At 48.4% G+C, this 144179-nt stretch overlaps 1 protein-coding gene across 1 annotated transcript; it reads right to left on the reverse strand.

Annotated features, from left to right (window-relative positions):
- Nucleotides 1-14487: 14487 nt before the first annotated feature.
- Nucleotides 14488-88665, reverse strand: SEC62 (SEC62 preprotein translocation factor). Its single transcript, XM_075340640.1, has 8 exons — nucleotides 88560-88665; nucleotides 73650-73758; nucleotides 71267-71372; nucleotides 60384-60588; nucleotides 44596-44688; nucleotides 36432-36492; nucleotides 21846-21965; nucleotides 14488-19107 (listed from the first exon to the last, which is right to left on the reverse strand). The coding sequence occupies exons 1-8, from the start codon at nucleotides 88593-88595 to the stop codon at nucleotides 18635-18637; spliced, it is 1203 nt and encodes a 400-aa protein (XP_075196755.1). The 5' UTR covers nucleotides 88596-88665; the 3' UTR covers nucleotides 14488-18634.
- Between the last annotated feature and the right edge of the window lie 55514 nt (nucleotides 88666-144179).

Raw genomic sequence — 144179 nt, forward strand, 5'->3', positions numbered from 1 at the left:
GACAGGACAGGGATGTAGCAGAGCTGAATCCCTGTGGGACCTGGTATGGGTTACTTCAGACCTGCAGGGGTGTTTAGGGGTTAATAAAGTGGTGAAAGAGGGTGTTTTTTTTTTATTCCAAATAAAGGATTTTGGGGGTGTATGTGTTTATTTACTTTCACTTACAGATTAGTGATGGGGCGGGGTCTCAGACGACTGCCATAACTAATCTAGGACTTAGTGGCTGCTATTAACTCCTTATTAACCTGATTTTCACCACACCAGGGCAAGGGGAAGAACCCGGTCCAGCGCCAGAATTGGCGCAACTTATGGATGCGCCACTTTTAGGGCTGCCGTGGGCTGCTATTGTGAGCCTGGAAAGGGGCAAATAATGATGGACCTTCCCACCCTAATATTATTAGCCCCAGTTGTCTGCTGCACCTTGGCTGATTTTTCATAACCAGCCAAGGTACAGCAGACAGCTGATGGTTGCACGCTGCAGCTGCTGCTTTTCCTGTGCTGGATATGAAAAATGGGGGGGAACCCAAGTCAATTTGTTACCCCAAAAAATTTAAAAAACAGCTGTCCAAGCTAGCTATCTCTCTATCAAGCTATTCTGTTATCTCCTTATATCTATTCTATATGTTCTTTCTTATTATCTATTTTATTTGTTCTATCTATTCTTTCTATTTTGCTATCAATTATCCTATCCTATTTTATTTCTCTGTTACATTGAAAACACATCAACAACGCATCGAAAACGCATGCGTTTTTGTCATGTAAGACTCTTGAAGGGTCCTCACCCCCCTCTCTGCCATCAGCCACAGATCGTCATGACGATTATCTAATCGGCCTGAAAGTTTAGGTATTTATGACTTTGGGTGATGGTAGAGCTGCAGCCAAGGATGCATAGAAAGACATCCCTTTGTTCTATTGGAGGGAAAAACTTCTAAAACCGTTTTTAAGCGCTACGTTAATGCTAGAAAAATTTAAAGCATATTGCCAGAATCCCTCTGGCGCACAGTTTAGCTTCATGGGAAGATCGCTGGTAGCGCAACAAATGAGTATTGGCCAGTAAAATCATGCTAGATGCGTTGTGTTTGGTATCTATGTAAATGTAAAATCGAGATATAAAATATGACGCTACTATCTTTCACCTGTGTGGCCCAGGGGCAAAGATATGTGAAAAGCTAGAATTAAAGAACTTTGTGACAATCTCGGCACAGCCAACAAGAGACTGTAAAATGAGGTCACAGAGAGGGGGGTTACCTGAAGGCATAAAAGCAATTAGCTCCTTGTTGGGGGGAGTCAGTACTGGAGGGCATCAGTAAGTGGTGATGCTGGCCAATTCTACAATCTTCTTCTCTTGGAGCCCCTCCCTCCCTAAATTCAGATGTCACATCTATGGCACAAGTTTAGTAAGTTTCATGTTTATACCTTTTATTTTTATGTAACTGTCTATACTGTATTTGTATTGTTCCCTTTTGTAAATTCTTGTATATTTTTTAAAAAAATATATAAAATTTAATAGTTTCTTTCCTTATGCTTTTTATACGAATCCAAAAACCCGAAGGGCCTTATGCTATCTGTAACAGGTACCCGGACTGCCTGTGAAACGTCCGGTGGTGGCAGCGTAATTATTATTGCATAGAATTATTGGAGTGCTATTGGAGTGCCGAGGTATATATATATTCCATTAGCGGGAATCGGTGATATATACATTTACCCTTGCTGTGAGACCTCCATATTTGGCATTATCAGCTCAGCAGCCTCATATTATGCATTGTTCTGCAGTACCAAAAGTGGCCTGCCGACAAAGGGGACGCTAGAGAGTAGTCGTGTTTGTGACAAATCAGCGAACAGCTGCGGGATATCTGAGTGACTCCCCCGGCTGTTCATGACAGTTTTTAACGCATTTTTTTTGTGTCAAACGCCGTGTTTGCAGTTGTCATGTCTGCCAGAGGGTGCATTTTTTTTGTCAAATCAAGAACGCAGCGTGCGGACATACCCTAAAATAGAAGTTTGGGATCACCAGAACTCTTCCTAAACCTGGCCTTCCAGCCAAACTGAGCAATTGTGGGAGAAGAGCCTTGGTGAGAGAGGTAAAGAAGAACTCCAAGATCACTGTGGCTGGGCTCCAGAGATGGGAGAAAGTTCCACAAAGTCAACTATCACTGCAGCCCTCCACCAGTTGAGCCTTTATGGCAGAGTGGCCCGACGGAAGCCTCTCCTCAGTGAAAGACATATGAAAGCCCACATAGAGTTTCCAAAAAAACACATGAAGGACTCCCAGACTATGAGACATAAGATTCTCTGGTCTGATGAGATGAAGATAGAACTTTTTTGGTGATAATTCTAAGCGGTATGTGTGAAAATAACCAGGCACTTCTCATCTTCTGCCCAATACAATCCAAACAGTGAAACATGGTGGTGGCAGCAGCATGGTATGGGGGTGTTTTTCAGCTGCAGGGACAGGACGACTGGTTGCAATTGAAGGAAAGATGAATGCGGCCAAGTACAGAGATACCCTGGAAGAAAACCTCTTCCACAGTGCTCAACCTCAGACTTGGCCAAAGGTTCACCTTCCAACAAGACAATGACCCTAAGCACACAACTAAAAACATAAAGGAGTGGCTTCAGAACAACTCTGTGAGCATTCTTGACTGAATTGAGCATCTCTGGAGAGACATGAAAATGGCTGTCCACCAACATTCACCATCCAGCCTGATGGAACTGGAGAGGATCTGCAAGGAAGAATGGCAGAGGATCTCCAAATCCAGGTGTGAGCTCAAAAGCAAAACACAAAGCAATGTTGTCGGCTCACCTCCTCTGGTTGTCTGGTGTCCTAGTAGCAGCCTGGACATTGTTTGGACAAACGTATAGAAACAGGCAAGAAAATATATCCGGTGCTTGTGAGGAACCAGCTTGAAGTAATTCATATAAAATATCCAAGTTTATTTAGAAAAGTAAAAAAAATACAGAACAGTCATGACTACCCCCTTTTAGGACTAGATGGTCAGTGGGGTTAGTCCACCTTGGTGGCTTACACCACACCAGAAACTGTGCCTGTCCGCCCCGACCATGCCTCCAGCGTCAGCTACCCAGTGGTCACAGCCATACCATTAACTGCCTGTCCATCCCGGCCGTGCCATTTGCCCCAACCTGTCTGCTCCTGTGTTCGCCCTTACCCTAGGGGGCAGCTGCCACAGTCCCTGACCTAGGAGTAGCACCTGGTGGCCGCATCGCAGTGGCTACGTAGTCAAGCCCCTCCTGCTAAAAAGGGTAGGCCCGGGGGCCCCCCTGTGGTCGAGTGGGTCCACTTTAGCTCGCCATTTCACCATCTGCAGCAGAGTGTTATAATTTGATCAGGTCATGGACTCCGCTGACTCCAATCATCCGCCTCTGGCTGAAATATATCAAGAGATGTAGCAGATGCGGGAACAACAAAATCAGATTTTGGTCCATCTACAGTCTGTGAATGTGTGCCTGAATGCCCCAGCTCCCACTCCGCTGGCATCCTTACTTAGTCTTGCAGCCCTACTTCGCTTTGATGGTGACACCACGCAATGTCGGAGTTTCATCAACCAGTGCACCCTGCACTTTGAATTGCTGGCCCACCAGTTTCTTAAGACCGATCCAAGGTGGTGTTCCTGATTTCGCACCTTGATGGAGAAGCTCTTGTATGGGTCAATTCTCTATGGGAAAGAAACGGGTCAATTACCGTGGATATTCTGGAATTCATGCCGGCCTTCTGAAGAGTCTTTGATGAGCTGGGCTTGTGTTGTGTCTGCTGTGTTTTGTTTTCTACAGCTGTGCCAAGGAGTCCAGTCTGCGGTTCAATCCCGTACCCTCTCATTTGAACTTGGATGGAATAATCAAGTTCTGGTGTCCGCCTTTTGGAAAATTTATCTGTGAGGATCAAGGACGAACTGGCCGGTTGCGACATTCCCGTTTCTTTGGATGATCTTATCTCCTTAGCCACATGGGTTGATCGCAGGTTCCAGAAATTGTCCAAGGAAGTCACCCATGAAAGGAGGATTATGTGTTTGGCTATGACCTTCCAGAAACCGTTAGCCTCTCGAGTTTTAGATTCCGCCCCGGTTCCCGAGCCCATACAAGTAGATGACATCAAGATGGGGGAACAGCGACGATACCAACGCCAAGCCCTGGAATTGTACTTTTACTGTGGGGGAGCAGAGATCCAGGCCTGTACCCAACGACATGAACCCTTTTATCTTGGTCCAGTAGGAGGGGTCTCCTTCAGGGAATGCAGTTCCTCTTCCTCTTTGGCCTTGCCTGTGTCCATTTTGTATAAAAGAATAGAATTCTCTGAAATGGCTCATCTGGACTCTGGTTCTGTTGAAAATTTAATTCAACAAGCTTGTGGTGGAGTGTCTCCAGATTCCTATTCAGCGCCTTCGGAGACCATTTTCGGTGTCGTGTGTGGATGGAAGGCTACTGCCTGAACCCATATGTTTCATCTCTGAACCTGTGGAACTGAGTGTGGGAGATGCGCATTCAGAGATTTCCTTCCTTGTTCTTTTCGATTTGTCTTGTTATTTTTTTCTAGGTCTGCTGTGGCTCTGTGCCCATGAGCCTGTTTAGGATTGAAAATCCGATGAGGTGTTCCATTGGGGGCAAAGATATCATGAGACGTGTTTGGAGAAATCCCATCCTACCAAGCCTGCCAAGGTACCATCCTGCCAGTTGGTCCCATATCCTGCCTGTCTACCTGCTGCTAGTGACTTCATGGAAAGAAGTGAGAAAATTTTAAGCGTTTCAGACCCCTCTGTGATGTCTTCAAGTCACCCAGTGCCATGCCTTAGAGGAGGACTTCCAAGCGGAGCCAAGCCAACCCTTCCCTCAGTTGTATCTTCTTCTATCATTCCTAAGGAAATCTCGGAGAAAAAAAGCTCCCTTTGGCCTGGTGAAGTGGGGATGTAATGGGGGATACTGTAGCACTGGTGTCCCTGCGCTCCCTGCTCTCCTCCTCCTGCAGGGATGCGCATCACTTACCGCCACAGTCATCTCTCACAAGTGCCCCGGTGTTCCTGTGCTCCCTGTTCTCCTCCTCCCCTAGGGTCACATGTTACTGCCATGGTCAGCACGCACATGTGTCCTGGCATCATCCTCCTCAGTGTGTGTGTTCCCTGCTTCCTTCTCCTAGGGCCTGTGCATGCGGTACAGGTCGCAGGTCCACTGGGAGTGTTCCTAGAGCACGCTCCGCTGCTTCTTTCTTAAACAGCCAGCGCATCACTCCCAGTAAGTGCCTTTCAGACTATCGCTTAGAGGCACAGGCTACATAAGTCCAGCTCCCATTAGGGGAGTTGCCTGATCAATATGGTTAGTTAGTTAGAGCTCCTGTGTCAGGTCCCCTTTTCCGCTGTGCCTTACAGTGTACTACTTCCCTCAACTACCCCAGTGCCTTATGCCATACCAGAAACTGTGCATGTCCGCCCTGGCTGTGCTTCCAGCCTCAGCTACCCTGGTAGCTCATACTGTGCCAGAGACTGTGCCTATGCCACCAGGCCTGCCTTGAGCCTCAGCTACCCTGGTCGCTTATGCCACACCAGAGACTGTGCTTGTCCGCTCCGGCCATGCCTCCAGCCTCAGCTACCTCGGTGGCTTATGCTACGCCGGAGACTGTGCCTATCCCAACAGGTTGTGCCTCGAGCCTCAGCTACCCCGGTGGCTCACGCTACGCCAGAGACTGTGCTTATCCCAACAAGCCGTGCATCGAGCCTTAGCTACCCCAGTGGCTTATGCCACACCAGAGACTGTGCCTTTCCGCTGTGCCTCTAGCTTTAGCTACCCAGTGGAACTAGCCATACCAGTGACTGCCTGTCTATCGCAGCTGTGCCATCTGCCTCAGCCTGTCTAGTCCTGTGTTCGCCCTTGTCCTAGGGGTCAGCTGCCACAGGCCCAGTCCCTGACCTGGAAGTAGCACGTGTCATCCGCTTTGCGGTGCACGCTTAGTCAATGTCCTATGTTGATGCCAGCAGCTACAAGTTTCTGAGTTTGAATAGCAAAAACATCTTACTGGCTATAGTTATTAGACTGGTGTACATACAGGATACACGGCCTGATAATAATGGAGCTCATAGGGATGGAGTATTTCTATAGGATAAAAGTGCAATATTTTGTTTGGATCCCCTTTCTTTTTAGGTTCCATCTTAGAAGATGAGACACACATTAAATGGTTTTAAATATTGGTCTATAAATGCTAATAACTGATATACGACAGTCTCCTGCTGAGTTGCTGTTTATGAGTATACCAAAGCTGCAATGCCCTGCACATGAGGTAAGAAAAAAGGCTATACCAAGAGAAATATATTATTTCTAATTGTAGATATTTGATAGTATTATAATTACTACACCTACTACATATTGGGATAAGATCTTGGAGATGGGAATATGCTTTTAATAGGGTTTCTATTACTCGAGGGGATTTGTGTGTGTTTGAGAGGTTATATTTATTAAGAAAGGTTAGGTTATGTTTTAAGGTTTAAGCTGTAGGTTGCTTTTCTAGGAATGAGAAGCAAATAAGTTTATTTCTTGATTCAAAGAACAACTACTGTCCCTTTTCTAAAGCTAAGAGTAAGGCTATGTGCGCACGTTGCATCTTTGAGGTGACCACAAAGATGCATGTTTGAGGCCCCTCAAAAAAACGCACCCGCGGCAAAAAGCTACATCTGAAACTCACAATGAGTGCCATAGAACATGACTGCCGGGTGTGAGCTCCATGCATCAACTGAAGTGAGCCGCGTGATCAGCGGTGACGTCACTCAGCTGATTTGCGGTCACAGGTGGAGGACTACAGCTGTGGCCGCGGCTAATCTGAGTGACGACACCACTGATCGCGCTCATTCAGTTGCTGGGTGGAGCACACAGTGGGCAGTCATGTTCTATGGTGCTCGCTGTGAGAGTCAGATGTAGCAGTGGTGGAAGCGTTGTGGGACCTCGTGTGAATTACGTCGGACTCACAGGAGTGTATAACGGGTTAATAAAGTGGTGAAAGAGGGTGCTTTTTTGTCTTTTATTTCAAATAAAGGATTTTTTTCAGTGTTTACGTTTATTTACTTTCACTTACATATTAGTGATGGGGGTGTCTCATAGATGCCTGCCATCAATAATCTAGGACTTAGTGATTGCTGTTGGATGCAATTAACCACTGCCGCGGGAGCAGTGTGACAGCCGCCCTGGTGAATCGGTAAATATGAACAGCTTGCTCCTACCCCTTTGCGCCAGATTCTGGTCCCCATGTACTTTATACGGGGACCTGCATATGTCCAGATACCAAGGATCAATCCCCCTCCAAACCCAAATCAGCGGGAGATTGATCTGCTTGTCCTCCAAAACGCAGAGACAAAACACAAAAAAAAAATTGACATGCTGCAACGTGTGCATAGCAAAAATAAAATCTCAGACTTTGCTGGGGAAGGAAATACATGCAGTTTGGGACCAAAACTGCACCCGAAAACCGCGGAACCCCTCCCCCCCCGTGTGCACATAAGGTCTAAGTGGACTAAATGTTAGTCATGCATTTGGACCTCATGAATCTATTGTTAGAGGTACTTTCAGATTAATCAATTTTTCTCTCCTGAAAATGTATGTAGGGACAATCATTTTACTGTTAAAACACTTAAGAATTTGACAGATGCTTTAAGGATAGGAAAAATAAAACAGACTGATTTTTAAACCTTTCAAGAAAGGGGAAATCTTCCCACCCCATTCTCTTCTGAAAGACCGGTTTTAGAATTTTCAAAAAAATATATCTTTGCCCTCAAAATCAGGAAAATTGAAATATTTTATTTCACAAGTGTGCTTTGGCCAACATTTCAGTCTAATGTGAACTTATTCACCGTCGACAGAGCGGCAGACAGGAAGCGTGTGTGAAACGCGCAAGGTTTATACAGTAGACTTTGCGATAGTCAGGCTGTCCATCACCAATTTGTTTCTGCCTCAAAGAATCTACCCTTAAAGGGAACCTTTCAGATCCCTAATGCCCTCCAAGCCAGCAGCATTTACATATGCATGTCAAAATTCCCTTCCTAACCAAATATGACCGTTGGCAATGCCTGCAAAAACCTACTTTTGACACGTGTACAGTCAGCTCCGGAGGCACATTACGCATGACCGGAAGTGCAGATGATGTTGATCTGATCATGCACAGTGCGCCTCTTGAAGCCAGGATCTGAGGCACACTGACGCTACCGACATGAGCTGCGCGCATGTGCAAGATTTCCAGGACCTCGATGATGCTGGCTCCTGGAGATCATGTTATCACGCCCACAAAGGCGTGAAAACATGGAAAGAAAACAGACTAGTCTGGATAACTACCGCCCCTTCGAGTTGTCAAAGGCCCTAATTGGTATATGAAAAGTAAAGGTAATAAATTATTTTTTTAAAGTTTAATTTTAGAGAATTATGTTATACAGGGCTGGTTAGGAAGGGAATTTTGACATGATAATGTAAATGCTGCTGGTTCGGAGGGCATAAGGGACCTGCCAGGTTCCCTTTAAGAAAGTCACATTCACATCAGCTTTAGTATTACACTGACAAGCAAAAGGTTCACAATGTTTTGAACTTTTGACTTTCAGGCTCCATGTCTCATCATCCAGTAAAGCTTTAAATGTGAGAATACCTTCATTTTTATAGACAATCATCTTTGTTATCTCATACATAAATTTGACCTGCAAGTATTTAGCATATAATTATGCAGATTTTTGTCATGTCACTGCATTGTTATTGTTTTGCTCCTAGAAATCTAAATTTAAATTTTTATTATTTTGTAAGTATTTTGGAAGAAGGGAATTTTGTTTACTTACCGTAAATTCCTTTTCTTCTAGCTCCTATTGGGAGACCCAGACAATTGGGTGTATAGCTTCTGCCTCCGGAGGCCACACAAAGTATTACACTTTAAAAAGTGTAACCCCTCCCCTCTGCCTATACACCCTCCCGTGCATCACGGGCTCCTCAGTTTTGGTGCAAAAGCAGGAAGGAGGAAACTTATAAATTGGTCTAGGGTAAATGCAATCCGAAGGATGTTCGGAGAACTGAAAACCATGAACCAAAAGAACAATTCAACATGAACAACATGTGTACACAAAAGAACAACCAGCCCGAAGGGAACAGGGGCGGGTGCTGGGTCTCCCAATAGGAGCTAGAAGAAAAGGAATTTACGGTAAGTAAACAAAATTCCCTTCTTCTTTGTCGCTCCATTGGGAGACCCAGACAATTGGGACGTCCAAAAGCAGTCCCTGGGTGGTAAAAGAATACCTCAATAAAAAGAGCCGAAACGGCCCCCTCTTACAGGTGGGCAACCGCCGCCTGAAGGACTCGCCTACCTAGACTGGCGTCTGCCGAAGCATAGGTATGCACCTGATAGTGTTTCGTGAAAGTGTGCAGACTAGACCAGGTAGCTGCCTGACACACCTGCTGAGCCGTAGCCCGGTGCCGCAATGCCCAGGACGCACCCACGGCTCTGGTAGAATGGGCTTTCAGCCCCAAAGGAAGCGGAAGCCCGGAAGAACGGTAGGCTTCAAGAATCGGTTCCTTGATCCACCGAGCCAAGGTTGACTTGGAAGCCTGCGAACCCTTACGCTGGCCAGCGACAAGGACAAAGAGCGCATCTGAACGGCGCAGGGGCGCCGTGCGAGACACGTAGAACCGGAGTGCTCTCACCAGATCTAATGAGTGCAAATCCTTTTCACATTGGTGAACTGGATTAGGGCAAAATGAAGGTAAGGAGATATCCTGATTGAGATGAAAAGAGGATACTACCTTAGGGAGAAATTCCGGAACAGGACGCAGAACCACCTTATCCTGGTGAAAAACCAGGAAAGGGGCTATGCATGACAGCGCTGCCAGCTCCGACACAAAGAGACATCCCGCAGCGGCTCGAAAGGTGGTTTCTGAAGAGCCGTTAGCACCCTGTTAAGGTCCCAGGGTTCCAGCGGACGCTTGTAAGGTGGGACTATGTGGCAAACTCCCTGCAGGAACGTGCGGACCTGCGGAAGCCTGGCTAGACGCTTTTGAAAAAATACGGATAATGCCGATACTTGTCCCTTGAGAGAGCCGAGAGACAAACTCTTGTCCATTCCGGATTGAAGGAATGAAAGAAAAGTGGGTAAGGCAAAAGGCCAGGGAGTAAAACCATTATCAGAGGAGCCCGTGATGCACGGGAGGGTGTATAGGCAGAGGGGAGGGGTTACACTTTTTAAAGTGTAATACTTTGTGTGGCCTCCGGAGGCAGAAGCTATACACCCAATTGTCTGGGTCTCCCAATGGAGCGACAAAGAAATCCACCTTTTGGCTTTCAAACTGCCTGAAGCCTTCTGGGCAAGCTCCCGATCTCATTCAAGCAGGTCTCCTCTACACGTTATGAATGTTGGTGAATACCGGTTGACTAACTTGGGTATGTATACTGGTTCTTCTTCAACTCTACTCAAGTGATTGATTGGGTTGAGGTCTGGAACAGTGGGAGCCAAACCAGCACCTCCACTTCATTGACATTGAACTATTTCTTCACCAATCTTGACTTATGCATTGGGTTATTGTGCTGCTGGAACACTGTTGTTCTTTTGATACCCATACTACTAGTCTTGTAAGATTTTCACATATAGCTCAGCTTTGAGACCACCATTGATCCTGGTCATGTATCCAACTCCTTTGGCTGTGAAACAACCCAATATCATGAAACTTCCTCCACCGGAACTTGACAGTTCTTTCAATTTCTCGATCCGTTAGCCCCTTTTAACCTTTAGTACAGACCAAAAGTTTGGACACAGCTTCTCATCTCTAGAACAACTATTAAGAGGAGACTTTGTGCAGCAGGCCTTCATGGTAAAATAGCTACTAGAAAACCACTGCTAAGGACAGGAAAACAAGTAGAAGAGACTTGTTTGGGCTAAAGTAAACAAGGAATGGACATTAGACCAGTGGAAATCTGTGCTTTGGTCTGATGAGTCAAAATTTGAGATCTTTGGATCCAACCACCATGCCTTTGTAGAAAAGTTGAACGGGTGGACTGTACATGCCTGGTTCCCACCGTGAAGCATGGAGGAGGAGGTGTGGGGGTGCTTTGCTGGTGACACTGTTGGGGATTTATTCAAAATTGAAGGCATACTGAACCAGCATGGCTACCACAGCATCTTGCAGCGGCATGCTATTCCATCCAGTTTGTGTTTAGTTGGACCATCATTTATTTTTCAACAGGGCAATGACCCCAAACACACCTCCAGGCTCTGTAAGGGCTATTTGACTAAGAAGTAGAGTGATGGGGTGCTACAGATGACCTGGCCTCCACAGTCACCAGACCTGAACCCAATCGAGATGGTTTGGGGATGAGCTGGACAGCAGAGTGAAGGCAAAAGGGCCAACAAGTGCTAAGCATCTCTGGGAACTCCTTCAAGACTGTTGGAAAACCATTTCCGGTGACTACCTCTTGAAGCTCATCAAAATAATGCCAAGAGTGTGCAAAGCAGTAATCAAAGCAAAAGGTGGCTACTTTGAAGAACCTAGAATATAAGACATATGTTCAGTTGTTTCACACTTTAAGTATTTCATTCCACATGTTTTCATTCATAGTTTTGATGTCTTCAATGTGAATCTACAATTTTTAGAGTCATGAAAATAAAGAAAACTCTTTGAATGAGAAGGTGTGTCCAAACGTTTGGTCTGTAATATATTATAATATATATTATAATATATATATATATATATATATATATATATAAATACACTATGTAACTTAAAGATGACATCCTGGACAACACCCAAGATGATGAGCACAAGGAAGAATATCCAAAGTTTGGAACAACCAATCCAGTAGACTATGCAAATTGTTACACGCCCTGAGTCCAGTCTGCGATACTTGATTGTACTATATTTTGTCTACACCCTTTTCTTATCTAGAACTATAAAGGCTTTGTGAAAAATAAAACAAGCAGAATTCTTTTGGCGCTCGTCATGAAAGAAAGCTCAAAACCGATCCAGAGTCTGTTATTTATTTCTCGTGTGCACACATGACATTATAATCTGAACACGGCAGTCAGTCCTTAAGAGACCCTTTGTAGTCTCACTTCAACATATTGACTTTCATCTCATCGTTCCAGATCATCCGTTTCCAATCTTCTATTGTCCACTTTTTTGGAAACTGGGGCCGACACTTCTTATGATGATATTGAAATCGAGGCTTCACCTTTTCTCAGGCTACCATTCCAGACTTGTGTAACATTCCTCACACGGTGCTTGCATGGTCCTCTGTGACCTCATTATTACAAAACATATGCGCCACCTCTGCTACTGTGTTTATCACGCCAGAACTGATAGACTTTGTGATGAGCTGACTTACTGATCCAGATATTTTATCTGGACATCCATCTATTGACTTTTCAATGGACGGACTTAAATTTTTATATTCTTCAAACTGTCAGGGCACTCATGTAATGCAGTTTGCCAATTTTCTTGGGCAAGAGACCGGTTTCAGTGAGATGTATTATGCGGTTTCTCTTTTCTTGGGAAATCTTCATGGCTGCTTATCAATTTGAACCAGTGACCTTTCACTTGGGAATCATCTTAATAACACACTGAGTTATTATGGAATGTGTGAGCAGGTTGTAATTTGTAGTATACAGGAACAAAAAGATGTTTCCACCACCAAGAGCAAAACAGTAACAATGACAAGAATCTGCATAACTAATCATATGCTAAAAAGTTACATAGGTTGAAAAAAGTCCTAGGTCTAACTAGTTCAACCTTCCCCCACCAATTATACATTTCGGCACAAATGATTTAGAAACAACAATGTTATGTGTACTGAGAAAATCATCCTATGATATAGCCAAGATGATGGTCTATAAAATGAATGAAACCTCAGGTTAGAAGCTGTAGTGGATGGTGAAATAAGGAGCCTGAAAGTGAAACGTTCAAAACATTACTATCCTTTTGCTCATTAGTGTACACACAGCAATGATCTTGGTGGCTAGGGCTTTAATTGCAAGAAGAGGAGACGCCGGATCAAGATCAGTGACGCCCATTTGATCAAACCGCCATGCATGTGAGTATAATAAAAGGTCTGTTTTAAGTTTTTACAGATTGGCTTGGGGACTTATATACAGCATTCTAGAACGCTGTATTAGCAATCAGTGTTTGGTACCTAATGAGTTAATTGTTAAGTCCAACTAGGTGTTATTAGTGTTCACTTCTCCATGTGAGAGTTGCTGTCTGATAACACCTAGTTAAGTGCCAAATACTTTGGAATGCCAATGACACACCCCAGGGCTATGGGGTACTTTCTCCCGGGCAGTATATGTACTGGGACAGTTCATTGGGTGGCCGTTGCCCAGTTCCGACCCTGGGAGTCGCTTGAAGGGTGTTAAGTACAGGGAGATAAATAAAGTTTTCGTCATGACGCTACCTGTGGTGTGCGGCCAGGTAGGGGGCCGCCGCTGCAGGGTTCTTCTCACCGGGGGTCAATGTTGATTGCAGCCAAGATGGAGTCACTCCCCACAGGCGGAGTGGTTGCCTCGGGAGGGTGGCCGGCTGGCTGGTAGTGGGCCGTGGGCGCCGGAGCGTGAGACGGCCTCGCCGGTAAATAATGGAAATGAGACAAGGGCTGTGGTTCAGGTGTTTTACTCACTGGTTAGGAGATTGCCCGAGAGCGTACTGATTCACTGCTGGTAAGTCACTGGTTATCCGGTGCAAGTTCCAGGTGGTTACCGGTGTCAGTGTAAATGTCCTGTTTGTCCTCGCTATCCAGAGACTGGCAGAAGGAACCTGGGCTGAGCTCCAGCTCACAAGCCCCAGGTTCCACGACGGAAAGATAAACTGTGTGTCGTCCTACCAGCACTGGTGCCCTACTGCACCCAGTCTGGTCTCATGGAAGGTCCCTCCAGAAAGCTCTCTATGTGTCATGGCTACCTCCTCTTATACCCCATGCGGCACCCGCCCCCCAGTGGTTGTCCCGGTGACTAGGAAGTCCCATACTATTGGATGGCTAACTCTCCCTGCCCACGCCAGTCCACTCCTCGCTGTGGGGAACGCACCTAACTGCATTTGTAACGTGTCCATTGAGCATCGGCAAACTACCTGTCACTTATCCCAGATAGATACTGCTCCTTAACTCAGTTGCAGTACCCTGTGGCAACCAGAGCCTCAGGATCACCACACCAATATCTCCGTAATAAAAAACAACAAAAAAAAAAAACATTTTATCCTGCTCTGTACCCAATAGTACATCCTGTGTCCAGTTCAACATGAAAAATTTGGTGAAAGGTGCTTGTTGGCCAATCCTGCAGAAATTGTATGATGCAGTATGGGCACATTTATAGCCGCGATCTTTGTATGCTATATACCATACAGCTGATTTGAATATCACTTCTGCTCCCTATATCTCAATACCTGTGGTCTCTGCAATGGCACTCACTAATTCTGGGTGGTAACAGTCCCAAGCTTTTCATGAACATTCTGTTTCACACATAAGTATGAATAATACAGATACATGGATGATTTTGTCACCGTTACTTTTAATAAGCATAGTTGGACTTATACTTACATACATGGAATGTTGGCACAAACCTATGCTGTGAAACATCTATCTCGTCACAAACCTCTCGCAGGATCCAGGCAGAATGTTTTATTTCTCTTTCTTCCTGCAATCCTGATTGGGCCTGAAGCTTGTGATCTATCCGTATTCCTTAGAAATCTTAAAACCACTGAATACTGTTTGTACAAATGAGTTAGACAGTTTGGAAAGGTTTACATCTGTGTGTACAGAATACACCACATACAAAAAGTTAGCAGAGAGTGGACTAACATTAAAGTGGATCCATTAGGACCACACAACAGAACAGTCATTTGGACTTATCAATTGGACATTAAGGACAACTTCATGGGCTGTTTTAACACATTTGTATAGCCCCAAAAAATGGCCACATCCGCCAGCAAGGGATACTTTTGCTAGCATAGCCGTACATTATTATGGCAGAAAAAACAGTTTACTGTGGAAGTATCACCGACATATTGTGAGCCTGTAATTATAGAGTTTAAGGCAATAAAGGTATAATTAAAAAAACTATTTCTAGTAAAGCAGGTTCAGCCTGCATATATGATGGCCAATGACATGATGGAAACCAGGTATGCGTCTTCCTAAGTCAAACACTGGGTTGTACCGTATCTGGTAGGCAGATACAGTAATACAAGAACATTACCAATATAATTTCAAGGCCTAAAATATAACCAGTGTCAATGGAGTCTACTTTCTTTGATATCCAGTCCTTATAATAAAAAAATAAACTGACTGTCATAAAGCAGCACCAAGTCCGAGCTGAAGGAGGGGATACATGGAACAATTCAAGGTCTTAAACATAGCAGATAAGTAAGGAGGAGCCGCTAAATTCCTCAATATGTTAACAAACATTTGCAACAACCACCAATATTACAGTTTATTGAATTACAACCAACTTGAATGTTTGCACTGCAGTTATTTTTTGCTTTTACAGGACTATACATTTCAGAACGGTGCCTCGATAGGTGCGCAGACTTCTACATATACATCAGAACAATTCTCACTTCTTGTTATAGTCTACAGTTAACGTTTCAAAAGGAAGCCCTGCATCCCCCATGTGATCCTTCTCCCCCGCCTGTGCTGCTGGGTGACATTCGCCTACACAAATAAGAGCTACATACACTAAATTATAGGCATTTATATTAGGAGGGGATATAGCACAGTACAAACTGGACCAAGGGAAAGCATTATCTGCTTAAGTGATTGACATAAAAAAGCAAGAAAAGAAAACAAAAAGGTGCGGAAAAATATTCTTCTAAAAAAATTAAATTACCTTGTGTAAAACAGCAAGTGCACCCCAATCACATTAAAGGTGCAAGAAAACATTAACCAGCTGGCAGAAAAAGTACTGAATTACGTTTGGTCAAGTAAGGATGGCGTGAGAATTAACAGACAACCTGGGCATCTATAATATATACCAAAGCTGTCCAACTGTGAAGGCTCCAATATCGAAAATCATTTTGTGATTAGATCGATGAATTGGTATTATACTGTTTTCATTATATCATCTACTTTATCTGCCTTAAACAAAAAAAAAGTGATGCACATGTAATGTTAAGAAGTGGGCTGTTAGGTTTAAACGTGATTATACCTATAAATGGGGGTCAACTACAGTATATTTTATTAATGTGCAAATGTGACCCTTTTGGTGATAACCATTAAAAGCAAAAATCAGACAACACTCTAGAGTTGATGCGCATCGCTTCGCAGGGAACTGTCCATTGGCCACATCAGTAACAAGTAGCCACTGGATGAGATCTCCAAGAACCGCCTCTTATCTGACGGCACACACCATTTTCTCTTGATTAGTCGGCGTAACATCACTTGTTTATCAACTCACAACAATAATGGTTTAGGATGGCTAATCAAGAGGAGCCAGGAGGCAGTCCTCAGGGCTCCTATCCAGCAGTCAGATTCTTGATGTCAAAGGGTCCTGCGGAACAGTTTGAACCAACACAATACCAGTGCTGCTTTTCCTTAAAAGGGGATGTCCACTAATTGGACAACGCCTACTCATTCCCCTTGTTCACCCCGTTTAAATAAGTAAGCCTATATGCACCTCCGATGCGACAGGCGCTCCAGCGATGTCTGAAGTCGCGGTCCCGCGGCCCATGTGACATTGTTATGATACGCAGGCCCCGCAAACAATCAGTGCACGGCGTCGGTCTCCCGCCTTCGGACATTTGAGCAGGATGTCAGCGCTGCGCTGCCTTCCTGCTCAAATGTCCAAAGGCAGGGAGAAGGAAGTCGGCGCTGATTGGTCGTGGGGCCCGCTTGTCATAACAATGTCACATGGGCCCCGGGAATGCGACTTCAGACATTGCTGGAACAGTGACCGCACCGAAGGGGAGTATAGGTTTATTTATTTTTCTGAGGCGAACAAGGGGAATGTGCTGGGGTTGTCCAAGTAATGGATAACCCCTTTAACCTAAACTGTGTCACCTGCAGGTCTCTGGGCTTCCTCTTATAGCTCAGAAAATACGACTGCTGTAAGAGGAAGCAGGAGGACCAGCGTAGAACACAGTACGGTACAGAAAAGCGGTGTTGGTCCAGGAGCAAAGTATGTGTTGGCTTTTGTGCTATCACCAGCTTGGGCCCATTTGTATAATCCTTTTCTTTTAAAGTCAGCTGATAGCTTTTACATGTATTTAGCCATCTTAAAACCCTGTTCCCACTTCAAGATCAGCATAGCAAGCTGTGATACTGTATGCCCTTACCAAAAACAGATCCCTGACGAAAGTTTTAGAGGAACCCTAAATCCACTCTGCATGATCAGCAGACCAGACATGATATCAGTGAGAACCAATCTAAAAAAAACAAACAAATTCCTAACACAAATTGATACTTAACACAGCAGTAAGAATTAGGGGATGGTATGATTCACCATCGTCCCTTCTCTGCACTCTGTTCTGCTGCAATTTTGATTTTTTTACAAGTATTTTGAAATTTTACTAGTTTAAGAACTTGAGACAACTCCTTTAAAAGGAATGCATCATAAAAAAATATTTTCCTTATATTTGATTCTTAAGAATTCAATGCAATTTTTCTAGTAGTTGTAAAAAAAAAAAAAAAAAAATGATAACAAGTGCCTCAAACTTTAAAATAATTACTTTTCCAATTTTTTTTATGACTATTTCTTTATTTTTTAGACAAGTGTCCTTCATTACGGTCAGTCTTGAGACTTCAGAAGGGTGAACTGGACCTGAAATGTCTGGAGATTCTGATGTTTGCCAATGTGTAATACTATAGATGAACCCCAGACTTGACCACCTGCATCACTCATGTGAATGAATCAGCCATTCTGTTGGACAGTTCTGGTGTATAGTCACCCGCATTATGGATTTATATTACTACTATATGAAGTGGAACCAAAGAGGAAAGGGACAGTACTTTTTTTTGCGCTTTAAAACAAATGCAAAGATGGCGAGCTCAACTGTTACATAAGAGGGGTTGTCAACAATAGTTACAGGTTGTATTAAAAAAATCTAAACTTTAATGTACACGACGGGACAGACGGATTATGAATATATAAATAGGGATCATCAAATTCAAAGAAAGAAAAAAAAAAAAGCTCTCCAGTTGGCAATGGTTGAATAGCACTTTAATGCCAGGCATTGAGGAAACGATGACCTGATCGAGCATATATAAAAGAGTACCTCTTAAAAAATATATTAATCATTAAATACTTTGCTACAATAGAGCGCTGCTGAGGTTTTTTTTCCTAACACTTCCTGAAATGAATAGACCGTATTGCATTGCATGCACTAGACCGACCACTATACGTTATTAGAGCGGCATGCAGAGGCCAAAAAAAGCATCATCTAACCCAGTGGCTCATATATGAAAGTGCACTAAGAGCAGGCAGGAGCTGAAGACCCTCGCATTTTGGTCTTTTTACTGGTAAAGGAAATTCAAAAAGAACTTTTGCATTATACATGAAGCTGGAACTCTATAGGTGCAGTGAATTTGATGATCCCTATCCATCCTGCATATCTGACAGAAGAGATGTGTGAATGTTTTGGTGATCACTCCACAGAAAAATCCTTTTGTATGCACATAAATCAGTCCTGCAGCCCAGCCACTGCATTAGGATTTTTCACACGGGTGCTCTGTCTCTGGCGCTGCTTCCTGCTCTTCTTCCTCGCAGTCGCCTTCATCTGTTTGCTGCTCAAGTTCCTCTTTCGTGATCATTTCAAAATCATTGCCATTACCGCTACTGTGCTGGGAGCCTTCGTCCTCTCGCCTGTCACTGTCTGTGTCCGACTGCCTTTCTGGACCGGAGCCTTCTGTGCCCGATCCCTCTGCTGCCTCAGCGACCTTACTCTCCTCTGCCTCCTTCTTCTCGCTGTCAGATTTATCTTCGCTATCAGATTTTACCGGCTTTTTGGACTCTTGTTTGTCGTCTTTCTTCTGTTCAGCCTTTGGTCCCTTGTACTCGTGGGTGTATAGTGGTCGGAAAGAGTCGATGAAGCCAACGTCAGCAGTCAGGTTGGGCAGGAACCAGAAGTGGTGTCTTCCTCCAGTCAAGAGCCAAATGATGAGGAATAAAATGCATCGAGCTAAAAGTGAAACATTAACAGGTTGAATATATGTGCATATTATATCCAGATACAAAGCATGCAAGCGGAGTAATATCTTGTTTCAAAGTGCAACAACATAGCTTAATCCCTTCATGACCGGCCGATTTTGCACTTTCAGTTTTTTTTTTCCCGCCATTTTTCTTCCGACAGACGTAACCTTTTTTATTTTTTAGTCAATATGGTCATGTGAGGGCTCTATTTCTGCAGAACGAGCTGTACTTTTAAATGAAACCGTGAGTTTTACCACATAGTGTACTGGAAAACAGCAATAAAATTCCAAATGCGGAAAAATTGCAAAAAAAAAGTGCGATTCCACATTGTTTTTGAGATATTTTATTCACTGTGTTTTCTATGTGGTAAAACTGATGTGTCATCGTGATGCCTGTTGTCGGTATGAGTTCGTAGACACCAAACATGTATAGGTTTACTTTTATCGAAGGGGTAAAAAAAAAAAAAAAAATCAGAAGTTTGTCCCAAAAAAGTAGCAAACTCATTTTTCAGGCTCTTTGTCCAGTAGTGGCTTATTTTTTGCGTCTTGAGCTGACTTTTTAATGGTACCAGTTTTGCGCAGATGCTACGTTTTGATCAACTGTTATTGCATTTAGCGCAAAATTTGTGGCGACCAAAAACCATAATTTTGGCGTTTGGTCAACGGCGTAGCGGCAAAAAAAATCCAATCAGATTAATTGATTTTTATATTTTGATAGATTGGGCATTTCTGAACTTGGCTATACCAAATATGTGTATATTTTTTCATTTTTTTAACCCTTCAATTTTCAATGGGGCGAAATAGGGGGGTGATTTGAAGTTATGTTTTTTTAAAACTTTATTTAAACGTCATCACATGACCCTGTGCTACCATGACAACCACCAGATCCACATGATCACATCACAAGACTTCCAGTATCCGACGGTGAGTATGGATCTACCGCTATTAATATGGTGCTGTCATATCTTGACAGTGCCATTTAAGGGGTTAAAAGGCACAGGTGGATAGTGATTCCGCACATGCCCACAGTCATTAAGGGGTTAAAAGACATGACCACCTTCCGGTGCAAGTTTTATTTAATTTTTCTCTTCCTTAAATGTAAGTAATCTGTGCTAAATATTCTGCAGTTGTTATAAAATTTTCCGGCTGTTGGTTTTCCTGCTCTTTGGCTACTGCTGAATAAGTGAACTAAGAGTCCCTCAGTAAGCTCATTCTGACAGTTTGTAACTGTCATTTTCTGAGATTTTCTCAGGTGATTTATGAACACAAAGAAAGGATCACATTTTTTTTTTTAGACTTGTATAGGCGAGATACGGAAAAGAACAGTGCCTGCTTCAACTGTCATCTGAACAGGCTTATCGAATTACATCGGTCACTGTGCTGTCCAAATTTTACTCGGACAGCACATCCATATTACACTAGTCTGAACGAGCCCTTAACCTATAACTGCACTACAAGAATGGGAAAAGGGAAAATCCAGATCCCCCACCGACTCAACTGAAGCTAGGAATGTCCGTTGAACCAAACGTGGATATCCAGAAATAAATAAAAAATTCCAGCTTCTAAAACTCCAATAGTTTATTCAAAAAATGGATATTAACGCGTTTCAAACACTGCAATGTGTCCTTATTCAAGCTTTTTGAGCATTGCAGCGTTTGAAACGTGTTGCTTTAATCATAATTTTAATAGCCATATTTTGAATAATCTTTTGGAATTTTAGAAGCTGGAATTTATTCTTCATTTCTATTACTGCACTACACTTTGCACATGAGTTCATTAGCCACAGTGTGCTGATGTATAGTAGTATCTATAGATTTGTATATTGGCTACATACTGTATTTATGCACCTGTCCATTAATTTAATACTAAGTGTGCCGGCCTTATTTTGTAGTACAGAATGGGAGTGTGGACCCAGCAGCCTCATCCACCCATCTGTGTCATCAAGGTTTTAGTTAGGAGCTACGCCTGGTTTTCTTTCAGATGAGGCTTGGCCTGGCACATGGAGATGCAGAACAATAGTGAGGGACCATCCATATTTAAGTGCACCTTGTTGTGGTCGGAGGGTTTTTACATGGAGTTCATGTAGTCATTAATCGCAGTGTGCTGGCCTATAGTGTTTCTGTTTGTAGCCTATTGTGCATCTGTACATTAATACTAATGGAATGTGGGCCTTTTTTGGTTCTTTTATAATCAGATGTTTTGATTAGTGGGAGTCCAAGTGCCAAGAACCCCCAACAAGCAGTAAAATGAAGGAGCAGACGTGCTTAGATGCAGGCTGCTCTCCTAAACATGGACTCCACGGACTGTGTATTGAGCCCAGCACTAATTGTAGAGGGGAGCAGAGCTCAGCTTGACATTTCTACTTCTTCATTTTAGCAATCTGTGGAAGTCTTGTCACCCAGAACCCCACAAACATGTGACACGCTTCTAAGACACGTCATATGTATTCTTTGACACAGTAAAACATTTAATCTTAATGGTGCGGCTTTAGATATCAGATGAAGGAGATAACTATAGTTTTTTGTTTTTCTTTTACTTGTGATTGATTCCGAGTAGATGATTTACTGGATGTTATAAAATGTGTTTTTTGGGTGTATTCACATATGGTCATGGTGGCGAGAGAGGACTTGGCTCCAACTACTGTGACCAGAGAGTACACTGAGGGCATCCAGTGGTCGCCTGTGATATTGCAGTACTATGGTAATACAGATTATTCAGTTTGACTTACCAACAGCAAGAAGTAGAATACTGGCCACAAAGCAACCGGCTCCCACGCTGAGATAATAAACTCCAACACGCATTTCTGCTGGCCATAGAGGGAAGAGGGTGGCAGCGATCACAGCGATTACTGCAAAAAGGGGAGGTGCAGGTTACACACAAGTCTGCTTAAATCAAAACAGATGCAATAAGTAGCAGCCACTAGTACCAAGGGTACATCACCCCAAGCACAGCACCGGTCAGGACACCGAGCCAACCAGCAACTGCCTATAGAGATTAATGCAAATACAGCATAAAACAACTGAGTGTGTATAATCAGCTACTGTTCTCAGGTCATCAATGTCTGATTGGCAGGGTCTGACGCCCGGCACCCTTGCCGACCAGGTAATCTCTGTGTTGGTCACAACAGGCCGCCGGAAATGCTGAGTTCTGGAGCTGCCCCACCCACTGATAGTGGCTGCGGCTGTGTACTGCACATCCGCATCCAATTGATTTAGGCTGCAAACAGAAGGTGGGGCAGCATAGTAACTGAGCATTTCTGGCCAACACCTGCTGCCACTGGCCCCGAGAACAGCTGAATGCTGGGGGGTGCAGAACGATCAGACATTGGTAACCTATCATAAGGATAGGCAATCAATATTAAAGTAGTGGATAACCTCTTTAATCTTTAGTTTATAACTTTATAGTTGCCTGGGTCGTGATAATGAGGCCTATATTTTTCCTGCACCGAAACCACGGATGTTATGAAACAGGAGTGATGGCAGTCACATTAGAACAAAATGTCGAAAAAGCCAGTGTTTTACTATGGCCCTACCTAGCAGACATTGGTGAGCAATTCTCCAGCAGATACTGTGTATATCTGATTGATAATCCTCCAAAGCCATTGCTGAGATGTAAATGTACAATTTATATACAGTACTTGTTGCTTATATAAATATAAGCGACATCAGATTGTAGGTAGAGTTATCCTGCTGACTTTAGTGTAGCCGTTACTGTAGGCGGTGAATTGCAATTCCTAATTTAATTTAAAGGGATGGCCTGGCAGACCCTTATTTTTTAGACATTGATGGTTTTAACCCCTTAAGGACGAAGCCAGTTTTGTACTTAATGCCCAGGCCATTTTTTGCAATTCTGACCAGTGTCCCTTTATGAGGTTATAACTCTGGAACGCTTCAACGGATCCCGGTGATTCTGACATTGTTTTTTCGTGACATATTGTACTTCATGATAGTTATAAATTTAGAACGATGTTTTTTGCTTTTATTTGTGAAAAAAATCGGAAATTTGATGAAAATTGTAAATTTTGCAATTTTCAAACTTTTAATTTTTATGCCCTTAACCCAGAGAGTTATGTCACACAAAATAGTTAATAAATAACATTTCCCACTTGTCTACTTTACATTAGCGCAATTTCTGAAACAACATTTTTTGGGGTTAGGAAGTTAGAAGGGGTCAAAGTTCATCAGCAATTTCCCATTTTTTCAACAAAATTCACAAAACCATTTTTTTAGGAACCACATCACATTTGAAGTGACTTTGAGAGGCCCAGGTGACAGAAAATACCCAAAAGTGACACCATTCTAAAAACTGCACCCCTCACACTGCTCAAAACCACATCCAAGAAGTTTATTAACCCTTCAGGTGCTTCACAGGAACTAAAGCAAAGTGGAATGAAAAAAAGCAAAAAATAAAATTACCTAAAATGTTGCTCTACCCCACATTTATTCACTTTTAAAAGAAATAACACAACAAAATGAACCCCAAAACTTGTTACCCACTTTCTTATGAATGCGCCAATACCCCACATGTGGTCAGAAACCTTTGTTTGGAAAAATGGGAGGGCTCGGAACAGAAGGAGCAATATTTGAATTTTGGAAAGCAAATTTGGCTGAAATAGATTGCGGGCACCATGTTGCATTTACAGGTCCGCTAAGTTACCTAAACAGCAGAAACTCCTCACAAGTGACGCCATTTTGGAAACTAGACCTCTCAAGGCTTCTATCTAGGGGTATAGTGAGCATTTTGTACCCACAGGTACTTCACAGATTTTGATAACGTTACATTATCACATTGAAAATTTTCATTTTTTTCTCAAAAATGTTGCTTTAGCATCAATTTTTTTCACTTTTTCAAGAGATAATTCCAAAAATTTGACCCCAATGTTTGTTACCCACTTTTTTATGAGCGCGGTAATACATCACTTGTGGACTGAAACCTTTGCTTGGAGAAATGGGAGGGCTTGAAACAGAAGGAGCAATATTTCAATTTTGGAAAGGAAATTTGGCTGAAAAAGATTGCGGGCACCATGTCGCATTTGGAGGACCCCTAAGGTACGCAAACAGCAAAAAAACCCACAAGTGACCCCATATTGGAAACTAGGCCCCTCAAGGAATTTATCTAGATTTTTGGTGAGTACCCTGAAGCCCCAGGTGCTTCACAGAAGTTTATAACATTGAGCCATGAAAATAAAAAAATAAAATTACCACAAAATTGTTACTTCAACCAGGTAGCTTTTTTTTCACAAGGGTAACAGGAAAAAAATCACCATGAAATTTATTGCGCAATGTCTCCTGAGTTTGGTGATATCTTGTATGTGGTGGAAATCAACTGTTTGCAAAATTGGCTGGAATCCATAGCGGACGCCATGTTGCATTAGGAGAGCCCCTGAGGTGCCTAAACAGTGGAGGTCCCCCACAAGTGACCCCATTCTGGAAAATAGACCCAAGAGTACACGGAAAAAATCAGCATAAAATTTATTGTGCAATTTCTCCTGAGTATGCTGATACCTTATGTGTGGTGGAAATCAACAGTTTGGGTGCACAGTAGGTCTCGGAAGGGAAAAAGTGCCATTTGACTGAACAATTGGCTGGAATAAATAGCGGACGTTATGTTGCATTTGGAAAGCCCCTAAGGTGCCTAAACAGTGGAGGTCTCCCACAAGTGAACCCATTCTGGAAACAAGAAACCTCAAGGCTTTTATCTAGGTGTATATTGAGCATTTTAAATCCACGAATACTTCACAGAATTTGATAAGCTTAGGTTGCCATATTGAAATTTTCATTTTTTTCACAAAAATGTTGATTTAGCATCACATCTCACTTTTTCAAGAGGCAACAACAAAACGTGGACCCCACAGGTTGTTATCTAATTTCCTGTGACCAAAGGGATACTCCATATGTGGCCAAAAACCTCTGTTTGGATAAATGGGAGGGCTTGGAATGGAAGGAGCACCATTTGAATTTTGGAAAAGTTGAAATAAATTGTGCGCACCATGTCACATTAGCAGGGCCCCTTGGGTACCTATACATCAGAAACCCCCACAAGTGACCCCATTTTGGACACTGGACCCCTCAAGGATTTTATTCAGGAGTATAGTGAGCATTTTGAATCCACAGGTACTTCACAAAAATGTTGCTGTAGCAACAAATTTCTCACTGTTAGGCTATGTGACCATGATCCAGAGACACGGCGTCTAGTACATATTGTCAGCCTTCCTGCAGAGATGTGAGTGTTGTCCACGGGAGAACGCAGCTGCCCATGACCACGATTTGGGTTCAGGCTGCTGTGGAGCTCTATGCTACCTGCAGAGAACACTCTTGTCTCCGCAGCATAAATTGACATGCTGAGGCTCGGGAAGCTGCACCACAGGTCAGTTTATTCTGCGGAGAAGAGAAGCACAGTGGGCACGAAATTTCTAAAAATCCTTCCACTGTGCCTCTACTGCACAACGCAGCGTTATGGACGCAGGGAAAACACTCTGCGCCCAAAACGCTGCAAACCCTGATTGTGGGCACACAGCCTAAAATGCTACAATGGATGAATGGATAGATGTCAAACATATATAACGTCCCACCCCCCTGCATATTCTAAGCTGGTGCCCTTTAGTGCCTTTCATGTGGCACTAAAGGGTGCCTAGCCTTGTATTTAGCCCAAAAAAAAAAAATGAAAATAAATGACGTGGGGTCCCCCCTATTTTTGATAGCCAGCTAGGGTAAAGCAGACAGCTGTAGCCTGCAAACCACAGCTGACAGCTTCACCTTGGCTGGTGATCAATTTGGAGGGCTCCCCAAGCTGTTTTTTTTTTTAACTATTTATAAATAATTAAAAAAAAACAAAAAACGTGGGGTCCCCCCAAATTAGATCACCAGCCAAGGTGAAGCTGACAGCTGGGATCTGGTATTCTCAGGGTGGGAAGAGCCATGGTTATTGGACTCTTCCCAGCCTAAAAATAGCAGGCCGCAGCCGCCCCAGAAGTAGCGCATCCATTAGATGCGCCAATCCTGGCACTTTGCCCCAACTCATCCCGTTGCCCTGGTGCGGTGGCAAACGGGGTAATAAATGGGGTTGATACCAGATGTGTAATGTCACCGGGCATCAAGGCCAGCAATTAGTGATGTCACGGCGTCTATCAGATACCAGACATAACTAATTGACAGTAATAAAAAAAAAAAAAAATTGACAAAAAAAATTTGAAAAAAACACTCCCCAAAACTTTCCCTCATTCACCAATTTATAGAAAATAAAAAAAAAATCCGTCCGCTGTAATCCATTTGGATGTCCCGTGGCGATTCTAGACCTTCTAGAATATGGGGGGGCACGTTCAGGGAACGTATCCCCAATTTTCTAGGAGTGCAGACCCTCCATTTGAGGAGAGTGGGTGCAAAGAATCTGCACCCACTCTCCCCGGGTCAGAGCTGCAGAGTACGAGCAGCAGCCAGCTTCTCTGAAGGCAAACAGGAAGCTGAGCCGACAGCCGCGCTCTGCACATGTGACCGCACTGACCGGCGTCTGCTGTGAAGGAGGGGGGATCGCGGTGGATGAAGGCTGGAAAAGGTACGCGGGACACCGGGGAACACCGGGGGGGGGGGGGGGGGGTAGGGGGTGACCTGGCAGGGCCTGGGGAGCAGGTTTTTGTCGCATGTGTTATGGCACATACGACAGAAACCAAAGGAAAAGGGTGATTGCGGGCGGCACGCTGCTGTGCTCGCCGGTGCGCGCGGCCATCTTGGATTTTCGGGAGGGGGTCGGGGGGTGCATTTTGGCGACACCGGGGGACCGGAGAAGACCGGGAAAGAGATTTATCTCCCATCTGACATGTTTGATCATGCCAGATGGGAGATGAAGGGAATTTTGTTACTTACCGTAAATTCCTTTTCTTCTAGCTCCTATTGGGAGACCCAGACGATTGGGTGTATAGCACTGCCCTCCGGAGGCCACACAAAGCAATTACACTAAAAAGTGTAAGGCCCCTCCCCTTCTGGCTATACACCCCCAGTGGGATCACTGGCTCACCAGTTTTAGTGCAAAAGCAAGAAGGAGGAAAGCCAATAACTGGTTTAAACAAATTCACTCCGAAGATACGTCGGAGAACTGAAAACCATTCAACATGAACAACATGTGTACCCGAAAAACAACCAAAAATCCCGAAGGACAACAGGGCGGGTGCTGGGTCTCCCAATAGGAGCTAGAAGAAAAGGAATTTACGGTAAGTAACAAAATTCCCTTCTTCTTCGGCGCTCCATTGGGAGACCCAGACGATTGGGACGTCCAAAAGCTGTCCCTGGGTGGGTAAAGAAATACCTCATGTTAGAGCTGCAAAGACAGCCCTCCCCTACGGGGAGGCAACTGCCGCCTGCAGGACTCTTCTACCTAGGCTGGCGTCCGCCGAAGCATAGGTATGCACCTGATAATGTTTGGTGAAAGTGTGCAGACTCGACCAGGTGGCTGCCTGGCACACCTGTTGAGCCGTAGCCTGGTGTCGTAATGCCCAGGACGCACCCACGGCTCTGGTAGAATGGGCCTTCAGCCCTGATGGAACCGGAAGCCCAGCAGAACGGTAGGCTTCAAGAATTGGTTCTTTGATCCATCGAGCCAGGGTGGCTTTGGAAGCCTGCGACCCTTTGCGCTTACCAGCGACAAGGACAAAGAGTGCATCCGAGCGGCGCAGGGGCGCCGTGCGGGAAATGTAGATTCTGAGTGCTCTCACCAGATCCAACAAATGTAAATCCTTTTCATACCGATGAACTGCATGCGGATAAAAGGAAGGCAAGGAGATATCCTGATTAAGATGAAAAGAGGATACCACCTTAGGGAGAAACTCCTGAATGGGGCGCAGCACTACCTTGTCCTGGTGGAACACCAGGAAAGGAGCCTTGGATGACAGCGCTGCTAGTTCGGACACTCTCCGAAGAGACGTGACCGCTACCAGAAAGGCCACTTTCTGTGAGAGTCGAGAAAGTGACACATCCCTCAGAGGCTTGAAGGGCGGCTTCTGGAGAGCAACAAGGACCTTGTTTAGATCCCACGGATCTAACGGCCGCCTGTACGGAGGTACGATATGACAAACCCCCTGCAGGAACGTGCGCACCTGAGAAAGTCGTGCTAGACGCTTCTGAAAAAACACGGATAGTGCCGAGACTTGCCCTTTAAGGGAGCCGAGCGACAAGCCCTTTTCCAACCCAGATTGCAGGAAGGAAAGAAAGACAGGTAACGCGAATGGCCAGGGAGATACTCCTTGTGCAGAGCACCAGGATAAGAAAATCTTCCACGTTCTGTGGTAGATCTTAGCAGAAGTGGACTTCCTAGCCTGTCTCATGGTGGCCACGACCCCTTGGGATAATCCTGAAGACGCTAGGATCCAGGACTCAATGGCCACACAGTCAGGTTCAGGGCCGCAGAATTCCGATGGAAAAACGGCCCTTGGGACAGTAAGTCTGGACGGTCTGGTAGTGCCCACGGTTGGCCGACCGTGAGATGCCACAGATCCGGGTACCACGACCTCCTCGGCCAGTCTGGGGCGACGAGTATGACGCGGCCGCAATCGGATCTGATCTTGCGTAACACTCTGGGCAAGAGTGCCAGAGGTGGAAACACAAAAGGGAGCCGGAACTGCGACCAATCTTGCACTAAGGCGTCTGCCGCCAGAGCTCTTTGATCGCGAGACCGTGCTATGAAGGTCGGGACCTTGTTGTTGTGCCGAGACGCCATTAGGTCGACGTCCGGCACACCCCAGCGGCGGCAGATTTCCTGAAACACGTCCGGGTGAAGGGACCATTCCCCTGCGTCCATGCCCTGGCGACTGAGGAAGTCTGCTTCCCAGTTTTCTACGCCCGGGATGTGAACTGCTGATATGGTGGATGCTCTTTCCTCTACCCACATCAGAATCCGCCTGACTTCCTGGAAGGCTTGCCGACTGCGTGTCCCTCCTTGGTGGTTGATGTATGCCACCGCTGTGGAGTTGTCCGACTGAATTCGGATCTGTTTTCCTTCCAGCCACTGCTGGAAGGCTAATAGGGCAAGATACACTGCCCTGATCTCCAGAACATTGATCTGAAGGGTGGATTCCTGCTGAGTCCACGTCCCTTGAGCCCTGTGGTGGAGAAAAACTGCTCCCCACCCTGACAGACTCGCGTCTGTCGTGACCACTGCCCAGGATGGGGGCAGGAATGATCTTCCCTGCGATAATGAGGTGGGAAGAAGCCACCATAGCAGAGAATCCTTGGCCGTCTGAGAAAGGGAGACTTTCCTGTCTAGGGAAGTTGTCTTCCCGTCCCATTGGCGGAGAATGTCCCATTGAAGTGGACGCAGATGAAACTACGCGAACAGGACTGCCTCCATTGCTGCCACCATCTTCCCTAGGAAGTGCATGAGGCGCCTTAAGGGGTGCGACTGACCCTGAAGGAGAGACTGCACCCCTGTCTGTAGTGACCGCTGCTTGTCCAGCGGAAGCTTCACTATCGCTGAGAGAGTATGAAACTCCATGCCAAGATACGTTAGTGATTGAGTCGGTGCCAGGTTTGACTTTGAAAAGTTGATGATCCACCCGAAAGTCTGGAGAGTCTCCAGCGCAACATTCAGGCTGTGTTGGCATGCCTCTTGAGAGGGTGCTTTGACAAGTAGATCGTCCAAGTAAGGGATCACCGAGTGTCCCTGAGAATGCAAGACTGCTACCACTGCCGCCATGACCTTGGTGAAAACCCGTGGGGCTGTCGCCAGACCAAATGGCAGAGCTACGAACTGGAGATGGTCGTCTCCTATCACGAAACGTAGGAAACGTTGGTGCTCTGTAGCAATCGGCACGTGGAGATAAGCATCTTTGATGTCTATTGATGCAAGGAAATCTCCTTGAGACATTGAGGCAATGACAGAGCGGAGGGATTCCATCCGGAACCGCCTGGCGTTCACATGCTTGTTGAGCAGCTTTAGGTCCAGAACAGGACGGAACGAGCCGTCCTTTTTTGGAACCACGAAGAGATTGGAGTAAAAACCTTGCCCTTGTTCCTGCAGAGGAACAGGGATCACCACTCCTTCTGCTCTTAGTGAGCACACCGCCTGCAGAAGGGCATTTGCTCGGTCGGGATGTGGGGAGGTTCTGAAGAACCGAGGCGGAGGATGAGAACTGAATTCTATCCTGTACCCGTGAGACAAAATGTCTGCTACCCACCGGTCTTTGACCTGTGGCAGCCAAATGTCGCAAAAGCGGGAGAGCCTGCCACCGACCGAGGATGCGGAGGGATGAGGCCGAAAGTCATGAGGCAGCCGCCTTGGAAGCGGTTCCTCCGGTTGTTTTCTTGGGGCGTGAATGAGCCCGCCAGGAATCTGAGCTCCTTTGCTCCTTCTGAGTCCCTTTGGACGAGGAGAATTGGGTCTTGCTGGAGCCTCGAAAGGACCGAAAACTCGACTGCCACTTCCTCTGTTGAGGTTTGCTCGATCTGGGCTGGGGTAAGGAGGAGTCCTTACCCTTGGACTGTTTAATGATCTCAGCCAATTGCTCACCAAACAGTCTGTCTCCAGATAATGGCAAGCTGGTTAAACATTTCTTGGAAGCAGAATCTGCTTTCCATTCCTTTAACCACAAGGCTCTGCGCAAAACCACAGAGTTGGCAGACGCCATTGAGGTACGGCTCGTAGAGTCCAGGACAGCGTTGATAGCGTAAGTCGCAAACGCAGACATTTGCGAGGTTAGGGACGCTACTCGCGGCACTGCTGGACGTATGATAGAGTCCACTTGTGCCAGGCCAGCTGAAATAGCTTGGAGTGCCCACACGGCCGCGAATGCTGGAGCAAACGACGCGCCGATAGCTTCATAGACAGACTTTAACCAAAGGTCCATCTGTCTGTCATTGGCATCTTTAAGTGAAGCCCCATCTTCCACTACAACTAAGGATCTAGTCGCAAGCCTGGAGATTGGGGGGTCCACCTTTGGACACTGGGTCCAGCGTTTGACCACGTCAGGGGGAAAGGGATAACGTGTATCCTTAAGACGTTTGGAGAAACGCTTATCTGGATAAGCATGATGTTTCTGGACTGATTCTCTGAAGTCAGAGTGGTCCAGAAAAGTACTCAATTTACGCTTAGGATACCGGAACTGGAACTTCTCCTGCTGTGCAGTTGCCTCCTCTGCAGAAGGGGCTGGGGGAGAAATATCCAACAGTCTATTGATGGCCGCTATAAGGTCATTTACCATAGCGTCACCATCAGGGGTATCTAGATTGAGAGCGGTGTCAGGAGTAGATTCCTGATCACCCACCTCTGTCTCCTCATACAGAGCCTCGTCTCGCTGAGACCCTGACCAGTGTGATGACGGCGAGGGTCTTTCCCAGCGAGCCCGCTTAGGCTGCCTGGGACTGTCATCCGAGTCAGAGTCTTCAGCCTGTGATGCCTGGGACCCCCTTGAAGTACGGATTAGTTCCAACTGAGGGGGACCGGGGAGCATAGACACAGCAGTGTCCATGGTCTGAGAAACTGGCCTGGACTGCAAGGTTTCCAGGATTTTTGTCATAGTCACAGACATCTTATCAGCAAAAACTGCAAATTCTGTCCCCGTCACCGGGGCAGGGTTCACAGGCGTCTCTGCCTGGGCCACTACTACCATAGACTCTGGCTGACGAAGTGGCACAGGGATTGAACATTGCACACAATGGGGGTCATTGGAACCTGCCGGTAGATTAGCCCCACATGCGGCACAAGCAGTGCGTACCGCCTGTGCCTTGGCACCCTTGCGTTTTGCGGATGACATGTTGTTGTCTCCTCAGAGCAATGAGGGTATAAGCCAAGAAGCGACTGTACAGTGCAATATAAATATATATGGTACAGAGAAAAAATGCACCAAATAACACTGTGGCACTAGTGGGGCCAGCACTTATGTGCAGCTTACCGCCCGCATAAACGCGGGAGTGTGGTCGCCAGAGTCCCTTGTCTGAGTCCCCCAGAGCCTGTGTCCGTTCTCCAGCCAGACTGCATGCAGGAATGGCTGCCGGCGTCCTGTGGAGAGGGGCGGGCCCTGGGCGTGTTGAGACCAAGAGCGGGAAACTTGCGTCCCCACTGTGCCCAGTGAGAGGGCTGGAGCATGTAAATAAGGCTCCAGCCCTCGGCGCTGCCTATTGTACAGCGTCTCTCCCTTTCCCTGATTGACAGGGTGGGGGCGGGAACGAACCGTAACTAGGCCGCAAAAGCCGGGGACTAGATTTATGAGCGCTGCCGCCGTAAAAGCGCGGGCAGCGCGAGTCCCCGGCGCACTACAAGTCCCAGCGGCGCCGCCGCTCCCGGAGCGGCCGGCGCGGTAGTTCCCAAGACAAAAAAATCACTCAGCTAAGCTGCAGTGACTCTAACCCGAGCGCGCAGCGCTAGTGCCCCCGGCGCACTAGCACACCCAGCAAGCCTGGAGTGTGCGTGGCCTGTCTGTGCGGGGACACAGAGTACCTGAACGGTGCAGGGCCTTGTCCCTGACTGTACTCAGCTCCTCCAGCAGGGTCTCTGGGTCTGTGGATGGAGCTCGGCCTCAGGGTTCGGGGGCCGGTAAGATCCCACTTCCACAGAGCCCCTCAGGGGGATGGGGAAGGAAAGCAGCATGTGGGCTCCAGCCTCCATACCCGCAATGGGTACCTCAACCTTACAAACCGCAAGTGGGGTGAGAAGGGAGCATGCTGGGGGCCCTATATGGGCTCTCTTTTCTTCCATCCGATAGAGTCAGCAGCTACTGCTGACTAAACAGTGGAGCTATGCGTGGATGTCTGACCTCCTTCGCACAAAGCAGAAAACTGGTGAGCCAGTGATCCCACTGGGGGTGTATAGCCAGAAGGGGAGGGGCCTTACACTTTTTAGTGTAATTGCTTTGTGTGGCCTCCGGAGGGCAGTGCTATACACCCAATCGTCTGGGTCTCCCAATGGAGCGCCGAAGAAAAATCATTTTTTACCGGCGATGTCATTTACTATAACTTGATGATCGGTATATGGTGTATACCGGTCATCACGTGACTGGGGACCGAAAAAAACGGCCCGAATCATGATCTCCAGGGTCTCAGGTACCCCCGGCAGCTGAGATCCCGGAAATTTTCTGACGCTGGGGGGCGCTATACACTTATTTCTGCCCGCCGTTTTAAAACGGCAGAAAGGAATAAGTACCTGATTCTGCCGCCGTTTTAAAACGTAACGCGGTCGTAATGGGGTTAAAATAATAAACAGAAGTATACTCCCCGAGGCTGTCCTGACGCTATACAGCAGCGGTCAGGTGACTAAAAGGGCGCCAGAGACACATCTGATAATGGGTCTGCTGCCCAACTACTGCAGCCAAACACAGCTCCGATAGGCGGTTCCTGGACCACCGCAGACACTGCTTCCCAAAGCTGGCAGAGCTCTCCGGAGTGGAAGGCGACTATGCCTTCATTATATCCATCAATTCCTAAAAAAATGTATTTTGTGTTGGACAACTACATTTATTAGGCACAGCTTTTCTGATTTCTTTATATTCATGTGCCACAAAAGGTTATGTTAAAATGGACTTCCAGTAAGGATGAAGCTGAAGAAACCATGGGCTTCTGTAGCTTTACACCAGATGTCACCGCCTCCACTCCTGGGTCTCTTCCCACTGGTCAAGTGCAAAAAAGGAAAAGTGCAGACGCACTTTAATCTGCCCTGAGCAGAGAAGATTAAAGTATTGTAGTGCGCCTGCGCGGGACCTCAATGCTGGCTTGTGTGCATGACGTAGGACGCGTCATGCACCCAGACTGCAGAAGAACAAAGATGGCTGAAAGAGGAGGTGCTGGTACTGGAGACACCCATCCGACCGGTCTGCACCGCAACGCCCCTCAGGTGAGTATTATAAAGTGATTTTTTATGTTCTACACACGACCTGGGCTCTTATATACAGCAGTCTAACATACTGTATATAAGAGCCCATTGGTGGTGGCTGCAGCTTATACGTTGCCAAATTTGGTGACAGGTTCCCTTTAATCTTTCTGGAGCAGCGTGCAACTTTTCTGAGAGCCAGGCTGCTAACCATCTCCAGCTGGTCTCGGCCTATTTAAGGCTGAGGTGTGTAGTAAGAGACTGCCGAAGATAGTTCCTGCTTTCAGTAACAAAATCCCGGCGTCCGAGGAAGTCCTCTTGTTGGTGACCAGCGACTTGTCTGCGGTGTTTGTGTGCCCTTGTGTGAATTACGCTTACTCATTTTGGTTTATTCCCTCCGGTGTCGATTTGTCTCGCCTCTGGTTGTTTGCAGAGTGAGTGTTTCAGTTTTATCCCCTTGTTTGTGTCTTTCAGAGGTAGTTCCTTGGTGTCCTGCCCATCCTGGGGTTTGTGGTACGGGGAGATTAGGACAGGGTCGGACAGGAGACAAGGCATAGGGTGGAGACATGGACCTCCCTACCATCAAGAGTACCTCCAGGATCAGGGAGAGCCTAGCACCCACATGACAGTAAGTTTATGGGTCAGTGCAAAAAATTAGACCGCACTCGGATCACGTCTGAGTGCAGTCTGACTTTCATGGACTGTAATAATGGAGAAGATGGATAATTTTTTTTTAAGAAAATGTATCCACGTACGGAAAACAAAAAAAAAAAAAAAAAAAAAAAAAATCGGATGACCCTGGTACCTTGATCAGAAAAATCTGTTTTTCTCGTACGTGGAAAAATCAAACATGTGAATGAGCCCTAAGGCAGTTGAAATTTTGACATCCAAAACCCTGCATTTTCAGTGACAATAAGCCACTGCCAGATCAATTTGACAGCAGCTTTCTCCACTCCTCCCAATAAATACACATGAACACTGAGCCGAGAGCACCATTATATGGGGAGGCAGGAGAATGGCTCTCTGATGAATGAATATATCTGAAGGAAATGGCCAGCTTAAGACCCCAACCAATCTGCAGTGGGGAATGGTGGATGTCAAGACTCACAATCTGTGCTAATCACAACTTTCACATTTTTCTGTTCTGTACACAAAAAAAAAAATACTAAAACTTCAGCAGTGTGACTGTTAATCCCTTCCACCCTCCGCTGTTGCAGCTTTTGATCATGATTATGTACACACATGTCAAAAAGGGGGGAAATACACATTGCTGATACGCTGATATATCCTTCATACATTAACTGATCACATTAACCACAAAGCCACGTGATTGGGGGACAAGGATCAGCAGAATTTGTGGCTCAGAGACCCCCATTGCTCCAATTAGCAGGACGTAAACAGAGTGGAGCTTCGCTGCTCAGTGGTCTCCGCGGGGTACTGCAGAACAGTATTGAATCCTATCCAAATAGATGATCTGCAGTACCCGGCGGTGGCCACTAAACTGTGATTCTCCACTCCATGCACTCTGCCAGAGGTAATAACTGCTGATCAGTGGAGGTGTAAGTATTGGAGTCTCAATAATCTGATACTGATGGACTCTTCAGTATCAAAATGAAAGAAAATCACTGTAAAACTGCTTTTTTCCACACTTTTCCTACAAATATATATGGTTTTATAGGTTTGTGTTTCACCAATATTCAGTTTCATGTCGTTGCTCCTGTTCCTAGGATTGATTGACAGCCAAGACCTTCCAGAAGTTTAGACAAACCCACCCCGTTCTGCCATAGATATAATGATCACACAAGCAGTGATACATTAGGTGAACCTGGTTCTATTAGATGTGGATAGAAATATTATTACACACTGAAAATGCTCCTGGCAGACGCGCTCTTTCTTAGGCCCTAGACACACGGCGAGAAAATCGAAGTGAGTGGAATGCGATAAAACAATGCATACCACTCGGACCAATATTAACCTATGTGTCAGCGCACATGAGCGATTATTTTCTCAGCCCTAATCGAACTGAGAAAACAATCGCAGCATGCTGCGACTGTAGCGTGTTCCTTATTACTCTCGCACCCATTCAAGTCTATGAGGCGAGAGAGAAAAAAAAAAAAAAAAAAATCGCACTGCACACACGCGGTACACTAGTGTACCGTGAGTGCAGGGCAAGAATGGCAATAGCCGGCAACAGAGGAGAGAGGGAGATAATCCCTCCCTCCCCAGCGCTGGCCCGCCCCTCCTCAAAGCCAGCCACTCCTCAGTGCGGCCCGCCCTCGCAGCTGAGAGCCGCTCGCACAGTCGGACCTCAGTCGCAGGGACACTAGCATGACACTCTGCTCTGCTGTACTGCCAGCGTGAGCCGAGTGTCATGCGAGGGGATCGCAGTAATCCCCGTGTGGCCCCAGCCTTATTGTAGTGCTATGCTGTCTGCAGCTTCTGCGGAGCGTGTGCAAGAATTCAGCAATAGGAGCAGTGGGGGGAAACTGAGAAAAGAGTGGCAATTAATTAACTTACGGCTCTTACTTACCAAGGATGAGGCCCATAGCAAACGTTTTAAAATGGACTGGATCATATATCCACACATACACCTGGAAAGATGTCAAGAATTTAGAAAAGGAAAACAGATTCCAACATGAGCATGAATAATGGCATGAATGACAAAGATCACCATGGAGGAGAGAGGCGTCTACATAACCTATATACTGGATGTTTATCAGACTGCTAATATATTAGTGCATCGATCAGACATGTATCCACACATGATAATTATTAGTACTGAGAGAAAGGGAATAACTGGGCGGATAAAGCAGATGTGTGTGTATCACCATACACCTACTGATACATCAGTGCTACCAAACAGATCAAGTTCTATAGGTGATGCATCGGAAAATCGGATATTGCAATGTGTTAAAAAAAATATATATTCTAGTCCAATTCACCAAAAAAGACGATTTGCCAATATATACATATAAACTATGTTTCTGTTCTGTAATTCAGGCATTTGTCATGACAAGTGAGACAATCAATAAAGAGTTTTGCTTTATAAAAGTGTAACTTAGAAATGAGTTGAAAATTAAACATATTTAAATTAAAAGGAATCTGTCACCAGATTTTTGCTACGTAATCTGAGAGCAGCATAATATAGAGAAAGAGCCCGATTCCAGTGAGTGATGTGTCACTTACTGGGCTACTTGCTGTAGTTTTAATAAAAATCAGTTTTATCAGTATAAGATTATCACTGTAGGACTAGTAAACCTGCAGCCCTGTAGTCCTACATATTCATGTGCTCTGTATAACCCCGTCTCTGCCACTGATTGACAGCTATCTGCCCATGTGTATACAGAAAGCTGCCAATCAGTGGTGGGGGTGAGGTTATACAGAACTCCGCATTCAAAGAACTTGTAGATCTACAGCAGATAAAACATTAATTTTATCAAAAAGAGAGTAAGTAGTCCAATAAATGACAAATTGTTGGAATTAGGGTCTCTGTCCCTAAATTATGCTGCTCTGCTCTCAGATCGGTTACCAAAAACCTGGTGAGATTCCCTTTATAGGGATCACATATGTGTGAGTGTTGGGTATTTTGTTCCTTGTCCCAGCTGTATAAGGAAGCACTGTTCCAGGGAACAACTCACTTCCAAGCAGATGTTACAATATGTGCTCCCGCCCTAATTCGGAGCTGTGCCCCATAGATGAATGCACAGGATGATGGAGTTAAAAACTGGCACTACACAAAACCAAGTCTTGTACTTTAGATGTAGTTACTGCTTTATCAAACTCTGTGCCTGACGTCACAATGTAACCCAACGGTCAACCATTGCTTCTAAACTGTTGGAATATTATGATGACATCTAATAATTAAAGGGCTTCTACCACCAGAGTTTTCTGACATATTGATTGGGATGTGTCCATACAAGCTTGATTGTCAGGGAGGGTAATTGGTCAGTGGTTTTGGTATTGTGTATATGAGTTTATGGTGGGAAAGAAGGGAATTTTGTTTACTTACCGTAAATTCCTTTTCTTCTAGCTCCAATTGGGAGACCCAGACAATTGGGTGTATAGGCTATGCCTCCGGAGGCCGCACAAAGTATTACACTAAAAGTGTAAAGCCCCTCCCCTTCTGCCTATACACCCCCCGTGCTCCCACAGGCTCCTCAGTTTTGGTGCAAAAGCAAGAAGGAGGAAAAAATTATAAACTGGTTTAAAGTAAATTCAATCCGAAGGAATATCGGAGAACTGAAACCATTCAACATGAACAACATGTGTACACAAAAAAACAGGGGCGGGTGCTGGGTCTCCCAATTGGAGCTAGAAGAAAAGGAATTTACGGTAAGTAAACAAAATTCCCTTCTTCTTTGTCGCTCCATTGGGAGACCCAGACAATTGGGACGTCCAAAAGCAGTCCCTGGGTGGGTAAATAATACCTCATAATAGAGCCGTAACGGCTCCGTCCTACAGGTGGGCAACCGCCGCCTGAAGGACTCGCCTACCTAGGCTGGCATCCGCCGAAGCATAGGTATGCACCTGATAGTGTTTCGTGAAAGTGTGCAGGCTCGACCAGGTAGCCGCCTGACACACCTGCTGAGCCGTAGCCTGGTGCCTCAAAGCCCAGGACGCACCCACGGCTCTGGTAGAATGGGCCTTCAGCCCTGAGGGAACCGGAAGCCCAGCTGAACGGTAAGCTTCTAGAATTGGTTCCTTGATCCACCGAGCCAGGGTTGATTTGGAAGCCTGTGACCCTTTACGCTGGCCAGCGACAAGGACAAAGAGTGCATCCGAGCGGCGCAGGGGCGCCGTACGAGAAATGTAGAGTCTGAGTGCTCTCACCAGATCTAACAAGTGCAAATCCTTTTCACATTGGTGAATTGGATGAGGACAAAAAGAGGGTAAGGAGATATCCTGATTGAGATGAAAGGGGGATACCACCTTAGGGAGAAATTCCGGAACCGGACGCAGAACCACCTTGTCCTGGTGAAACACCAGGAAAGGGGCTTTGCATGACAATGCTGCTAGCTCAGACACTCTCCGAAGTGAAGTGACTGCTACTAGGAAAACCACTTTCTGCGAAAGGCGTGCGAGAGAAATATCCCTCATTGGCTCGAAAGGTGGTTTCTGAAGAACCATCAGCACCCTGTTCAGATCCCAGGGTTCCAACGGACGTTTGTAAGGAGGGACGATGTGACAAACCCCCTGCAGGAACGTGCGTACCTGTGGAAGTCTGGCCAAGCGCTTCTGAAAAAACACAGAGAGCGCAGAGACTTGTCCCTTAAGGGAGCCAAGCGACAAAGCCTTTTCCAATCCTGACTGAAGAAAGGACAGAAAAGTGGGCAAGGCAAATGGCCAGGGAGAAAAACCCTGATCAGAGCACCACGACAGGAATATTTTCCACGTCCTGTGGTAGATCTTGGCGGACGTTGGTTTCCTGGCCTGTCTCATAGTGGCAATGACCTCTTGAGATAATCCTGAAGACGCTAAGATCCAGGACTCAATGGCCACACAGTCAGGTTGAGGGCCGCAGAATTCAGATGGAAAAACGGCCCTTGAGACAGCAAGTCTGGTCGGTCTGGTAGTGCCCACGGTTGGCCGACCGTGAGATGCCACAGATCCGGGTACCACGTCCTCCTCGGCCAGTCTGGAGCGACGAGGATGGCGCGGCGGCAGTCGGCTCTGATCTTGCGTAACACTCTGGGCAACAGTGCCAGAGGAGGAAACACATAAGGGAGTTGAAACTGCGACCAATCCTGAACTAAGGAGTCTGCCGCCAGAGCTCTGTGATCGTGAGAACGTGCCATGAATGCCGTGACCTTGTTGTTGTGCCGGGACGCCATTAGGTCGACGTCCGGCATCCCCCAGCGGCAACAGATCTCCTGAAACACGTCCGGGTGAAGGGACCATTCCCCTGCGTCCATGCCCTGGCGACTGAGAAAATCCGCTTCCCAGTTTTCCACGCCCGGGATGTGAACTGCGGAGATGGTGGAGGCCGTGGCTTCCACCCACAACAAAATCCGCCGGACTTCCTGGAAGGCTTGCCGACTGCGTGTTCCTCCTTGGTGGTTGATGTAAGCCACCGCTGTGGAGTTGTCCGACTGAATTCGGATCTGCTTGCCTTCCAGCCACTGCTGGAACGCTTTTAGGGCCAGATACACTGCCCTTATCTCCAGAACATTGATCTGAAGGGAAGACTCTGTCTGAGTCCAAGTCCCCTGAGCCCTGTGGTGGAGAAAGACCGCTCCCCACCCTGACAGACTCGCGTCCGTCGTGACCACCGCCCAGGATGGGGGTAGGAAGGATTTCCCCTTCGATAATGAAGTGGGATGAAGCCACCACCGAAGGGAAGCTTTGGTTGCCTGAGAGAGGGAGACGCTCCTGTCGAGGGACGTCGGCTTCCTTTCCCATTTGCGTAGGATGTCCCATTGAAGAGGACGCAGGTGAAACTGCGCGAAAGGGACTGCCTCCATTGCTGCCACCATCTTCCCCAGGAAGTGCATGAGGCGCCTCAAGGGGTGTGACTGACCCTGAAGGAGAGATTGCACCCCCGTCTGTAGTGAACGCTGCTTGTTCAGCGGAAGCTTCACTATCGCTGAGAGGGTATGAAACTCCATGCCAAGATATGTCAGCGATTGGGCCGGTGTCAGATTTGACTTTGGAAAATTGATGATCCACCCGAAACTCTGGAGAGTCTCCAGAGTAGCGGTGAGGCTGTGCTGGCATGCCTCTTGAGAGGGAGCCTTGACCAGCAGATCGTCTAAGTAAGGGATCACCGAGTGACCCTGAGAGTGGAGGACCGCCACTACTGCAGCCATGACCTTGGTGAAAACCCGTGGGGCTGTCGCCAGGCCGAACGGCAGTGCCACGAACTGAAGGTGTTCGTCTCCTATGGCGAAGCGCAGGAAGCGCTGATGCTCTGGAGCAATCGGTACGTGGAGATAAGCATCTTTGATATCGATCGATGCAAGGAAATCTCCTTGGGACATTGAGGCGATGACGGAGCGGAGGGATTCCATCCGGAACCGCCTGGTCTTTACGTGTTTGTTGAGCAGTTTTAGGTCCAGGACAGGACGGAAAGACCCGTCCTTCTTTGGAACCACAAACAGGTTGGAGTAAAAACCGTGACCCTGTTGCTGAAGAGGAACGGGGACCACCACTCCTTCTGCCTTCAGAGTGCCCAGCGCCTGCAGAAGAGCATCGGCTCGCTCGGGAGGCGGAGATGTTCTGAAAAATCGAGTCGGAGGATGAGAGCTGAACTCTATCCTGTAACCGTGAGACAGGATGTCTCTCACCCAACGGTCTTTTACCTGTGGCAGCCAAATGTCGGAAAAGCGGGAGAGCCTGCCACCGACCGAGGATGCGGTGTGAGGAGGCCGTAAGTCATGAGGAAGCCGCCTTGGTAGCGGCACCTCCAGCGGTCTTTTTAGGGCGTGACTTAGACCGCCATGGATCGGAGTTCCTCTGATCCTTCTGAGGCCTTTTGTACGAGGAGAATTGGGACCTGCCCGCACCCCGAAAGGACCGAAACCTCGACTGTCCCCTCCTCTGTTAGGGTAATTTTGGTTTGGCCTGGGGTAAGGATGTTTCCTTTCCCTTGGATTGTTTGATGATCTCATCCAGCCTCTCACCAAACAAACGGTCGCCAGAAAATGGCAAACCGGTTAAGGACTTTTTGGAAGCCGAATCTGCCTTCCATTCCCGTAGCCACAAGGCCCTGCGTATTGCCACCGAATTGTCGGCTGCAACCGCCGTACGGCTCGCAGAGTCCAGGACAGCATTAATAGCGTAGGACGCAAATGCCGACGTTTGAGAAGTTATGGACGCCACTTGCGGCGCAGACGTACGTGTGAGTGCGTCAATTTGCGCTTGACCCGCTGAGATAGCTTGGAGTGCCCATACGGCTGCGAATGCTGGAGCAAAAGACGCGCCGATAGCTTCATAGATGGATTTCAACCAGAGCTCCATCTGTCTGTCAGTGGCATCCTTGAGCGAAGCCCCATCTTCAACTGCAACTAAGGATCTAGCCGCCAGTCTGGAGATTGGAGGATCCACCTTGGGACACTGAGTCCAGCCCTTGACCACGTCAGGGGGGAAGGGATAACGTGTATCCTTAAGGCGCTTGGAAAAACGCTTATCTGGACAAACCCGGTGTTTCTGGACTGCCTCTCTGAAATCGGAGTGATCCAGAAACATACTCGTTGTACGCTTGGGGAACCTGAAACGGAATTTCTCCTGCTGAGAGGCTGACTCCTCCGCTGGAGGAGCCGAGGGAGAAATATCCAACATTTGATGTATGGACGCGATAAGATCATTCACTATGGCGTCCCCATCAGGAGTATCAAGGTTGAGAGCGGCCTCAGGATCAGAATCCTGATCAGCTACCTCCGCTTCATCATACAGAGAGTCATCCCTCTGAGACCCTGAACAGAGTCTTGAGGTCGAGGGGATTTCCCAGCGAGCTCGCTTAGGCGGTCTGGGGCTGCGGTCCGTGTTAGAGACCTCACCCTGGGATCTATGAGACACCCCGGGGGAACATTGTTGTTCCGACTGAGGGGAACCAGGGGGCAGTGATTCCACAGTGCCCATGGTCTGAGATACCGCTCTGGACTGCAAAGCTTCTAGAATCTTAGCCATAGTCTCAGAAAGTCTGTCAGTAAAAACTGCAAACTCCGTCCCTGTCACCTGGACAGTGTTAGCTGGTTGTTCCCCCTGGGCCCCCCTTAGCAGAGGCTCCGGCTGAGTAAGTGCCACAGGGGCCGAGCAGTGCACACAATGAGGGTCAGTGGAACCTGCCGGTAGCGAGGTTGTACATGCGGCGCAGGCAGCATAGTAAGCCTGTGTTTTGGCACCCCTGCTTCTTGTGGGCGCCATGCTGTTGTCTCCTTTGAGCAACACAACAGGGTATATAGCCAGAAATCAACTGTGCACCATACAGTGTAAAGTATAGCCTGTAAACATATAAACTATAAATACACTTCTGCACCAAGTGGGGCCAGCACCTGAGGTGCTGCTTACCGCCCGCTTAAAGCGGTTGTGTGGCCACCAGAATCCCTGCCTGGGTCCCCCAGAGCTTGTCTCCCCTCTGCAGCGTCCGAGGAGCTGACAGGAATGGCTGCCGGCGTCCTGAGGAGAGGAGGGAGCCGTGGGCGTGACCCAGAAAGTGCGGGAACTGGTGCCCCACTGTGCACAGTGAGGGGGGTGGAGTATGCAAAGCATGCTCCAGCCCTCAGTGCTGCCGTGCTGTACAGCGTCCCGCCCTTCCCCTGACTGGCAGGGCTGGGGGCGGGAAGAAAAAGAGACTAGGCCCAAAAGCCGGGGACTCGAGTTATAAGCGCGGCCGCCGTATAAGAGCGGTCTGCGCGGAAGTCCCCGGCGCACTAACAGTCCCAGCCGCGCCGCAGTGATAACAATGGCAGCGGCGGTCAGCGCGGTAGTCCCCATACAGTAACACACTCAGCGATGCTGCAGTGTATAAAGGCACAAACGCGGTCAGCGCCGCGGTCCCCGATGCACTAGCACACCCAGCAATGCTGGAGTGTTGCTGTGCGCAGTCCCCACGGGGACACAGAGTACCTCAAAGTAGCAGGGCCATGTCCCTGAACGATACTCGGCTCCTATCCAGCAGGGTCCTCAGGAGCTGTGGATGGAGCACGGTCTCAGTGCCTGGAGACCGATAGGATCCCACTTCACCCAGAGCCCTAAGGGGGATGGGGAAGGAAAACAGCATGTGGGCTCCAGCCTCCGTACCCGCAATGGATACCTCAACCTTAACAACACCGCCGACAAGAGTGGGGTGAGAAGGGAGCATGCTGGGGGCCCTGTTAAGGGCCCTCTTTTCTTCCATCCGACATAGTCAGCAGCTGCTGCTGACTAATCTGTGGAGCTATGCGTGCATGTCTGCCTCCTTCGCACAAAGCAAAAAAACTGAGGAGCCCGTGGGAGCACGGGGGGTGTATAGGCAGAAGGGGAGGGGCTTTACACTTTTAGTGTAATACTTTGTGCGGCCTCCGGAGGCATAGCCTATACACCCAATTGTCTGGGTCTCCCAATGGAGCGACAAAGAAATGACCCTTTAAGCTTTCTTATGATGTCCAGGACAGTATGGAAAGCAATTCTTCTATATTCTGGATTTCTTCTAACTGGGCACCTACTGTGTTAGATCCCAATGATTTAGGCCCCTTTTACACATCAGTTTTTTCCATCAGTCACAATCCGTCGAATTTTTAAAAAAACGGATCCAGCGACTCATGCCGCTGGATCCGTTTTTTCTCATTGACTTGTATTAGCGACGGATTGTGACGGATGGCCACACGTATCATCCATCGTTCGACAGATCCGTCGAAAAATTTTTGTCTGTCAGACGGAGACGACGTCCACAGTAACGTTTTTTGTGTATGTCGAAAAAACGGACAGCGACGGATCCATCGCTTGGTTGAATGGAAGACTACGGGCGCAGGATCCGTCATATGACGGAATCCGGAGATGGATCAGTTTTTTTTAAAACACTGTTGGACTGAAAAAAAACTCATGCGACAGATCTGTTTTTTTCGACGGATCCGTCACATCAGTTTGTCCACAATCTGCCACGGATCCGTCGAGTCAACGGATTGTAACTGGAGCGGATGTGTGAAAGGAGCCTTACTGGAATGAATTTTCATTCCCTTTGTATGTCCAAGAACACTCAACTTTCCTTCCCATCTCACCTCATTACCATCCATGAAAACCTGATCTTCATGTGGCTCAAGCTTAAACTTTCTCTTGGTTTCCTTTTTCTTTGGAGTTCCTGGAGTCTCGTCCTATTGAAAAAGAATATACAGAATCACAACATTATTAAAAGCAATATATTTTTGGGTTTAACCCCGTCCCACCAAGGACAATATTCATTGTTCCCGCCCCTTCTTCAAGGGATCATAGCTAGTGATGAGCGAGTATGCTTGTTACTACTCGGTACTCGCACGAGTATCACTGTACTCGGGCTACTCGGCGGGTACCGAGTAATTTTGCAATACTCGTGCTTTACTCGTGGTCTTCATCCCTGCATGTTGGCGCTCTTTTGAGAGCCAGCCCTCATGCAGGGATTGGCTGGCAGACCACTGCAATGCCACAGCCCTGTTAGTTGTGGAATTGCAGTGATTGGCCGGCCTGCACAGCGTGACCGAGCCTTTATACCGGCGGGCACGCTATGCTCTGTACACAGCCATCTCATATTCCCTGCTTTCCACGCCCACAGGCGCCGATTGGTTGAAGTGAGACACGCCCCCACGCTGAGTGACAGGTGTCACACTGCACCCAATCACAGCAGCCGGTGGGCGTGTGTATACTGTGCAGTAAAATAAATAAATAAATAATTAAAAAAAACGGCGTGCGGTTCCTCCCAATTTTAATACCAGCCAGATAAAGCCATACAGCTGAAGGCTGGTATTCTCAGGATGGGGAGCCCCACGTTATGGGGAGCCCCCCACCCTAACAATATCAGTCAGCAGCTGCCCAGAATTGCCGCATACATTATATGCGACAGTTCTGGGACTGTACCCGGCTCTTCCCGATTTACCCTAGTGCGTTGGCAAATCGGGGTAATAAGGAGTTAATGGCAGCCCATAGCTGCCACTAAATCCTAGATTAATCATGTCAGGCGTCTCCCCGAGATTCCTTCCATGATTAATCTGTAAATTACAGTTAAAAAACACACACACCCGAAAAAATCATTTATTAGAAATAAAAAACACTAACAAAGTCCCTCATTACCAATTTATTAACCCCGACAAACCCTCCATGTCCGGCGTAATCCACAGTCCTCCAGCGTCGCATCCAGCTCTGCTGCATGGAAGTGACAGGAGCTGCAGAATACACCGCCGCTCCGGTCACCTCCACGCAGCTAATGAAGGGAATAGCGCGATCAGCTGCTGTCAGTCAGGTAACTCACGGCCACCGCTGGATCCAGCGGTGGCCGCGATTAACCTCAGTGACAGCAGCTGATCGCTATACTCACCTCAGTTGGTGCATGGAGCTGACCGGAGCGGCGGTGAGTAGCGCGATCAGCTGAGCTGTCACTGAGGTTACCTGCGGCCACCGCTGCATCCACCGCTGCATCCAGGTAACCTCAGTGACAGCTCAGCTGATCGCTATACTCATCTCATTAGCTGCGTGGAGGTGACCGGAGCGGCGGTGTATTCTGCAGCTCCTGTCACCTGCATGCAGCACAGCTGGATGCGACGCTGGAGGTCCGTGGATTACGCCGGACATGGAGGGTTTGTCGGGGTTAATAAATTGGTAATGAGGGACTTTGTTAGTGTTTTTTATTTCTAATAAATGATTTTTTCGGGTGTGTGTGTTTTTTAACTGTAATTTACAGATTAATCATGGAAGGAATCTCGGGGAGACGCCTGACATGATTAATCTAGGATTTAGTGGCAGCTATGGGCTGCCATTAACTCCTTATTACCCCGATTTGCCAACGCACTAGGGTAAATCGGGAAGAGCCGGGTACAGTCCCAGAACTGTCGCATATAATGTATGCGGCAATTCTGGGCAGCTGCTGACTGATATTGTTAGGGTGGGGGGCTCCCCATAACGTGGGGCTCCCCATCCTGAGAATACCAGCCTTCAGCTGTATGGCTTTATCTGGCTGGTATTAAAATTGGGGGGGACCGCACGCCGTTTTTTTAAATTATTTATTTATTTATTTTACTGCACAGTATACACACGCCCACCGGCTGCTGTGATTGGGTGCAGTGTGACACCTGTCACTCAGCGTGGGGGCGTGTCTCACTGCAACCAATCATAGGCGCCGAAAAGCAGGAAAGCAGAGAATACGAGATTGATTAATGAGCGGCCGGCTTTTTCAAAAGAGGAAAAGCCGCCGGAACAGTGTGAACAGCCGTGCAGCGCCGCGCCGGAGATCGGGGAACGGTAAGTAAGAGAGAGGGGGGAGAATGACCGACAGACTGTCAGAGGGGGACAGACAAGACAGAGAGAGACCGACAGAGCGAGACCGACCGACGGGAGATAGAATGAAAAAAAAAATGACCGACATCGTTAGTAAAAAGCACAAAACGTGCGTTTTGGACATCGGAGTGCCACACAATGTTTTACGTAAAATCTTTCATGTATTACTATTAATCTCAAAAAGTAACATACACCAGCTCTATCTCACTATTGGGTATGTGCCCTTAACATTTCCGCCATGAAGAAGGGAATTTTGTTACTTACCGTAAATTCCTTTTCTTCTAGCTCCTATTGGGAGACCCAGACGAATGGGTGTATAGCTACTGCCTCCGGAGGCCACACAAAGCATTACACTAAAAAGTGTAAGGCCCCTCCCCTTCTGGCTATACACCCCCAGTGGGATCACTGGCTCACCAGTTTTAGTGCAAAAGCAAGAAGGAGGAAAGCCAATAACTTGGTTAAACAAATTCACTCCGAGTAACATCGGAGAACTGAAAAACCGTTCAACATGAACAACATGTGTACCCGAAAAAACCCAAAAATCCCGAAGGACAACAGGGCGGGTGCTGGGTCTCCCAATAGGAGCTAGAAGAAAAGGAATTTACGGTAAGTAACAAAATTCCCTTCTTCGGCGCTCCATTGGGAGACCCAGACGATTGGGACGTCCAAAAGCTGTCCCTGGGTGGGTAAAGAAATACCTCATGTTAGCGCTGCGAAGACAGCCCTCCCCTACGGGGAGGCAACTGCTGCCTGCAGGACTCTTCTACCTAGGCTGGCGTCCGCCGAAGCATAGGTATGCACCTGATAATGTTTGGTGAAAGTGTGCAGACTCGACCAGGTAGCTGCCTGGCACACCTGTTGAGCCGTAGCCTGGTGACGCAATGCCCAGGACGCACCCACGGCTCTGGTAGAATGGGCCTTCAGCCCTGATGGAACCGGAAGCCCAGCAGAACGGTAGGCTTCAAGAATTGGTTCTTTGATCCATCGAGCCAGGGTGGCCTTAGAAGCTTGCGACCCTTTGCGCTTACCAGCGACAAGGACAAAGAGTGCATCCGAACGGCGCAGGGGCGCCGTGCGGGAAATGTAGATCCTGAGTGCTCTCACCAGATCTAACAAATGTAAATCCTTCTCATACCGATGAACTGCATGAGGACAAAACGAAGGCAAAGAGATATCCTGATTAAGATGAAAAGAGGATACCACCTTCGGGAGAAACTCCTGAATGGGGCGCAGCACTACCTTGTCCTGGTGGAAGACCAGGAAGGGAGCCTTGGATGACAGCGCTGCTAGCTCAGACACTCTCCGAAGAGATGTGATCGCTACCAGAAAAGCCACTTTCTGTGATAGTCTAGAAAGTGAAACCTCCCTCAGAGGCTCGAAGGGCGGCTTCTGGAGGGCAACTAGTACCCTGTTCAGATCCCATTGATCTAACGGCCGCTTGTACGGGGGAACGATATGGCAAACCCCCTGTAGGAACGTGCGCACTTTAGAAAGTCGTGCTAGACGCTTCCCGTAAGCCTGGAGATTGGAGAATCCACCGTTGGACCCTGGGTCCCGTGCTTGACCACGTCAGGGGGAAAAGGATAACGTGTATCCTTAATGCGTTTGGAGAAAACGCTTATCTGGTAAGCGTGGTGTTCCTGGACTGCTTCTCTGAAGTCAGCGTGGCCAGAAAAATACTCAATATACGTTTGAGCTACTGAAATGGGACTTCTCCTGCTGTGAAGCTGACTCCTCCGCTGGGGGAGCTGAGGGAGAAAGATCCAACATTCCATTGATGGACGCTATAGGATCATTCCTTATGGCGTCACCATCCGGTGTATCCGGATTGAGAGCGTTGTCAGGATCAAAGTCCTGATGAGCTACGTCTGCCTCATCATACAGAGAGCCTCCTGGGACCCTCCCCGGAGCACCGATTTTATTTCCAATGAGGGTGGCCCGGGAGCAATGATCCAGACTGCCCATGGCCTGTCCGGACTGCAAGTCTCTATCCAATTGCAACTCCATCCCTGTCCTTGGACAGGGTTGACAGGTGGTTCCTTTGGCCACGTCTAGTAGAGACCCCGGCTGACCAAGTGCTCCAGGGGAGCATTGCACACAATGGGGTTCAGTGCCGTGGAACAGTATCACATGCAGTAAAAACAGCATTGAAAACGTGTGTTGCTTACATGCTGCTGCCGACTAGCCATCTAGGACATAGAGCCAAGAATGGCGACCGTACAATGCAATGTATAGCATACAAGCATAAAGTACAATGAACACTGCAGCACATGCAATACAAGCAGCATAGAAAGCCTGTGCCTTGGCACCTCTGCTTTTCTGCTGCTGTAGACTAGCCATCTAGGGGAATAGCCCAGAATATCGACCATACAGTGCAATGTATAGCATACAAGCATAAGTACAAATGAACACTGCAACCCCTGCAATACAAGCAGCATAGAAAAAACCTGTGCCTCAGCACCCCTGCTTTTCTGCTGCTGTAGTCTAGTCATTCTAGGCGAAAATAGCCCAGACTAGCGACCGTACAGTGCAGTGTATAGCATACAAGCATAAATACACATGAACACTTCAGTACAGGCAATACAAGCAGCATAGAAAGCCTGTGCCTTAGCACCCCTGCTTTCCTGCTGCTGATGTGTCGTCATCTGAGGGCATATAGCCAAAAATAGCGACCTATGCAGTGTAAGCATAAAAATACAAATGGACAACTGCGGTATTTAGTGTTTTCAGCACTTCAGGTGCCGCTTACCACCCGCCTATAAGCGGGTGTGTGGTCGCCCTAGTCCTGTGCCTGGTCGCCCAGAGTCCGATCTCTCAGCTCGGACTGCAGGAATGGCTGCCGGCGTCCTTCTCCAGCTCGTGTGAGTAGGGGCGGGCCGTGGGCGTGCCCCCAAGTCAGAGCGGGAAACCAGCGTCCCACAGTGTCCAGTGAGAGGGCTGGAGCATGTAAATAAGGCTCCAGCCCTCGGCGCTGCTGATTGTACAGCGTCTCTCCCCTACCCTGATTGACAGGGTGGGGGCGGGAACGAAGTGGAGCTAGGCCGCAAAAGCCGGGGACTGGATTTATGAGCGCCGCCGCCGTAAAAGCGCGGTCGGCGCTAAGTCCCCGGCGCACTACAAGTCCCAGCCGCGCCGCCGCTCCCGGAGCGTCCGGCGCGGTAGTTCCCCATACATAAAGTCACTCAGCTAGGCTGCAGTGACTGTAACCCTTTACTGTCCCCGGCGCACTAGCACACCCAGCAAGTCTGGAGTGTGCTGTGCCTGTGTGTACGGGGACACAGAGTACCTGAATGGTGCAGGGCCATGTCCCTGAACGGTACCCAGCTCCGTATCCAGCAGGTTCAATGGGTCTGTGGATGGAGCCCGGCCTCAGGGCTTTGGGGCCGGTAAGATCCCACTTCCTCAGAGCCCCTCAGGGGGATGTGGAAGGAAAACAGCATGTGGGCTCCAGCCGCCGTACCAGCAATAGGTACCTCAACCTTACAAACCACAAGCGGGGTGAGAAGGGAGCATGCTGGGGGCCCTATATGGGCCCTCTTTTCTTCCATCCGATATAGTCAGCAGCTACTGCTGACTAAACAGTGGAGCTATGCGTGGATGTCTGACCTCCTTCGCACAAAGCAGAAAACTGGTGAGCCAGTGATCCCACTGGGGGTGTATAGCCAGAAGGGGAGGGGCCTTACACTTTTGAGTGTAATGCTTTGTGTGGCCTCCGGAGGCAGTAGCTATACACCCAATCGTCTGGGTCTCCCAATGGAGCGCCGAAGAAAATTCATTTTGGTGTCATTTTGGAAGGTTTTCTGGGGAGTCCGTAAAAATGGCGTAAAACTCGGACAAAATTGTTCACAGCTGTGACTTTTGAGTGATAAGTGCTTCAAGGGGTCTTCCCCATGCTGTTGCCATGTCATTTGAGCACTCTTCTGAGACTTTTGTGACATTTTTAGGGTTTCTACATGCTGCCGGGGGGTCATTTCACAAAAATACTCGGGTCTCCCATAGGATAACATTGGGCTCGGTGCTCGGGCCGAGTACACGAGTATCTTGGGATGCTCGGCCCGAGCCTCGAGCACCCGAGCTTTTTAGTACTCGCTCATCACTAATCATAGCTTTTATTTTACTATCAATTACTTCAGTTTTGAATGACAACATTCGTTCTCCCATGCATTGTATTAAACAACAGGGGAAAAAAAAAAATCAGTTCACGGCGATGGAAAAAAAAAAAATACATATTTTTTTGCCATTGCTTTTGAGGTGTTCAGTGTGGGGTAAAAATGATCTAGCAATATGATTCTTTAGTAGTGGTGGGGAAAGCCTGAAGTGTGTGTGTATATATATATATATATATATATATATATATATATATATATATATATATATATATATATATATATATATATATATATATAGCACAGTTTTGTGCTGAAGAAGTGTGGAACACTTCAAAGCATGTTCACAATAAACCACATCATATCCAGCTATAGTGTTTTCTAGTCTCTCATATGACATCAACAGCAGCGCGGAGATAGCCACATTTTCACTGCATGCCGATTTGTCGGACCCTCAGCCCGTGGATTCTGCAGCAGCTGACCCATTATACTAAATATTATTTGTTTTGTGGTTACCACAACTGAAAAAGATCAGCAAGTTTTCTCTTGCATGTCATTCATGATTTGTGGATATGTGCATAAGATCACATTATATATACTGTATATATACACACATACATACACAGACATATGTACAAACACACGCACAGCAGATTAAATAAGTATTGAACAGGTCACCAACTTTCTATAAATATATTTCTAAAAGATGCTATTGACATGAATTTCTCACCAGATGTCGCCAACAACCCATTCAATCCACACAGGCAAAGAAATCAAACTGTAGATGTCCTTAAATTCAGTGATGTGTAATAATGAAAAATTACACAGGAAAAAAAGTATTGAACACATTTACTGAAATGTATTTAATACTTTAAACAAAAGCCTTCATTGGTGATGACTGCTTCAAGACGCCTCCTGTGTGGAGAAAAAAGAGAATTTTGTTTACTTACCGTAAATTCTTTTTCTTATAGTTCCGACATGGGAGACCCAGACAATGGGTGTATAGCTACTGCCTCCGGAGGACACACAAAGTACTACACTCAAAACGTGTAGCTCCTCCCTCCGGGCTATATACACCCCCTGGATGACAATCTAACCAGTTCAGTGCAAAAGCTGAAGGAGGACATCCACCCATAAGAAGAGATAGAGTAAAACTCGGAAAAAACGGAACCTCTGTCTACAACAACAGCCAGTGAAAACACACGGAACAAAAACTGCCAACAGGCAACAGGGAGGGTGCTGGGTCTCCCATGTCGGAACTATAAGAAAAAGAATTTACGGTAAGTAAACAAAATTCTCTTTTTCTTCATCGTTCCTTATGGGAGACCCAGACAATGGGACGTTCCAAAGCAGTCCATGGGTGGGAAATAAACCAACTGAGAAGTAGGCAAAACCTAACTTCACAAATGGGCGACAGCCGCCTGAAGGATGCGTCTGCCCAAGCTCGCATCTGCCGAAGCATGAGCATGCACTTGGTAGTGCTTCGAAAAAGTGTGCAGACTGGACCAAGTGGCAGCCTGACAAACCTGCTGAGCCGTAGCCTGGTGCCTGAAAGCCCAGGAGGCACCGACAGCTCTGGTCGAGTGCGCCCTAATCCCTGGCGGAGGGGGCACCTGAGAACTCTGGTAGGCATCGGCAATAGCCGACCTAATCCAACGAGCTAGGGTCGGTTTAGAAGCAGAGAGACCCTTGCGCTGACCCGCGGTTAGCACAAAAAGTGAGGTGCACCGCCTAAAAACGGCGGTGCGTGACACATAGATTTGGAGTGCCCGCACCAAATCCAAGGAGTGCAACGCCTTCTCAAGCGATGCACAGGGGCCGGACAAAGAGAGGGCAATGAAATGTCCTGGTTAAGGTGGAAGGAAGACACCACCTTAGGGAGAAAGTCCGGAGTCGGACGAAGAACCACCTTGTCTTGGTGAAACACCAAAAAGGGGGACTCCGAAGAGAGCGCAGCCAAATCAGAAACTCTCCTGAGAGAAGTTATGGCTACTAGAAAAACAACTTTCTGTGAAAGTCTAAACAAAGGAACCTCCCTAAGAGGCTTAAAGGGGGGTTTCTGTAAGGCCGTGAGGACCAAATTAAGGTCCCAGGGATCCAAAGGCCGCCGGTAAGGAGGAATGATGTGAGCTGCGTCCTGCATGAAGGTGCGCACCTGAGCCAGTCGGGCGATACGCCGCTGGAATAATACCGACAGAGCCGACACCTGTCCCTTGAGGGAATTGAGAGACAGACCTAGCTGTAGACCAGACTGTAGAAAAGACAGGATGGTCGGCAAGGAGAACGGCCAAGGAGCATGGTCGGAAGAGCGACACCAGGACAGGAAGATCGTCCAAGTCCTGTGATAAATCTTAGCCGAAGAAGACTCTCGAGCCTGAGTCATAGTGGAGATGACCTCAGAGGGAATGCCTGAAGCCGTCAGGATCCAGGACTCAAGAGCCACGCCGTCAATCTGAGGGCCGCAGAATTCTGGCGGAAAAACGGACCTTGAGAGAGAAGGTCTGGGCGGTCCGGGAGATGCCACGGCACCTCCACGGGCAGGCGGAGCAGGTCTGGGTACCAAGCTCGCCTGGGCCAGTCCGGAGCAATGATTATGACCCGACGGCCCTCCATTCTGATCTTGCGCAGAACCCTGGGCAAGAGAGCTAGAGGGGGAAACACGTAGGCCAGACGGAACTGGGACCAATCCTGGACCAGCGCGTCCGCTGCGAAGGCCTGAGGATCGTGGGAGCGAGCCACGTAAACTCTTGTTGTTGTGCCGGGATGCCATTAGATCCACTTCCGGAGTACCCCACTTGCGGCAGATTGACCTGAACACTGCCGGGTGCAGGGCCCACTCGCCGCTGTCCACGGTTTGTCGGCTGAGATAATCGGCCTCCCAGTTTTCTACGCCTGGGATGTGGACAGCTGATATGGTGGACTTGGAGTCCTCCGTCCACTGGAGGATTCGTTGAACCTCCAACATCGCCAGGCGGCTGTAGGCAACCGCCGTCGTGTTGTCCGACTGGACTCGAATGTGCCTGCCCGCCAACAGGTGGTGCAAGGCTAGGAGAGCTAGAAACACAGCTCTGATTTCCAGCACATTGATCGAGAGGGCTGATTCGGACGGAGTCCAAGTGCCCTGTGCTCGGTGATGGAGAAAAACTGCTCCCCAACCGGAGAGGCTGGCATCCGTGGTGAGGATCACCCAGGACGGAGTCAGGAAGGAGCGTCCCTGTGACAGAGAGAGGGGCCGAAGCCACCACTGAAGAGAGCTCCTGGTCTGTGGTGACAGAGCCACTAGCTTGTGCAAGGAAGAGGTCCGCTTGTCCCAACAGCGGAGAATGTCCAGCTGCAGGGGACGCAGATGGAACTGTGCAAAGGGAACCGCTTCCATTGACGCCACCATCTGACCCAGCACCTGCATGAGGTGCCTGATGGAATGACGGCGGTGCCTCAGCAGAGAGCGCACCACTAGCTGAAGGGACTGCTGTTTGACTAAGGGCAACTGCACAAGTGCCGGCAGAGTCTCGAATTGCATCCCTAGGTACAGAAGTCCTTGGGTCGGGGTCAGAGTGGACTTGGGCAGGTTGACAAGCCACCCGAACTGAACGAGCGTGGCGAGAGTGAGCGAGACACTCCGCTGGCGGTCTGCACTGGATGAGGCCTTGACTAGAAGGTCGTGCAGGTAGGGGATAACTGCCAACCCCTGGAGATGCATGACCGCAATCACTGATGCCATAACCTTGGTGAAAACACGAGGGGCCGTGGCTAACCCGAAGGGGAGAGCCACGAATTGGAAATGTTCCTCTCCGATTGCAAAGCGGAGCCAACACTGGTATGAAACCGCGATAGGCACGTGCAGATAGGCATCTCTGATGTCGATGGATGCTAGAAAATCTCCTTGGGTCATTGATGCAATGACCGATCTCAGAGATTCCATGCGAAAAAACGCCACACCTGAACATGCTTGTTGAGAAGCTTGAGATCCAGGATGGGCCGGAAGGAACCATCCTTCTTGGGGACTAGAAAGAGGTTTGAATAGAAACCTCTGAACCGTTCCCGAGCGGGAACCGGAACAATTACACCGTTGGCCTGCAGGGATGCCACGGCCTGAGAGAAGGCGGCGGCTTTGGAGCAGGGAGGGGACAGAAAAAATCTGTTTGGCGGGCTGGAAGAAAATTCTATCCTGTAGCCGTGGGAGATGATATCCCGCACCCACTGATCGGAGACGTGTTGAAACCACACGTCGCCAAAGTGGGAGAGCCTGCCACCGACCAAGGACGTTGCTGGCGCAGCCAGATAGTCAAGAGGGGGCTGCCTTAGTGGCAGCGGCTCCTCCGGACTTCTAAGGACGCTGCTTCGCGCGCCAGATGGGCTTACGATCCTTGGCTGCAGTAGTGGACGAGGCTGAGGGCTTAGAGGATGACCAGTTAGAGGCACGAAAGGAACGAAACCTCGATTGGTTCCTGCCCTGGACAGGTCTCTTGGCTTTAGCTTGTGGCAAGGAAGTACTCTTCCCGCCAGTAGCTTCCTTAATTATTTCATCCAGTTGTTCACCAAACAGCCGGGACCCAGCAAAAGGGAGACCCGCAAGATACTTCTTAGAAGAAGCGTCTGCTTTCCACTCTCGAAGCCACAAGATCCTGCGGATCGCGAGAGAGTTAGCGGAGGCCACCGCCGTGCGGTGAGACGCCTCCAGAATGGCAGACATGGCGTAGGAAGCAAAAGCCGAAGCTTGAGAAGTTAAGGCCTCCATCTCAGGCATAGAGTCCCTGGTGAGAGAATGTATCTCCGCCAGAGAGGCAGAGACTGCCTTAAGCGCCCACACCGCCGCAAAAGACGGGGAGAAGGAGGCTCCTGCCGCCTCATATACAGACTTGGCCAGAAGGTCAACCTGGCGGTCAGTGGGATCCTTAAGAGAGATGCCATCGGCCACCGCTACAACTGTGCGGGCTGAGATTCTGGACACCGGAGGGTCTACCTTTGGGGACTGAGCCCACTCCTTCACCACATCTGGTGGAAAAGGAAAACGGTCATCAGAACTACGCTTCGGAAAGCGTTTGTCAGGACAGGCCCTGGGTTTGGTGACAGTGGCCTGAAAACTGGAGTGGTTAAAAAACGTACTCCTAGCTCTCTTAGGGGAGGCAAACTGATGTATCTCTACCAGAGAGGCTTGTTCCTCTGACACTGGTGGATTGAGGTTCAGAACGGAGTTAATGGACGCAATCAAATCACTAACATCCGCATCATCTTCAGACAAGGCAATGGGGTACCTAGAGGTAGCGTCTGAGCCCACAGTAAAAGTATCCTCCTCGCCCTGCACCTCGGCTCGTGAATCAGAGCCGTGGGACAAGGAAGGAGAGGGGTCCCTGCGTCTCCATTTGGGAGGACGGGGTCCTAGAACATGCTCTGAGAGCTCTGCAGAGCTCGGAGCAGCAGAGGCGCCCTGAGAAGGGGGCTGATGCATGGTCAGCAGTGTCCGGGACAGCTGCCCCATGGAGTCGGCAAAAGACTGGGAAATAGCTCTGGAAAAAGATGCTACCCAAGCCGGGGGATCAGCCACCGGGGCTGGAGCGGCCGGAGGAACCCGTGAGGAGGCTCCAGGCTGAGGGACCACCATGTTAGAGCAGGCATCACAAAGTGGGTATGTGCTTGGCTCTGGCAGAATGAGCTTACATGCAGTGCATATAGCGTACAGCGTAGCAGACTTGCTCCTAGTGACAGACATGCTGCTGAGGTGGAGGCTCTGCAGCCAGAATACACTCCTGTAGAATGCCCTGAGAGTGTATAATAAAAAGCCCACAACCAGAGGTTGTGGCTTACCAGACCGCTCTCTGTGTGCCCTCCGGATTCCACAGCTCGGACCCCTAGTGAAGCGTCAGCCTTTCCAAAAAGCAGCAGCTGCAGCATCCAGCGCCGATCAGCGTGGGAACGCTGAGAAAATGGCGCTGGAAGGAGGAGGGGGGCGGGGATGAACCCAAGAGCGGGAAACCGGAGGGCTAAGGAGAGATACAGGGGAGTGAACATCTCCTCAGAGAGGAGTGTCCTCCCCTCTGCTGGCCGGCCGGTGGGCGGCGCCACGCCATGCCTCTGCATGAATGACATGCAGGGAAGCTGAAACCGAAACTAGGCCCAAACTGAAGCCGGGGCCTAGATTTTAACATGCGGCCGACGAGCAGGCACCCCCGGCGCGGTTCTCAGAAAAAACCCCGAGAACCGGCCGGAATTTACAGTAAAGACATAAAACATACTCTCCCCTCAATAAAAGGACCCGGGACCGCTGAAAAACGTCTCAATACTTAGCTTTTGAGACGCAGGGCCATGTCCCTGAGGGAAGATTAAACGCTCCGTCCAGCAGGAACCTGACAGGGCTGCGGATGGAGACCGGTCTCCTGCAAGCAGAGAGGACCGAGACGGCTCCCACTTCAAACCAGAGCCTGAAAAGGATGTTGAAGGAGCGCGGCATGTGAAGGCTCCAGCCTTGTAAAGTCAACCTTAACAGCACCGCCGACACAGTGGGGTGTGAAGGGACATGCCGGGAGTCCAGATTGGACCCGCTTTTCTTCCATATCTTTAAATCAAAATCTAAAAAATGAAAAATCAGAGAATGCATGTGTGTGTGTGACCTCCTGAAACACAAAGCATTGAACTGGTTAGATTGTCATCCAGGGGGTGTATATAGCCCGGAGGGAGGAGCTACACGTTTTGAGTGTAGTACTTTGTGTGTCCTCCGGAGGCAGTAGCTATACACCCATTGTCTGGGTCTCCCATAAGGAACGATGAAGAAATAGTCACATGCATTGCTCAGGTGTGATTTTGGCCGATTCTTCCACACAAACACTCTTCAAATCCTGTAGGTTCGGTGGCCTTCTATGATCTCTGAGCTTTAGGGTCCCTCCATGCATTTTCTACTGGATTCAGGTCAGGTGATTATAGAAGCTTTAGGCTATGTATGTACGTTGCATTTTTTTCTTGTGTTTTAAACTGCACTGTGTCAATGACAAACTGCATCCTATTGCTTCCCCAGCAAAGTCTGAGAATTTTCATGCGCATATGGCATTTTTTTTGTCAGCGTTTTGTTTGACAAAAGAAAAAGCAGCGTGTTCATTCTTCATTGCATTTTGTCGACATTTTCTAGTCATTGACATCTATTGAATCTGAAAATGCACTGTCCAAAACGCGGTCAAAACGCATGCATTTTTACGGCTTTTTTTTTCGTCAAATGCGGTGTTTACATTTGTTAAGAGTCTGCCAGAGGGTGCAGTTTTGTTGTCAACCAGTGCGGACATAGCCTTACTTTAGTTCTCTGAAACCAATTGAGCGTTTCATTGCCTGTGTGTTTGGGATTTTTGTGTTACTGAAATGTCCACTCTCGTTTTATCATCATCCTGGTATACGGCAGCAGATTTTTATCAAGAATGTCTATGTACATTTGTCCATTCATCCTTCCTTCAATCGCATGAAGTCTGCGAGTGCCATATGTTGAAAAACAGCCTCATAACTAGATGTTCTCAGGTCCAAATTTCACTGTTGGTGTGGTGTTTTGGGTGATATGCAGTGCCCTTTGGCCTCCTAACATGGTATATTATGTCATCCAAAGAATTAAATTTTGGTCTCATACAGACTATATTCTCCCAGTATTCCACAGGCTTGTCTAAATGTTGTTGAACAAACTTTAAATGTTCTTGAATATGCTTTTTGTTCAGCAATGGAGTCTTGGCAGGTGAGCATGCATACAGATCACAAAGGTTGAGTGAATTATTGTTTTCTTTGAAACAATTGCCCCTTCTGATTCTTGATCTTTCTGTAGCTCTCCACGGGTGGTCCTTGCCTCTTGGACAACCCTTCTAATAATTCTATTCACTCCTCTCTGAAATTTTGCGAGGAGCATTTGGTCATAACTGTTTTATGGTGAAATGATGCTCTTTCCACATCCGGATTATGGCCACAACAGTGATCACTTGAACCTGTAGTAGTTTAAAAACTCTTCTATAACCAAAGCTATCAGTATGTTTTGCAGCAATATGGTTGCAGAGGTTGTGAGATAGCTCACACGTTTTACCCATCATGAGATGTGTCCTTGTGTAGCACCTTGCTAATGACATTTTTTAAAGGCCATCAGTTGAACCAGCTGATATTATTTTTCACTAAGTGGCACAATTGCTTTCTAATTACCGACAGATTTCAGCTGGTGTCATGACTTCCAATGGCTTTTTCCACCTCACTTTTTTCATATGTTCAATACTCCCTCCTACACCCCCTTGTCATCGCTCATTATTACACAACTTAATCTATGGACATATATAGTGTGATTTCTTTGCTTGTGTGGATTGGATGGCTTGCTACCACCTCCTCCCTCCAACAAACAGGAAGCTGGGAGGCAGAAGAACAATGAACCCCTGAAGATAGTAGGGAAGAAAGACCCTTTAAAAGGGAAACTGTCACCACTTGTTCAGCCTATAAGCTGCGGCCACCACCACCGGGCTGTTATATACAGCATTCTAACATGCTGTATATAAGAGCCCAGGCTGGGGGTATAACATAAAAAACATTTTATAATACTTACGTAACAGTCGCACTGTGGACTTTATGGGCGTCTCCGTAGTCCGGTGCTGGCACTGCCTCTTTCGGCTATCTTTGTTCTCCTTCTTCTCTAGCCGCGGTGCATGACGGGTCCGACGTCATACACACTCGCCGGCATTCAGGTCCTGAGCAGGCGCATTTTGATCTGCCCTGAGCAGGCTATATCCAAGTATTGTAGTGAGCCTGCGCAAGACCAGCGAGTGTGTATGACGTAACGCGTCATGCACACAGGCTTCAGAAAGAGGAGGACGAAGATGGCTGAAAGGGGAGGTACCGGACAACGGAGACGCCCATAAGGCCCACAGCGCGACCGTTAGATAAGTATTATAAAGTGTTTTTTATGTTATACCCCCGGCCTAGGCTCTTATATACAGCATGTTAGAATGCTGTGTATAAGACCCCGGTGGTGGTTCCCTTTAATGACTTGGTCACAAGGACTGATACAAACTGTATCAGGAAAGAAGAACTGTTAAAATAACTGTTCTACCCTCATACGTCATCCATGTGGGTAACACATCCCGCATTTACACCAGGTGACGTGCTGCCAACAATGATTTTGATTAGTTGATGAATTACTCTTTTGCTGCTGGGGGATAATTGGTATAGTAACACAAGCCAATGATCAGAACCACAGATTATGTATAATGGGCCCTAACACACTCTGGAACAAATCACATGGTCTTACAATGGTTGAGGTTGCAGGAATTGGAGAAAATATGAGTTAAGGCAATGCCATTACAACTGTAGTTACAATTTACTATCCCCTAATTTCAATAATATGATAGAAAAGCAGAAGGCACCATTCCCTCATAAATTTGGTGGTAAAAGCAATAATATTCCTGTAGTCTTGGCCAAAACAGGATTCCAGTAGTTACCTTTTTGCTTTCTTCCTTCTCAGCTTCCTTTTTCTTTTCTTTATCTTTTTTGGCTTTATCTTCCTTGGTTGTATCTTTTTTGCTCTTTTTGTCATCTTCCTTGGCACCGTCACTTTTGCCCTTCTCTTTCTCCTTCTTTGGGTCTTTCTCTGGCTTCATTTTCATGACTTTTAGTGCACGGTGAAAGAATTGTTTCTTAAGAAGCCTAAGAAAAGACCAACATAAAAATGAGGATTAATGGAAACTGTTTAAGTGTATATTCAGGGCTAGACAACCTTGACAATTTCGGTAACTCTACAACTTTACAAGATTGCACCCCATCCTTTGGGAGTCCAATATAATGACTAGTGGCCAGTGTAAAAACGACAACATTTCAGATTTGGTTTTAATATGCATAAGTCGTTTTTTTCCCTCTAATCTTCTTGATTGCTATCAAAATAATGATAAAAAAAGAACAAAAAACATAAATATGTGATTTAAAGGGGTTGTCCGGGTAAAACAAGTATGAACTATTAGCAGAATAGGTGATAACTTGCTGATCATAGGGGTCCCACACAACTTAGCAATTAGGAAACCTCTATCCCAGCTACAAAGTGGTGCGACAAGATTTTTGGAGTTTTTAAAATTCTTAATTTACACTCATAGCACACGAAACAGTGAATAATTACCAGTTATTATAAGCCTATGTTATGATTGTTTGTTATATTCTTTATTAAAGTCAGAAGGCTTAGGCCTGTTTGAAACGTCTGAGTTTCACAGTCTGTGTACGAAGCTGCGACCTCATGACCGGCCTTAGGTCTCTGAACGCCAATTAGACAGTCTCGGACATATACGAGGCTGCTGTGCTCAAGCCAGTAGACTCGCGGCGGCTGGTCCGGAAATTAGGGTATGAATAACCGTGGCACCATGATAATTACCTCCCTCTAAGGCTAAGTTCACACATCAGTTTTTTTCTGTCTGGCCGAATCCGGCTCAAAAACCTATGCCACGGATGTGGCGAAAAAAACCACGGATTTGTTGCCTAAGTTTTTCCATGCGGCCCGTCCGTTTTTTGCCGGATCCGGTTTGATACTGAGCATGCGCAGTTCAAAAAACCGCATCCGTCGGCCGGATGCGTTTTTTTGCCGCAGGACGCCGCATCCGGCATCCATAGGCTTGCATTGTAAATGGCGCTGCATTGCGCCGGATCCGGCACGATGCGTTTTTTTCACTGCAGCAAAAAACACAGCATGCAACGTTTTTTCCGGCCGCTGCACTGACTAAATATGCCGCATACGGCAAAAAACGGACGCAATGCAAGGCCATGCGGCACAATCCGACGCTAATGCAAGTTTATGGGGGGAAAAAAAACGGATGCGGCGACAGCTGTTGCCGCATCCGGTTTTTCAGAAAAGCGCAGGATTGTGTCGCACAGCAAAAACCTGATGTGTGAACATACCCCAAGCTTTTAATTAAGGGGAGGTCAGAAAAAGAGATGAGTTACAAACTCCCCATTAGATCATCAGAATTCATTTTTCAACCAGCAATAGACAATGCAACTCAAAAGGCTATGGAAGGCAAACCGTGCAAAATGTGTAATGAAACCCAAATGTAAATTATTATTTTTTTAGCTTCAATTATATGCATTTAAATTAAAAAATGCCTCTAAAAGGGTGGACAATTCCTTTAACTATCTGATAATATTTTTATTATCTTCTATTGTTAATTGACTTTTTTTGCCGCCAACTCAGAACAGCACATAAGAATTATACATGACCATTTGCATCATATACATTTCCAATTATTTCAAGTTTTACATGCCAAATTTTGATCTTCCTCATCACAAGGTATGGTCTCAGTATCAGATCTGAACGATCAACCAACTCCCAGAAATGTAATGTTATTTTGGATGAAAATGGGTTTCTGCATCACATTGTGGAACCGTGGGTACCAGGCTGCTCTCATCTCATCTGACCAGAGCACCTTCTTCCACACAGGAGCTGTGTTCTCTACTTGTTTTTTGGCAAACTGCAAATGGGACTTCTAATCTCTTGATATTAAAACTGGCTTTCATCTTGCTACTCTTCTATAAAGGCCAGATTCATGGAGTAAATGACATAGATGTCCTAAGCACAGATTCCCCTACCTGATCTGGGGATCTCTACAGGTTATGTGGACAGCCATGTCTTGGTAGGTTTGCAGTTGTGTCATACTCCTTCCAATTTTGAAAGATGGATTGAGCAGTGTTCCATGAGATGTTCAGAGCTTGGGCTACTTTTTTCTTTTTAACCTAACACTGCTTTACTTTTCTCTACAACTTTATCCTTGACCTATCTGATGTGTTCCTTTGTTTTCATGGTGCCATTTCATCCCTAATGTTCTCAAACAAATCTCTAAGGCCTTCACAGGAGAGCTGTAGTAATACTGAGAATAAATCAAATTTTCACATTTCACATCAAATTTTCAGATTTATATTTTCAAAATATTTATACAGTGGTACCTCGCTTAACGAGTAACCCACTTAACGAGAATTTCGCTTAACAAGGAAAGCTTTCTGTAAATTTGTAACCCGCTTTACGAGAAAGCTTTGCTGTACGAGCAAAATCCTCACCGCACGGTTCCGTACATCCACCGCGCTCTGACCCGCACTTGCAGTCCACACAAACACACAAATGTACGCACAAACACACACGCACACACATACAGTATTATGCTCACCTTGCCTTCCGTTCCACCGCCGGCCTCATGGTTCTTGTAGTTCCTGGGTACATTGCGACGTCCTCGCGGCGAACTACAAGATCCAGGAGGCCCGCGATGCAACGGAAGGTAAGGTGAGCATATAGTATAACATAATATGTGTACCTTTCGTTTCATCGCCGGCCTCCTGGTTCCTGTAGTTCGCCGCTCCACTCCAGGCTGTGTATCGGCATCCATAGCAACGAGGCAGGAACTTCCTGTCACCGCTACTGAAAGGCAGCGCGCTGGCCAGGAAGTTCTTCCCTTGTCGTTATGGTAACGCGATACACAGCTCGGCCCCGTACCAGAGAACAGCAAGTCCCAGGAGACCGGCGATGGAACGGAAGGTAAGGTGAGCATATATATATATATGTGCGTGTGCTTGTGTGAGTTTGTACGTGTGTGTGTGTGTGTGTGTGTTTGTACATGTCTGGAATGACAGAATAGGGGACCAGGATGGGACATTTAACACGTTGTGGAACAAATTGTCTGCATTGCAATGATTTCCTATGGGAAATCTTGCTTTGCCTAACGAGTAACTTGGTTAACAAGCACAGTCCCAGAACGGATTGTTCTCGTTAAGCAAGGTTTCATTGTAAATCCTTGTATCATTTCCTTTATACATCACAAATACTTGCTACTTCGTGATGGTGTATCACAGAAAATGTAGATAAAATTAATTTTGTGTGTGAAATGTGAAAAAAATGTGGAATAGTTCACTTTTTCAAGGCATTATATATAATGTATATTATAACCAGAGCCTAATTACTCTATAGCCTAAACCTTAGTAATTCTATAGCCAATTAAAACAATTCTTTTTCCATCTATTTACACACCCACATTTTTTTTTTTTTAAAATGGGTTATCCCAACTCAAAGATTATTCCCCTAAAAGCTCAGGGTCAAAAAATTAACAAAAAAACAAAAAACAAAAAAACAACAACAAGCAAACCAAGCTCTTGCAGTTACTACTGTAGTCCAGCGCTGCCTCTCTTCCATGTCTCTGGTCTTTGTTAATTAGCTGCAGCGGTGACGTCACAGCCAGCAGCGCTGCACCCAATCACTGAGCCATGTGATCTCACCACTGCAGCTGACCAACAAAGGCCAGAGCGAGACGCATCGCTGAACCCTGCCCCTGCCTCTTATTTCCCATCCCTGAGCCAAAGGGGAAGGAGTCTTTGAAAGAAGGGAATTTTGTTTACTTACCGTAAATTCCTTTTCTTCTAGCTCCTATTGGGAGACCCAGACAATTGGGTGTATAGCTTCTGCCTCCGGAGGCCACACAAAGCATTACACTTTAAAAAGTGTAACCCCTCCCCTCTGCCTATACACCCTCCCGTGCATCACGGGCCCATCAGTTTTGGTGCCAAAGCAGGAGGGTGGAAACTTATAAATTGGTCTAAGGTAAACTCAATCCGAAGGATGTTCGGAGAACTAAACCATGAACCAAAGAACAATGTAACATGAACAACATGTGTACACAAAAAAACAACAGCCCGAAGGTAACAGGGGCGGGTGCTGGGTCTCCCAATAGGAGCTAGAAGAAAAGGAATTTACGGTAAGTAAACAAAATTCCCTTCTTCTTTGTCGCTCCATTGGGAGACCCAGACAATTGGGACGTCCAAAAGCAGTCCCTGGGTGGGTAAAAGAATACCTTGAATAAAAAGAGCCGTAAAACGGCCCCTTCCTACAGGTGGGCAACCGCCGCCTGAAGGACTCGCCTACCTAGGCTGGCATCTGCCGAAGCATAGGTATGCACCTGATAGTGTTTCGTGAAAGTGTGCAGACTCGACCAGGTAGCCGCCTGACACACCTGCTGAGCCGTAGCCTGGTGCCGCAATGCCCAGGACGCACCCACGGCTCTGGTAGAATGGGCTTTCAGCCCTGAAGGGACCGGAAGCCCAGACGAACGGTAGGCTTCAAGAATCGGTTCCTTGATCCACCGAGCCAATGTTGACTTGGAAGCCTGTGACCCTTTACGCTGGCCAGCGACAAGGACAAAGAGCGCATCAGAACGGAGCAGGGGCGCCGTACGAGAGATGTAGAGTCTGAGTGCTCTCACAAGATCTAACAAGTGCAAATCCTTTTCACATTGGTGAACTGGATTAGGACAAAATGAAGGTAAGGAGATATCCTGATTGAGATGAAAAGGAGATACCACCTTAGGGAGAAACTCCGGGACCGGACGCAGAACCACCTTATCCTGGTGAAACACCAGGAAGGGGGCTTTGCATGACAGCGCTGCTAGCTCAGACACTCTCCGAAGTGATGTGACTGCCACTAGGAAGACCACCTTCTGCGAAAGACATGAAAGAGAAACGTCCTTCATCGGCTCGAAGGGTGGTTTCTGAAGAGCCGTTAGCACCCTGTTAAGATCCCAGGGTTCTAGCGGACGCTTGTAAGGAGGGACTATGTGGCAAACTCCCTGCAGGAACGTGCGTACCTGCGGAAGCCTGGCTAGACGCTTTTGAAAAAACACGGAAAGCACCGATACTTGTCCCTTGAGAGAGCCGAGAGACAAACCCTTGTCCATTCCAGATTGAAGGAATGACAAAAAAGTGGGCAAAGCAAACGGCCAGGGAGTAAAACCCTGATCAGAACACCAGGATAAGAAGATCCTCCACGTCCTGTGGTAGATCTTGGCGGACGTTGGTTTCCTGGCCTGTCTCATAGTGGCAATGACCGCTTGAGATAACCCTGAAGACGCTAGGATCCAGGACTCAATGGCCACACAGTCAGGTTGAGGGCCGCAGAATTCAGATGGAAAAATGGCCCTTGAGACAGCAAGTCTGGTCGGTCTGGCAGTGGCCACGGCTGACCCACCGTGAGATGCCACAGATCCGGGTACCACGACATCCTCGGCCAGTCTGGGGCAATGAGGATGGCGCGGCGGCAGTCGGACCTGATTTTGCGTAACACTCTGGGCAGCAGTGCCAGAGGAGGAAACACATAAGGCAGTCGAAACTGCGACCAATCCTGAACTAATGCGTCTGCCGCCAGAGCTCTGTGATCTTGAGACCGTGCCATGAATGCCGGGACCTTGTTGTTGTGCCGGGACGCCATCAGGTCGACGTCCGGCGTTCCCCAGCGGCAACAAATCTCTTGAAACACGTCCGGGTGAAGAGACCATTCCCCTGCGTCCATGCCCTGGCGACTGAGAAAGTCTGCTTCCCAGTTTTCTACGCCCGGGATGTGAACTGCGGAGATGGTGGAGGCTGTGGCTTCCACCCACAGCAGAATCCGCCGAACTTCTTGGAAGGCCTGACGACTGCGTGTGCCGCCTTGGTGATTGATGTACGCCACCGCCGTGGCGTTGTCCGACTGAATTCGGATCTGCCTGCCTTCCAGCCACGGCTGGAACGCCTTTAGGGCTAGATACACTGCCCTTATCTCCAGAACATTGATCTGAAGGGCGGACTCTGGCTGAGTCCAGGTGCCCTGAGCCCTGTGGTGGAGAAAAACCGCTCTCCACCCTGACAGACTCGCGTCCGTCGTGACCACCGCCCAGGATGGGGGCAGGAAGGATTTTCCTTTCGACAGAGAAGTGGGAAGAAGCCACCACTGAAGAGAGACTTTGGCTGCCCGAGACAGGGAGACGTTCCTGTCGAGGGACGTCGACCTCCTGTCCCATTTGCGGAAAATGTCCCATTGGAGTAGACGCAGATGAAACTGCGCAAATGGAACTGCCTCCATTGCTGCCACCATCTTCCCTAGGAAGTGCATGAGGCGCCTCAAGGGGTGTGACTGGCCTTGAAGGAGAGATTGCACCCCTGTCTGTAGTGAACGCTGTTTGTCCAGTGGGAGCTTCACTATTGCTGAGAGAGTATGAAACTCCATCCCGAGGTAAGTTAGCGATTGGGTCGGAGTCAATTGTGACTTTGGGAAATTGATGATCCACCCGAACCTCTGGAGAGTCTCCAGAGCAGTATTCAGGCTGTGTTGGCATGCTACCCGGGAGGGTGCCCTGACTAGAAGATCGTCTAAGTAAGGGATCACCGAGTGTCCCTGAGAGTGTAGAACTGCCACCACTGTTGCCATGATCTTGGTGAAGACCCGTGGGGCTGTCGCCAAGCCGAAAGGCAGAGCCACGAACTGAAGGTGTTCGTCTCCGATGGCGAAACGCAGGAAGCGCTGATGCTCTGGTGCAATCGGCACGTGGAGATAAGCATCCCTGATGTCGATTGATGCTAGAAAGTCTCCTTGGGACATCAAGGCGATGACAGAGCGGAGAGATTCCATCCGGAACCGTCTGGTTTTCACGTGTCTGTTGAGCAGTTTGAGGTCCAGAACGGGACGGAATGATCCGTCCTTTTTTGGCACTACAAACAAGTTGGAGTAAAAACCGCGACCACGTTCCTGAAGGGGAACGGGGATCACAACTCCTTCTGTCTTCAGAGTGCACACCGCCAGAAAAAGAGCATCGGCCCGTTCGGGGGGTGGAGATGTTCTGAAGAAACGAGTCGGAGGACGAGAGCTGAGCTCTATCCTGTAACCGTGAGACAGAATGTCTCTCACCCATCGGTCTTGGACATGTGGCAGCCAGGCGTCGCAAAAGCGGGAGAGCCTGCCACCGACCGAGGATGCGGTTTGGTGAGGCCGAAAGTCATGAGGAGGCCGCCTTGGGGGCGGTTCCTCCGGCGGTCTTCTTAGGACGTGACTTAGACCGCCATGAATCAGAGTTCCTCTGGCCCTTCTGTGGCCTGTTGGACGTGGAGAATTGAGACCTGGCTGAGGGCCGAAAGGACCGAAACCTCGGTTGTATCTTCCGTTGCTGAGGCCTGTTTGGTTTGGACTGGGGTAAGGACGAGTCCTTTCCCTTGGATTGTTTAATGATTTCATCCAATTGCTCGCCAAACAGACGGTCGCCAGAAAATGGCAAACCGGTTAAGAACTTCTTGGAAGCAGAGTCTGCCTTCCATTCGCGTAGCCACATGGCCCTGCGGACTGCCACTGAATTGGCGGATGCTACCGCTGTACGGCTCGCAGAGTCCAGGACGGCGTTCATGGCGTAGGACGAAAAAGCCGACGCCTGAGAGGTTAAAGACACCACCTGCGGAGTAGAGGCACGTGTGACTGCATTAATCTCAGACAGACAAGCTGAGATAGCTTGGATTGCCCATACGGCTGCGAATGCCGGAGCAAAAGACGCGCCTATGGCTTCATAGATGGATTTCATCAGGAGCTCTATTTGCCTGTCAGTGGCATCCTTGAGCGATGAACCATCTGCCACTGCTACTATGGATCTAGCCGCCAGTCTAGAGACTGGAGGATCCACCTTGGGACACTGAGCCCAACCCTTAACTACGTCCGTGGGGAAGGGGTAACGTGTGTCATTAAGGCGCTTAGTAAAGCGCTTGTCCGGAAAAGCTCGGTGTTTCTGGACTGTATCTCTGAAGTTGGAGTGATCGAAAAACGCACTCCGTGTACGTTTGGGAAAACGAAATTGGAATTTCTCCTGCTGAGAAGCTGACTCCTCAATCGGAGGAGCTGGAGGAGAAAGTTCTAGCACCTGGTTGATGGACGCTATAAGGTCATTTACTATGGCGTCCCCTTCAGGTGTATCAAGACTGAGAGCAGCGTCAGGTTCAGAGCCCTGATCTGCCACATCCGCTTCATCCTCTAGAGAGTCCTCATGCTGAGACCCTGAGCAGTGTGATGAAGTCGAGGGAAGCTCCCAGCGAGCCCGCTTAGCCGGTCTGGGACTGCGGTCCGTGTCGGAGTCCTCACCGTGGGGCCTAGTAGTCACCCCAGGAGCACTTTGCTGCTCCGACCGAGGGGGGCCTGGGGGCAATGACTCAACAGTGCCCGGGGCCTGTGTTACCGGTCTGTGCTGCAAAGCTTCAAGTATCTTGGCAGACCATCTATCCATAGACTGAGTCATGGATTGAGAAAGTGACTCAGAAAGTTTGTCAGCCAACACTGCAAACTCTGTCCCTGCCACCTGGACAGTGGTAGCCGGTGGTTCTACCTGGGCCGGGGGTCCCACCCGTGGCTGAGGCTCCGGCTGAGTGAGTGTCACAGGGGCCGAGCATTGCACACAATGAGGGTAGGTGGAACCTGCAGGTAACATAGCCGCACAAGAGGTACATGTTGCAAAATAAGCCTGTGCCTTGGCACCCTTGCTTTTTGCGGACGACATGCTGTTGTCTCCTCCTAGAGCAAACAGTGAGGGTATATAGCCAAAAACAATTACTGCGGCCGAACAGAGTAATGTATACACAGTAAGGATATATATATACAGTTCGGCACCCAGGGGGGCCAGCACCTAGTAACAGGTGCGGCTTACCGACCGCCCTCAGCGGTTGTGTGACCACCAGATTCCCTGCCTGGGCCTCCCAGAGCTGTGGAGCTCGGTCCTGACGTTCTCCACCTGCAGAAGTGCTGATAGCAATGGCTGCCGGCGTTCTGAGAGGAGGAGGGAGACGTGGGCGTGCCTCAGAAAGTGCGGGAATCTGGTGCCCCGCAGTGCTCAGTGAGGGTGGAGGAGGATACATAAGTATGCTCCAGCCCTCACCGCTGACGTCTAGTCAAGCGTCCCGCCCTTACCCCTGACTGGCAGGCCCGGGGGCGGGAGTATGCGGTACTAGGCCGCAAAAGCCGGGGACTAAAGTTAGTAATGTGGCCGGGAAACAAGCGCGGTAGTCCCGGTCGCAAAAACACCCAGCAGCTGCTGCAGCGTCCTTTACACAGGCGCTCTATGCGCCGTCCCCAAGGGGACACAGAGTACCTCATAGTAGCAGGCCCATGTCCCTGATGATATCCGGCTCCTGTCTGTCAGATTCCCCCAGGGGCTGCGGAGGGAGCCCGGTCCCAGTGTATGGTGACCGGTTTGGGATCCCACTTCACCAAGAGCCCCTAAGGGATGGGGAAGGATAACGGCATGTGGGCTCCAGCCTTTGTACCCGCAATGGGTACCTCAACCTTAACAGCACCGCCGACCAGAGTGGGGTGAGAAGGGAGCATGCCGGGGGCCCTGTTAGGGCCCTCTTTTCTTCCATCCGACAAAGTCAGCAGCTGCTGCTGACTAAAATGTGGAGCTTGCGTGAATGTGTCAGCCTCCTTCAACACAAAGCAAAAAACTGATGGGCCAGTGATGCACGGGAGGGTGTATAGGCGGAGGGGTTACACTTTTTAAAGTGTAATGCTTTGTGTGGCCTCCGGAGGCAGAAGCTATACACCCAATTGTCTGGGTCTCCCAATGGAGCGACAAAGAAAGGGGAAATCTATTTAGTATTTGTTTTTACCAGATTAAAAGTCTGGGGTGAAAAAACTTGGCAAGTGGGGCCATAGGGTTTTATTCACTGGAGATGCCATCTACTAGCGGATCCTTCTCCTCTCAGCTCTCACAATATGGGATGAAAACATTTAGTAACATTTTTAGGAAGGGATATGCCTTGGCAGGATAGGGGCCTTTCTTCACTGTCAAACAACTGTGATAAATCGGATGCATTTTACGACTAAACCATCACCCCATGACTAAATCACAGCAATACTATGTTCTGAAAGCCTTGGTTGCTGGTTACTATGCTTGTCTGCTAATGATGACAGCAAAGAGATGTTCCTTCTTACAGTGAGACAGGTCATCTTTAGTGATGGGTGTAACTTTACGTCCAATTGCAGTAATTCGCACAATAATTTGATGTATAGTTACACCCATCTGTAAGAACAGGTTTAACATACAGTCATATGAAAAAGTTTGGGCACCCCTATTAATGTTATATAATAGGGGTGCACTACTTTTGCACCGGTCAAATTTTGTTTAAATGCGGATTGCACATTTTCTGTTAGTACAATAACCTCATTTCAATCCAGAAATATTACTCAGTCCATCAGTTATTAGATATATGAAACTGAAATAGCTGTTGCAAAAACCCTAATTGTTATAAAGAAAAAAGGTTAATATTAATAGGGGTGCCCAAACCTATCATGATCTCTCCTTCATGCAGCAAATACATGTGTGGTGGATCCATGGAAGACCTCTCCTCACCTTGTAATGGCTGGGAGCCAGGAGAGGACACCCATGATCATCATCCACACTACCTCCTGGAGGAAGAATACCGCCTTATAACTAACTGTAAATTGGAAACTACTTCTATATTTACACACACAATAAATTTATACCCAAACCCATTTTTCATGCTACCACTTGATCCTGATGGGAGGACATACTTGTTGCAAAAGTCAACCACGGACTCCCGGTTGGTAAACAGGGCTTCTTCTCCTTTTTTTGCTTTTGCCCATTTTGAATCCAGAAGACAGTCCACTGCTTTGGAAGCTGCAAGAAGAAAGTATATATACAGTTAGGTCCAGAAATATTTGGACAGTGACACAAGTTTTGATAATTTAGCTGTTTACAAAAACATGTTCAGAAATACAATTATATATATATAATATGGGCTGAAAGTGCACACTCCCAGCGGCAATATGAGAGTTTTCACATCCAAATCGGAGAAAGGGTTTAGGAATCATAGTTCTGTAATGCATAGCCTCCTCTTTTTCAAGGGACCAAAAGTAATTGGACAAGGGACTCTAAGGGCTGCAATTAACTCTGAAGGCGTCTCCCTCGTTAACCTGTAATCAATGAAGTAGTTAAAAGGTCTGGGGTTGATTACAGGTGTGTGGTTTTGCATTTGGAAGCTGTTGCTGTGACCAGACAACATGCGGTCTAAGGAACTCTCAATTGAGGTCAAGCAGAACATCCTGAGGCTGAAAAAAAAGAAAAAATCCATCAGAGAGACAGCAGACATGCTTGGAGTAGCAAAATCAACAGTCAGGTACATTCAGATAAAAAAGGAATTGACTGGTGAGCTTGGGAACTCAAAAAGGCCTGGGCGTCCACGGATGACAACCGTGGTGGATGATCGCCGCATACTTTCTTTGGTGAAGAAGAACCCGTTCACAACATCAAATGAAGTCCAGAACACTCTCAGTGAAGTAGGTGTATCTGTCTCTAAGTCAACAGTAAAGAGAAGACTCCATGAAAGTAAATACAAAGGGTTCACATCTAGATGCAAACCATTCATCAATTCCAAAAATAGACAGGCCAGAGTTAAATTTGCTGAAAAACACCTCATGAAGCCAGCTCAGTTCTGGAAAAGTATTCTATGGACAGATGAGACAAAGATCAACCTGTACCAGAATGATGGGAAGAAAAAAGTTTGGAGAAGAAAGGGAACGGCACATGATCCAAGGCACACCACATCCTCTGTAAAACATGGTGGAGGCAACGTGATGGCATGGGCATGCATGGCTTTCAATGGCACTGGGTCACTTGTGTTTATTGATGACATAACAGCAGACAAGAGTAGCCGGATGAATTCTGAAGTGTACCGGGATATACTTTCAGCCCAGATTCAGCCAAATGCCGCAAAGTTGATCGGACGGCGCTTCATAGTACAGATGGACAATGACCCCAAGCATACAGCCAAAGCTACCCAGGAGTTCATGAGTGCAAAAAAGTGGAACATTCTGCAATGGCCAAGTCAATCACCAGATCTTAACCCAATTGAGCATGCATTTCACTTGCTCAAATCCAGACTTAAGACGGAAAGACCCACAAACAAGAAAGACCTGAAGGCTGCGGCTGTAAAGGCCTGGCAAAGCATTAAGAAGGAGGAAACCCAGCGTTTGGTGATGTCCATGGGTTCTGACGGTACTGAAAATCAGGGTAACTGCACCAGAAAGAATAAAAAGGAAGGGAAATATACTATGCTTTATGGTAATTTTTTTTGTTTAAGCACACCAAATCACAGGGATTTTCCTATATAACCTAAAGCCAGTGCTATACCGGTACTATCAGGCCTGCTTCTATATATACCTTTAGTTGTCATCTAGGATTTATAGGTTTTGAAACACAAGCAAGTAAAGTTTGTAAATTGAGCAGCTTTTTGAATGGCAGCAACTCCCGATCAGCTGATAGCTGGGGTGGGTTTTGATAGAGATTCCTGCCCCCTGCCTGTCCGTCCTCCCCGTTATTTATGCTTATTCTACTATGGAATCATTTTACTAAGTGGCTAGAAGGACCTGCACTGATGTCATACCCATGTAACCATAAAGAGTGGGGCCTCAGCCAACATAGCTAATACCAGGAAGCAACATTATTTTTCTGTTGGCTGAGGCCCCGCCCCTTCTGGTCACATGGGTATGACATCAGCACAGGTCCTTCTAGCCACTTAGTAAAATGATTCTATAATAGAATTAGCATAAATAACAGATAGTGATTGCCGACCCCTGCATGTCCATCCTCCCCCTATCAAAACCTACCCCAGCTGCTACCATTCAAAAAGCTGCTCAATTTACAAATTTTACTTGCTTGTGTTTCAAAACCTAAACATTCCAGATGACACCTAGAGGTATGTATAGAATCAGCATGTTAGTGCCAGTATAGCACTGGCTTTAGTTTATATAGAAAAATCCTAGTGATTGATGCACTTTAAGTAAAGGGCCACTTTTAAGGGTATTCTATATATTTTTGTACAATATTATCTTTTAGGTGCGTTTCTAAATAAAATGTTCTCATTCATAAAGATAATGAACACCTATGAAAGCTTACCAACAAAGTAGTCAACTCTGTGCCCCATCATGTTGGTAGACTTGGAAGGGCAGTTGAACCGCAGGTACTTTGCAATCGCCTTTTCATCTTTGGTCGGCTCGCCCACCTCCTGTGGAAGATAAAAGGCTGTTACATGTTTCATCACATTCCTGACATTCACAGAAATGAAAGCCACCAGAAATGATGACACAATTAGTTTATGTATCCGCACTAGGTGACACTTTGCTGCACTGCAGAAGTTGGAGTACATGAGATCAATACTGTCACAAGTTTCTAATGAGTATGAAAATCGCTTCAAATCATATAGAAAACAAGAAAAAGAAATATTACAGAAAGCATGGTGCCCATACACGATGGCTGATAGTCAATTGCTTGTTTGCCACTAGTTATCCTTCCTAACTCCCCCATACACATGAAAGCTCAGCGCTCATGTATTCTCTATGGGGAGAGCAGACCAGAAAAGGTCCACAGGCAAGTAAGCTGCTGGAAAATGACTGAAGAATAAAAAGATTGGTCCATTAAATTCCAATGGACCCATTTTATTGTGACTCATATAAGTCACCAATATGGTAAGCCTGGACAATCCCTTTAAGAAATAGAGCAATGCCAGCACAGTAATAGTCTCTTGCCCACACCACAGTACCCACCCCATAGGATGGCGCATAATATAAAACCGCACGGATAATCATGCATAGCAGTGTAATTACTGCTACAACCGTGTTTGCACACAGGGGCGCAGATTAGGGAGCTGCACTCAGCCCTCCATACAAAGTACTGTTTTAGGAAACTGGTATTGACCAGAAGAAAACCTAATGGGAAATGCACCTGGTGCTTTATACTGGGAAAGGGGAAAAAAAACAAAAAAAAAACAAAACACAGTAAGGTTCATATTGAAGCCCGTAACACAAAAAGGATTGGGGTGAAAGTCAGCCAAGTCTACAATTGTAAGGCTACATGCGCACGCTGCTTTTTTTGCTGCTTTTTTTCCTGCTTTTTTGGCTGCAGTTTTGTCAGCAGAACTTTCTGACATTTGACTTCCCAGCAAAGTCTATGAGAAGTCAGATTAGTCATGCGCACATTGCAGTTTATTTGTCAGCGGTTTTTTTGTCAAAAGTTTGTGACAAAAAAAATGCAGCATGTTCATTCTTCCTGCGTTTTTGTCAACATTTGTCACCCATTGAAATCAATGAGGCCATCAAAAACGCAGGAAAAATGCATGCTAATCAAAAGTGGTGCATTTTACCTGCCTTTTACCTGCGTTTTTGGTACCAAAAACGCAGGTGATTTGTCAGGAAGTGAGGTCAGGCAAGTGGTCCCGTCCCGTCCCGTCCTCCATGTGTTCCCCGAAGTACAGCTGTCCCCAGGGGAGAAGATGTGGAGGACGGGACTATCAGCAGCGGTGGCAGCAAGAGGGAAAAATCAATGTTATCAGCTGCCAATGTCCATCCCCCTCTCGCTGCCGCCGCTGATAGTGTTCCCCGAAGTACCACTGTCCCCAGCATGCACGCACAGGGGAGATGATGTGGAGGACGGGACTATCAGCGGCGGCGGCAGCAAGAGGGAAAAATCAATGTTTTCAGCTGCCACTGTCCATCCCCCTCTCGCTGCCGCCGCTGATAGTCCCGTCCTCCCCGTGTTCCCCGAAGTACCGCTGTCCCCGCACAGGGGAGATGATGGTCCCCTCTCACCGCCGCCGCTGTAAGTCCCATCCTCCACGCTCCTGTCAGCTCCACGCAGTAGTGTGATCAGCTGAGCTGTCACTGAGGTTACTCGCGGCCACCGCTGTATCCAGTGACAGCGGGTAACCTCAGTGACAGCTCAGCTGATCGCGCGGCTGTCTTCAGTTGCTGTGTGGAGGTGACAGGAGCGGCGGTGTATTCTGCTTCTCCAGTCACCTCCATGCAGCAGAGCTGGAAGCGACGCTGGACCATCCTGGATTACACCGGACATGGAGGGCTTTGTCGGGGTTAATAAATTGGTAATGAGGGAATGTGTTTGTGTTTTTTATTTCTATTAAAGGATTTTTCAGGTGTGTGTTTATTTACTGTAATTTACAGATTAATCATGGAGGGTGTCTTGGGGAGACGCCTGACATGATTAATCTATGACTTATTGGCAGCTATGGGCTGCCAATAACTCCTTATTACCCCGATTTGCCAACGCACCAGGGCAAATCGGGAAGAGCCGGGTACAGTCCCAGAACTGTCGCATCTAATGGATGCGGCCATTCTGGGTGGCTGTTGACTGATATTGTTAGGCTGGGGGGCTCCCCATAACGTGGAGCTCCCCATCCTGAGAATACCAGCCTTCAGCCGTATGGCTTTATCTGGCTGGCATTAAAATTGGGGAGGACCGCACGCCAGTTTTTTTTAATTATTTATTTATTTCTAATTTTTTTTTTTTTTCAATTCAACAAGCTTTATGGGCTTGTTTGAACTAAAAAATACATGAAACAATTGTTGACAAAACTGCAGCCAAAAACGCACCAAAAAAGCACCTACATTTTTTGTGACATTTCCAGGCTCTCTCTGACAAGGTGCAGTTTTGGCTGCATTTTGTGAACACGAAAAAGAAGCAGCGTGCGCATGTAGCCTACGGCTATGTGCGCACTACACCGCACACAAAAGTACCGATTCAGAGCGCAGCTGAAAAGCTCCGTTCTGAAGCGCCTGGTGCCTGCAGAATTCGTGCGCTCTGCGTGCTGCCTCTCCCTATAGACAGCATGCAAAGCACACAAAAGAAGTGACATGTCACTACTTAGAACGCAGCGATTCGGGCAGCAGCCGAATCGCTGCGTTCTAATACGCCACGTGCGCACGTCTCATGCACAATCTTCATAGACTCTGCAGGGGACGCAGGACGCATGCAGTTACGCCGCGGTGCAGAACGCAGCGTAACTGCATGCAATACACACACGTGCGCACATAGCCTAAGTCTGGGCATCTGTAAAACCCTTCTGTGCTATCGAATATATTGTTGCTACACGAATATAAACAATAATAAAGCAGTTGTGTGCAGTACACCGCAGTCATGTACCTTTATTATAGAATAGTGGAGCAGACTGAAGACTAAAGGACACTCATTAGGCCTCGGTCAGATGAATGGGAGCTCAGGAGCAAACAAGGTAAATTCTCCCTAATACAGGCTGTAACGTCACAACTGCAAAATACATTATTAAAATCTAAACAACAGAGAGAAGATAAACTGCGGCACTCACCTGATTAACCATATCAGTAGACCTTACTCCTAATTCTCAAAGAGAGTACAGCGTGGTAGCCAGTGGACTACCTGTGTGGACAGCAGCCGTTTCACGCTCATAGGTGCGGCTTCCTAGTCACGGGAGCAGGCAGGAGCATCAGTTGGGTGCGAAACGGCTGCTGTCCACACTTGTGATAATCTACTGGCTACCACGCTGTACTCTTTTTGAGAATTAGGAATAAGGTCTACTGATATTTTTAATCCGGTGAGTGCCGCAGTTTATCTTCTCTATATTGCTTATACTTGGATTGGCCACATATAACACCACTTGGAACCTCGGGGATGACTTGTTCTTGCGGTGTATATTTCTCCTCTAAATTGAGATTAAAATCATCCATCCTGAACATAAAAAGTGGCCCTATAATATTACATTAGTTGGAACACACACCAGAGCTCGGAGAGAAACCAGCGCTCTCTGTTCTGGTGCTGAAGCCATTTATGAAAGATGACAAGTTCAGCCATACTGGCTATTATTTAAAGGGGACCTGTCATCAGGTAAAGAGTGGCCAGCTTTTGCTATTACTTTATTTCCCTGCTCCCCTGAATATTTTTTTTTTTTTTGTTAAAAATAGTCATATGGTTCCAGAAATCTGGGCTTTGTTTAGTACTATGGTCATTTTTCTGGTCTTCATAAAGGTGGTGTTGCTCACAGGATAGTAATTATTATTATAGCGCCATTTATTCCATGGCACTTTACAAGTGAAAAAGGGTATACATAAAAACTAGTACAACAATCATTAACAGTACAAAACAGACTGGTATAGGAGGAGGACCCTGCCTGCGAGGGCTCAGTCTACAGGGGATGGGTGAGGGTACAATAGGTGAGGACAGAGCTGGTTGTGCAGTGGTTTACTGGACTGAGGGTTATTGTAGGTTGTAGGCTTGTCAGAAGAGGTGGGTCTTCAGGTTCTTCTAGTAATGAAGGGCAGCCAAAAGCCAAGCACCAAGACAATCGTTTAAACACCACCCGCTTGTAAACCCCCCCACCCCCATAGAACGCAACACTAAAAAAAAGATCCATATGCCTGTAACCGTGTGGTGGATTTATCAGGAGAGCAATGGGAATAAACTAAGAAGAAAATGAAAGTCGACCAGGTGACAGGTCTTCTGATCTCAATATGTTCCATATACAAAAACTATATAAAACAATCTCCATAACGCCTCAGTTATGGATCCAGAGGAGCCAGGTCCAGTCATCTAGTCTGTGCGGGAAACATTTCATAGCACAGGAGTTAATGGCCGCCGGCATATATTACTGTACAGACACACGGGTTCTTATGTCGAGGACATTTGGAACAACCGGCTATAGGCCAAACATCTGGCATTGCGGTGAATTACCAAACGGCCAACTGTTACCATCCCCTAAAAATGGAATGACTGTCTGTGACTTTTATGTGAAATTTCGTAAATTGACACAAGGGTGTTGGTTGCAGACCACAAGGAATTAACTGATATTTTCCATGGAAAAGCCAAAAGCAAAAATAGATTGTGGAAAAATTTCCCTGTGCGAACTGCATAGATTAAAGCGATGGCCATTAACTTCCCAACCAACTGCATCTAAAATGACAAACTATATATAGGTTGTAATTAAAAACCTAATACAGTGGCATGCAAAAGTTTGGACACCCCTGGTCAAAAAAAAATACTGTTATTGTGAACAGTTAAGCCATCCTTTTTTGAGTTATTTAACAGAACCATTGCTGTGAGAGCTGTTGTAGGATTGCTAGAGAGGCAATCAGAACCCCCTGCTTGACTGCAAAAGACCTTCAGGAATATTTAGCAGACTCAGAGTAGTGGTACATTGTTCTACTGTTCATAGACACCTGCATAAGTATATTATTCATGTAAGAGTCATCTGAAGAAAACCTCTCCTGCGTCCTCATCATGAAATTCAGCATCAGAAGTATGCAAAAGAACATCTAAACAAGCCTGATGCATTTTGGAAACAAGTCCTGTGGATTGATGAAGTTAAAATATAACTCATTGGCCACAATGATCAAAGATGTGTAGAGAACAAAGGGCACAGGATTTATAAAAAATAAACATAACCCCAACATGGGGTGGATTTATCATGCTTTGGGGTTGTGTTGCAGCAAATGGCATGGGGAACATTTCATGGGTAGAGGGAAGAATGGATTCAATGAATTTCAACAAATTCTTGATGCAAACATAACACCATCTGTAAAAAAAAAAAAAAAAAAGCTAAAGTTGAAAATATGATGGCATCTACAAATGAATAATGATCCTAAACACACGTCAAAATTCACAATAGACACCTCAAAAGGTGCAATCTGAAGGTTTTACAGTGGCCACAATCCCCTGATCCGAACATCATTGAGAATCTGTGACTAGACCTCAAAAGAGCAGTGCATGCAAGAGGACGCAGGAATCTCACAGAACTGGAAGACTTACCCAAGGAAGAATGGCTGAAACTCCCTCAAACAAGAATTGAAAGACTCTTGGCGATCTACAAAAAGCATTTACAAGCTGTGATACTTGTCAAAGGGGTGCTACTAGGTACTAACCATGCAGGTGCCCAAAAACTTTTGCATCAGTCCAATTTCCTTTATTGTTATTTTTAAAATGTAAAAAATATTTAATTTTTTGCCTAAAATACAAAAGGAAATATATATCATCTGTAACTATGCCTTTTAAAGATCCCCTCATCTTCAACTAGCTGAATAGTTCACAATAAGGCCGGGGCCACACGGGGACTAATGTGATCCTCGCATGACACTCTGCTCACGCTGGCAGCACAGCTGGAGCCGAGTGTCATGCAAGTGTCACTGCGACTGAGGTCCAATCATGCGATCGGACCACAGCTGTGGGGGGCCAGGTGCTGCGGAGGGGAGGGCCAGCCTGAGGTAGAGAAGGAGGGATTTATCTCCCTCTCTCATAGCCGGCTATTGCCATTCTCGCACTGCACTCGCGGTACACCGGTGTACTTCTAGTGCAGTGCGAATTTTCTCTCGCCCCATAGACTTGAATGGGTGCGAGAGAAAGAGTCTTGCATTACAACCGCAGCATGCTGCGATTGTTTTCTCAGTCAGATTGGGGCAGAGAAAATAATCGCTCATGGGTGCTGACACATAGGATAATATTGGTCCGAGTGGAATGCGATGTTTTATCGCATTCCACTCAATCCGATTTTCATGCCGTGTGTCTTAGACCTAACAGTAATTTTGACGAGGGGTGCCCAAACTTTTGCATGCCACTGTGCAGTTTTGTTTCTACAGCTCCTTTACAGACTTATCCATAGCACAGATCATCAGTATCAGATGGGTGGGGAGAGTCTTACACCTGGCACTTGCGGCAGGATGTAAACAATGTGTAACGCTGCCTCCCTCCTCTTGCTTGGACACGCTCTGACTCACCACCGAGGCCGACTCTCTCGGTGCCTGGCATCCCTGCTCGCTCCTTCACTGCCTGAATTCCGGAGTCTGTGTGCGTGTCACAGGACCCCCAGGAGCGCTCCTAAGGAGTGCGCGCGCCGCAGCCCCAGAGCAAAATTCCTAGAAAGTGCCTCTTAGCCTATTGCTGAGAAGCACTGGGTATTTATGGTAATCTCCCACTAGGGGAGTTGCCTGTTCAACACCATAGATCCTGTTAGTCAGTTGTCAGGTCACCTGTCCTGTCTGGTCCCCTCCTTTGCTGTATCCAGTCCTGTTCCTGCCCTTACCTGGCTACCAGCACGTCCTGCCTGTTGGCACCTGGTTGCAGTCCCGTCCTGCCTGTACCTAGACTCTGCCCGCCCGTCCTATCTGCCTTGTTAGTGACTTTGCCTGTCGGTCCTTCCCTGTTAGTGTTAAAGACTCTGCCTGTTCGTCCGTAAGGCTACATGCGCACACTGTATTTTTTGTCGCATTTTTTGGTGTTTTGTTGTCAGAACTTTCTCACGTTTGACCTCCCAGCAAAGTCTATGAGAAGTCAGATTTGTGTGCATACCTTGCAGTTTGTCAGCAGTTTTTACTGACAAAAGTTTGGGACAAATAAGCAGCATATTCATTCTTCTTGCGTTTTTGTCAACATTTGTCACCCATTGAAATCAATGAGGGCATGAAAAACGCATGCTATCAAGTTGGTGCGTTTTGCATACGTTTTAGCCGCAGTTTTGTCAACAAAAATGCAGCTCACCAACAGTTCCAGAATGCCAAAATCAATGCTGGAGTGATATTGGGGTGTCAGTTTCGGTGTTTCTCTATCCAAGCACTACACACTCACCGATCACCGGCTGTCACACTGCTCCCGCGGCCTCTCATCTTCTTCCAGACCCGTTCATTAGCCTCATACATATTCACTATTCCCCAGTCTGTGATTGGTTGCAGTCAGACATGCCCCCATGCTAGTCAGACGTGCCCCCATGCTGAGTGACAGCTGTCTGACTGCAACCAAACACAGCCGCTGGTGGGTGTGTCTACATCGTACAGTACAGTACACTTCAGTAGCGGCCTGAACCTCACTGCAGTGAACCCGTGACGCCGTACTGCGGGACCCATAGATATGACGTCAGAGGTTCACCCCAGATCATTTTGATCACTGCGGCTCTGTCTACACTTGCAGCTGGTAGTCATGCTGTATGGCCGCACGCTGTGACAGGACAGGGATGTAGCAGAGTTGCATCGCCGTGGGACCTCGTGTGGATTAATTCGGACCTAGAAGGGTGTTTTTGGGGTTAACAAAGTGGTGAAAGAGGGGTCTTTTTATTTTATTTCAAATAAAGGATTTTTTGGCTGTTTGTGGTTATTTACTTTCACTTACAGATTAGTGATGTGGGGTGTCTCAAAGATGCCCAACAACACACCTAGTGCTTAGTGGCAGCTATGGGCTGCCATTAACCCCTTATTACCCCGATTACCACCGCACCAGGGCAATCAAGAGCTGAGTCCAGTGCCAAAATTGGCGCATCTTATGGATGCACCACTTCTGGACCGGATGTGTGCTGCTATTGTTAGGCTGGAAAGGGCCAAATAACTATGGGTTCTTCCCACAGTAATAATATCACCCCCCAGTTGTCTGCTGTACCTTGGCTGGCATTAGAAAAATGGTGGGGACCCCACGTCATATATATAGATATTTTTTAAATAAATTAAAAAAAAGCATGGGAGCCCCTCTCTTTTTCATAACCAGCCAAAGTACAGCAGACAGCTGAGGGTTGCTTCCCGCAGCTGCTGCTGTTCCTGTGCTGGATATTAAAAATGGGGGAAACCCACGTCATTTCTTTACCCTCCAAAAATAAAGAAAAAAATAAAACAGTTAGCCAAGCTGGCTATCCCTCTATCAAACTATTCTGTTATTTCTTTCTATGTATTATGTTCTTTCTTATTATCTAATCTATATGTTCTTATTATACATCTAGCCAGGGCTGTGGAGTCGGTAAGCCAAACCTTCGACTCCGACTCCGACTCCTCAAATTCTCTTGCACCGACTCCGGCTCCGGCTCCGGCTCCGACTCCGGCTCCGACTCCGGCTCCGGCTCCGGCTCCGACTCCGGCTCCGGCTCCGACTCCGGCTCCGACTCCGACTCCGGCTCCTACATATATTGCTTATAGTTAGGTGAAAAATTTATTGTAGTACATGAATATGTGTATGTGAACATCAGACATTTAATAATTTTTATGATACAATAATCAAGATATTTGGATAGAACATAAAATATATTTATTGGAATACAACTTTAGAACACAAAAAACTGTAATAAATTGTAAATATGTAATACACTATGTAATATACAGTAGATTACATATATATCTTGTGTGTGTATATACACTGTATATATATATTATATATATATATATTTTACATATTTACAATTTATTAGTTTTTTGTGTTCTAAAGTTGTATTCCAATAAATATTTTATGTTCTATCCAAATATCTTGATTATTGTATCATAAAAACAATTAAATGTCTGATGTTCACATTGTACTACAATAAATTTTTCACTTAAATATAAGCATTATACTAAATGTTATTATTTAGTAAAATATTCAGCACATTCTGCATTGCACTCCTGTCCCCAATTTATTATATATTTTAGGAGTCGGAGTCGGTGCATTTTATACCGACTCCGACTCCACCAAAATGAGCTCCGACTCCGACTCCGACTCCACGACTCCGACTCCACAGCCCTGCATCTAGCTATTCTTTCTATTTTTTTTTCTATCTATCCATTATCCTATCATATTTTGTTTCTCCTTCAAAAAACGCAATAACAAAAACGAACCTACATTACAAGCCTTTTTTTACATTTCCAAGCTGACAAGGTGCAGTTTTGATTGCAGTTTACGTACAGAAAAAACTGCAGAGTGCGCATGTAGCCTTAGTGACGTCACACAACTCCCTAGAAGCAACAATCCAGAAGAAAAAAAAACCCCACAAGAACTTTCCAGCACTTCACATCTGTGATTATTAGTGCACAATTATTAACATAGTCCTCGAAGCTGTATCTCTTGGACTAGGTCATCAATATTAGATTGGAGAGCATCAGATTCCTGGCACCTCTACTGATCCGCTCCGCAAGTCCCCTCTTCAATGAAGGTCAGGCAGGTACCTTTACAAAGCTGTGGTGCTCGTATCATAGGATGGCTTCCCCAATAACATCATGAAAACCAGGATCAGCACTCAAATTAATCTGATGCATTAATTTTTTAATATACTCTATGTCCAAACATGGTTTACAGCGCCTAAATATAACATTTCGGCTAACGGAGCCTCTCAAATAGTGCATTCCCAATCACAAAAAAGTGCTTTGAATCTGATGCTGGGTGTGAACCAAACATCTGAATTAGGCTAGGTTCACATTTTCGTGGTTTTAAATCAGTCAGGTCCGTCAGCAACGGATCAGTTGTTTTTTTTTTTTAGATGGCAACTGACACAACGGATGTGTTTTTCACAGGATTCCTTTCACTGGAATCCTGTGGAAAAAAACTCATCTGTCGCATCCGTTACATCCGCTATGCGTCCGTTTTTTGACGGATCAGTCATGATCCGTTAGTGTTTGGGACAGACCAGTAGGTGTGCCAAACATACTGGGCATGCTCAGTAGAGCATGACGGAATCCAGCGCTGGAATCCATTATAAGACATATTACGACGGAATCCAGCACCATAGATATCCATTACAAGCTTGACGGATGGCGACGGATTCCTGGGCAGCGCGTTAATTTTGACGGCCAGAAAAACGTTACATTCTGCATTGCTCCCGCCGGGCGGTCAGTCAAAAAAAGACTGACCACGGCGCAGCGGTTGCAACGAAAGGTCATCAGCAATCTGCCACTAATACAAGTCTATGGGACACAACGGAATCCGCTAAACTGATGCCGTTGTTTACCAGAGCCGAGGATTGTGACTGATACATTTTAACGGAAATGTGAACCTAGCCTTATCCTACTGCAATCACCACCAGATTTCTCATAGACTTTGCTGGGGAAGGACTCCATGAAGTTTATGAACACAAACTGCACAAAAAAAAAAAATACAGTGTGTGTACAGGGGACTTAGGCCCTGTGCGCACACTGTTTATTGCCACAGATTTACTACGGTTTTTGCTGCAGAAAAACTGCGATTTTTGTTCATAACCTTTCTGCAATCCTTCCCCAGCAAAACCTATGGGAAAAACAAAATGCTGTGCGCACACTGCATGTTTTTTCCCCCTGTAAGTTTTGCTGCAGAATTTCTGCAGCAAAAAAGAAGTAGCATGTCACTTCTTGTCCACAGGTACCTGCGGTTTTGCCATAGATCATGGTAAAAAAAAAAAACCACGGAAAACCCACGGCTGCGTCTTTACCGCGGTTTTTGCTGCGGGTGCGGATTTTTCTTAAGAAAAGCAAATTTCCCAGTGTGCACAGACCCTTAAATTGCAAAAAAATAAAAATAATTTAATCACTCACTGGATAGAAGGAAAGTCTTCAAATTGTGAAACCACATTATCATTATACACAAAAATCATGTGGATGTAAATTAGTCTGGCTCTATAATAGGATTGTATTTATCACATATTTATGTAATGTGAATGGGATTTCACGATTGGAATTTTTTTCCTTCTATTCAGTGAGTGCTATTTTTTTTTATAGCTATAGCTTTTAACAAAATTAATTTAATAAGGATATTGTTTTACAACTTTGAATTTTTGATAATTTTTTTCTTAGCGATTGAATTTGGAGTTGATAATAGTCAGAAATACACACATGGATATATAGTAGAATGCTCACTTAACGGACATGGATTCATTTTTCATATTTTATTATTTACTTGTTATAAATCAGCTTTCATTAACCCGTTTATGATTATTTTATACCATATGAGAAATGAATGTTACTGGTGATTGCATTATGATAATTTAGATGTTGGTTCAGGCCCTGCATCCTGTTTAAAGCACTTTTTGTGAGTGAATACATTTGAGAGAGGCTCTACCAGCCAAAACGCGTCATACTTGGACCCTGCAAACCATGTTTGAACATTGAATATATGTGATAAAAAGCATCAAATTGATCCGAATGCAGATCCTGCGTTTCATACTTTACCTGGAACAGCGCTGTACATTTTGTACTGGTGTCTTGTATCACAGCGCAGTCTAATTCAACCAATGATATTAATAAATTCCTGGAAGAATAACTGAGGAACAGCACAGAGTTAAAGGGAATGGTTCCGTAACATTTTATTATGGGGGAATTTCATTAATTACAAAAAAAAAACGAAACAGAAGAGCAGACCGGTCCTCTGAGCTAAGGTCAATGGTGAGATGAGAAGGATGGTACCCAGGACTCAGCCCTGGATCGTGGATTGCATCAGAGGAGCAGAAGAGGGATTTGTGCTAGAATGACTTTCCTTGATAGCACTTCCAGGCACCAACGGACAAAACGCACAGACCCCAACATGTGGCCCAGTAGGATCTGCTAAGAGGATACAGATCTGTCATGGATCCTGTAGCAGCAGAAACACTAAGGCTATGTTCACACACTGCACCTTTTCTTAACCACAAAGATGCAGTATTTTTTTTAACCCAAAAAAAAAAAAAAAAACACCTGCAGCAAAAACACAAAAAAATGCATGTGTTTTTACCACATTTTGCCCAATACATTTTTTTTTTTTTTTTAAGTCAAATCTATTCACTGGAAGGGCTCAAACTGCAAAAAGAATTGACATTCTGCATCTTGGCGGAATCTTCAAAAACGAGCCAAAAAAAAAAGATACAGTGTGGACAGCAAAATAAAACCTCAGACTTTGCTGGAGAAGGAAATTGGGCGCATCTTTGTGACTTCAAAACACAGTAAAGCTATGTGCCCACGTTGCGTTGTGTCCCTGCAGAAAGTTCTGCAGCGATCTGAACAGCACACGTGCGCTTCAAATCGCTGCAGAAACAGCCCGTAATGAAAAGCCAATTTCATGCAACCGAAGCGCTGCGTTCTAATACGCTGCGTGGGCATGGATTAGGCACAATCTTCATAGATTGTGCTGGGGACGCAGGACGCATGCAGTTAACGCTGCGGTGCAGAACGCAGCGTAACTGCATGAAAATACGCTACGTGGGGCACAGAGGCTAAAAGATGCCGTGTGAACATGGCTAATACAATTGTGAAGCGTCTTTAGGGATTTTGGCAGATGCTTCCAGGTCTTCTGTACTCGCACCTGCCCCATCTGAAGAAATTCCCATAGAAAGTCAGTGATTACAACAATAACCAGTAAGACAGGACAGTCACATGACCATACTGGGAATACTGGAAAATTCCACTGCAGTGAGGAGCCACAGAGGTGACTATGGTCAATGATGGCCTGTGGCACCATACACGAGTATAGTATGGAGAGAAAGGGTGGCTGCCAGAACAGAAGCTCATCCTCCACCATCCCCCACACCGGGCCACAGAGCCCTCCACCATCCCCTCACACCGGGCCACAGAGCCCTCCACCATCCCCTCACACCGGGCCACAGAGCCCTCCACCATCCCCCACACCGGGCCACAGAGCCCTCCACCATCCCCCCACACCGGGCCACAGAGCCCTCCACCATCCCCCCACACCGGGCCACAGAGCCCTCCACCATCCCCCCACACCGGGCCACAGAGCCCTCCACCATCCCCCCACACCGGGCCACAGAGCCCTCCACCATCCCCCCACACCGGGCCACAGAGCCCTCCACCATCCCCCCACACCGGGCCACAGAGCCCTCCACCATCCCCCCACACCGGGCCACAGAGCCCTCCACCATCCCCCCACACCGGGCCACAGAGCCCTCCACCATCCCCCCACACCGGGCCACAGAGCCCTCCACCATCCCCCCACACCGGGCCACAGAGCCCTCCACCATCCCCCCACACCGGGCCACAGAGCCCTCCACCATCCCCCCACACCGGGCCACAGAGCCCTCCACCATCCCCCCACACCGGGCCACAGAGCCCTCCACCATCCCCCCACACCGGGCCACAGAGCCCTCCACCATCCCCCCACACCGGGCCACAGAGCCCTCCACCATCCCCCCACACCGGGCCACAGAGCCCTCCACCATCCCCCCACACCGGGCCACAGAGCCCTCCACCATCCCCCCACACCGGGCCACAGAGCCCTCCACCATCCCCCCACACCGGGCCACAGAGCCCTCCACCATCCCCCCACACCGGGCCACAGAGCCCTCCACCATCCCCCCACACCGGGCCACAGAGCCCTCCACCATCCCCCCACACCGGGCCACAGAGCCCTCCACCATCCCCCCACACCGGGCCACAGAGCCCTCCACCATCCCCCCACACCGGGCCACAGAGCCCTCCACCATCCCCCACACCGGGCCACAGAGCCCTCCACCATCCCCCACACCGGGCCACAGAGCCCTCCACCATCCCCCACACCGGGCCACAGAGCCCTCCACCATCCCCCACACCGGGCCACAGAGCCCTCCACCATCCCCCACACCGGGCCACAGAGCCCTCCACCATCCCCCACACCGGGCCACAGAGCCCTCCACCATCCCCCACACCGGGCCACAGAGCCCTCCACCATCCCCCACACCGGGCCACAGAGCCCTCCACCATCCCCCACACCGGGCCACAGAGCCCTCCACCATCCCCCACACTGGGCCACAGAGCCCTCCACCATCCCCCACACCGGGCCACAGAGCCCTCCACCATCCCCCACACTGGGCCACAGAGCCCTCCACCATCCCCCACACTGGGCCACAGAGCCCCCCATACCGGGCCACAGGACCCCCACAAAAATCAGAGCCCCCCCGCCCCCCCAAAAAGACAGCCCTCCACCATCCCCACACCAGGTGCAGAGCCCCCCACCATCCCCCACACCGGGCAGAGCGCCCCCCACACCAGGTGCAGAGCCCCCCACCATCCCCCACACCGGGCAGAGCGCCCCCCACACCAGGTGCAGAGCCCCCCACCATCCCCCACACCGGGCAGAGCGCCCCCCACCATCCCCACACCGGGCAGACAGAGGATCCTCCCGCGGTCTCCGGGTACACTGCCCATCCTGATCTCAGCGTTATATAAACTCTTCCCGGAGGGGCTATCCCCCACCCTGAGCCCGGCCTCCTGCTGTGTCCGCCATAGTACCGGAGTGGCCGGGACCCCGCACCGCCTGACCCCTTTCTGTACACTGCCCCCGGCCCTGCGCACCACACACCCCGCACAGCCGAGCGCTGCCCCGGAGCACGGTTACCTGGATCCGCTTCTTATGTCTCCTCCGCTCCGCCATGTCTGCCCCGGCCTGTCTGGTGACGTGGAGGGGGCGGGTCTAAGAGGCGTGCGCGGCCACTGGGGGCAGAGAGCGCGTCCCCGGGGGCCAGAGGCTGAAGTGCGCGTCCCCGGGGCTCCGGTGTATGGAGGCAGGACACTGCTCCTCCGCCTGCCGGGACAGAAGCGCCTCTAGCGGGGGACTTTCCGCTCAGGGGGCCGCCATACCGTCCTGTTCTGAAGATACTGGGCACAGCCTGCACCTGTACTGCGGACAGTAACCCTTTCCTGTCACTAGCCATACCTCACTACTATCGTTTCTCTCGTGACATAAACTACCTTTTGCATTCACTGATTGTGGCCGCAGATCCGCCATTGTTATTATCCGTGTCTGTGGCTGCACGGGAGCATTGGCCGCCACACAGCATCTGTATGGGGTCAGATTGGGCCCAAAGAACCTCAACAGACACGTCACAGGAGCCAACTGGGCCGACTGCTTATATCTTGTTACAGTCCTGGTGCCTTGTGAAGTGAAATGCCCCCCCATACACGAGCACTATGCAGCACTGCCCCCCCCATACACCAGGACTATTCAGCACTGCCCCCCATACACCAGCACTATGCAGCACTGCCCCCCCCCATACACCAGCACTATGCAGCACTGCCCCCCCCATACACCAGCACTATGCAGCACTGCCCCCCCCATACACCAGCACTATGCAGCACTGCCCCCCATACACCAGCACTATGCAGCACTGCCCCCCATACACCAGCACTATGCAGCACTGCCCCCCATACACCAGCACTATGCAGCACTGCCCCCCATACACCCGCACTATGCAGCACTGCCCCCCCATACACCAGCACTATGCAGCACTGCCCCCTATACACCAGCACTATGCAGCACTGCCCCCTATACACCAGCACTATGCAGCACTGCCCCCCATACACCCGCACTATGCAGCACTGCCCCCCATACACCAGCACTATGCAGCACTGCCCCCTATACACCAGCACTATGCAGCACTGCCCCCCATACACCCGCACTATGCAGCACTGCCCCCCATACACCAGCACTATGCAGCACTGCTCCCCCCATACACCCGCACTATGCAGCACTGCCCCCCATACACCAGCACTATGCAGCACTGACCCCCATACACGAGCACTATGCAGCACTGCCCCCCCCATACACCAGGACTATTCAGCACTGCCCCCCATACACCAGCACTATGCAGCACTGCCCCCCCCATACACCAGCACTATGCAGCACTGCCCCCCCCATACACCAGCACTATGCAGCACTGCCCCCCCCATACACCAGCACTATGCAGCACTGCCCCCCCCATACACCAGCACTATGCAGCACTGCCCCCCATACACCAGCACTATGCAGCACTGCCCCCCATACACCAGCACTATGCAGCACTGCCCCCCATACACCAGCACTATGCAGCACTGCCCCCCATACACCCGCACTATGCAGCACTGCCCCCCCATACACCAGCACTATGCAGCACTGCCCCCTATACACCAGCACTATGCAGCACTGCCCCCTATACACCAGCACTATGCAGCACTGCCCCCCATACACCCGCACTATGCAGCACTGCCCCCCATACACCAGCACTATGCAGCACTGCCCCCTATACACCAGCACTATGCAGCACTGCCCCCCATACACCCGCACTATGCAGCACTGCCCCCCATACACCAGCACTATGCAGCACTGCTCCCCCCATACACCCGCACTATGCAGCACTGCCCCCCATACACCAGCACTATGCAGCACTGACCCCCATACACGAGCACTATGCAGCACTGCCCCCCATACACCAGCACTATGCAGCACTGACCCCCATACACGAGCACTATGCAGCACTGCCCCCCATACACCAGCACTATGCAGCACTGCCCCCCATACACCAGCACTATGCAGCACTGACCCCCATACACGAGCACTATGCAGCACTGCCCCCCATACACGAGCACTATGCAGCACTGCCCCCCATACACCAGCACTATGCAGCACTGCCCCCTATACACCAGCACTATGCAGCACTGCCCCCATACACCAGCACTATGCAGCACTGCCCCCCATACACCAGCACTATGCAGCACTGCCCCCATACACCAGCACTATGCAGCACTGCCCCCCATACACCAGCACTATGCAGCACTGCCCCCCATACACCAGCACTATGCAGCACTGCCCCCCATACACCAGCACTATGCAGCACTGCCCCCCATACACCCGCACTATGCAGCACTGCCCCCCCATACACCAGCACTATGCAGCACTGCCCCCTATACACCAGCACTATGCAGCACTGCCCCCTATACACCAGCACTATGCAGCACTGCCCCCCATACACCCGCACTATGCAGCAATGCCCCCTATACACCAGCACTATGCAGCACTGCCCCCCATACACCAGCACTATGCAGCACTGCCCCCTATACACCAGCACTATGCAGCACTGCCCCCCATACACCCACACTATGCAGAACTGCCCCTCCATACACCCTCACTATGCAGCACTACCCCCATACATGAGCACTATGCAGCACTGCCCCCCATACACCAGCACTATGCAGCACAACCCCCATACATGAGCACTATGCAGCACTGCCCCCCATACACCAGCACTATGCAGCACTGCCCCCCATACACCAGCACTATGCAGCACTGCCCCCTATACACCAGCACTATGCAGCACTGCCCCCCATACACCCGCACTATGCAGCACTGCCCCCCATACACCCGCACTATGCAGCACTGCCCCCCCATACACGAGCACTATGTAGCACTGCCCCCCCATACACCAGGACTATTCAGCACTGCCCCCCATACACGAGCACTATGCAGCACTGCCCCCCATACACCAGCACTATGCAGCACTGCCCCCCATACACCCGCACTATGCAGCACTGCCCCCCATACACGAGCACTATGCAGAACTGCCCCTCCATACACCCTCACTATGCAGCACTACCCCCATACATGAGCACTATGCAGCACTGCCCCCCATACACCAGCACTATGCAGCACTGCCCCCCCATACACCAGCACTATGCAGCACTGCCCCCTATACACCAGCACTATGCAGCACTGCCCCTATACACCAGCACTATGCAGCACTGCCCCCCATACACCCGCACTATGCAGCACTGCCCCCCATACACCAGCACTATGCAGCACTGCTCCCCCCATACACCCGCACTATGCAGCACTGCCCCCCATACACCAGCACTATGCAGCACTGACCCCCATACACGAGCACTATGCAGCACTGCCCCCCATACACCAGCACTATGCAGCACTGACCCCCATACACGAGCACTATGCAGCACTGCCCCCCATACACCAGCACTATGCAGCACTGCCCCCCATACACCAGCACTATGCAGCACTGACCCCCATACACGAGCACTATGCAGCACTGCCCCCCATACACGAGCACTATGCAGCACTGCCCCCCATACACCAGCACTATGCAGCACTGCCCCCTATACACCAGCACTATGCAGCACTGCCCCCATACACCAGCACTATGCAGCACTGCCCCCCATACACCAGCACTATGCAGCACTGCCCCCATACACCAGCACTATGCAGCACTGCCCCCCATACACCAGCACTATGCAGCACTGCCCCCCATACACCAGCACTATGCAGCACTGCCCCCCATACACCAGCACTATGCAGCACTGCCCCCCATACACCCGCACTATGCAGCACTGCCCCCCCATACACCAGCACTATGCAGCACTGCCCCCTATACACCAGCACTATGCAGCACTGCCCCCTATACACCAGCACTATGCAGCACTGCCCCCCATACACCCGCACTATGCAGCACTGCCCCCTATACACCAGCACTATGCAGCACTGCCCCCCATACACCAGCACTATGCAGCACTGCCCCCTATACACCAGCACTATGCAGCACTGCCCCCCATACACCCGCACTATGCAGAACTGCCCCTCCATACACCCTCACTATGCAGCACTACCCCCATACATGAGCACTATGCAGCACTGCCCCCCATACACCAGCACTATGCAGCACTACCCCCATACATGAGCACTATGCAGCACTGCCCCCCATACACCAGCACTATGCAGCACTGCCCCCCATACACCAGCACTATGCAGCACTGCCCCCTATACACCAGCACTATGCAGCACTGCCCCCCATACACCCGCACTATGCAGCACTGCCCCCCATACACCCGCACTATGCAGCACTGCCCCCCCATACACGAGCACTATGTAGCACTGCCCCCCCATACACCAGGACTATTCAGCACTGCCCCCCATACACGAGCACTATGCAGCACTGCCCCCCATACACCAGCACTATGCAGCACTGCCCCCCATACACCCGCACTATGCAGCACTGCCCCCCATACACGAGCACTATGCAGAACTGCCCCTCCATACACCCTCACTATGCAGCACTACCCCCATACATGAGCACTATGCAGCACTGCCCCCCATACACCAGCACTATGCAGCACTACCCCCCATACATGAGCACTATGCAGCACTGCCCCCCATACACCAGCACTATGCAGCACTGCCCCCCATACACCAGCACTATGCAGCACTGCCCCCTATACACCAGCACTATGCAGCACTGCCCCCCATACACCCGCACTATGCAGCACTGCCCCCCATACACCCGCACTATGCAGCACTGCCCCCCCATACACGAGCACTATGTAGCACTGCCCCCCATACACCAGGACTATTCAGCACTGCCCCCCATACACGAGCACTATGCAGCACTGCCCCCCATACACCAGCACTATGCAGCACTGCCCCCCATACACCCGCACTATGCAGCACTGCCCCCATACACGAGCACTATGCAGAACTGCCCCTCCATACACCCTCACTATGCAGCACTACCCCCATACATGAGCACTATGCAGCACTGCCCCCCATACACCAGCACTATGCAGCACTACCCCCCATACATGAGCACTATGCAGCACTGCCCCCCATACACCAGCACTATGCAGCACTGCCCCCCATACACCAGCACTATGCAGCACTGCCCCCTATACACCAGCACTATGCAGCACTGCCCCCCATACACCCGCACTATGCAGCACTGCCCCCCATACACCCGCACTATGCAGCACTGCCCCCCCATACACGAGCACTATGTAGCACTGCCCCCCATACACCAGGACTATTCAGCACTGCCCCCCATACACGAGCACTATGCAGCACTGCCCCCCATACACCAGCACTATGCAGCACTGCCCCCCATACACCCGCACTATGCAGCACTGCCCCCCATACACGAGCACTATGCAGAACTGCCCCTCCATACACCCTCACTATGCAGCACTACCCCCATACATGAGCACTATGCAGCACTGCCCCCCATACACCAGCACTATGCAGCACTACCCCCCATACATGAGCACTATGCAGCACTGCCCCCCATACACCAGCACTATGCAGCACTGCCCCCCATACACCAGCACTATGCAGCACTGCCCCCTATACACCAGCACTATGCAGCACTGCCCCCCATACACCCGCACTATGCAGCACTGCCCCCCATACACCCGCACTATGCAGCACTGCCCCCCCATACACGAGCACTATGTAGCACTGCCCCCCATACACCAGGACTATTCAGCACTGCCCCCCATACACGAGCACTATGCAGCACTGCCCCCCATACACCAGCACTATGCAGCACTGCCCCCCATACACCCGCACTATGCAGCACTGCCCCCCATACACGAGCACTATGCAGAACTGCCCCTCCATACACCCTCACTATGCAGCACTACCCCCATACATAAGCACTATGCAGCACTGCCCCCCATACACCAGCACTATGCAGCACTACCCCCCATACATGAGCACTATGCAGCACTGCCCCCCATACACCAGCACTATGCAGCACTGCCCCCCATACACCAGCACTATGCAGCACTGCCCCCTATACACCAGCACTATGCAGCACTGCCCCCCATACACCCGCACTATGCAGCACTGCCCCCCATACACCCGCACTATGCAGCACTGCCCCCCCATACACGAGCACTATGTAGCACTGCCCCCCATACACCAGGACTATTCAGCACTGCCCCCCATACACGAGCACTATGCAGCACTGCCCCCCATACACCAGCACTATGCAGCACTGCCCCCCTTACACCAGCACTATGCAGCACTGCCCCCCATACACCAGCACTATGCAGCACTGCCCCCCATACATCAGCACTATGCAGCACTGCCCCCCATACACCAGCACTATGCAGCACTGCCCCCCATACACCAGCACTATGCAGCACTGCCCCCCATACACCAGCACTATGCAGCACTGCCCCCCATACACCAGCACTATGCAGCACTGCCCCCCCATGCACCAGCACTATGCAGCACTGCCCCCCCCCATACACCAGCACTATGCAGCACTGCCCCCCCATACACCAGCACTATGCAGCACTGCCCCCCCATACACCAGCACTATGCAGCACGGCCCCCCATACACCAGCACTATGCAGCACTGCCCCCCCATACACCCGCACTATGCAGCACTGCCCCCCCATACACCAGCACTATGCAGCACTGCCCCCCCATACACCAGCACTATGCAGCACTGCCCCCCATACACCAGCACTATGCAGCACTGCCCCCCCATACATGAGCACTATGCAGCACTGCCCCCCATACACCAGCACTATGCAGCACTGCCCCCCCATACACCCGCACTATGCAGCACTGCCCCCCCATACACCAGCACTATGCAGCACTGCCCCCCCATACACCAGCACTATGCAGCACTGCCCCCCATACACCAGCACTATGCAGCACTGCCCCCCATACACCAGCACTATGCAGCACTGCCCCCCCATACACCAGCACTATGCAGCACTGCCCCCCCATACACCCGCACTATGCAGCACTGCCCCCCATACACCAGCACTATGCAGAACTGCCCCTCCATACACCAGCACTATGCAGCACTGCCCCCCATACATGAGCACTATGCAGCATTGCCCCCCATACACCAGCACTATGCAGCACTGCCCCCCCATACACCCGCACTATGCAGCACTGCCCCCCATACACCAGCACTATGCAGCACTGCCCCCCCATACACCCGCACTATGCAGCACTGCCCCCCCCCCATACACCGGCACTATACAGTTCTGCCCCCCCATACACGAGCACTATGCAGCACTGCCCCCCCATACACCGGCACTATGCAGCACTGCCCCCCATACTCCAGCACTATGCAGCACTGCCCCCCATACACCAGCACTATGCAGCACTGCCCCCCATACATCGGCATTATGCAGCGCTGCCCCCCATACACCGGCACTATGCAGCGGTGCGACCTCGTACACCAGCACTATGCAGCACTGCCCCCCCATACACGAGCACTATGTAGCACTGCCCCCCCATACACGAGCACTATGCAGCACTGCCCCCCCATACACCAGCACTATGCAGCACTGCCCCCCCATACACCAGCACTATGCAGCACTGCCCCCCATACACCAGCACTATGCAGCACTGCCCCCCCATACACCAGCACTATGCAGCACTGCCCCCCATACACCAGCACTATGCAGCACTGCCCCCCATACACCAGCACTATGCAGCACTGCTCCCCATACACCAGCACTATGCAGCACTGCCCCCCATACACCAGCACTATGCAGCACTGCCCCCCATACACCAGCACTATGCAGAACTGCCCCTCCATACACCAGCACTATGCAGCACTGCCCCTCATACACCAGCACTATGCAGCACTGCCCCCCATACACCAGCACTATGCATCACTGCCCCCCATACACGAGCACTATGCAGCACTGCCCCCCCATACACCAGCACTATGCAGCACTGCCCCCCCATACACCAGCACTATGCAGAACTGCCCCTCCATACACCAGCACTATGCAGCACTGCCCCCCATACATGAGCACTATGCAGCATTGCCCCCCATACACCAGCACTATGTAGCACTGCCCCCCCATACACCCGCACTATGCAGCACTGCCCCCCATACACCAGCACTATGCAGAACTGCCCCTCCATACACCAGCACTATGCAGCACTGCCCCCTATACATGAGCACTATGCAGCATTGCCCCCCATACACCAGCACTATGCAGCACTGCCCCCCCATACACCCGCACTATGCAGCACTGCCCCCCATACACCAGCACTATGCAGCACTGCCCCCCCATACACCCGCACTATGCAGCACTGCACCCCCCCCCATACACCGGCACTATACAGTTCTGCCCCCCCATACACGAGCACTATGCAGCACTGCCCCCCCATACACCGGCACTATGCAGCACTGCCCCCCATACTCCAGCACTGTGCAGCACTGCCCCCCATACACCAGCACTATGCAGCACTGCCCCCCATACACCAGCACTATGCAGCACTGCCCCCCATACATCGGCATTATGCAGCGCTGCCCCCCATACACCGGCACTATGCAGCGGTGCGACCTCGTACACCAGCACTATGCAGCACTACCCCCATACACTAGCACTATGCAGCACTGCCCCCCCATACATCGGCATTATGCAGCGCTGACCTTGTCCACCAGTCCAGCACTATGCTGCAGTATGACCCCGTACATCATCACTATGCTGCGGTGTGACTCTATACACCGGCACTATGATGCGGTGTGACGCCATACATCGTCACTATGCTGTGGTGCGGCCGCGACACATCACGATCTTTGGCCGAGCAATCTTATAGCCAAAGTCGCCATGCAGCTCTCCCTAGTCTTTCTCACACCCTGTAATAATATCCTCTCATTGCTGATGGTGCATCTGCCCCTATATGAACTACGCCCTGGTAATTCAACGATCAACCCATTTTTCATGTATAATGACTGCTGCACCCAATCAGTGGCTGTTAATATAGATCATGAGCGCTGGGTCTCCATGGATAAGATGAGAGCATGATTCTTTGGTAGTTTTTCTGGCACTTAATGTAGGACAAGCATTTTGCGCCATGCAAACCATGAACAGTTAGTACTCTGCTCCAGGGATTGGTGTATACGGGACAGCATAATGTTTAGTAGCCGGACCCTCTCGCATGAGTCCCCAATTCCAGTCCTCAAGGGCCGCCAACAGTGCATGTTTTCAGGATTTCCTTAGTATTGCACATGTGATAATTTAATCACCTGCACAGTTGATGATTCCAACACCCATGCAATGCTAAGGAAATCCTGAAAACATGCACTGTTGGCGGCCCTCGAGGACTGGAGTTGGGGAACCCTGCGTCTAGTGCTTATTCCAGGTACACTAACAGCTCAGTGTTACATCGATTTGGATGTGAAACCTGTGGTACGGCCATTTCTCCATTTCCCAGGAGCATATTTCAATATGACAACCCCAGGCCTCATGTTACTTGTGCTATGAGCAGCCTATATGGCCTAATCATGCTGCCATGGACTGCAGCATCTCCGGACTTGTCAACCATCGAGCACATCTGAGGCATCATTGGTCTCAAATGCAAAGTGAGCAGCAGATCTTGGTGATTTGCCCAAATGCATTCAACGTGACAAAACATTCCTCAGACAACCATTAATCACCTCACTTATAGCAGCCAAACCATGTGTGTGTGTTTCTATGCATGACACTCATTCTCGATGAGATGTTTTGAAAATTGATCCTTTTTTGACCATTTGGCTATCATTAACATGTCTACAGTCAGGCAGCTGAGAGGGCGAGTGCAGTGTTACCACGTTCCCACATACAGGTCTGTCCCTCATGTTTCTGTCGGCTCCCCAGTGGGTGATCTCCTGTCGTTCTCTGGTTGCAGGGGTAGGGTTGCCGCCTCCGGAGGGCGGCACAAAGCCCTCCCGTGCCATTTGTTCCCAGGGAGCAGCCTCGGGTCTTGGTGTCCGGCGCCGTTCTGGGTTCCCAGGACGCCGGGTTCCCCAGAGTCAGTTGTCAAAGAACTTTGAACACTGTGTCTCCGGGGTCGGGTGTGTAGTGGCAGGTGCCCTCCTGGCCCTGTTCTCAGTCTCTCTGAGTGGAGGGTGGAGATTGGCTGTTACCTCAGTGATGTCAGGTGATCTATTAGAGGGATATTTAAACCAACCCTTGTTCACTGCTGATTATTTTTAGTTACCCTTTAGTGGTCTGGTTGGTAGTAGTTATGGTAGAATTTCTTGGGTTAGCTCTGGGTTTGGGAGTCGCTGCTCATTTTGCCCCTACTAATTCTCCCTTACCTTTATTGTATATTTGGTAGGTTTTACTCTGCCCTTATCTCTATTGGTACTGGTGAGTTTGACCCATCTGTGGCCAATGTGCCCAGCCACCTCCCTTTTGGCACCTGGGAAAGGCTCTGCAAAAGTCCACCACTTTTTAGAGAGAGCAGCTGAAGAGTATTCCTGGCCATAAAGGTGTACTGCTTTGGGACGGCTTGCACCAAGTGTGTCTGGCATACTGCTGGCTCACAGTCCAGTCATCCGATCTCTACTTGAGTGCTGCCTAATAATCAGCCCAGATTAAAATAGATCTGGGCTAAACAGTTGGCTGAGTAGATGCAGAACCTTTTCAGTATGTTTCAAGATTTAGCTACTACAGTTCCATCGCTCTCCATATCATGTTCTGTGGGCAAGGTATCCTTTGAGCCTAAGGTTCTCCTACCAGAATATTTTTGGGGAATTGGCAGGCAGTTTAACTTTTGTGAAAGGTGCAAAATACATTTTCAGCTTTGACCCATTTCATCAGGGGATTAGAGGACCAGGGTTGGCCTAGTCATTTTGTAGTCTGATTGGGATGAATTTGTTTTTATCCTCTGAATATGACCCTCAGTCTAGTGGTCTCTCTCAGAGGACTAACCAGTCATTGGAGGCTTTTGTTCTAACTCGAACGGGGGGCTTATTAACTTTTGTCAGAGTTCGCTTTTAATAATTGACGTCATGAGTCGTTAGGAGAGTCACTGTTTTTCTGCAACTTTTGGGTTTTGTCATAGGTTTTTAGCTTTCCTTAAGTGTGGAGAAGAGTTTCCAGGGATTTCCGAGACCACCAATTGATTGAACAGGTTGTGGGAGTGGATTTGCCAGCAGCTTCAGAAAGGGACTTTCTTTTAGAAGGTTGTAGCCAGTAAACATTGTCAAGGGCAGGCTGGAACAAGGGGCAGTGGGCAAATGCCTCCTGGGCAGGTGACTCAGCAGCTGTTTAACGCTGCCTCCTATTTCAGCAGCTGCCGGGCGGCACTGTATTTTTAAATCTTCCTGCATGTGTCTGGCCGCATCAGACATGCCTACGTTGCACACTGTGCATGGTTATGTCCTGGCATGCAAAGCATCTGCTTGAAGGGGATGCCCAGCATCTTCTCCATTATCCAGGATCTACAGAGCTCAGTGCCAGCTCCGCTTTCCTCCTCCTGTGCTGAGCTTCATGGATTCTCTCCTGCTACACATGGAGCTCCTTGCCAGTGAGAGGGTGATAAGATGGATGTGTGATGACTGCTGGTGACAGGGGTCAGGGTGTGCTGTACTGTGGTGGGCTGGATGGAGAGCCAATATCAGGGTCTGCAGCAATGTATATTATAAGTGGTGGGGGGTCTGCAGTAATGTATATTATAAGGGGCTGGGGTGGTCTGCAGTAATGTATATTGTTAGATTCTGGGGGTCTGCAGCTATGCATATTATATGGGATTGGGTGGTTGGAGTAATGTACTGTATATTATAAGGGGCTGGGGTGGTCTGCAGTAATGTATGTTATAAAGAGCTGGGAGTGGTCTGCAGTAACGTATATTATAAGGAGCTGGGGTATACTGCAGCCATGTATATTATGTGGGGCTTAGGGTTTGCTGCTATGTATACTATGAGTTGCTAGGGTCTGCTACACTTTATAACCTGACCTGTGGTGAGGGGTGTTGCACTGTCTATTGTTAACTGCTGGGGACAGATTACCCTGTGTACTGTGTGTTGAATTCTTTCCTTTGGGGTGATGGTGGGTGTTCGGCACCCTTCACACATCCTTATAAAAACATGTACTTGTGGTGCACTCAATTTTGACTGTTTATTTTAATCATCCATTCGTGTGTACGTTATTAAAAACGAGTGTCATCCACTTGTTATCTGTGTTGTTTGGTATGGATATAAAAAATGAATTTACAAAGCTTCTCCTATACTGTCAATGTTAAACACGGACAGCAAATGTACTGTACACTGACGCCATCCGTGAGCTGTACGTGTTTTTCATGGACCCATAGACTTGCATGGGCCCTTTTTACTTGTGCTGCGGGAAAAAACAATCACTTGTGAGAAGCCCCATAGGTTATAATGGATACGTGTATCATCTGTCTATAAAATGGACCCATTATTTTCTATTCTGTTATTCATATAGCTGTATTTTTTCACAGACCGTGGGTCCATACAAAATTCCCAGAGACGTGTCCTTTTTTTTTCCCCAGTTATCAGAGGCCAATACAAGTCTATGGGTCAAAAAAAACCCACGTACATCGCATGGATGGTGTCAGAGTATAATCAGTGTACTGTATGTGATGAACATTGCCATGGATAAGAGAAGCTTTGTCATTTATTCACACAGACCGTACACTGATGCAAAGCACTGATGACACCGGTGACATTTTTCACATGTTAACACACGAATGTGTGAATGAGGCCTTATGGAACTCCCATTTGTTTTTGTTTTTTTTCCTGTTTAATGAACATACAAGTGAAATTAATGCACAAGACCGTAATGACTGATACAGATAGAAGCTGTGAGGTTCTCCATTTTGCACATCAATTCCCCTTGTCTGTTCCTAAAATAAAAAACATCATGATTTTGCTTTGGCCGAACATGTACATTTGAACAAAATACAAATGAGGTATTCAGAGGCAGCGTTGAGCCATTGATTCTGATGATCAGACATAGTACACACATGTTTAACCCTCTTTACGCTAGGTATACGTTTAGTTTTAAAAGTATAGTAAGAACCGTATGTAGTAAACTACAAAAAAACAAACCCAAATACCTGGTGTGAAGACAGCTGGATGTAAGCATTATTGGTGTGATTAAATCAGTCCGTAGAACATTACCCGTGAATACGTTTTTTGTGCACTTTTCCAAATATATTTACTTGTTTGATGTTGCCATTGTAAGGTAGAAAACCCATGGTTCTTACAGACAAGAATATGCACTGTATGTAAACTATAGGCTTTTTCAGATCTTTCTTTTGATTGTACAATGTTGTCAATGAAACTGGTTATCTGAGACGTTTGTTGGATTTCCCACTGACTTCAACCCCTTCATACCCCATGATATACTTATACGTCATGAGTGAGGTTGTTCCCGACCAATGACGTATAGGTACATCGTGGCAAGCGCGTGGGAACAGGGGCTATGCCTGCCCTGATCACCACCGGGGACTCGACTTACTTGACTTACTCGACAGCCAAGCCCCGGCCATTTCAGCCAGGGACATTGCCTGCACCATCACTGGCTGTTTAACCCCTTAAATGCCGCAATTGGTATCAATTGCGGCATTTATGGGATTGGGAGACGGATTGTGCACACTCTCCCTTCCGATTGGTGCCCCCACAATGTAATCGAATCGCCATACAGATTAATGGACCCCAAATAGTTATCCATACAGAATAATGGGCCCCACATAGTCCTCCATACAGAATAATGGGCCCCACATAGTCCTCCATACGGAATAATGGGCCCCACATAGTCATCCATACGGAATAATGGGCCCCACATAGTCCTCCATACGGAATAATGGGCCCCACATAGTCCTCCATACGGAATAATGGGCCCCACATAGACTTTCATACAGAATAATGGGGCCCACATAGCTCTCCATACAGAATAATGGGCCCCATGTACAGTGCTGGCCAAAAGTATTGGCACCCCTGCAATTCTGTCAGATAATACTCAGTTTCTTCTTGAAAATGATTGCAATCACAAATTCTTTGGTATTATTATCTTCATTTATTTTGCTTGCAATGAAAAAACACAAAAGAGAATGAAACAAAAATCAAATCATTGATCATTTCACACACAACTCGAAAAATGGGCCAGACAAAAGTATTGGCACCCTTAGCCTAATACTTGGTTGCACAACCTTTAGCCAAAATAACTGCGAACAACTGCTTGCGGTAACCATCAATGAGTTTCTTACAATGCTCTCCTGGAATTTTAGACCATTCTTCTTTGGCAAACTGCTCCAGGTCCCTGAGATTTGAAGGTGCCTTCTCCAAACTGCCATTTTGAGATCTCTCCACAGGTGTTCTATGGGATTCAGGTTTGGACTCATTGCTGGCCACTTTAGTAGTCTCCAGTGCTTTCTATCAAACCATTTTCTAGTGCTTTTTGAAGTGTGTTTTGGGTCATTGTCTTGCTGGAAGACCCATGACCTCTGAGGAAGACTCAGCTTTCTCACACTGGGGCCTACATTATGCTGCAAAATTTGTTGGTAGCCTTCAGACTTCATAATGCCATGAATAAATAAGGAATAACGTTTGGAACACCATTCTAAGTCTAAACTGGGTGCAAAAACCTAAAAAAACATCACTATGGGGAGATAAGGTATGCACACCAGTGACTATGTAAGGGGAATACATGAAATAGCAGAAACTGTTGTGTGAATACTGACTTGAAAAATCCAATAGACCAACAAATAACGTAAAAATCCAAGAATATCCAACAAATAACGTTATTCCTTATTTGTTAGTAGTTTTTCGTTTGTGAACCCTCCCCAACCACACCTATTGCCAATCCATATAATACGCATAAATAGCCTGGGTCTCAGCTTCCCATACACGGTAAGTTTTTTAACTGCATGAGAGGACACACACAAGCTAGGGACCCCAACGTAGACAAATACTTTGGCGTAGTGTTGGGGCTCTATTGCATTGATCAATTCAGTAGCTAAATTTCTCTTGATTCATATGTTCATGGCAGTAATGCAGATTCCATTTTTCACATTTTCACTCTTACATATAGCTATTGGATTTTTCAAGTCAGTATTCACACAGCAGTTTCTGCTATTTCATGTATTCCCCTTACATAGTCACTGGTGTGCATACTTCATAATGCCATGCACACGGTCAAGCAGTCCAGTGCCAGAGGCAGCAAAGCAACCCCAAAACATCAGGGAACCTCCGCCATTTTTGACTGTAGGGACCGTGTTCTTTTCTTTGAATGCCTCTTTTTTTTTTTTCCCCTGTAAACTCTATGTTGATTTTCTCAGGTAAGTTTTGGCAAACTCCAGCCTGGCTTTTTTATGTCTCGGGGTAAGAAGTGGGGTCTTCCTGGGTATCCTACCATGCAGTCCCTTTTCATTCAGACGCCGACGGATAGTACGGGTTGACACTGTTGTACCCTCAGACTGCAGGGCAGCTTGAACTTGTTTGGATGTTAGTCGAGGTTCTTTATCCACCATCCGCACAATCTTGCGTTGAAATCTCTCGTCAATTTTTCTTTTCCTCCACATCTAGGGAGGTTAGCCACAGTGCCATGGGCTTTAAACTTCTTGATGACACTGCGCACCGTAGACACAGGAACTTTCAGGTCTTTGGAGATGGACTTGTAGCCTTGAGATTGCTCATGCTTCCTCACAATTTGGATTCTCAAGTCCTCAGACAGTTTTTTGGTCTTCTTTCTTTTCTCCATGCTCAATGTGGTACACACAAGGACACAGGACAGAGGTTGAGTCAACTTTAATCCATGTCAACTGGCTGCAAGTGTGATTTAGTTATTGCCAACACCTGTTAGGTGCCACAGGTAAGTTACAGGTGCTGTTAGGCTATGTGCGCACTTTGCTTTTTACCTGCTTTTTTGCTGCTTTTTCAACTGCAAATGCCAAAATGGATGTGTTCTGCTTTTCAAGCATAGTTTGGGCAGAAATTTGGGCAAAAACTCTGCTTTTTAAAGAAGCAACATGTCAATTGTTTTTGCCATTTGCGTTTTGAACTGCAAAGCAGAGTTTTTGCCCAAATTTGTGCCACAAAAAGGCAGCATTTTGAACAGCAAAGTGCGCACAAGAAACCCAAATTCCCATAGACTATGCTTGAAAAGCAGAACATATCCATTTTGGCATTAAAACGCTGCAGTTGAAAAAGCCGCAAAAAAGCAGGTAAAAAGCAAAGTGCGCACATAGCCTTGATTACATAAATTAGAAAAGCATCACATGATTTTTCAAACAGTGGCAATACTTTTGTCCACCCCCTTTTTTTGTTTGGTGTGGAATTATATGCAATTTGGCTTTATAATAATTTTTTTTTTTTTCATTGAAGACAAATTAAATGAAGATAATAATACCAAAGAATTTGTGATTGCAATCATTTTCAAGAAGAAACTGAGTATTATCTGACAGAATTGCAGTGGTGCCAATACTTTTGGCCAGCACTGTAGCTCTCCATACAGAATGTGCCCCACATAGGCCTCCATATAGAGTAATGGGCCCCATAGTCCCTTATATATAATGGTCCCCACATAGTCCTCCATACAGAATAATGGGCTCAACATAGTTTGCCATACAGATTAATAATAATAATTTTATTCATTTATATTGTGCTATTAATTCCACAGCACTTTACATATATTGGCAACACTGTCCCCATTGGGGCTCACAATCTATAGTCCCTTAATGTATGTCTTTGGAGTGTGGGAGGAAACCGGAGGAAACCCACACAAACAAGGGGAGAACATACAGTTCTGCAGTGTTTCCTTGGTGGGATTTGAACCCAGGACCCTAGCGCTGCAAGGCTGCAGTGCTAACCACTGAGCCACCGTGCCGCCCATAATAATGAACCCAAATAGTCCTCTATACAGAATAATGGGCCACACATGGTCCTCCATACAGAATAATGGGCCACACATGGTCCGCCATACAGAATAATGGGCCACACATGGTCCTCCATACAGAATAATGGGCCACACATTGTCCTCCATACAGAATAATGGGCCCCACATAGCTCAACATACAGAATAATGTGCCCCGCATAGGTCTCCATATAGAATAATGGGCCCCATAGTCCCTTATATATAATGGGCCTCACATACACTGTGTGCAGAATTATTAGGCAAATGAGTATTTTGATCACATGATAATTTTTATACATGTTGTCCTACTCTAAAGGTGGTGTCACACATAGCGACGCAGCAGCGATCACGACCAGCAATCTGACCTTATCAGGATCGCTGCTGCGTCGTTACATGGTCGCTGGCGAGCTGTCAAAGAGGCAGATCTCACCAGTGACCAGCCCCCAGCCAGCAGCGACGCGTGGAAGTATAACTAATGTAAATATCGGGTAACCAAGGAAAGCACTTCTCTTGGTTACCCGATATTTACCTTAGTTACTAGCGTCCACCGCTCTCACAATGCCAGTGCCGGCTCCCTGTTCCCTGCATTCCTAGCCAGAGTACACATAGGGTTAATTACCCGATGTGTACTCCAGCTAAGTATATAGGGAGCAGGGAGCCGGCACTGGCAGCGTGAGAGCGGCGGACGCTAGTAACTAAGGTAAATATCAGGTAACCAAGGAAAGGGCTTCTTGGTTACCCGATGTTTACCGTGGTTACAGCTTACCGCAGGCTGCCAGACGCCGGCTCCCTGCTTGCTTCAGTTCGTCGCTCTCTCGCTGTCACACACAGCGATGTGTGCTTCACAGCGGGTGAGCAACGTCCAAAAAATGAAGCAGGACATTCAGCAACGACCGGCGACCTCACAGCAGGGGCCAGGTCGTTGCTGGATGTCACACACAGTGACAGTGACGGGACGTCGCTGCTACGCCAAAGAAAATGGTGACTTAGCAGCGACATTGTTGTCGTCGTCGCTATGTGTGACACCACCTTAGGCTGTATAGGCTTGAAAGCCAACTACCAATTAAGTAAATCAGGTGGTATGCATCTCTGTAATGAGGAGGTGTGGTGTAATGACATCAACACCCTATAACCCTATATAAGGTGTGCTTAATTATTAGGCAACTTCCTTTCCTTTGGCAAAATGGTTCAGAAGAGAGACTTAACGGGCTCTGAAAAGTCCAAAATTGTGAGATGTCTTGCAGAGGGATGCAGCAGTCTTGAAATTGCCAAACGTTTGAAGCGTGATCACCGAACAATCAAGTGTTTCATGGCAAATAGCCAACAGGGTCGTACAAAGTGTGTTGGGCAAAAAAGGCGCAAAATAACTGCCCATGAATTGAGGAAAATCAAGCGTGAAGCTGCCAAGATGCTATTTGCCACCAGTTTGACCATATTTCAGAGCTGCAACGTTACTGGAGTATCAAAAAGCACAAGGTATGCCATACTCGGGGACATGGCCAAGGTAAGGAAGGCTAAAAAACGACCTCCTTTGAACAAGAAACATAAAGATAAAACGTCAAGAGTGGGCCAAGAAATATCTTAAGACTAATTTTTCAAAGGTTTTATGGACTAATGAAAAGAGAGTGACTCTTGATGGGCCAGAGGCTGGATCAGTAAAGGGCAGAGAGCTCCACTCCGACTCAGACGCCAGCAATGTGGAGATGGGGTACTGGTATGGGCTGGTATCATCAAAGATAAACTTGTGGGACCTTTTCGAGTTGAGGATGGAGTGAAGCTCATGTAGCGCCCTGGAAAACCAGGTAGTTGTACATGTAAGCCCCCGCATAACACCTATCCCACGAAGGGTTAAATCAGCCGACCTGAAACCCTAGTCACCCCCCTCAGGGAAGGACGGACACACCAGTGGGCGGGACGAGGCAGTTGAGACACGCCCAGCTAGGGGTCTGGAGAGCCCGGGCTGGGAAAAAGAGTCAGATTAGAGCAGATAAATTTGGTAGGCGAGTGGAGTGGAGGTGCTAGCTGACAGGTACCAGGGTCGGAGCCCTGACACCTTGGCTAGGTGGCAGACGGTAGCCAGAGTCAGCAAGAGATGGGAAGACGGCTGCCGGAGATCCGAGGTGGACTGGGACAGGGTTGGAGCCCGCCGGTACCGACACCGGAGAACCGACCCAGAAACCGTGTGCACAGAGGGGGTACTTGGACCCTGAAGCACTGACGGCCTAGCTAATTAACCAATTGAGGGCAGGATTGTAGGTCCTGTCCCAACCTAAGTCCCAAAAAGTAGACATCCACCCACAGAGAGGGATAGGGCCACCGCCAGGGCCCGTAGATCCCAAGGGTGAGCGTCAGATGGGCACGGCTCCCAACCAAAGGACCGGTAGCGGACTCCCGTTTTCAAACCAGGAAGTCCTACCTACAAAACACTGAGTGCAGTGGAGAGAGACTTTGACTACCAGCTCGGGTGTGGGATCAGATACACCCGTCTGCGGCAGCCGGCCACCATCACCTTGGATTACCACAAGACTTGTGTGCTTTATTTGACCGTGAGTAACATCCCCGGCCTGGCCGGGTGTGCCGGCCCCTGCACTCACCATCCTCAACACAGAGGCACTGGGCCCCGGGACATCCATCCCTGCCCACGGAGGGGTTAACATCCAGCTGCCAGCTCAACGTCTCCGGGAGCCCCGCAATAGCAGCGGTGGTGCTACATCTCACCACACACCGTGGGTGGCGTCACAGACATCTTACAACCAATCCCGTATAAATACGTCCCCTTTTCATTCGGAGTGTCCGCGCGACCCCCGGGTCCAGAGAACCCCTCGAGCCATACCGTAGATCCGGATCCGAGTAGCACCGGCTGCTGGCACGCGGGCGGCACACTCAACTCCCAGACCTACTGCTAGTTTCTGGAAGACAACTTCTTCAAGCAGTGGTACAGGAAGAAGTCAGTATCGTTCAAGAAAAATATGATTTTCATGCAGGACAATGCTCCATCACATGCATCCAACTACTCCACAGCATAGCTGGCCAGTAAAGGTCTAAAAGTTGAAAAAAGAATGACATGGCCCCCTTGTTCACCTGATCTGAACCCCATAGAGAACCTGTGGGCCCTCATAAAATGTAAGATCTACAGGTAGGGAAAACAGTACACCTCGCAGAACAGTGTCTGGGAGCTGTGGTGGCTGCTGCATGCAATGTTGATATAAACAGATCAAGCAACTGACAGAATCTATGGATGGTAGGTTATTGGTCACTAATTTTTTGGGGTTTTCTTTTTGCATGTCAGAAATGTTTATTTCTAAATTTTGTGCAGTTATATTGGTTTACCTGGTGAAAATAAACAAGTGAGATGGGAATATATTTGTTTTTTATTAAGTTGCCTAATAATTCTGCACAGTAATAGTCACCTGCACAAACAGATATCCTCCTAAGATAGCCAAATCTAAAAAAAAAACACTCCAACTTCCAAAAATATTAAGCTTTGATATTTATGAGTCTTTTGGGTTGATTGAGAACATAGTTGTTGATCAATAATAAAAAAAAATCCTCTAAAATACAACTTGCCTAATAATTCTGCACACAGTGTAGTTTGCCATACAGAGTGGGGCACTTGTAGTCTTCTAAACAGAATAATGTTCCCTACATAGTCCTCCAAACAGAATAATGGGCCCCATAGTCCTCCAAACAGAATAATGGGCCCCACATAGTCCTCCAAACAGAATAATGGGCCCCATAGTACTCCATACAGAATAATGGGCTCAACATAGTCCTCCATACAGAATAATGGGCTTCACATAGCCCTCCAAAAGAGAAAATAATGTGCCCCACATAGTCCTTTAAACAAAATAATGTTCCTCACATAGTCCTACAAACCAAATAATGTGCCTCAAATAGTGTTCCATACAGAATAATGGGCCCCACATAGTCCTCCAAACAAAATAATTTGGCCCATGGGCCAAAGTTTGACATAGTGTCATAGATCATTTGACAGTGGGGGTAGAGAGTAGAGTTGAGCGCGGTTCGTGGTTCGTGGTTCTCCAGTTCGCGGCTCGAGTGATTTTTGGGCTGTTCGAGATCGAACTAGAACTCGAGCTTTTTGCTAAAAGCTCGATAGTTCTAGATACGTTCGAGAACGGTTCTAGCAGCAAAAAGCAGGGCTTTTTACAGCTACAGTGAGCAGGAGCCATCGCTGGCAGCCTGCCACAAGCTGGTAACCAAGATAAACATCGGGTATCCAAGCAAAGCGCTTTGGTTAGTAACCCGATGTTTATCTTAGTTACGTGCAGGAAGCCCACACTTTCCCGCTCAGCTCGCTCCACCCCCTCCTGCCCGCGGCATGTACACATACATACACATACACAAACACACACACACACACATCCACCCCCCCCCCCCCGCCCGCCCGCCCGCCCGCCCGCCCGCTCGCTCGCTCGCTCGCTCGCTCGGCTTACCTGCGGTGATGAAGTCCCGCCATCCCGACCTCAGCGCTGTCACTGTCCTCCATGGCCGCCGCTTGTCACATCACCTCTCGCTTCCGACCCGAGACTGACACTGGCGGTGACGTCACGGACCTCTCGCGATACTTGATGTGAAGGCGCCGGTCATTGACCTCAGTGACAGGGGCTGTCGGCAGTGCTGGAGATCAGCGCAGGTAATGTACCTCACTGACAGCAGCACTTGTCATGCCCTGCAGTGACCTGGGCTGACCCATTGATGTTAGCTCAGGTCACTGCACTGCTCTCCCAGCCAATGGGGAACATCCTGCTCTTCATTGACTGGGACAGTGTGGATCGTCATGGCAACCCCTTGGATTACACCACACCTGGATTTGTTTTTCAATCTAATAAATTGGTTAAAGAGGGAATGTTTTGGGGAGTGTTTTTTCAAATAAAAATGTGTTTGTCGTGTATTTTTTTTTATTACTGACTGGGTTGGTGATGTCGGGTATCTGATAGACGCCTGACCTCACCAACCCCAGGGCTTGATGCCAGGTGACATTACACATCTGGTATTAACCCCAAATATTACCCCGTTTGCCACCGCACCAGGGCGCGGGATGAGCTGGGGCGAAGCACCAGGATTGGCGCATCTAATGGATGCGCCACTTCTGGGGCGGCTGCGGCCTGCTATTTTTAGGCTGGGGAGATTCCAATAACCATGGACCTCCCTAGTCTGAGAATATCAGGCCCCAGCTGTCTGCTTTACCTTGGCTGGTGATCCAATTTTGGGGGACCCCTACGTGGTTTTTTTTTTTAATTATTTATTTAATTTAAAATAACAGCGTGGGGTGCCCTCAGTTTTGGATTACCAGCCAAGGTGAGGTTGCCAGCTGTGGTCTGCAGGCTGCAGCCGTCTGCTTTACCCTAGCTGGCTACAAAACTAGGGGGAACCCTATGTCATTTTTTTTTCATTTTTTTGGCTAAATACAAAGCTAAGCACCCCTTAGTGCCACATGAAAGGTACCAAAGGGTGTTCCACTTTTTCTCCATTTTTTTCTCCACTTTCTCTCCACTTTTTCTCCACTTTTTCTCCATTTTTTTCTCCACTTATTCTCCACTTTTTCTCCTCTTATTCTCCACTTTTTCTCCACTTTTTCTCCACTTTTTCTCCTCTTATTCTCCACTTTTTCTCCACTTTTTCTCCACTTTTTCTCCATTTTTTTCTCCACTTTCTCCACTTTTTCTCCACTTTTTCTCCACGTTTTCTCCACGTTTTCTCCACTTTTTTCTCCACTTTTTCTCCTCTTATGCTCCACTTTTTCTCCACTTTTTCTCCACTTTTTCTCCTCTTAATCTCCACTTTTTCTCCACTTTTTCTCCATTTTTTCTCCACTTTTACTCCACTTTTTCTCCACTTTTTTCTCCACTTTTTCTCCACTTTTTCTCCTCTTATGCTCCACTTTTTCTCCACTTTTTCTCCACTTTTTCTCCACGTTTTCTCCACTTTTTTCTCCACTTTTTCTCCTCTTATGCTCCACTTTTTCTCCACTTTTTCTCCACTTTTTCTCCTCTTAATCTCCACTTTTTCTCCACTTTTTCTCCACTTTTTCTCCACTTTTTCTCCACTTTTTTCTCCACTTTTTCTCCACTTTTTCTCCTCTTATGCTCCACTTTTTCTCCACTTTTTCTCCACTTTTTCTCCACTTTTTCTCCTCTTATGCTCCACTTTTTCTCCACTTTTTCTCCACTTTTTCTCCTCTTATGCTCCACTTTTTCTCCACTTTTTCTCCACTTTTTTCTCCACTTTTTCTCCTCTTATGCTCCACTTTTTCTCCACTTTTTCTCCACTTTTTCTCCTCTTATGCTCCACTTTTTCTCCACTTTTTCTCCACTTTTTCTCCATTTTTTTCTCCACTTATTCTCCACTTTTTCTCCTCTTATTCTCCACTTTTTCTCCACTTTTTCTCCACTTTTTCTCCTCTTATTCTCCACTTTTTCTCCACTTTTTCTCCACTTTATCTCCATTTTTTTCTCCACTTTCTCCACTTTTTCTCCACTTTTTTCTCCACTTTTTCTCCTCTTATGCTCCACTTTTTCTCCTCTTAATCTCCACTTTTTCTCCACTTTTTCTCCACTTTTTCTCCACTTTTTTCTCCACTTTTTCTCCTCTTATGCTCCACTTTTTCTCCACTTTTTCTCCACTTTTTCTCCACTTTTTCTCCTCTTAATCTCCACTTTTTCTCCTCTTATGCTCCACTTTTTCTCCACTTTTTCTCCACTTTTTCTCCTCTTATGCTCCACTTTTTCTCCACTTTTTCTCCTCTTAATCTCCACTTTTTCTCCTCTTATGCTCCACTTTTTCTCCACTTTTTCTCCACTTTTTCTCCTCTTATGCTCCACTTTTTCTCCACTTTTTCTCCACTTTTTCTCCTCTTATGCTCCACTTTTTCTCCACTTTTTCTCCACTTTTTTCTCCACTTTTTCTCCTCTTATGCTCCACTTTTTCTCCACTTTTTCTCCACTTATGCTCCACTTTTTCTCCACTTTTTCTCCACTTTTTTCTCCACTTTTTCTCCTCTTAATCTCCACTTTTTCTCCACTTTTTCTCCACTTTTTCTCCACTTTTTCTCCACTTTTTCTCCACTTTTTTCTCCACTTTTTCTCCACTTTTTCTCCTCTTAATCTCCACTTTTTCTCCACTTTTTCTCCACTTTTTCTCCACTTTTTCTCCACTTTTTCTCCACTTTTTTCTCCACTTTTTCTCCTCTTATGCTCCACTTTTTCTCCACTTTTTCTCCACTTTTTCTCCTCTTATGCTCCACTTTTTCTCCACTTTTTCTCCACTTATGCTCCACTTTTTCTCCACTTTTTCTCCACTTTTTTCTCCACTTTTTCTCCTCTTAATCTCCACTTTTTCTCCACTTTTTCTCCACTTTTTCTCCACTTTTTCTCCACTTTTTCTCCACTTTTTTCTCCACTTTTTCTCCACTTTTTCTCCTCTTATGTTCCACTTATTCTCCACTTTTTCTCTACTTTTTCTATGGTCGGTCTACCCATTAGCTCTGCCATGCATAGTGTAGCTCTACACCTACTGCACATGTTACTTTATGATTGACATCTCTTTCGTACCAGAGCTGTCTAAGTCTACTCTGACCCCATATTTGTCATTACTATATTGTCCTTGTACTGTATTATGACATTTGTATCATGTGTTTCATTTCTTGCTGTGTTGCAATTTTTTTGCTGCATCCCAATTGTACCTCTACATTGTTCGAGTTTATGTTATTGTTCTCTCACTCTTATGTGATACTGATTATTGTCATTTTTCATGATTACATGCAGATAAGTCCAATCTGACGAAGGCTCAGGCCGAAACGTCATTTGTAACTTGTTTTGGACAAAAACATATATGCTTATGAAAAAAAAATTTTCTTAATACGGACCAATAAAGAGTGATTTTGCATTACTATCCGTTGTGACTTACTGACTTAGTCTGGGAGATATAGAGTGCCGAGGTTACTCACTAATTTTATCTATTATTACCTCTGAGCACCTATATACCAGTGAGCAGAGCTTCCTCTACAGTAGTTCTCCTGATTAGGCATGCCCTTACCTCATGAGCAGGGCATTGCAGCTTTGGTAGCAACCATTACGACATGGACTCTGCTGCTGTGGACCCGGGGAGAGTGAGTGCAGATTCATTGCACCCACACTCCTCACATGAAGGGTCCGCACTCCTAGAAAATGGGGGATACGTTCCCTGAGTGTCTCCCCCCCCATATTCTAGACGGTCCAGAGTCGTCGTGGGACCCCTTTATTTTTTTTCTTACAATAAATTGGTGAAAGAGGAAATGTTTTGGGGACTGTTTTTTCAAATAAATTTCTTTTGTCGATTTTTTGTTTTTGTTAGTACTGACAGTTTATGATGTTGGGTATCTAATAGACGCCATGACATCACAAACTGCTGGGCTTGATCTCAGGTGACTTTACAGCTAGTATCAACCCGATTTATTACCCCGTTTGCCACTGCACCAGGGCACGGGATGAGCTGGGGTGAAGCGCCAGGATTGGCGCATCTAGTGGATGCGCCACGTCTGGGGTGCCTGCGGCCTGCTATTTTTAGGCTGTGAAGTCCCAATAACTATGGACCTTCCCACCCTGAGAATACCAGACCACAGCTGTCCGCTTTACCTTGGCTGGTGATCCAATTTGGGGGGTCCCCTACTTTTATTGTGTAATTATTAATATTTATAAAATAATTATAAAAAAGAGCCTGAGGGGACCTCCACATTGGATCCCCAACCACGGTAAAGCTGCCAGCTGTGGTTTTCAGGCTACAGCCGTCTGCTTTACCCTAGCTGGCTATCAAAAATGGGGGGACCCAACGTAATTTTTTTTTTTTAACTATTTTTTAAATAGAAAAAATTAATGGGCTTCCCTGTATTTTGATTGCCAACCAAGGTAACGGCAGGCAGATGGGGGTGGCAACCCATAGCTGTCTGCTTTATCTGCGCTGAGAATCAAAAATACCGCGGAGCGCTACGTCATTTTTTTAAAGATTTATTTTTACAGCACTGTGATGTCCAGCAATCAAAATACAGGGAAGCCCATTTTATTTTTAGTTATTTAAATAAATAATTAAAAAAAATATATGTTAGCTCCCACTGCATTTTTTGTATTGCTAGCTAAGGGTAATCCAAGCAGCTACTGGCTGCTAACCCCCACTGCTTGGTGTTACCTTCACTGGCAATGGAAAATCCAGGGAAGCATTTTTTTTTTTTTTGCCAAAAAGCTACAAAAAAAGGACGTGAGCTTCGCCATATTTTTGTATGCTAGCCAGGTATAGCAGGCAGGTGCTGGAAGAGTTGGATACAGCGCCAGAAGATGGCGCTTCTATGAAAATGCCATTTTCTGAGGCGGCTGCAGACTGCAAATCGCAGCAGTGGGGCCCAGAAAGCTCAGGCCAACCTGTGCTGCGGATTCCAATCCCCAGCTGCCTAGTTGTACCTGGCTGGACACAAAAATGGGGCAAAGCCTACGTCATTTGTTTTCTAATTATTTCATGAAATTCATGAAATAATAAAAAAAGGGCTTCCCTTTATTTTTGGTTCCCAGCCGGGTACAAATAGGCAACTGGGGGTTGGGGGCAGCCGTACCTGCCTGCTGTACCTGGCTAGCATACAAAAATATGGCGAAGCCACATAATTTTTTCAGGGGGCAAAAAACTTCTGCATACAGTCCTGGATGGAGTATGCTGAGCCTTGTAGTTCTGCAGCTGCTGTCTGTCTGTATGGAGAAGAGCAGACAGCAGCTGCAGAACTACAAGGCTCAGCATACTCCATCCAGGACTGCATGCAGAAGTTTTTTGCCCACCAAAAAAATGACGTGGGCTTCGCCATATTTTTGTATGCTAGCCAGGTACAGCTGGCAGCCACGGGCTGCCTCCAACCCCCAGTTGCCTATTTGTACCCGGCTGGGAACCAAAAATATAGGGAAGCCCGTTTTTTTTAATTATTTCACTTATTTCATGAAATAATTAAAAAACAAATGACGTGGGCTTCGCCCTATTTTTGTGTCCAGCCGGGTACAACTAGGCAGCTGGGGATTGGAATCCGCAGCACAGGTTAGCCCGAGGTTTGTGGGCGCCTCTGCTGCGGATTTCAGTCCGCAGCCGTCCCAGAAAATGGCGCTCTCATAGAAGCGCCATCATCTGGCGCTATATCCAACTCTTCCAACAGCCCTGGAGCCGGGTGGCTTGTTGGGTAATCATGAGTTAATACTGGCTTTGTTTTACCAGCCAGTATTAAGCCAGAGATTCTTAATGTCAGGCACGTTTGACCCGGCCATTAAGAATCTCCAATAAAGGGTTAAAAAAAGACACCACACAGAGAAAAAATACTTTAATAGAAATAAATACACAGACACATTAGAGACTCCATCTTTATTACCCCTGTCAGCCCTCCACGATCCTGCTCTTCTGTCTTCTTTCTTTCTAGTGTAGTAGTAGTGACGATTGTAGTGAGGGGCATCACTTGGGGCTGGGGAACCTCCATCCTCACTACAATGCTCACTACAATCGGGAAGCAGCGTGCAGCCTTCACTCCGTGAGTGATCACTGCTGGCTGCTAGCGGTAACAGCGGTAACGCTGACAGACGCGTTACCATAGCAACGGTGCTCCCGGAGCCGCGGTTAGCGGTGACGTCACCGCTAACTGCGTTGCTATGGCAACGGTGATCTCCGTTAATGACCGGCTGTGTCAGCCGGTCCCTAACGGAACGGGGAGTCGACCGTGTGCTAGAGCATGTCGCCGGTACACGGCGATACACATATGTGCACCGTGTACCGGAGAGATGCACTCGCAGGTCCTACATGACGTGTCATAGTCATGTGACCAGTCTGTAGCCAATGAGATAATAGCCACGTGACTGGTCACATGGCTATTTTGACGTCACGATAGGTCCTGCTTCTCTGCTGGCAGTGCAGGTCACCGGGAGGATTCAGCGATCATCGGATGGAATAGCGGCAGGAGACAGAGTGCAGAAGGGATCGCGAGGACCGGTAAGTGTTATGGCAATGTTTATTAACTGTTTGTGTACATTTATAATGCATTTTTATGTGTTTGTGATTGCCTCCCATTATAGCCTATTGGTTCTAGTTCGGTTCGTCGAACGTTCGACGAGCCGAACTCGAGCCAGACCCCCCGTTCGGCGAACCGCCTCGAGCCGAACCGGGACCGGTTCGCTCATCTCTAGTAGAGAGGTATGGATCGATTATTTGCACAATAGAATTTCTTGGCCACCCTTCATGCTACACCATTGGCTCCAGTATATTAAGGAAACCATGACGTCCTCATATTTTGTGGTCTCTCAAGGCTTGGATTACGTTATATCACGCAATCTCTGCGGCTGATCACACCTGACTTCACCCTGCTTCCAAAAACTCGGTACAGCTAATCTCTCATTTCCTCCTGATGTCAGTTACGTCAGAAGGAGGGGAGAGTAAAATCTGGTGTGATTGGCCACTGGGATTTCATGATATAATGTACCCATATGGAAACACAGGGATTGAGAAGGGGTTGCCTGAGTGGTGGACAAACACTTTAAGTCCACACAGCAGAAATTTTCTGCCTCTTATTTCACCACAAAAAATCTGAATGTGTTACATATGAATTTTGTTGCAGATTCACCTGTGATTTCACTACTGCTTCTGCCGATTTCATATAATGCGGGCGTCACACGAGACGATCTATCGTGCTATATGTCGTTGGGGTCACGATTTTCGTGACGCACATCCGGCATCGTTTACGACCTCGTCCCGTGTGACACCTACGAGCGACGCAAAACGTTCGCAAATCGTGTATCAATGACATGCCGCTCATTTTTAAAAAGTTGTTTATTTTTCTTTGCGCCGGTTGTTCATCGTACCCGGGGCAGCACACATCGCTCCATGTGACACCCCGGGAATGATGAACACAACTTACCTGCGACCCACGGCTCCCGCCGGCAATGCGGAAGGAAGGAGGTGGGCGGGATGTTTATGTCCCGCTCATCTCTGCCCCTCCGCTTCTATTGGCCGGCCGCTGTGTGACGTCGCTGTGACGCCAAACGTCCCACCTTCTTCAGGAAGTGGATGTTCGCCGTCCACAGCGATGTCACTCAGCAGGTAAGTACGTATGATGGCGGTTTTTGTGCACCACGGGCAACTAATTGCCCGTGATGTACAAACGACGGGGGCGGGTACGATCGCACGATAGATCGTATCGTGTGACGCCCGCATAAGAATGATAATTCTGGAGATTTGGAAACCTCTTTTCAGCATGGATAATGTACAGAGCTTGTTGATGGGATTTGTAAAATACCATTCACTTACTTTGTATGGTAGTGAGCAAATGTTACCACATTACAGTACAGTAAGGGGATGACACTATCCCACTACTCAAGGGATATTTTTCAGTAAATGTCGGTCTTCTCATCTATTTTGGGTTACAGATTTAATTACCTTTTTTTCCTGACCGTGATAAATACCTCTCATCTGGGCCAACAAGATATATGTACCCTGATTCAGCTGTAAATGAATGACATGATTGGGAAGGAGTTCGACATACGACAGGACAGTTAAAGTACAAGGCCGCAAATGAGGGCATTCATACAGCTAGAGATTAAGTGGCTGTGAGATTAATGTGCAGCATAGGTAGTTCGGCTGCAATTATTTCATTGCAGATGAAAGCTAGTCCATAATTGATGATGTCCCAATATATTATGCCATTAAATAATGTAAATGGAGCTTGATATATAACTCACCATGCAAAGGGTTATTTCCAATATATTAAGTCATGCTGGCTCCATAGGCCAAGGAACAACTTACTAATCACAGAAAGTCTGACTTCAGGGACCCTTGTGATTGGAGTTTTGGAACCAAGGTGTGTGTGTGTGTGTGTGTGTGTGTGTGTGTGTGTATAAATATACATGTTATACAGAGCAGGTGAAATAAGTATTGAACACGTCACTAGCGATGAGTGGACCCGTGGATTTTCCGCCCAACTGTAGTTAAAAGTTCGGTTCAGTGCCAAAGTTAAACAGACCAGAGTCACTTTGTGTGACAACCAATCACAGTGTCACACTGGGAACGAGAGGACTCTCAGCGTACGACGCAACACAAACGGAACAATAGAACGGAAGGTCCTGGTGCTAGGGAGAGGGGAGCAGGGTCACCTCCTAACTCGCACCTGACACTGATCCCTGCACTCCCTAAAATATCTACATAGGTCAGCACCATTCAGCACCAAATAGAATTAAGTACGCTTCTACTTAGGATAAGTGATGAATGGATTTAAAACGGATCTGTGATCAGCTAAAATGCATCACTCCAAGGTCTCAGCAGGGCATAACACACTCTTGACATTACCCCCTTTCTACGAGGGGCCACTGGACTCAGGGCTATTGTCCAGATGAGATGCATGGAAGATTTGCACCAACATACTGGCATTAACGTCCGATGCTGGTACCCACATCCTTTCTTCCGGCCCATATTCCTTCCAGTGTAATAAGTATTGGAGAGAGCGGCGAACAAAATGGGAATCAACAATTCTTGCTACGTGAAATTCTAAGTTACCATCAACAATCACTGGAGGACACAACATATTTCTTGAGCAATGGTTAATGAAATACATTGTGGATTTTAAGCGTTTAAGGCAACTGAAAATGAAATGCCACAAGTGTCGCCGGCGGAAGCGACGCGCTCGCCACGCTCGGGTCCGGGGCTTCTGCTGCTGCTGCTCGGTGGCTCGAGTGGTGGACCGGACCCAGGGACTCGAGCAGCGCTCCTCACCCGTGAGTGAAAAGGGGGTGGTATGTGTAGGGAGATTGTTCGTGACGCCACCCACAGGACGTGGTGATGATGGCACCACCGCTGCTGGTAATGGGGATCCCGGGAGAGATGGTAGGGAGCAGCTAGGATGTTGTCACCTCTGTGGGTAGGGGGGGGTTGGTGATCCCGGGGCTCGGTGGTGTAACGGGGAGGCTGGACGGCTGGGGTGCAGGGTTGCAGGGACAGTGCGGCACGGTGCCGAACGGCACTGGTGTACTCACTCAGACAATCACTGACAAAGTCTCTGGTAAACCAAAACGGCCGGATGGACGGGTCCCACAGCCGGCTGCAGTGTTGTTGTGCTCTCCCCGGACGGCTGATGGTGGCTGTCTTTCCCTGTACCTGTGAAGATGTTCTTGACTCCTGTGGTTGCCCACCGGTAGACGCCTCCCCGGCGTATAGGTGCCGTAGGAGCCTGTTTTTCCCCGCAGGCGCTGGCCCTTGGATCTCTAGCCTGTGGCGGTGGCTGTATATCCTCTCTGGGTGAACTGTTGCCTTCAATCGGGATTTGGTTGTTAGGAAACCCCTGGGGTTCCTGTCACATTCGGATTTGACTATTGACGGCGGCTCCAAGCCTGGTCGGGGTCCGATGGCCCTGCCTGTGTGCTTAGCTTCACTCTGTTCCCCGGTCCGTTACCGGCGGGCCGACGCCCGACCCCGGTCCTTACGGCTCTGCGGAGTTCCACCAACTCTTGCAAACGGCCACCACCGCCTGCCAACCTTGCTGTCAGTGCCTGGGCTCCGACCCAGACACCTCAAGTGTTTACTCCTCTCACTTCCACCTCCAAAACTAAAACTCACTTTTCCCGCCTCCAGGCCTGTGAACTTCTCGGTGGGTGGGGTCAACCGCCTTGCTCCGCCCCACCTGGTGTGGACATCAGACCCTGGAGGGAGGCAACAAGGGTTTTTGATTGACTGTTGTGACTGTCTAGGGTGGGGTGTGTGTGTGTGTTGGTATGTATGTGACTACCTGGCTAGTCCAGGGCGTCACACTCCCCCTTGGTAAAATGCAGACCGTCCGCGGGCTGCCCGTCCATCACCGATTTTATTTTTCAAACTGTAAAAGATAAATAACATATGAAAACATTCAACATACGTATATTTCGAAATCTTCCCTTACGGGAGGTGCAGTGCTTTAACGTTTCAAATATTGAACATGTTTATTAAGCGGACAGGTTCGTGGTCATCCGCTCCCCCACCCAAATAACCTGATCCTTGATGCTGCCCCTAAGAAACGGGCAGCACCCCTCTTCCTCAGTCCAGGTCCAGGTTACCCGAGCGGGAACGGGTACGGTGTCTCGCACCCGGCTGTCACTTCAGGGGACCCCACGTCCAAGGGGACCCCTGACCCCCGGAGGATGGCCACCGGTCCTGGTGGTGGCCGGGCCACAGCCTGCTCTGCTGCGGGCCCTTCCTCCAATCTGCCTCTCAGGAGGCGGTACGGACGGAAACCAACCCACCAAACTATTTACAAACCCACAAGTTCGTGGGTGGCCTGCCAGTTCTCGGCCATGTCCATGAGCAGTTTCTCATGTGGGTGGTAAAACACAGAGAGTCCCTCCGGGGACAACTTGCCGGCAATGGCCGGGATAATCACTGTCGACAATCAGATGAAAACTCGGTTTGATTTGCATTCATTTAAAGTGCTGAGGGTCCCAACGGGGACAACTTGGTGACAACGGAGGACCGCTGCCTTTACTTGAGGTCACACTCATCAAGGACCTCTTCCAGCTCGATATCCGGACGGCACGGTGGAGGAGGGGGCTGGGGCCGCATCTACACACCGCGGCTTTTGTGACGCCCTGGACTAGCCAGGTAGTCACATACATACCAACATACACACCCCCCACCCTAGACAGTTACAACAGTGAGACAAAAACCCTTGTTGCGTCCCTCCAGGGTCTGATGTCCACATCAGGTGGGGCGGATCCAGGCGGTTCGCCCCACCCACCGAGGAGTTCACAGGCCTGGAGGCGGGAAAAGTGTCAGTTCAGTCTTGGAGGTGAAAGTGAGAGGAGTAAACACTTGAGGTGTCTGGGTAGGAGCCCAGGCACTGACAGCAAGGTTGGCAGGCGGTGGTGGCCGTCTGCAAGAGTTGGTGGAACTCCGCAGAGCCGTAAGGATCGGGGTCGGGCGTCGGCCCGCCGGTACCGGACCGGGGAACGGAGTGAAGCTAAACACACAGGCAGGGCCATCGGACTCCGACCAGGCTTGGAGCCGCCGTCAATAGTCAAATCCGAATGTGACAGGAACCCCAGGGGTTTTCTAACAACCAAGTCCCGATTGAAGGCAACCGTCCACCCAGAGAGGATATACAGCCACCGCCACAGGCTAGAGATCCAAGGGCCAGCGCCTGCAGGCAAAACGGGCTCCTATGGCACCTATACGCTGGGGAGCGGACTACTGGTGGGCAACTACAGGAGTCAGAACATTCTAAAGGTGCAGGGAAAGACAGCCACCATCAGCCGTCCGGGGAGAGCACAACAACAACACTGCAGCCGGCTGCGGGACCCGTCCATCCAGCCGTTTGGTTTACCTGAACCTTGGTGCATCTGTTGCTGAGTGAGTCACAGACTGCAGCCAATCAGGTTTCATCCGGCACCGCGCCGCGCTGTCCCTGCAACCCTGCACCTCACCAACCCTGCCTCCCCGTCACACCACCGGGCCCCGGGACCACCAACCCCTACCCACGGAGGGGGAAAACAACATCCCAGCTGCTCCCTACCATCGGTCCCGGGATCCCCGTCACCAGCAGCGGTGGTGCCCATCTTCACCACAACCCGTGGGTGGCGTCACGGACTAAATCCCCAAACAAACCACCCCCTTTTCACTCACGGGCGAGGAGCGCCGCTCGAGTCCCCGGATCCGGCCCACCGCTCGAGCCACCGAGCAGCAGCAGCAGCGCCGGACCCGAGCGTTAGCGAGCGCAGCGCCCCGCCGCCCGCGACAACTTGGCGTCACGAACAGGATCGAACCGACCTACCTATCGGTAGAAATGCGCCTTTTAGTCTCCGCCAGCGGTGTCCGGCCGAAAAATTTGAAGCGCCGCCATCTTTGGCGCGAAGATTTCCCGCTCGAGCATCTTCCCCAGCAGGGAAGGCGCGAAAGCAAAGCCCCGCCCCCTGAAGAGGGAAGTGCTAAAGAGAACCAAGGGGGGGGCGGGTGAGAGCCTGTAACCGAGGCCATAAAAGCAAGGACGCCAGGACTCTGCAAGCCATACGGTTCCTGGAACACTGCTGCACAAGATGTCCCGTCCGTCCGGCACCGCTGAAACCCCAGAGCCCACGCCGGGAACAGCGGCGTGGGTGGAGGTCCGGACCGCACAAATGTGCAGCCGCCTGCAGGCCCAAGTGCAGTTCTTCTTGGAAGGATGGGTGGCCGACATGACGGAAGTGGCGGCGGCCGTGCGGAGACGCGAGATGGAGGCAGAGTTGGAGGAGCGGGTAAGCGACCCATGCCCCTGTGTCCCAGAAGGACCGGTCGCTGCGGCTGAGGGGCCCGGTCTGCGCCCGCTCACCCTGCTGCCTCCCCCGCTACCCGTATCGGTTGCTGCTACCCCGCCACTAGGCCCGCTACCCCCCACCACCGGTAGCGGAGCTCCGCCCTGGAGGACCAGCCTGCAAGCGATGTCCACAGACGACCCGCACCGCTGCTATGAAAGATCCAGCGGGAGGTGCCCGTCCGCGAAGAGGAGACGTCGGCACCGGAAGTGGCCGCACCCAAGACCGTCCCGGCTCCGGTAGTCCGTCCGATCCAGAAGGAGGCGGAGGTCCAGCCGGTGAGGATCCCTGTTCCCAAACCCCAAACCTCGGCTGAGGCTGCGCCGGGTCGCCGCTGCGAGGCAGCACCCCAGGCCGTGTCACCGCGGGACCTTACAAAAAGGGCGCCAGTTGTGGGCAGCGTGAAGGAAGTCCCGCGGGGCCCGACCCGTGCGCGGGGGCATGCAGACGCCTCTTACTGGGACAGAGAGCCGAACTCGCTGGGCAGTGAAATTGCTGAGAGAGAGTGCCAGAGGGCCGAGATGGTGGTCTGTACCATCCGTGAGAAGGACCACCTCCGAAATGCCACCTTCCGGGTACGGGGCCCGGTGTACGAGAGGCAGGTCCGGAGATTTGACCCTCACCGGGGGTACGGCTTTATATACGAACCAAGCCTGGAGGCCGAAGTGTTTGTAGCCCGCCGGGATGTACATGCCCATCTAGCCAGGTAGTCACAGATAGCGCCCCGCACAACACCTGTCCCCTAAAAAGGTGTCATCAGCCAACCATTAAAACCTAGTCACCTCTCTCAGTGCTTGATGGACACACCAGGGGGCGGAGCCAGGCGGTTGGCTACACCCACCGAGGAGTTCAGAGGGCCTGAGGCAGGAAAAACACAGTTCAGTTGTTAGTGGCAGTTGTGAGTAGGAGTTCGTGAGTGAGGAGGTCAGGCCTGTGTGACAGGCTTGTGACAAACTGACAGGTCCCGGGGTTAGAGCCCGGGCACCTTTGGCTACGAGGCAAGCGGTGGCCTCAGCCTGCAGGAGCCGGGAAGACGGCTCGGTGGAACAGTGGTGGATCAGGAGAGGATAGTGACCCGCTGGTACCGACCCAGGGAACCGATTCGGAAACCGGAGCACAAAGGGGGATACTCAGACCCTAAAACGAGGTCCAGAAGCCACTGGACCGAGTTAATTAACTGATTGCGGTCTGGAATATAGGTCCTTTCCCACCCAAAGTCCCGACTGAAGACAACAGCCCAACGACGGGGATAGAAAGCCACCGCACAGGCAGAGAGATCCCACGGGCCAGCGTCTGCGGGCAAAAGGGCTCTCCCGACATCCACAAAGCCGGGGAGTGGACTCAACCAATCACGAACTTAACCACGGCTCCGGCCGTACACCTACGTCCCCTAAACCGCCAGCCCCTTTGAGATCGAAGTGACCACAGGGCCCCCGGGTAAGGAAACGCTCGAGCCACCGACCAGCGACCCGGATCCGAGCGGCTCGGCTGCAGCCGAGCATGAGGCGGTACACAGAGGCAGGCAATGGAGAAGATGGAGAGATTAGTCGCATACCAGAGAATCAAAGCACAGTAGAATGACACTTGGCTGACACTCGTTTGAGCCGAGTCACTAGCATATATATAACATCCGATGCTTTGCAATAGTGTGACCCCGGCCTGAGAGTGAGAAACATGGATTATCTTAATGGTATATACAATCCAAAAGACAGAAGCCTATCTGAAGCATTGTTACATTTTGTTAATAAAGATTATGGGAGTAGCTGTTACATCTGTGAGTGAACATGATCTTTAATATTTAGGCTATGTGCTCATGTCGCGGGCGGGGAGGAGGGTGTCAGCACACCGCGCTCACCCCTTCTGCTCGGGTCCGGCAGCTGCTCCTGGTGGCTCGAGCTGTGGGCCGGATCCCGGGGTTTCTCGAGCGACACTCCTCGCCCGTGAGTGAAAGGGGGTGTTTGTGGTTGGGTGTGGGGATTGTTATAGTTCGTGACGCCACCCACGGTTGTGGTGATTGCACCACCGCTGCTCAGTATGGGGGTCCCGGGGATGGTGATGCGGAGCAGCCAGGTGTTGTGTTGCCCCTCCGTGGGTAGGGGTTGGTGATCCCGGGGCCCAGTGATGAGATGTAAAGTGTAGGGCCCGGTGGGCGCAGGGACGCGGGGGCAGCGCTGTGCCTTGCGGCACTGTGGTACTCACTCAGCCTGAGACGTGGACACAGTTTGTACGGTAAACCAAACGGCTGGTAGGACGGTCCCACAGACGGCTGCACCTGCACTCCCGGTAGGTGACGGTGATGTCCCTCTTCCTTGCACCTATGTTTTACTTGTGGTAGCGGTGGATTCCCTCCGGTTACCCGCTCCCCGGCTGCAATCTGGGCCGGAGGAGCTCTACACTTTGCCCGCAGGCGCTGGCCCTGAGAAACTGGTGCCGTGGCGGTGGCGGTGTCTCTCCGGTTAAGGTTGGGCTGTTGCCTTCAATCGGGACTTGGTTGTTGGGGGATCTGCGTCCCCGTCACTGACGGATTTGGCAAATCTGGCGACTCCTAGCCTTGCCGGGGTCCGAGAGGCCCCTGCCCTGGTGCTGACTGTCCTTCGGAACACTGCTCCAGACCACCGGGCACACAGCCAACGGGGTCCTTCCAGGAACTTCCAAACGGTCCCCCTCCAGACAGTCACCGCCGTTGCTGACCTTGCTGTTCTGGCCCTACACAAAGCTGGACCCTTCAGGCTTTCTTCCTCTTCTGTCACTTCACTTGCTTTCCTCCTTTTTCCACTTTCCTACTTTCACTTTCACTTTCTTAACTCCTCTGCTTAGCTCAACTTCACTCCTGCTCCTCCCTGAGCTGAACTCTGTTGTTTACTCAAGCTCGTCCCTGAGCTATCTGCCTGGTTTCTTCCTGCCTCCAGAGTTGTGAGCTCCTCGGTGGGCGGAGCCAACCGCCTGGCCCACCCCCTGGTGTGCACCATCAGACTACTGGAGGAAGGCAACAAGGATTTGTAGGTTAGCTGTGATGTGCCTACCTGGAGTGTGGGGTGTAGTGGTGTGTGACCTGTGTCCCCTGGCTTGCCCAGGGCGACACACTCACGTTGCGTAATTACATGCAGTTACGCTGCGCTTTGTAGCGCAGCATAACTGCATGCGTCCTGCGTCCCCTGCATAATCTATGAAGATTATGCAGGAGCCGTGCGCACGTGGCATTTTAGAGCGCGCGCTTTGCCGCAGCCCCTGCTCTGTCCTATGGCAGGAGCTGCAGTCAAAGCGCATGGAATCAGCTTTTTTTTTTCACTACGGACATTCTCTGCAGCGATTGAAGCCTTAGACATAGCCTTACACACATATAGCACCATTGATTCCACTGCGCTTTACAGATATCATCATTACTAGCCCCATTGGAGCTCACAATCTAAATTGTCTTTGGAGTGTGGGAGGAAACCAAAATACTCATTCACACAAATGATAGAACATATAAATACCTTGCAGATGTTGTCCCTGTAGAATATTAACCCAAAACGTTATCATTGCAAGGCTACAGTGCTAACCACTGAGCTACTGTGCTGCCGGTAAACACTAGGCAGTGCTGTGCATGCACTGTCGATGGCACTAGAGGTGCAAGTAAGGTCAGATTTTATATTAGTTTGGATGGGACTTGTGGACTTTGACCTGTGGGTAATGACCTGGCTTGGCGACCCTTCTCAGTGACAGCTCGATCCAACAGCCAGCAGTCTCACTCTATTGATGTGAGTCAGGGAGCCTAGCATAAGTACAGATCCCTGTATAGAGCTTAAAGGGTGCAGTCCAGGGTTCCCTGGGAACTGCTAAATGAAGTGGCTGGCAAAGCCTCTCTGAGGAGGCATATTAAGAGCTGCCAGGCTACCAGGAACAGAGCTACTTTACAGAAGCTAAAACAGAAGAAAACAGGTTGCTCCATAATGCAGAGGATTTTTGCCACACAGTAAATTGATAGGATAGCAAGAGGTTGCAAGGTAGCGCACTCAACTTGTAAAGTTGTGTAAATAGCCACAAGTTTATTGCAGTATGTATCAGGTTAGCAGTAGAGTTGAGTGAGTACCTAACTATTCATACTCACTATACTCATAACGAGTACTGTCTAATACTCACGTATTTGTTCCGAATAGCATGTGCAATGCAAGTCAAAGGGGAAAACCTTGCAAAGTAACGAGTAATCCGAATACCGTACTATTCGTGAGAGTAGCAAATAGTGCGGCATTCGGGTTGCTCGTTACTTTGCGAATTCCTCGTACTCGTTATGAGTATAGCGAGTACGAATAGTTAAGTACTTGCTAAACTCTAGTGAGCAGGTGTTGCTAACTATCTACAGCTCATCAGGTGAATGACTGTAACATCAATCAGTGAAAAATGGAAGCAATAGAAATAACTGAGTTGTAGTTCTACCATAGAGCTCTGCTGGTTAAAATTGGCACAGAATTAAAATCCAAACAGTGGAGTAAAAATCTTTACATAAAGGACAAGGCACTTCATCTTCGAAATGATGAATAATATAGACAATGGAGCAAGAATTAGTAGGTGCAAATGGCAGGAAATGAGGTAGGAATTGACTAGAGATAAGTGGATTATTTGAAATTCAAATTCACTGTTTTCACCGAATCTCCCCCCCAAATTTCATTTTTGGCAAATAAATTCACATGAATTTCATATTTTGAAAGCCTCTAAGTGTTCTGTAGAACACTGCAAATCAGAAAGGTCTGTGGAGCCTCTGTAAAGAGTCTCGACATGGAAAATAGCCAGATATCCCTCTGGGAAGGACCTAGCCAAGGACCTTGTACCTAGGATTTTCACTGTGTTGAGCGCCTTTGCTGGCTGCCGGCAGTGTTTTCTCTGGCTGGTCTCCCTGAGATCAGTGATTGTGTCAGGTTTCCAGGTTTTCCAGTTCTCTTTTGAATGAGCTTGCCCTCGGTTAACATGGAGTTTACTGTTCTGTTGCCCTACTTCCTGTCCAGCTGCTTAAAAGGCCGCCTCTAAGCCTAGTCCAGTGCCTGAGTATACTGCTTGCTGTGTGCTCCTGCTTTGCTGCTGCTAATCCTGTTTGCCTTTGGATCCTCCTAAAGACTACCGACCGACCGACTCTGGACCTTACCCGGTTTCTCAAGCTGTGCCCGGATTCCGTCTGCCATCTTCGGTCAGCACTCTGCCCGGTTCTCTCTGGTTCGTAACCACTCTGGACATTCATTCCGTACGGACACTCCTGGACTTTTACCGCTTGCCCCTTGTGTCCCGGCTGCTGCGCATTTAGGCCTTCCGGGGTGATTGCCGGACAGTCCCTGTATAGGGGTTCGCTCTGGTGGTCTCCCTGGGGGAGTCCGGTGCGTGGCCCCGGGAATTCCCTTCGCTCCGTTTCGGGAAGGTATTGTGTGTATTTGTACCGCTGTGTTTTCCGTTGTGTATCTACCGTGGTTACATATTATAAAATATCTTGTACCAAGAACTCGTCTCTGATTGTCATTGCCCTACGCTATCGAAATCCTCAGAACATATATAAGTATTACATTATACTCAGGCCATAAGAGGATTTCGCTGGGGCAATGACTGAGACACGAGTAGATCAGCTCTTCTCCATGATTAACTCCCTGCAGCAGGAGATGGAGGCGGTGCAGAATAAACTTAGAGATGTGGAGGCACAGCTGGGCCATGATCACCAGGTACTGGGGCCGGCTATACAGGATTTGCAAGTCAGAGTGGAGGCTCAGGAAGCCGTCCCCACTATGTCCGTATCAACTGCCGGTATGCCTAGGTTACCCCCATTCCGTTTCAATGGTGATCGTAGTCAGTTCCGTGGATTTGTTAACCAATGTATACTGTTTTTCGATGTACATTCTGATTATTACCGTTCTGATCGGTCAAAGGTGTTATGTATCATCATGTTATTAACCTCACGAGCACTGGCTTGGGCTAATCCCATGATAGAGAATCGGGACATCCGTTTGAATCACCTGGATGACTTTCTGAATGCAATGGCGCAAATGTTTGATGATCCGAATCGCCGTGCTACCGCTGAAGCGGCTCTCCTTTCCTTACGTCAGGGAAAGCGTTCTGTCGTTGAATACGCCACTGAGTTCAAGAGCTTAGTGGTAGACACCGATTGGGGAAACAATGCTTTATTGTCTGTTTTCAGAAAAGGTTTGTCCGGTACCATCAAGGACGAGTTAGCCCGTTCCGAATCTCCAGGGGATTTTGAACTGTTTCTCCAGCACTGTGTGCGCATTGATACCCGTTTGACGGAACGTAGACAGGAAAAATGGGCAGCTGTAAACCGTGTAAACAATATTGCGTTTCCTTCCAGAGAACCCGCTCTCAGGACGCCACGGGAGGCCGAGGACGTACCTATGCAAGTGGACTCTCTGCAAAAACGAGAGACCAATGAACGTCGTGAACACCGGCTCCGTGAGCGTTTGTGTTTCTATTGCGGTCAATCGGACCATTTCTTGATCGACTGCCCGAAACGTCCAAATCGCCCAAATAAGGTATTGGCAGCCATGGCAGAGTGTGACAACACGGACGCAGAGTCCGATATCTCTGAGGCAAGTGGACACTTGGATGCGGTGTTTCCCTTGACGGTAATGTCTACCTCACCGAAGGACTCAGAGGGGAAATATACCCATTGCTCACTCCCCAATCAGATCCGTTGGGAGGGACAGCTAATTCCTACCTCTGCAATGATAGACTCTGGGGCAGGGGGAAATTTCATGGACTCTTCCTTTGCCAGGAAACACGGTATCCGGACTCAGCAAAGATCCTCACCGGTTACCATGGAGACGGTAGACGGATCTCCGTTAATCTCTGGACCAGTGGATCGGGAAACCGTACCGCTCGAATGCGTGATGAAGCCAGGTCAGCAGGGGACCCTTGTTTTCATGATGATTTCTTCTCCTCATTTTCCGATTATTTTAGGTATTCCGTGGCTACGGTCTACAAATCCCGTCATCGATTGGGAGACTAAAGAAATAACCTTCCCACCACAGAGTGGTCCGACCATTTGTCCAACTGTTCCGGTTCCAGTAACATCAAATACGGAGGGCACTGTACAGGTACCTGTTTTACCCCCGGTTTACCGTGACTTCGCTGACATATGCGACAAAAGAAAAGCCGATCAGCTTCCCCCGCATAGACCGTATGATTGCCCCATAGACTTACTCCCAGGGGCGGAGATTCCGTTTGGTCATGTCTACCCGTTGGCGGCACCTGAGCTAGAAGCATTAAAGGAGTATATTGATGAAAGCCTAGCCAAGGGATTCATTCGTCCGTCTACCTCACCCGCAGGGGCACCCATCTTTTTCGTGAAAAAGAAGGAGGGGACTCTGAGACCCTGTATTGACTACCGGGAACTGAATAAGATAACCATCCGGAACCGGTATCCGTTACCGTTGATTCCTGAGCTATTGGAGAGGGTCCAACAGGCAAAAATATTCACCAAATTAGACCTCCGTGGGGCATATAATCTGCTTCGTATACGTCCCGGAGACGAGTGGAAGACCGCGTTCCGATGTCGGTACGGACATTTTGAGTACCTAGTGATGCCTTTTGGACTTTGTAACGCTCCCGCGGCATTTCAACATCTAGTTAACGATATTTTTAGGGATATCATGGACCAATTCATGGTGATCTATCTGGACGATATCCTAATCTTTTCTGATTCTTTACAGGAACACCAGGAGCACGTTAAGACCGTACTTACCCGGCTGAGGGAAAACCACCTGTACATTAAACTGGAGAAATGCGAGTTCCACTGCTCACAAATACAATTCTTAGGTTATGTCATCTCTCCTCAGGGACTGAACATGGAATCTAGCAAGATACAAGCCATTCTCGACTGGCCGGAACCGGGAAACATCAAAGAGGTACAATGCTTTGTCGGTTTTGCCAACTTTTACCGACGCTTTATCCGTAACTTTTCAGAGATTGTTCGTCCCATCACTCTGTTAACCAAAAAAGGACAGAAGTTTGTGTGGTCCGCCCAGGCCCAGGAAGCATTTCATCGTCTCAAGGTATGTTTTACCTCAGCGCCAATATTAGTACATCCGAATCCCGCACTTCCCTTTATCGTGGAGGTTGACGCTTCCGACTATGCATTAGGGGCCATTCTTTCTCAAAGGATTGGGGACAAGAGTCTCTTGCATCCGTGTGCCTTCTTTTCCCGCCGGTTGTCCCCTGCAGAAAGGAACTATGACATTGCGGACAAGGAATTATTGGCGATTATTTCCGCTTTCAAGGAATGGAGACACCACTTACAGGGAGCCGCGCAGCAAGTGATAGTACTCACAGATCATCGTAATCTGGAATTTCTTAAGTCTGCCAGGTGCCTGTCTCCACGGCAAGCCCGTTGGAGCCTATTTCTTAACCAATTCAATTTTATCGTTACCTACCGTCCAGGTTCACGTAATGGGAAAGCCGATGCCTTGTCCCGAATCCACGCCGTGGACTCCGTGCCTGGAACCCCGTCTCAGACCGTGTTATCGGATGCCAATTTCGTTGGAGTAATCCAGGACCAGGACTTGTGGAAGGACATCAAGCTGGCCTATGATGGTGACGTATTTCTTGCTGCCCCCCCGAATGATGTAACTCTTGTTCTTCGGAATGGTGTGTGGTTGAGAGAGCGACGCATTTATGTCCCGGAGGCCGTAAGACTTCGGGTTCTCAAATTGGTCCATGACTCCGTGTTGGCTGGTCATAGGGGGGTACTGAAGACGCAGGAATTTCTGAGCCGTTTTTTCTGGTGGCCTACCTGTTTAAAGGATGTGAAGGACTATGTCCACTCATGTGTGGTTTGTGCCCGGTGCAAGGTCCCTCGTGTGGCTCCTACGGGACTCCTCAAACCGTTACCCGTGCCATCTCGCCCTTGGGGGTCTATCTCCATGGATTTTATTGTGGAGTTGCCAGTCTCAGGCGGGCACAATACCATTTTAGTGGTGGTGGATCGATTGACTAAAGCTGCTCACTTCATTCCGTGTACCGGTCTTCCCTCAGCCGCAGAGACAGTGGATTTGGTTATCCAGAACGTATTCCGATTGCATGGGGTACCAGACGAGATCATCTCTGACCGGGGCGTGCAGTTCACGTCTAGATTCTGGAAGGGGTTTTGTACAGCACTCCAGATTGATGTCTGTTTGTCTTCTGCATACCATCCTCAGACAAATGGGCAAACCGAACGGACAAATCAAACCCTGGAACAATACCTTCGATGTTATGTCAGCTATCTCCAAGACGATTGGTTGAAGATGCTTCCGTTGGCGGAGTTCTCATACAACAACACTCAGAGCAGCTCCACTAAGGTAACGCCCTTTTTCGCTAACCTGGGTTACCATCCGACTGTTTTGCCTAGGTCACCGGTTGCGGTTTCGGTGCCAGCGGTGGAGGACAGATTGACAGAACTACGACAAAATCTGGAGGTTCTAAAGGACACTGTGGCTACGGCCCAGGAGCGTTACAAGAGGTCGGCAGACACTCACCGGAAACCGGCACCCATGTACAAGGTAGGGGACTCTGTATGGTTATCTACCAAAAACCTGAGATTGGGTGTTCCTTCGCAGAAGCTGGGACAAAAATTCATCGGTCCGTTTAAGATCACCGGGATCGTGAGCCCTGTGGCCTGTCGGCTACGGTTACCGCACCATCTAAAGGTACACCCGGTTTTTCATGTGTCTCTCCTCAAACCCGTTTCCCCTAATACGTTTCATGGTCGTGTTGTGCCTCCTCCTCCGCCTGTGATGGTCGACGGCGAGGAGCAGTTTGTGGTTGAGGACATTATTGACTCCCGGCTCCATCGTCGTCGGCTTCAGTATCTGGTACGTTGGCAGGGGTACGCCCCCGAGGACGATTCCTGGGAACCGGTGGGTAACATTCGGGCACCCCGGAAGATTGCTCAGTTTCATCGACGTTTCCCGGACAAGCCAGGCCCTGATCCGTCCTGAGGCCGTCTCTGGGGGGGGGAGTAATGTCAGGTTTCCAGGTTTTCCAGTTCTCTTTTGAATGAGCTTGCCCTCGGTTAACATGGAGTTTACTGTTCTGTTGCCCTACTTCCTGTCCAGCTGCTTAAAAGGCCGCCTCTAAGCCTAGTCCAGTGCCTGAGTATACTGCTTGCTGTGTGCTCCTGCTTTGCTGCTGCTAATCCTGTTTGCCTTTGGATCCTCCTAAAGACTACCGACCGACCGACTCTGGACCTTACCCGGTTTCTCAAGCTGTGCCCGGATTCCGTCTGCCATCTTCGGTCAGCACTCTGCCCGGTTCTCTCTGGTTCGTAACCACTCTGGACATTCATTCCGTACGGACACTCCTGGACTTTTACCGCTTGCCCCTTGTGTCCCGGCTGCTGCGCATTTAGGCCTTCCGGGGTGATTGCCGGACAGTCCCTGTATAGGGGTTCGCTCTGGTGGTCTCCCTGGGGGAGTCCGGTGCGTGGCCCCGGGAATTCCCTTCGCTCCGTTTCGGGAAGGTATTGTGTGTATTTGTACCGCTGTGTTTTCCGTTGTGTATCTACCGTGGTTACATATTATAAAATATCTTGTACCAAGAACTCGTCTCTGATTGTCATTGCCCTACGCTATCGAAATCCTCAGAACATATATAAGTATTACAGATTGCTTTGTCTTGCTGGTCTACTAGGCATTGCTCCCACCTAGCCAGAATCCTACTTCACACTGATGAGGGGCAATACACCGAAACAGCTGTCTGTGGATGGATACCTGGCCTTGGTATTTCCCTAGTCATATCTTTAAACTCGTCAAGAGCTGGATATTGACTAAAAGGGCCACTTGATATGGTGGTTATCGTGGTCTCCTAAAAAGAGCCACTCCTTGGCTAGGTCCTTCCCGGAGGGATATCTGGCTATTTTCTGTGTCGAGACTCTTTACAGAGGCTCCACGGACCTTTTTAACTTGCATATTTCCCAGGGGGCAATGCACCTAGGATTTCACTGTGTTGAGCGCCTTTGCTGGCTGCCGGCAGTGTTTTCTCTGGCTGGTCTCCCTGAGATCAGTGATTGTTTTGTCTTGCTGTAGAACACTGAGTTCTCTTTGTAGTCAACTGAACACATTTGATAGTATTCAGTTAGAGAAAATACTGCTGCGCTTATCAGTCCAAAAACATAGTATACATTATGGTTTATAATTTTTTAGGTTTTAATATATAATAAATCAAGGTTTTTTTTATTATAGATTGATTTATGTTTGACACTCTCTTATATCTCACACTCTTCCCTCTTGAGTAGTTCCCTTAAGTTTAACTTTTTAACATGTCCTATTTTAACATTTGCACTAATTGACTACCTAGTCACAGGATCTATTTAATGCAGGACTGGTAGCGCTGGAGTTTATCCCTGTCGAAGAAACACCTGAGTTTTGAAACGCGTTGGAATACACGCCTCAGTATTCTGATGTGACACCACCCGCTCGAGTACCTGCAGATTCCGCATCCTGTGTCTTGCCGCATTGCTGGGGATGACAGGAGCATCGCACCTAGCATAACTGGGATCTTGCTTGCTGTTCTGGGATAGACTCGAGCAGTACCTCGTACCTGGCACTTTCCACGAGCCGTGGACCACGTAACTGGCTCAGCAAGATTGGTGGAATTCTCAGCGGCTTCTCCCTTTTTATGGTGGATCCTACCCTGGACTGTGTGCCACACCATTTGCTCTCCAGCGACTTAGGGAACTACCACGCCAGTTTCTAGCATCACATGTGATGATAAAGTAAGCCTATATGCTATTTGTTCATGGTGTACACTGTAATCATTCGTTGTTTATTCTTACATTCTCTGGCTGATGTGATCATTTATTTTTACCAATTCCTTTATGGTACCCTATGTCTATAAGATCCCCCATATTGATTATTGGGATATGTGTAAACCCTAATGGATACTATCTTTTTGGACTGATAAGTGCTGCAGTATTTTCTTCAATTAAATACAATTTGTTTCTGGTACCAAAACAAGAGTGTATTATGCTGCTAGCTGCTATCAATTTCGTTTTCTGTATACACTGTTTGTGGGTTTTTAGATAGCTAGGCATATATACTGGTTTTCTACTTTATAATTGAACACATTTTGAGCCCTGTAATGCAAACACAGACTTTGTAATGTCCAAATAATTTTAACCTATCTGGTTGGTATACATCAGTGGTAGCCACGTGCAATCAACAGCCTACTTAATAACACATTGCAGTATCAGACTCTTTAGGCTACCTAAATTGTATAAACAATTTGAGGGGATGGGACAGATGAATGTGTGACGCCCTGGGCAAGCCAGGGGTCACAGGTCATAACACCACCACACCCTACACCCCAGATAGGAACACCAAGGTTAACCAAAAATCCTTGTTGCCTTCCTCCAGGGGCTGATGTCCACACCAGGGGGTGGGCCAGGCGGTTGGCTCCGCCCACCAAGGAGTTCACAGCCCTGGAGGCGGGAGAACCAGGCAGTTGAGTTTAGGAGGAGGAGGTAGAAGGAAGTGAAGTGGTAGAGGAGCTGAGGAGAGGAGTTAAAGGTGGAAAATCAAGGACAGTTGAGAAAGCCTGAAGCTGGTCCGGGTGTGCCCCGGACTGAGAGACAGCAAGGTCAGCAGACGGCGGTGACCGTCTGCAGGGGTGGCTGCTTGGAGGTTGCCGAAAGGACCGCGGATGGGTGGTGGCCCGGCGGTACCGGAGCGGTATACGAAGAACAGTCAGCACCAGTGGCAGGGGCCTTTCGGATCCCGGCAAGGCTAGGAGTCACCGTGAATTTGCCAAATCCGTTAGTGAAGGGGACCTCTGGGTCTCCCAACAAGCAAGTCCCGATTGAAGGCAACAGTCCAACCGTTACAGAGAGACACCGCCACCGCCAGGGCACCAGTTTCTCAGGGCCAGCGCCTGCGGGCAAAGTAGGGCTCCTCCGGCCCATATCCAAGCCGGGGAGCGGGTTACCGGTGGGAACCGATCGCTACCAACATCAACTTAGGTGCAGGAAAAGGGACCGTCACCGTCAACTACTGGGGAATAGCAATTGCAGCCGTCCGTGGGAACCGTCTTTCCAGACGTGTGTTTTACCGAGAACTGTGTCATTGTCTCAGGCTGAGTGAGTACCACAGTGCCGTGCGGCACAGCGCTGCCCCCGCGTCCCACCTCATCACTGGGCCCCGGGACAACTACCCTCTACCCACGGAGGGGAGGACTAACATCTAGCTGCTCCATACCATCAGTCCCCGGGATCCCCATACAGAGCAGCGGTGGTGTCAACAAATCACCACAACCGTGGGTGGCGTCACGGACAATAAACTATCCCAAAAACCAATCCCCTTTCACTCACGGTCGAGGAGCGCCGCTCGAGTCCCCGGTATCCGGCCCATCGCTCGAGCCACCGAGCAGCGGCAGGCCGCAGCAGCCGCAGTGCCAGCCGGACCCGAGCAGAGGGATTGCGCGGAGTCCCCTCTTCCGCCCACGACAAATGCATTGCCGTTTATAGATAACATGGAAGAAACCATGGCATTTTCACACTGATGAGTCCAACAATTATCCCTTTAGGCTAGGGCCCCACTTTGCGTTTCCACCTGCGTTTTAGGTGCTTTTTAGGTCCGTTTTGAGAAGCACCTTTTTCATGCCAAAAGGCATGCATTTTGATTTCCGAGCAAAGTCTATGGAAAAAAGGGATTTCTAGACCCCACTTTGCGTTTTAAAACGCTGCGTTTAATTTGCATATTTTGTGGCAAAAACCATGCGTTCAAAGAAGCAACATTTCAATTGTTTTTGCCATTTTGGGTGCATTTTGCTAACATTGAAGTCTATGAGAAATGGCAAAAAACAAAATTCCAGCAAATTCCTGCGTTTTACCTGCTTTTCCAGTGCAGAAAACATGCGTTTTGGACTTCAAAAACGCATGCTTTTTGGACATCAAAATAATGATTTCATATGTCCCTTTACACACACACATAGTCCGATAATTAAAAATAAGAATTTTAATAAATTATTGCTATTTTTCCATTAAATATCATATTACCGCTATAATTTCATTAAATTAATTTATTTTCATTATTTTTCACAAAAATATAGATTTGTTTCTTTTTTTCCAATTTTTTCATTGAGTTTGACTATTTAAACTTTATTTAGCAGTGTCATGATGTTCAAAACGCATCTATTAAAACGCAGGTGGAAAAGCAGGTAAAAAGCGCTGAAAACGCATCTAAAACGCGGTAAATACGCATGCGTTTTCAGTGCTAAATTTCTGAAAAAGGCAACTTTGGTCAAATCAATTAAGCCCAAGACGTGCGTTTAGAACTGCAAGTAGGTGAACGCAAAGTGGGGCCCTAGCCTTATAGGGAGTATAAATAGCTTTGCACTTTGCTAAATGAAAAAGCAAAAATGATTCCCTTAATTAAGGGGATACAACAGGTGTAATGCTTTTAATGGGATGAAGTAAAGGTCTCTCAACTGGAAGTGAAAGAACAGAGGTATCACTGTATTAGAAAAAATTGACAGCATTGAAAAGTGGCTGAAAAAGGTGCAAACAGCTCCTTTAATCTGCCATAAGTGGCTCCCAGATATTGTCCAACTCCTCTGGCACCTTAGCTTCTGAGAACAAAAGCTGATTTTTTACGTCTTTCAAAATATGAACTGTAAGAAGTTTTCTAGTGTACTATGTTCCTTAGTTCGTATGGTGCTGTTGGTTAGGGGACTTTGAGGCATAACAAAAACAGGTGCTATTGACGCATTTTAAATTCGCTATGTAAAATATTAAGGACTAAGACACATGGCGAGAAAAACGGTGCGAGTGGAGTGCGTTTAAAAAAATCGCATTCCACTCGGACCAATATCAGCCTGTGTGTCAGCGCACATTAGCGATTATTTTCTCAGCCCTAATCGGACCCAGAAAACAATCGCAGCATGCTGTGACTGTAATGTGATCATTGTTTCTCTTGCACCCATTCAACTGTATGGGGCAAGAGAAAAATCGCACTGCACTCGCGGTACACCGGTGTACCACGAGTGCAGGGCGAGAATGGTAATAGTTGACTACGGAGGAAGGAGGGAGATAAATCTGACTCGCCCACCCCAGGGCTATGGGACACCCGGTGCCGGGCCGGACTAGTCCGGGGATCGTCAGTGGTGGCTGGGCCCGACTCCGTACCCTGGTGGGGTCAATTAATATGGCTTCAGTGGGGGTGATTAAAGTTTATAATATTCGTGATGCCACCTGTGGTTTGCGGCTATTAAGCCGCCGCTGCTGTATGAGGCCTCCGGAGTGATGGAACGGCAGCAATGATGTTACTGCTCCCCACAGGTGGAGCGGTGCCCCGGGGCAACAGTTGGTGCTTGTAAGTGTCAATGTAGTTGCGGTGTAATGCAGGGCCGACAGGGCGGTGAAAGGACCGGACACAAACAACAGTCTCTTTACCTTCTCCTCTTTTACTGTGCAAACGGTTAGTCCTGGGAGACCGTTACAGGTGGTAGAGGGCTCCGGCCGGCCTGGAAGTAACTGAGGTATCTTTTTGGCCAGCTGAGTATGAGGCCTACTCCCTGTTCTTTCTTTGCTTTCATAGGACCCTGCACTCTGAGTTAGCAATGGCCCTCTTGCTGCTGGGACCGGTGGTACGTCCCTCTCCCTGTGTGGTAGGCTGCGCAGGCCCTCTCTGATGCTTCTCTGCTGGAGTCCACACCGGGCCCTGGTGATGCAGCTGTACCTTCAGGTTGCTTTGGGGGCCAGGAGACCTGCAGTCCTCCTGCCCTTCGGATTCGGCTACCAGGGAAGGGTTTTACACCCTGGCAACCACAGACTCCGATGTCTAAGTCTCTTCTGTGCCTCTCTGCCAATCCTGCTTCACTGGGCCAAGCTATTCCAGCTCCAGGCCCCAGTCCACAGGATAGCACTACTCTGCGTCTTCACTCTCCAACTTCCCTCTCAGACTGAACACTAACTCCTCCCTCAGGTGAGGCTTGAGGAATGCTCCCTGGAACTCCAGGTTCAGAGCTCCCTCTGCTGGCCTGAGGGAGAAACTGCGTTGGATGTTGGTACCTACTGGCCAATGATTTCCCGAATTACCTCCAGGCTCAGCATTAACCCTTTGGAGGGGCAATGCTGTTGTGGCGACCAGGTCCTGGGGCGCCACAAATCCTTTCCTCCCCTCCTCCGTGCTGGCTCGCCCATCTGCAGCGCTGGCCCGCCCCTCCTCAGAACTGGCCCGCCCCCGCAGCTGAGGTCCGCTCGCATGAACGGACCTCAGTCGCAGGGCTTGCATGACATTCGGCTCTGCTGTACTGCCAGCGTCAGCCGAGTGTCATGTGAGGGGATCGCAGTAATCCTCGTGTGGCCCCAGCCTAACTGTTATTGTTGTAGATGAGGTGGAGTGAGCAGAATACTGACGTAACATCTGTGCCAGTCTGTGCTTCAGCTGCTAGGCGGTGTCGCCCCTTTTGTTGCTGGTGATGCTTGACAGCATCAGTCCATTATTATTCCTGAGACTTGTGGCTCTAGTCCGTACAGCATATGTGGGGTTAATTCTGTTAGTTGGGGTTTGCTATCTACTTTCTTCACTGGGTGGGGCTGTTCACTCTATAAACCACTGAGGGCCAATTCCCAGTGCCAGTCAATTGTTTTGCTATCTTAGTATATACAGTTGAAACCAGAAGTTTACATACACCATCTAAAAAGACACATCTGCGTGTTTTTCTCACTATCTAACATGAAATTAGAATAAACCTTTCCCATTTTACGTCAATTAGGAACCACAATTATTTATATTTGCCAAATGCCAGAATAATTGGAGAAAGAAGGTTTTAAGGCATTGATATTACTTACTGCAAAGTCAAAAGTGTACATACACTAAAGCGGGCTTTACACGCTACGATACCGTTAATGAATTATCGTCGGGGTCATGATGTATGTGACGCACATCCGGCGTCATTAACGATATCGCAGTGTGTGACACTTATGAGTGACCTTAACCGATCGCAAAAGCTGTCAAAATCGTTTGCTGCGGAGAGGTCGTCCTGAATCTAAAAATCGGTTTTTGCTTATTAGCAATGTTGTTCCTCGTTCCTGCGGCACCACACATCGCTGTGTGTCACACCGCAGGAACGACGAACATCTCCTTACCTGACTCCATTGGCAATGAGGAAGGAAGGAGGTGGGCGGGATGTTGGCCGCTCATCTCCGACCCCTCCGCTTCTATTGGACGGCTGCCGTGTGACGTTGCACGAACCGCCCCCTTAGGAAGGAGGCGGTTCGCCAGCCAGAGCGACGTCGCAGGGAAGGTAAGTCCATGTGATGGGGTTAAGCAAGGTTGTGCGGCACGGGCAGCGATTTTCCCATGTCGCACAACCGACGGGGGCGAGTACGATCGCTTGCGATCTCGCTAGCGAGATCGCAGTGTGTAAAGCCCGCTTAAGAGTACTATGCCTTTAAACAATATGGTATAAAAGGAAAAAAAAAGCACAGAGCGCTGCTGCTATGGGACAGATGTGAAATAATGGAGGCCCCGACCTGGACCAAACTCACTAGATCAGGTTGTGCACCCTCGCACAACTCCGGTGTCATGCTTGGGAGAAGGGAGCGATTGCTCTTAGCTTGTGGGCTCACTTGATTGCAGCTAAATACATCCCATCCTGAGCGGAGGGCCCTCTCTCCTGTGCTGCGCCTGGTAGGAAACGATCACTTCTTATGTCCCAGCAGCTGCACAGTCTCCGGCTCACATACTGCTCAAAGCGTGCACAGAATTCCGAGAGGACCTTTTTTGTCCCAGCTGCACCTACCGCTTACCTCGCCCGCAAGGAATAATAAATAGGATCAACAGAAATCGCCCATCTAAACAATATGGGACAGTCCATATGCTGATCTCATGTCTTTAAAAGCTTCTGGTTTATTGGCAATATCTGAGTTAGAGACACACCTGTGGATGTATTTTAATGCACACCTTAAAAACACTGTTTCTTTGTGTAGCAACGTTCTACGAAATCAGCCAAAGTCTCAGGAAGATAATTGTGGTTCTATGTACCAGAGATGAATGTGCTTTGGTCAGACATGTGCATATCAACCCAAGAAAAAAAAGCCAAAGATCTTGTGAAAATGCCGGCCAAAGCTGGTAAGATTGTGTCATTATCCACAGTGAAATGAGTACTGTATCAACATGGTCTGGAAGGGTCAGTTACACCAGTTCTGTCAGGAGGGATGGGCCCAAATTCCTACCAACTATTCTGAGAAGCTTCTCGAAGGATATCCAAAACGTTTGACCCAAGTCATACAGTTTAAGGGCAATGGTACCAAATACCAATGAAATGTATGTAAACTTTTGACTTTGCAAAAAGTAATAAAAATGCCTTAAAACATTCTCTCTCTCTCTCTCTCTCTCTCTCTCATTATTTAGGCATTTGGCAAATATAAATAGTTTTGGTAATCCTAATTGACCTAAAACAGGGAAGGTTTACTCTGATTTCATGTCAGATAGTGAGAAAAACATGCAGATGTGTCTTTTTAGATAATGTATGTAAACTTTCAATTTTAGCTTTGTGCTGTGCTCCTGCGTTTTGTCCTGATTTTCCTATTCTTTAAACTTGGCTTGACATTTAACTTCCCAGTTGTATTACTAGATTTTCCCTGATGTTACTTCCTAGTTTTGACTCACCTACCCAACTATCCTAATTGCCAGCATTGCACCACCACCACCATTGTATATTAGATTTTATGACAGGGTGTTGATCCAGGGAACTAGTCTGATTGCCGGATGTGGAGTCAGGAAGGACATTTTTTCCCCATTGGAACTTGTTTGTCACATTGGGATTTTTTTTTTTTTGCCTTCCTCTGGATCAACATGTTAGCCTACGGGTTGAACTAGATGGACTTAGAGTCTCCCTTCAACCTTAAAAACTATGATACTATGATACTATGATACCACCAATTAACCACCACCAGCTAACTTTGTGACCCAGCCCAGGGACCCTTTTGTAAGTCCTGATCTCTCTATAGGGGTTAAAGTCATAGCTACCCTTGGGTTCTTGAAAATGGAGTAGCTGGCGCCAAGTCTGTTCGTTGTAGCCATTTTTGAGTTGCCAGGCAACCACGAACAGTGCTCATTTGACAACTGACAACAGCTGATGATGTAGCTGTCATCCTGTTGTGAATGAGATGAGTGATGGGACAAATTCCTTTATGCCTTCTTTTTCTCCCCCACTCATGTGCTTGCCAGAGGCAAAGGAAGCCAAATATGACTTGCACTTGGTATTACTACTGCTGTAAAGGTTCCTGCCAGCACCACCGGTGGTGGTTTTGTTGCTAGTGGCAACCACACTCTCATGCATGATATTAGGGGTTTTTTTCTATCACCCTGCCACATCTGTCATCCATGCTATCTTTAAGTTTAGTATATATTTGTATCAGAAGTATAACATTTAATTTGTCTATAACCTTAGTAAACAAACTTAATTTTTGGGTTCAAATTCTCCCACCATTCACAAAAAAAGCTTAACTGTAAATAAAGAAGTCGCTATTTAGGTACACACACGGAAAGTACTTTGAAGCAACATTCAGCAGTATTGTTGTGTCGCCTACTATTCTTACCATACAAACATCTCCAATGGCTTTTTCCAGCACATATTTTTTTGTCATTACCACCGTTTTCCTACTCCTCCCCCTTAGAGATGAGCGAACTTATCAAGGTTCGGTTCGGCGAGCCCACCCGAACATATGGTGCGTTCGTCGAACTGTTCGATGGACCAAATCCGAACCTTTATTGAACCTTTCCAAAACCCCATTGGATTCAATGGGAAGCCAAACGTAAGGCAGAGAAATCCTCCAAAACAGCAGAAATACATTTTACAGTACAGTACCACTGTTTTGGCATAGCCATTAGCATCCTAGAGTATTGCCATAAGAAATATAGAGGTGGATGAGAGACAGGTGTAAGCCTGGTGCTCCCATACCCCTGCCAGTGCAGACAAGAGACAATTTTGAGACCTATCTTGGAGTCTTGGCATTTAAAAACCTTTCAGGCAGACAGCAGTACAGTAGCACAATTGCCCCCCCTCCTATAGGGGCTTAAAAGAGCAGAGAGGTATTGTCCATGCAACACACAGGCTGTGACCCGGCATTTAAATTTTTAAAATGAAGACATGCTTGAGTGACCAGTGTAGGCCTCTTGCTCCCAGAAGACTGGCACTACCCACAAGACAAAACATAAAGACCCATCTTGCAGTCTCGACATTCAAAAACCTTTCAGGTAGACAGCAGTACAGTAGAATCAATTGCCCTCCTTCCCATAGGGCCTTAAAAGAGCAGGGAGGTATGGTCCATTCTACACACAGGCTAAGGCCTGGCATTTTAATTTTAAAAATGAAGACATGCCTGAGTGGCAGGTGTAATGCGGGCTTCACGCGGTACGATCTATCGTGCGATTGCACGAGCGAGCGTACCCGCCCCCGTTGTTTGTGCGTCACGGGCAAATCGCTGCCCGTGTCGCACAAAGTCGTTAAATCGCCATCACACGTACTTACCTGATGAGCAACCTCGCTGTGGGCGGCGAACATCCTCTTCCTGAAGGGAGAGGGACGTTCGGCGTCACAGCGACATCACACAGCTGCCTGCCAATAGAAGCGGAGGGGCGGAGATGAGCGGGATGTAAACATCCCGCCCACCTCCTTCCTTCCGCATAGCCGGCGGGTGCCGCGGGACGCAGGTAAGCTGTGTTCATCGTTCCCGTGGTGTCACATGAAGCGACGTGTGCTGCCACAGGAACGATGAACAACCTGCGCTATTAAGAATAAACGATGTTTTAAAAAATAAGCGACGAGTACAAGATCGACGATTTTTTACCGATTTGCGATCGCACGTAGGTGTCACACGAGACGACGTTGTGAACGATGCCGGATGTGCATCACAAAAACAGTGACCCCGACGATGCATCGCACGATAGATCGTCTCGTGTGACGCCCGCATAAGCCAGTTGCTCCCAGAAGACTGGCAGTACCCACAAGCCACAACTTTGAGACGAGACCCATCTTGGAGTCTTAACAAAACCTTTCATGCAGACAGCCGTACAGTAGCATCAATTTTCCCCTCCCCATAGTGGCTTTGTACAGCAGGGAGGTATGGTCCATGCAACACACAAGCTGTGGCCCGGCATTTCAATTATAAAAAGTGAGCACACAGCGACTGTGCCTTTCTGCAGCAGCACATCCAGGACATAATAGTGCCCTATAAATTTCTTTACAATCAGGTTGATCCATGCAGTGCATATGTGATGTCGCATTGGCGTAGTGCTGCCACTAGGTTTGTACCGTAATTGCACATGGCCATCCCTGGCTCCAGGCTCAGTGGAGACAGCCATTTATCAAACTGGGCCGGGATAGTGTTCCAGAACTCTGCAGCTGTGTCACTGCGTTCTCTGATGCATATTAATTTAAGCACTGTCTAATTGTGTTGACTTACACACAGGATGTTACCTGGCACTTAAATTTTAAAACTCAACAAATGTTTAAAAACATTTCAGACAGCAGGACAG

This window comes from Anomaloglossus baeobatrachus, chromosome 3 (genome assembly GCF_048569485.1).
Source record: "Anomaloglossus baeobatrachus isolate aAnoBae1 chromosome 3, aAnoBae1.hap1, whole genome shotgun sequence".
NCBI classification, from domain to species: Eukaryota; Metazoa; Chordata; class Amphibia; order Anura; family Aromobatidae; genus Anomaloglossus; species Anomaloglossus baeobatrachus.

What these genes read in the sequence shown, in the direction of transcription:
- SEC62 (XM_075340640.1), bottom strand. Translation starts at nt 88,595, where the DNA reads ATGGCGGAGCGGAGGAGACATAAGAAGCGGATCCAG. An exon ending in GTGGTTGACTTTTGCAACAA is followed by an intron (nt 60,589 to 71,266) that starts GTATGTCCTCCC and finishes GTCTTTTCTTAG; the next exon opens with GCTTCTTAAGAAACAATTCT. An exon ending in TATTCTACTTCTTGCTGTTG is followed by an intron (nt 19,108 to 21,845) that starts GTAAGTCAAACT and finishes TTTCACTTTTAG; the next exon opens with CTCGATGCATTTTATTCCTC.